This window comes from Hyla sarda, chromosome 3 (genome assembly GCF_029499605.1).
Source record: "Hyla sarda isolate aHylSar1 chromosome 3, aHylSar1.hap1, whole genome shotgun sequence".
Classification (NCBI taxonomy): Eukaryota; Metazoa; Chordata; class Amphibia; order Anura; family Hylidae; genus Hyla; species Hyla sarda.
In genome coordinates, this window is record NC_079191.1 from 431,696,655 (window position 1) to 431,824,893 (window position 128,239).

General features: G+C 43.7%; 4 protein-coding genes across 6 annotated transcripts; 2 read left to right on the forward strand and 2 right to left on the reverse strand.

The window, feature by feature from the left end:
- Positions 1–13,602: 13,602 nt before the first annotated feature.
- On the forward strand, positions 13,603–15,866 carry LOC130360880 (homeobox protein Mix.2-like). Its single transcript, XM_056563423.1, has 3 exons — positions 13,603–14,152; positions 14,265–14,506; positions 15,068–15,866. The coding sequence occupies exons 1-3, from the start codon at positions 14,020–14,022 to the stop codon at positions 15,770–15,772; spliced, it is 1,080 nt and encodes a 359-aa protein (XP_056419398.1). The 5' UTR covers positions 13,603–14,019; the 3' UTR covers positions 15,773–15,866.
- A 4,542-nt stretch (positions 15,867–20,408) lies between these two features.
- Positions 20,409–24,784, reverse strand: LOC130363126 (homeobox protein Mix.2-like). Its single transcript, XM_056568503.1, has 3 exons — positions 24,569–24,784; positions 21,993–22,228; positions 20,409–21,222 (listed from the first exon to the last, which is right to left on the reverse strand). The coding sequence occupies exons 1-3, from the start codon at positions 24,777–24,779 to the stop codon at positions 20,593–20,595; spliced, it is 1,077 nt and encodes a 358-aa protein (XP_056424478.1). The 5' UTR covers positions 24,780–24,784; the 3' UTR covers positions 20,409–20,592.
- Positions 24,785–24,813: 29 nt separating this feature from the next.
- On the reverse strand, positions 24,814–82,112 carry LOC130363125 (homeobox protein Mix.2-like). Of its 3 annotated transcripts, XR_008891731.1 has the most exons (5): positions 82,025–82,112; positions 60,620–61,125; positions 58,910–59,175; positions 57,795–58,685; positions 24,814–24,829 (listed from the first exon to the last, which is right to left on the reverse strand). XR_008891731.1 is itself a non-coding variant. In XM_056568501.1 (4 exons), the coding sequence occupies exons 2-4, from the start codon at positions 60,801–60,803 to the stop codon at positions 58,008–58,010; spliced, it is 1,128 nt and encodes a 375-aa protein (XP_056424476.1). In that variant the 5' UTR covers positions 60,804–61,125; positions 82,025–82,112; the 3' UTR covers positions 57,663–58,007. The 3 variants fall into 3 exon arrangements, 2 of the variants coding, with proteins under 2 accessions (XP_056424476.1, XP_056424477.1); XM_056568501.1 differs by lacking the exon at positions 24,814–24,829 and having other exon boundaries at positions 57,663–58,685; XM_056568502.1 differs by lacking the exons at positions 24,814–24,829; positions 82,025–82,112 and adding an exon at positions 65,050–65,710 and having other exon boundaries at positions 57,663–58,685.
- ACBD3 (acyl-CoA binding domain containing 3) lies at positions 82,092–120,381 on the forward strand. Its single transcript, XM_056568499.1, has 8 exons — positions 82,092–82,390; positions 99,055–99,196; positions 100,993–101,133; positions 108,555–108,713; positions 110,333–110,507; positions 111,563–111,764; positions 113,736–114,020; positions 120,163–120,381. The coding sequence occupies exons 1-8, from the start codon at positions 82,171–82,173 to the stop codon at positions 120,372–120,374; spliced, it is 1,536 nt and encodes a 511-aa protein (XP_056424474.1). The 5' UTR covers positions 82,092–82,170; the 3' UTR covers positions 120,375–120,381.
- Positions 120,382–128,239: the final 7,858 nt, after the last annotated feature.

Genomic DNA, 128,239 nt, shown 5'->3' on the forward strand with positions numbered 1-128,239 from the left:
GTGCAGTGTTATAGCTCCCTATGGGATAACAATGATCAGTATAAGAGATCAGTGTGTGCAGTTCTAGGGTGCGTTCACACGAAGTAAATGGAGAATAATTCACGCTGAAAAATTTACGGGCGGAATTTTTTTTTTTCACAGGAAATTCGCGCACAATTTGCGTGGAATTGCGCACGGAATTGCGCGCGGACATGGGGGAGACAGAAGTTAAGGGTTTTTCAGCCATTTCCGCACAAATTGCGTGAGAATTCCATTTGATTTCTGCTAGCGGATTCCGCTTGAAGAATGAACATGCTCTTTCTTCAAGCAGAACGGAATTTAGCGTCGGAATTCCAGTAGCAGAATTTCTGCAGTGTGAACAGGACAGCGGAAATAACATTAAAGTCAATGGGTGGAGGAGATGTGAATTAATTTGGAGCGGAGGATTCAAGAGGAATTACTCGAGTAAATTCCTCTTGAATTACTCAGTGTGAGCGCACCCTTATAGGTCCCTATGGCATAACAATGATCAGTATTAGAGATCAGTGTGTGCAGTGTTATAGGTCCCTATGGGATAACAATGATCAGTATTAGAGATCAGTGTGTGCAGTGTTATAGGTCCCTATGGGATAACAATGATCAGTATTAGAGATCAGTGTGTGCAGTGTTATAGGTCCCTATGGGATAACAATGATCAATGTGAAAGATCAGTGTGTGCAGTGTTATAGGTCCCTATGGGATAACAATGATCAGTGTGTGCAGTGTTATAGGTCCCTATGGGACCTATAACACTGGAAAAAAAAAAGTGAAAACAAAGAAAAGTTAACATAGGTCATTTAACCCCTTCCCTAATAAAAGTTTGAATCACCCCCCTTTTCCCATAAAAAAAAACAGTGTAAATAAAAATAAACATATGTGGTATCGCCGCTTGCGAAAATTTCCGAACTATAAAAATATATTGTTAATTAAACCGCTCGGTCAATGGCGTACGCGCAAAAAAATTCCAAAGTCCAAGATAGTGTATTTTTGGTCACTTTTTATATCATCAAAAAATGAATAAAAAGCGATCAAAAAGTCTGATCAATACAAAAATGGTACCGATAAAAACTTCAGTACACGGCGCAAAAAATGAGTCCTCATACCGGCCCGTACGCGGAAAAATTAAAAAGTTATAGGGGTTAGAAGATGAGAATTTTTAACATATACATTTTCGTGCATGTAGTTATGATTTTTTTCCGAAGTACGACAATATCAAACCTATATAAGTAGGGTATCATTTTAACCATATGGACCTACAGAATAAAGATAAGGTGCTATTTTTACCGAAAAATGCACTGCATAGAAACGGAAGCCCCCAAAAGTTACAAAATTACATTATTTCTTCAATTGTCGCACAATGAATTTTTTTTCCCTTTCGCCGTGGATTTTTGGGTAAAATGACTAATGTCACTGCAAAGTAGAATTGGTGGCGCAAAAAATAAGCCATCATATAGAATTTTATGTGCAAAATTGAAAGCGTTATGATTTTTAGAAGGTGATGAGGAAAAAATTAAAAGGCAAAAACGGAAAAACCCTGCGTCCTTAAAGGGTACCTCTCATCAAATAAACTTTTGATATATTTTAGATGAATGAATGTTGAATAACTTTCCAATAGCAAGTTAATGAAAAATATGCTTCTTTCTATTGTATTTCTCCCGATCAGTCCTGTCAGCAAGCATTTCTGACTCATGCTGGAGTCCTAAACACTCAGAGCTGCCAGCCTGCTTTGTTCACAGCCAAACAGGCTGTGAACAAAGCAGGCTGGCAGCTCTGAGTGTTCTCCTTTGTGAAACAAAGCAGACTGGCAGCTCGTAGTGTTTAGGACTCCAGCATGAGTCTGAAATGCTTGCTGCCAGGACTGGTAGGGAGACCCCTAGTGGTCATTTCTTCAAAGTGGAAAATTAAATAGAAAGAAGCATATTTTTTAATAACATGCAATTGTAAAGTTATTCTGCATACATTAATCTATAATATATCAAAAGTTTTTTTTGATGAGAGGTACCCTTTAAGGGGTTAATGGCGGACATTGGTATTATGTTTTCTAGTTCTGAATGGCCCCTTGTAATGAAGTATTTTCCAATGAGAATAGATTCATACAAAGTTAACTTGTAAATAACCATACGGGGGATATAAAAATATATAAATATAAGAAATAACCGGAAACACAATGGCGCTGAAGGCTGGGGGCGTTATGCTGGGGATCCCCGTCCATCACAGACACCGCAGTTATTCCAACTTCTCCAATTCACAAAAAAAATCAAATAAAATAGCCATGTTTTTCTGCCAGGGCCTTTCCTGTTCTGTACAGACAATGGGCAGGAACTGAGATCTCCCCAGAAATAACGGATTCATTGTTCACACCGCGCTCCTGGTAACACGATGTCACCTCACATCAATGGGCGCCCAGGTGTTATGTGTATTGTGGGACAATGGGGAGCGAGGTCACTAATGTTCTGTGTGCTGCCAAAAGACACAGTGCTCCATGATGGGCCGGACCCCCAGGTATACACAACTACATGGGGGCCACAGATCCACATAACCTTCCTATAGTCAGGAACACTTCTATCTATCTAGCACAAAAAAATCTCCCAACAGCACAAAGATGAAATCCAAAATTCAGTCATTTATTCCATAAAAAGTGTCAAAACAGCAACGTTTCAATCAGCTCATAGCTTGAGAAAGACCAGGACAAGCTGGTTGAAACGTTGCAGTTTTGACACTTTTTATGGAATAAATCACTGAATTTTGGACGTCATCCTTGTGCAGCTGGGAGATTTTTTTTTTTTGTGCTGTTTCAAAAGTGAGCCCCTAACCCGGACTCCAGAATCTGCGTGCACCTTTAAAGGGGTACTCCGGTGGAAAACTTTTTTTTTTTTTAATCAACTGGTGCCAGAAAGTTAAACAGATTTGCAAATGACTACTATTAAAAAAAATCTTAATCCTTCCAGTACTTACTAGCTGCTGAATGCTACAGAGGAAATTATTTTCTTTTTGGAAAACAGAGCTCTCTGCTGACATCACGAGCACAGTGCTCTCTGCTGACATCACGAGCACAGTGCTCTCTGCTGAAATCTGCGGTCCATTTTAGGAACTGTCCAGAGCAGCATATGTTTGCTATGGGGATTTTCTCCTACTCTGGACAGTTCTTAAAATGGACAGAGGTGTCAGCAGAGAGCACTGTGCTCGTGATGTCAGCAGAGAGCTCTGTGTTTCAAAAATAAAATAATTTCCTCTGTAGTATTCAGCAGCTAATAAGTACTGGAAGGATTAAGATTTTTTTTTTAATAGAAGTAATTTACAAATCTGTTTAACTTTCTGGCACCAGTTGATTTATAAAAAAAAAATAAAAAAAAAGTTTTCCTCCGGAGTACCCCCTTAAAGGACTGTTTTACATTTTATTGGCATGTGCTGCTTTTCTCTATTATCTATCTATCCATCCAATATCTTGTACTATATCAGACAGGATTATATTCCTATATGGCAGTGGTCTCCAACCTGTGGACCTCCAGATGTTGCAAAACTACAACTCCCAGCATGCCCGGACAGCCTTCGGCTGTCCGGGCATGCTGGGAGTTGTATTTTTGCAACATCTGGAGGTCCGCAGGTTGGAGACCACTGCTATATGGGGTAATGTTCGCCCATTAACCTCTTTATTGCCGCTCATACACTTCGCACTTTCTCTGATGGCCGCACTTCAGCTGCTGTAAAATGCGGATGAGCTGGTGTTTACATAACAAAGTATTTTCCTCCTGTGAAGATGAAAGCCCCAGCACTACCTGCCCCTTGTCACCTGCTTCCCAGCGCCCATCTCATGCCCGGCACATGTCTGCCCATATTAACGTTTAACGACCACTTTTAAAGGTTTTGTTAATGGGTCTTTATAATGGATCTTTAAGGATAATTCTATAGTGTGAAAGAAGCCTTAGGGGTTTTCCTCCCCAGCCTTGTGTTCCCCTAGTAAAGTCCATATTATAAAGTCTGAGATGAATTGTAAATGAAAGTAAGCACCAATCTCATTGATCAGTGCTAGATTATAGAGCCTATCATAGAGCCTATTATAGAACCTATCATAGAGCCTATTATAGAACCTATCATAGAGCCTATTATAGAACCTATCATAGAGCCTATTATAGAACCTATCATAGAGCCTATTATAGAACCTATCATAGAGCCTATTATAGAACATATCACTGAGCCTATTGTAGAACCTATGATTGAGCCTATTATAGAACCTATCATAGAGCCTATTATAGAACCTATCATAGTGCTTACTATAGAACCTCTCATAGAGCCTATTATAGAACCTATCATAGAGCCTATTATAGAACATATCATAGAGCCTATTAAAGAACATATCATAGAGCCTATTGTAGAACATATCATAGAGCCTATTATAGAACCTATCATAGAGCCTATTATAGAACCTATCATAGAGCCTATTATAGAACATATCATAGAGCCTATTATAGAACATATCATAGAGCCTATTATAGAACCTATCATAGAGCCTATTATAGAACCTATCATAGAGCCTATTATAGAACCTATCATAGAGCATATTATAGAACCTATCATAGAGCCTATAATAGAACATATCATAGAGCCTAATATAGAACATATCACTGAGCGTACTATAGAACATATCATAGAGCCTATTATAGAACCTATCATAGAGCCTATTATAGAACCTATCATAGAGCCTATTATAGAACATATCACTGAGCGTACTATAGAACATATCATAGAGCCTATTATGGAACATATCATAGAGCCTATTATAGAACCTATCACTAAGCCTATTATAGAACATATCATAGAGCCTAATATAGAACCTATGATTGAGCCTATTATAGAACCTATCATAGAGCCTATTAAAGAACCTATCATAGAGCCTATTATAGAACCTATCATAGAGCTTACTATAGAACCTATCATAGAGCCTATTATAGAACATATCATGGAGCCTATTATAGAACTTATGGAGCCTATTATAGAACCTATTATAGAACCTATGACTGAGCCTATTATAGAACATATCATAGAGCCTATTATAGAACCTATCATTGAGCCTATTATAGAACTTATCATGGAGCCTATTATAGAACCTATCATAGAGCCTATTATAGAACCTACTATAGAACCTATCATAGAGCCTATTATAGAACATATCATGGAGCCTATTATAGAACCTATCATAGAGCATACTATAGAGCCTAATATAGAACCAATTATAGAACATATCATAGAGCCTAATATGGAACCTATGATAGAACCTATTATAGAACCTCTCATAGAGCCTAATATAGAACCTATTATAGAACATATCATAGAGCCAGTTATAGAACCTATCATAGAGCCTATTTTAGAACATATCATAGAGCCTAATATAGAACCTATCATAGAGCCTATTATAGAACATATCAGAGCCTATTTTAGAGCCTATTATAGAGCCTATTATAGAACATATCATAGAGCCTATTGTAGAACATATCATAGAGCCTATTGTAGAGCATATCATAGAGCCTATTATAGAACATATCATAGAGCCTATTATAGAACCTATTATAGAGCCTATTATAGAACATATCATAGAGCCTATTGTAGAACATATCATAGAGCCTATTATAGAACATATCATAGAGCCTATTGTAGAACATATCATAGAGCCTATTATGGAACATATCATAGAGCCTATTATGGAACATATCATAGAGCCTATTATAGAACATATCATAGAGCCTATTATAGAACATATCATAGAGCCTATTATGGAACATATCATAGAGCCTATTATAGAACATATCATAGAGCCTATTATAGAACATATCATAGAGCCTATTATGGAACATATCATAGAGCCTATTATAGAACATATCATAGAGCCTATTATAGAACCTATCATAGAGCCTATTATAGAACATATCATAGAGCCTATTATAGAACCTATCATAGAGCCTATTATAGAACATATCATAGAGCCTATTGTAGAACATATCATAGCGCCTATTATAGAACCTATCATAGCGCCTATTGTAGAACATATCATAGAGCCTATTATGGAACATATCATAGAGCCTATTATAGAACCTATCATAGCGCCTATTATAGAACCTATCATAGCGCCTATTGTAGAACATATCATAGAGCCTATTATAGAGCCTATCATAGAGCCTATTATAGAGCCACATAATTATTTAAAGCGCCAGAATGACCAGTCCAGCCAAGGAACAAGTGTGTACGGCCGATCGCTCCCCATATTACAGAGGGCGCTGTTGCGCTGATAACACTGTTCTACAGGTAAAAAGTTATGAGCATGAAAACAACTGTTCTTACTTAATTTTGGGAGCTAAAAAAACATAAATAACATAAAATGTATATTGCTCTAGTTTCCATGATATAAGCAACCGACTAATGAAGTAAGGTTAATAAAATGCAAGATGCAATTTACACCATAGATTACATAGTCAGTAATGGTGACCAATAGAAAACCGCCAAGCGTAACAAATTCTATAAAAGTCCCAGTATCTGTTGCTTGGCGAGTTACGGTGGGATCGCACTGCGTTTACTAACTACGGGAACCGGATCCGCTGTAAGTTGCATCTTGTATTTACTTCATTAGTCGGTTGCTTATATCATGGAAACTAGAACCAATATACATTTTTAGCACCCAAAATTATGAAAGAACAGTTGTTTTCATGCTCGCAACGTTTTACCTGTAGAACAGTGATTATTTGCCTAATACCTGTAGTTGGAAAATGTAAAATGTCCTTTACATGAAAACTAGAGCCAAGTAACAAATGTCATTATTATATTTGAATTCAGCTGTGAAATTCATGAAGAAATGGCACATTTCATTTCTGAAACTTAAAATAATTGAAAATTTGTAGAACAGTGTAATAATCCTGTGTAATTCAATGGATAAATGCAGAGTGGACTATGCTCCATGGTTAGGATGTGTCTGCAATAATGCGAATTGCCAGAACATACGGCTGTCTCAGAGGTCACAGGTCGGGACCACTGTCCTACTCTGACATAGGCTGGATATGAATTAGGAGTCACAAATGACCCCCAAAAATGTTTTTTAGATAAATAGATATGGGTTAAATAGATAGATATGAGATAGATATGAGATAGATAGATAGATATGAGATAGATATGAGATAGATAGATAGATATGAGATAGATAGATAGATAGATATGAGATAGATAGATAGATAGATGGATAGATAGATAGATATGGGATAGATATGAGATAGATAGATAGATAGATAGATAGATAGATAGATATGAGATAGATAGATAGATAGATATGAGATAGATAGATAGATAGATAGATATGAGATAGATAGATAGATAGATAGATATGAGATAGATAGATAGATAGATAGATAAATAGATATGAGATAGATAGATAGATATGAGATAGATAGATAGATAGATAGATAGATAGATATGAGATAGATAGATAGATAGATAGATATGAGATAGATAGATAGATAGATAGATAGATAGATAGATATGGGATAGATATGAGATAGATAGATAGATATGGGATAGATATGAGATAGATAGATAGATAGATAGATATGAGATAGATAGATAGATATGAGATAGATAGATATGAGATAGATAGATATGAGATAGATAGATAGATAGATAGATAGATATGAGATAGATAGATAGATATGGGATAGATATGAGATAGATAGAAATATAGATATGGGATAGATATGAGATAGATAGATATGAGATAGATCGATAGATAGATATGAGATAGATAGATAGATAGATAGATATGAGATAGATAGATATGAGATAGATAGATAGATAGGAGATAGATAGATAGATATGAGATAGATAGATAGATATGAGATAGATAGATATGAGATAGATAGATAGATATGAGATAGATAGATAGATAGATAGATATGAGATAGATGGATAGATAGATATGAGATGGATAGATAGATATGAGATAGATAGATAGATAGATAGATATGAGATATATAGATATGAGATAGATAGATATGAGATAGATAGATAGATATGAGATAGATAGATAGATAGATAGATAGATATGAGATATATAGATATGAGATAGATAGATATGAGATAGATAGATATGAGATATATATGAGATAGATAGATAGATAGATAGATAGACATTAGACAGATGTAGTTGTGTGGTCACAGCACAGGGTGTAGTCACAGACGGCCTCAGGCGTCTCCCTGCTGTACATATGAATGCGGCGGTGCATGTGTTGTGGATTGTTCCGGGTGTCATTGTCATTAGGGCCTGTAATGAACACAACTCTGTCCTCCATCTATTGTGTGGCTGAATGGGCCCAGCATCACTGCACTGGGGGGACATGTCTGGAGGCCTATTATATCCTGTGGACCCCAACTGGCCTAAAGTCACTAAAGACCTGACAGCCCAGCAGGAGTCACCAAACATTACACAAGAGGCCATAAGATCTCATCCAAGTCTATAGATATATACTGTACATATGACATATAAGGGACACTTTGTAATGGCCGCCTGACACCTCCTTCCCAGGGAAAATATTCAGAAAATGACAGGAGCATAGTCATTAGGCACCCGGGCAATAAAGACTCCGACGCCAAGTTACGGACAATGGTAGCTTTACTGAGGGTAGATAGATAATAAAGTCTATACAGTTCAGCCAGGGCCCAAGGAGGTGACCAGTGACTCAGAGACCTTAAGAGATTGCTGGGACTTGTAGTAGATGGGGTCAATTTAATGCAGGCCACATTGACTTGACAAATGGTGACTGTGACTGACTTGACTGATGACTGATAATACTGAGACTGTGGTTACTTGTAGCTGCTTGTGGCTGCAGACTGGACTTGAGGCCTCCTATGACTCTGGACACTGTCTAGGACTGGACTTGAGGCCTCCTATGACTCTGGACACTGTCTAGGACTGGACTTGAGGCCTCCTATGACTCTGGACACTGTAAAGGACTGAACTTGAGGCCTCCTATGACTCTGGACACTCTCTAGGACTGGACTTGAGGCCTCCTATGACTCTGGACACTCAAGGACTGGACTTGAGGCCTCCTATGACTCCGAACACTCTCTAGGACTGGACTTGAGGCCTCCTATGACTCTGGACACTGTCTAGGACTGAACTTGAGGCCTCCTATGACTCTGGACACTCTCTAGGACTGGACTTGAGGCCTCCTATGACTCCGAACACTCTCTAGGACTGGACTTGAGGCCTCCTATGACTCTGGACACTGTCTAGGACTGAACTTGAGGCCTCCTATGACTCTGGACACTCTCTAGGACTGGACTTGAGGCCTCCTATGACTCTGGACACTGTCTAGGACTGGACTTGAGGCCTCCTAGGACTCTGGACACTGTCTAGGACTGGACTTGAGGCCTCCTATGACTCTGGACACTGTCTAGGACTGAACTTGAGGCCTCCTATGACTCTGGACACTGTCTAGGACTGGACTTGAGGCCTCCTATGACTCTGGACACTGTCTAGGACTGAACTTGAGGCCTCCTATGACTCTGGACACTGTCTAGGACTGGACTTGAGGCCTCCTATGACTCTGGACACTGTCTAGGACTGGACTTGAGGCCTCCTATGACTCTGGACACTGTCTAGGACTGGACTTGAGGCCTCCTATGACTCTGGACACTCTCTAGGACTGGACTTGAGGCCTCCTATGACTATGGACACTCTCTAGGACTGGATTTGAGGCCTCCTATGACTCTGGACACTCTCTAGGACTCGGCTTGACCTCAGTAAAGACTTGTAAGGAAAGAGAGAGAGAGGTAGCTCCACCCAGGGCTTATATGGGGGAGACTAGCAGGGAGCCCATAGGTCACTCTTGGGATCACCTGGTCACTGGTAACTCCAGGGTAACAATCACATGACATATCACATGGCATAACTCTTAAAGCAACATTACATTTTATAACACTTTACATGGTAAAACATATTTACAATGGGGAAACAAGTGCAGGGGGCCTTGGGGAGACTGAAGGAGGCTGCCTGACAGGACAGCAGGAGCACGAGGTAACACCTCCCGTACTGGGCCACCAGAAGTGGTCTCAATCTGTGGCCCTCGAGATGTTGCAAAACTTCAACTCCCAGCATGCCCGGACAGCCAAACACCTGTCAGCCTCCTCCAGAGGATCAACACTGATCATGAAAGGTAAATCAAGGCTTCCCTTTTGCAAAACATCAACTCCCAGCATGCCCTGACAGCCGTTGGCTGTCCGGGCATGCTGGGAGTTGACGTTTTGCTACATCTGGAGGGCCACAGTTTGAGATCACTGTATTACATGATACATCACCTTCTATTATTTATTATTATTTTATTTTATGTTGTATTACGTTATATACACAGATATGGATAGTGACGCCACCCGGTGACACCGGCCGGTGATGTGTAGACAGGTGAGGAGCTGCCAGTCTGAATCCACATCCACCTCCTCCAGGTAAAGGAAGGGAAGTGACTGTCTCAGGCCTGGAAGTCAGACACAGGATGGGCCCAGCTACCGCCCCTTCCCGGCCATTGTGACAACCTCTGGGCTCAAGGTTATTAGCAAATCACCGGCCGTCCCTCCATTACAGAAGCCTCTGTTCCTATATACAACTGCACAGAGGATGTGAGCACATCAAACAGCAGGGCCCAGGATACACATAATCCAGACTAGTGTCACAATCCATCACCGCGGCCTACCCAAAATACAAACTATACACAACAGAGGCCCAAAAACCTCCTCTAATGCCCCAAAACCTAAGGCAAAATCCAAGAATTTACTATGAAGGACAAAAAAATAATAAAAAAATAATATCCAACAATAATAATTCAAAAATCTGCTGTAACATACATTGTAATAACATTAGTAGGGGCACAAAATAATAATAATAATTTATCTATTACTATTATTATATCTTATCTATCTATAGTCTTGTTTTATAGCTTTATTTAATTGTAATTTTTTTATTTTATTATTTTTATTGCTGTCAGTTACATAATTATTTTACATAATTATTTATATTTTATTGTTATAGTTATATAGTAATATTTTATTGTTATAGTTATAGAGTAAGATTTTATTGTTATAGTTGTTTTGTATATATTATTTTATTATTTATTTGTGTTGTATTTCAGGTTTTTTTATTTAATAATTTTGATTGCTGTCAGTGGAATGTTAAATTTTTTTCATAATTATTAATATTTGATTGTTATTTTGCATATATATATATATATATATATATATATATATATAATATATCATATCTATCTCTCTATCTCTTTATCTCATATCTATTTATATCTATTTCTATATTTTATAACTATTTTTATAAACTTCTTAGTATAACTGTATTTTTTTTAAATAAATATTGGTCCATATTTTGTATATTCCTCCTTCTTCTCATTATCATTGTTATTTTGTTGTGTTTTATTTCAGTTTTTTAGATCATTGCCTTTTAATGTTTTATTGTTGTTAATTGTAATCTTATTTTTTTTCATAATTATAAATAATATTTTATATATATATATATATATATATATATATATATATATATGGTAGATATAATTAGATTTGTTTTTATAAACTTTTATTAGTAAAATTGTATTTATTTATTAGTTTGTTTTCTTTATTAATTTTATACAATGGTCCATGTATTGTTATTATTCTTTTGTTGTGTTTTATTTCAGTTTTTTACTATATATTTATTTATATTTTTATTTCTGTCAGTTGTATTCTTTTATGTTTTCATTTTTTTTATAATTATTGATATTTTATTGTTATAGTTATTTTATGTATATTTTTTTATTTTCTATTTAATCACTTTATAAAGTTATATTAGTATAATAAATAAAAAAAAATCACTATTAATTTTTATTAATACCGTAGTCCCCACAGCATATAAACTTCATATGGTTAGTCAAACAATTGTCCACAGTAAAAAAAAAAACTCAATAATACTAATAAAAACAATAATCAAAGCAATTATAGGTAATACTAAGCATATTTAGCCAGATAGACAAGTTAAACACTATTGTCCGTGAAGGAACTACTACCCACAGACCATCTTGAAGAACATTCCTCATTCCTTTATTTATTTGTTAATCTCTTACAATGATTCAAAAGAATAAGACCAAGGGCCGGACAGAATGGTTAATCAGGAAACAATATCTCTCGTGAAGCTTTACATTATTTTTTGTTAAATTAAAACAAAAAAATGATAAAATAAAAAACAATAAACTTTCGGGGCCACTGGGCTTCCGGTGCGCCCTGCAATCTGGGTGAACATTGTCTACTTTACATCAAGGCAAAGCTGAGGTAGACGAGGGGCCACAAATACCTGGAGCCGCCATGTTATAGGAAAGAACCATCAATCTACCAGATGAGACGACCATTTTCTCATATAGTAAGATATCTGGATGAGCCTCATCAGACGTACAATACGGAATATGATCACATGACACAAGGTCATCCAATCCGAACCGCTACAACCGATAGAGCAGATCATCATCAGTCATGAGCTGTGTACACAATACGGTGCTGAATGATGATCATCTCCAACCAAAGGGAATGTCCATTCCAAGAAAAAACTATAGTCTATGTATATTTCTATGAATCTGTCTGTCAGTTCACCTCACATATATCTATCTCATATCTATTTATCTATATATCTATCTCTTATCTATCTATCTCTTTATCTATCTCACATCTATCTATCTATCTATCTATCTATCTCATAACTATCTATATCATCGTCGATCGATGATAGATACATAGCTATGAGATAGATAGATAGATAGATAGATAGATAGATATGAGATAAATAGATAGATATGAAATAGATAGATAAATCATATCTATCTATCTATCTCATATCTATCTATCTCATATCTATCTATCTCTTATCTATCATATCTATATATGTATTTCAGCTAGAGATAGAAAGATATGAGGTAAATAGATAGACAGATATATATATATGAGATAGATATGAGATAAATAGATAGATATAAGATAGATAGCTAAATCATATCTATCTATCTCATATCTATATATCTCATATCTATCTATCTCATATCTATATATGTATTTCAACTAGAGATAGATAGATATGAGATAGATAGATAGACAGACAGATAGATAGATATGAGATAGATAGATAGATATGAGATAGATAGACAGACTGATAGATAGATAGATATGAGATAGATAGAAATATATGCGATAGATAGATATGAGATAGATAGATAGATATGAGATAGATAGAAATATATGAGATAGATAGATATGAGATAGATAGATAGATAGATAGATAGATATGAGATAGATAGATAGATAGATAGATATGAGATAGATAGATATGAGATAGATAGATATTAGATAGGTAGAAATATATGAGATAGATAGATAGATATGAGATAGATAGATAGATATGAGATAGATAGAAATATATGAGATAGATAGATATGAGATAGATAGATAGATAGATAGATATGAGATAGATGATAGATAGATTATAGATAACTATCCAGATCTTACTATCCATCCATCTCTCATATATGTCACCATTTTTCTTCAATCTCTTTCTATATCGTATATTAAAGTAATATGTTTCTGGAGAATGAAATACGTCTTCCATCTGGAGCAGTATGAGGAGATTTCCTGGTGGATGAGACAGGAAATGTTCCTTGTGGGATCAGTAGGGCTGAAATGTTTATTGGGACCTCCATGTCTTGTGGTTCCCCCAGCAGGATGGGATGGCCAGGCTTGGGCTGCACAATACTGTCTACCTAACATTCAGCCCTTCAGCCCTATTTTCACGCCTTGGGGCCATTCTCACACTTGGGCACTTTGATCACCGGCACCGCCCACTATACCTGCTATAAGAGGTGATGGGGATGGAGTCAGTATCCACAGAGCCGAGGAGCTCACAACACTCATCCTCATCTACTACCTGGTGGCCAAGACAGCTCAGCCCCAAACATGGCTGGGTACAGCCAAGAACCCGGACAGTTCTATTTCTCAACTAGTCCTAATCAAATGGGATATTCCAGCCAGCAGAGCCCCCATGTTGGATTGACAATGGCACCAACTCATCAGCAGCCCAGTGCAAAAGGTAGGTGGCTTTGGAACATCTCAACGTTCTCTCAAGGAACCTTTAATGTCTTCTTGTTTAGTCACTTTGCTTTTATCAATTTGTAATGAATATTTTTATTCTTTTTTTTTAGGAAATGTTGTCTCCCCAGTTTCATCTGGTGATCACAGACCTGCTCAATCTGCACCGCCCAAAAACACAAGCAGCCCCCCACAGCCAGCGGCGGCAGCGGTATGTCAACGAAGGAAGAGGACCGTCTACAGTCCAGCCCAGTTGGATGCACTTGAGAGATACTTCAAGACCAACATGTATCCTGATATCCATCACCGAGAACAGCTGGCCAAACAAATGTTCCTACCGGAGTCCAGGATCCAGGTATGGGCTCGTCTTATGTGACCTTGTTCTGGAGACCATCCCTAGTGGTCTGGTCCATACTTCTCATGCACTTAGGGGGAGATTTATTAAAACCTGTCCAGAGAAAAAGTTGCCCATAGCAACCAATCAGATCACTTCTTTCATTTTTAACAAGGCCTCTGCAAAATTAAAGAAGCGATCTGATTAGATGATATGGGCAACTTTTCGTTTCGCCAGTCATCTGGAATCGAGCAAAGTTTGCTCCGTGCACTAGATGTCTGGGGTGCTGCAGCCGAGATCGCAGGGGTCCCCAGTGGTGGAACCCCCGCGATCAGACATCTTATCCCCTATACTTTGGATAGGCGACAAGATGTCTAGGGGCGGAGTACCCCTTTAAACACCTCTGACTCTACATTGAGATGCCCCTTAAAGCATTTCTGGTCATAGCAAATGGCCATATGGTTGCACAAACTTTTGGTAAATTTCATCCACCAGGTCTTGAGTTGAAATACATTGCTACAATGACTTTTTATTGTTGTTTTTAAATATCTTGTACTTAATGATCATTTCTTTAATCTACAGGTCTGGTTCCAGAACAGAAGAGCCAAAGCCAGAAGAAAGGGAGTCAAATCCACCCCCCACCATTCATCTGAAGGCCATTTTTCTACCATCTTAGGAGACAAGTACTTGTATTCTTCAACATCCGCTCCTCATCTTTCCATGGTCCACCAGCAGCCAATGTCTTCTCCCCAGAATCAGATGCAACCGATCGGGAACACAGAGCAGGATTTGTTTAACCAAAGTGCGGACTACCTGGGATATGCACAGTACTCGTGTCCGGTGTCTAGACAAAGGCTGATCATGAAGCAGGCCTCGGCTAGAGTTCACCATCAGAACATGGCATCCAACATCTCAATGGGGAACCAACACTTCTACAACAATATGGCTTCCGTCAGGGGTTTCAATAGTCAAAGCATGGACTTGGGAAGAGGGCACATCGAAATGCCAACGCAAAACAACTATACCATGGACTACAGTGCATTCCAACCCAACAAGGCCATTCCATGTGAGATGAATGGGAATATCCAACCTACCCAGGTGCCTCTGGCTGATTCCTACACCGGACTCAACGCTTTCCCGGCCGATATCCCTTTCCACGTGCCGGGCATGCAGACCGACTTATTCAAGCAAAGTTCTCCTGTTTCAGATTCTGGAGTTAGCGATAGATCCACAGAGTATGGATCAGACTGGGATGAGGACCTCACCTCTGTTCTCAATAGTCTGTAGATAATAACGCATCCGAATTATAAGGGACGGCACGCGGCACTTTATTCCTAAATTAACCCTTTATATTTAAACTAGGCTTCAACTGTAGAATGGACTTACGTGCAATAGTTTGGAATATGTAAATGTTGTAGATTTTATTTTTTAAATGCTTTTCCAGTTAAAATAAAATAAGATAAAATATCCAAAAATTACACTTGATTTAATTTTTTATTTCTTTGACAAATTGGGTGGTTTTGTGATATTGCTATTAATATTGACCAAAATATTATGTGTGAACATAGCCTAATGTGTGCATACAAAACGTAAGTATCTTTACCAAATACAGGGCCAGTCTAAACTATTAAAGGGATACTCCGATGGAAAAATACGTTTTTTAAATCAACTGGATACAGAGAGTTATAAAATTTGCAAATGACTTCTATTAAAAACGCAATCCTTCCAGTACTTATCAGCTGCTGTATACTCCAGAGGAAGTTGTGTAATTCTTTCCAGTCTGACCCCAGTGCTCTCTGCTGACACCTCTGTCCATGTCAGGAACTGTCCAGAGTAGGAGCAAATCCCCATAGCAAACCTCTCCTGCTCTGGACAGTTTATGACATGGACAGAGGTGTCAGCAGAGAGCACTGTGGTCAGACTGGAAAGAACTACACAACTTCCTCTGGAGCATACAGAATCTGATAAGTACTGGAAAGATTAAGATTTTTTAATAGACGGAATTTACAGATCTGTTTAATTTTCTTGCACCAATTGATATAATAATGTTTTCCACCAAAGTACCCCTTAAAAAGGGGTTATCCAGGATTAGAAAAACAGATGATTTATCCCACAAACAGTCCCACCCCTGTCCTCAGGTTGTGTGAGGTATTGCATCTCCGTTCCATTGAAATGAATGGAGCCAAATCATAATACCCCACAACCTGAGAATAACCCTTTTAATGCAGGATCCAAAAACATCTTGATCATGTGAGTTTTTTTTGTTTTAGTTTTTTTAAAGAAATAACTGAAAAATCTTTAGGAAAAGAGACAGAGGGAATTTTTCATTGGCTTATGTCTTAATTTTGGTGTATATTTGCCGTTTTGTGCAAAAATGTTGCATGTTTTTAACATCCCTGTATCTTAAATGATTTTTGCAAAACTGACTTTAGACTCTGGGTGGGGGGGTCCAGAACCTCCATGATCAGTTGAGCACTGGGACTCTTTGGTTCTCCAGGTACAGTGCCATACACCCGGTTATGGCAGCACCTGGTACTACTATTCAGCCACCAGGAACATCCACAACTTTAGGAGCATTGGCATATTACAGTATACAGGGTCGGCCATTTATATGGATACACCTTAATAAAATGGGAATGGTTGGTGATATTAACTTCCAGTTTGTGGCACATTAGTATATGTGAGGGGGGAAACTTTTCAAGATGAATGGTGACCATGGCAGCCATTTTGAAGTCGGCCATTTTGAATCCAACTTTTGTTTTTTCAATAGGAAGAGGGTCATGTGACACATCAAAGTTATTGGGAATTTCATAAGAAAAACAATGATGTGCTTGGTTTTTACGTAACTTTATTCTTTCATGATTTATTTACAAGTTTCTGACCACTTATAAAATGTGTTTAATGTGCTGCCCATTGTGTTGGATTGTCAATGCAACCCTCTTCTCTATATACTGCTATATACTACTATATACACCACAGGAGAAATGCCAGCACAGGCTTCCAGTATCCGTATACACTGCTATATACTACTATATACACCGCAGGAGAAATGCTAGCACAGGCTTTCAGTATCCGTATACACTGTTATATCCTACTATATACACCGCAGGAGAAATGCTAGCACAGGCTTCCAGTATCCGTATGCACTGCTATATTCTACTATATACACCGCAGGAGAAATGCTAGCACAGGCTTCCAGTATCTGTATACACTGCTATATACTACTGTATACACCGCAGGAGAAATGCTAGCACAGGCTTCCAGTATCCGTATGCACTGCTACATCCTACTATATACACCGCAGGAGAAATGCTAGCACAGGCTTCCAGTATCCGTATACACTGCTATATACACCGCAGGAGAAATGCTAGCACAGGCTTCCAGTATCCGTAGTTTCAGGTGCTGCAGAATGGGCAAAACAAAATTGGAACAGGACCCTCAGTTTACGCAGAAGATTTTGTTCAGTGATGAGGAAACATTTATGTGAATGGTGCAGTTAACAAACAAAACCACCGCTATTGGTCTGACACTAACCAACATTGGATAGATCCCTCCAAGACTGTGGGAACACAAACATTGATGGTATGGTGTGGTATATGGGGTACAAAGATAGTGGGGCCATTCTTCATCAATGGAAACCTTAAGGCTACTGGATATGCGAAATTGCTCCATGATGATGTGTTTCCCTCTTTAGGCACTGAAACTGGAATGTTCCATGAGTTTTTCCAGCAAGATGGTGACCACCACATTATGGGTGTCAGGTCCGAGCATTCCTAGATGAACAGTTTCCTGGAAAGTGGATTGGTCGTCGTGGGCCAGTTGAATGGCCCCCAAGGTCTCCCGATCTGACCCCCTTAGACTTTTATCTTTGGGGTCATCTGAAGGCAATGGTCTATGCTGTGAAGATAAGAGATGTGCAGCACCTGAAACTACAGATACTGGAAGCCTGTGCTAGCATTTCTCCTGCGGTATATATAGTAGTATATACGGATACTGGAAGCCTGTGCTAGCATTTCTCCTGCGGTGTATATAGTAGTATATAGCAGTGTATACGGATACTGGAAGCCTGTGCTAGCATTTCTCCTGCTGTGTATATAGTAGTATATACGGATACTGGAAGCCTGTGCTAGCATTTCTCCTGCGGTGTATATAGTAGTATATAGAGAAGAGGGTTGCGCCAACACAATGGGCAGCACATTGAACACATTTTATAAGTGGTCAGAAACTTGTAAATAACTCATGAAAAAATAAAGTTACATTAAAACCAATCACATCATTGTTTTTCTTGTAAAATTCCCAATAAGTTTGATGTGTCACATGACCATCTTCCTATTGAAAAAACTAAAGTTGAATTCAAAATGTCCGACTTCAAAATGGCCGCCATGGTCACCACCCATCTTGAAAAGTTTCCCCCTCACATATACTAATGTGCCACAAACAGGAAGTTCATATCACCAACCATTCCCATTTTATTAAGGTGTATCCATATAAATGGCCCACCCTGTAGTTGTGACGCTACAGTATAGCCTAGTGTTCAAATTGGGCAAAGAAACACAAAAACCACACACACTGATGTAGGCCAAATCCTTTTTGGGAAGTCTGGCCCAGTGCACTGATGTCCATACATGGGCTGAGGTGCCGTTGCAATGAGTGAGGTGTGGGAGTCTTCAATGGCACATGTTGGATTTTAACATTCGGTGCCAAAAGTGGTTTTGTAGCAGCTTATTCTCTTCTGTCCATTGAAAACATTCCTGCAGCCAAGTGGGGGGAATCAGCTGACCGCCATCTGAGGGGCCTCTTAGATCAGCACTTTGTTACTGTGACTGACTCCATCAGTCGTGCTCCAAACCATCTCTGGATCCTTCATTGACTCCTTCCTGCAGTCAGCCGCACATCCCCTATTACACGACAGTCATGAATTTTTTTCCCTCTCTTGTCAAAACCACACGAAGAGCCAATGAACAAAATGTTTACTTGTCAGTCGGCCCCATTACACAGGGTGATGATATTGAACTATTTGTCCAAAAGTTACCCTGTGTAATATGGCTAACTATGGTCCCCTTTAATCTTTATCCAAGTTATTTTTGGCAAAAAAAAAATAAAAAAATTACTAAAAATCCAAAGAACAGTCTGAGGCTACGTTTGCCATTTACAGCCCAAAAATAGGGCTCATGGCTCAAAGGGTGTATTTCCAAAACTTATAACCCATCCAATGTATAAGTGTCTGATCATAGGGGGTCTAACAACTGGGTTCCCCTGCAATCTCCATAATGGGGCCTAAATCCTCTTCACTGTATGGAATGGTGTGCAAGCACACACTTAAAGGGGTACTCCACCCCTAGACATCTTATCACCTATCCAGGAGGTTAGGGGATAAGATGTCTGAACGCTGGGGACCCCCGCAATCTCGGCTGTGACACCCCAGACATACGGTAAACGGAGCGAACTTTGCTCTGTGCCGGTTGACTGGCAATGCGGAGGCTCGTGATGTCACAGCCATTCATCCTCCCTTAGACTTGCATTGAGGGGTGGCCATGATGACATCACGAGCCTCTGGCGCTGCACCCGACACTCTGAATGAAGGCCGGGTGCAGCAAGGGTCCCCAACGGCGGGAGCCCCACGATCCGACATCTTATCCCCTTATCCTTTGGATAGGGGATAAGATGGCTAGAGGCAGTGTACCCCTGTAATGCATTTTCTATAGGAGCAGACAAGTAAGTGGGAGCACGGCCCTACTCGACACAACACCCGACTGTCCATGGCCAGCTTCCTATTGACCAACAAGGGTTGCAGATCCAGACACCAAACCCATCTCTCCAGTCCAGGCATCTACAATCTCCCATTTCACACAAATTTAACAGTCTCACGACCTGTAGATGCCGTGTACCTCCATCTTTATTCACATGATCTGAAGCGTACAGGCAAAACTTCTTTCAGTAAAATTATATAAATATTTATCAATATATTAACCAAATAAAATCCAGCTACATTAAAACTATTTCTTTACTATATATTATCAGTTTATAGATTTAAAAATTGCATAAAAAACAACTTTTTTTATTTTTTTTTTATAAGTAAGTTTCCTGTTTTGCATAAGGAACCAGAACTAGATCTCCAAGCTCAGATTGTAGCAGGGTCGCTGATCTCCCAAAAGAAAATAGTCTTCCCAGTCAGAGTCTAAGGAGGGGTCACTAAGGCCTGAATCCGAGGCTGCAGAACCAAGATTAAAGACATCATTGGGGGTGTTGGGCACCTGGAATAGAATGGGTGTAGTGAAGAGCTGCAATCTATCAGAGTTTGGGCTTGTAGTGATTGGGGACTCTATGGCCCCACTACTCATCTCAGACTTTATGGTCTTGTTTGGTGGGAACAGATAATCTAAGAAATAGGGTTTATGGGAGGACCCAGTGTTCAAGTCTGTGACCTCACCACCCATCACTGATGCCATGTTCCTGTGGCAGTAGACCACACTAGATACTTGTGCCTGGGGTGACTGATAAGAATATGGATGGTATCCCATACAAGCTGGCTGAGGAAAGAAGTTTGGTTTTGAGTGCTTTGCCGCCTTCACCCATTTTGCAGTTGCCACCATTTTTTGTTGACTCACGATATTCTGGCGACGTTGAGTGGCTTTGTTTCCAGCTTGGTCAGTGGGAAAATATTCTATCAACACTGGTTTTTTCTTTGGATTCCCACTCTCACGCCTTCTCTTCGCTCTTCGGTTTTGAAACCAGACCTATAAGAGAGACAGTCGGTCATGCAAGGGTACAGCCATGTGTGTAGATAAGCGGGGGTGGATTGAGCATCATCCGCGGGGTGGAACTACCATCTGCTACAGACCCGTGGATCAAACACAATATACCCAATACCACTTTAAGGGGTACTCTGCCCCTAGACATCTTATAGGGGATAAGATGTCTGATCACAGGGGTCCCGCCGCTGGGGACCCCTGCGATGTCCGTGCTGCACCCGGTGTTCATTTAGCGCGTCGGGTGCAGTGCTGGAGGCTCGTGACGTCAAGGCTGTGCTCCGCTCATGACGTCAGAGCCATGTCCCATCAATGCAAGTCTATGGGAGGGGGTGTTGCATTGACGTCACGAGCCTCCGCTCCACATCGCCAGTCATCCGGCACAGAGCGAAGTTTGCTCTATGCAGCGGATGTCTGGGGTGCCGCAGCCAAGATTGCAGGGGTCCCCAGCGATCAGACATCTTATCCCCTATCCTATGGATAGGGGATAAGATGTCTAGGTGCGGAGTACCCCTTTAACACTCCTGGGTTGTCTTCACCTACATGAGCCATCACACACGTAAAAGGAGGACCCAGCAAGCCAGGAGTGGATAGGGTAAGAGGGGTCTGCACAGTACATCAGTTTATCTGATGGTTTTTTTAGCAGCATTTTCTATAACAACCCAAGATTCATGGTGACCAAGAACTAGCAAAGTCCCTCAATAAACCGAACTTGGGGGGGGGGGGGGGGGGGGGGGGGGTAGGACCGAAAGACATACCTGGATCCTTGACTCTGGGATATGTAGACATGTTGCCAACTCCTCCCGATGGTTAATATTCGGATACTGGTTGGTTTGGAAGAAGAGCTCTAGAATATCTAGCTGTGGTTTGGTGAAGATCATTCTCTTTCTGCGCTGCGAGGACCCACACTCCCACTCTTTCTGATATTCCTCCATATTCCGTTCCTGCCAATGTGTGGCACCGCGGTCATCTGTATAGTGAGACTTCATCTTGTCTACAAAAAAAAATAAAAAATTTATATTATAGGTGATGGTAAATGTGACATTCTTTGTTTATCGCAAGACATTGTAAGGGTCATGAAGCTCCTTTTACACAGGGCCTCTAGGCATCTTATCCCCTATCCAAAGAATAAGATGTATGATCGCAGGAGTCCCGCCGCCGCTGGGGACACCCACGATCTCCCTGCTGCACCAGGCATTCGTATAGAGTGTGGGGTGTAGTGCCGGAGGCTCTTGCCGTCATGCCCCCTCCCATAGACTTGCATTGAGAGGGCATGGCTGTGACGTCACGAGCCTACGCATCGCCAGCCATCCGGCACTGAGCGAAGTTCACTCCGTGCACTGGAATTCTGGGGTGCCACAGCCGAGATTGCGGGGGGCCACAGCGGTGGGACCCCCCGCAGTCAGACATCTTATCCCATATCCTTTGGATTGGGGATAAGATGTCTAGAGGCGGAGTACCCCCTTTAAAGAACAAAAACCCACCAACAAACCACTTTTTTGAGAAAATAAAAAGCCAGATGTTAAGTGCAAGTCAATAAGGATTTATGAAATGCAATACCTACTAGGAGTTTTGGACTTTCAGATTTTTTTTGTATGTGTTTTTTTTGTTTTTGTTTTTTTTTTCCTCTTTTTTTTTTAAATCCCCAAAAATGTTTTTATTTTTTCACTGAAATCTTAGCGTTTCCCTCCTAGAGAAAGCTATGGAATGCGAAAAATAGAAAAAATATGCAATGCGAGTTTTGCATTGATGTTGGGGGGGGGGCACACACAAAAAATAAATAAAAAAAAAGGCCAAAGAGTAAACCTAGCCTTAGGGTGCATTCACACCACGTTTTTGCAATACAGTTCCTGTATACATTCTCAATGTGAAAACCGTACGGAACCGTATTGGAAAACGTATGCATTGACTCTCCATTGATCATCATATGCCAAACGATGCATCAGGTTGTGTCCGTTTTGCATCCTGTACGGTTTTGTCAGGTTTTTTTCTGTACCCAAAACTGTAGTCTACCACGGTTTTAGGTCCGGTTGAAAAACTGTATTAAACCGTATACGTTTTATATTTTATTCTTTATGTTTTTTTTTTTTTTTTTTTTAACATGGGAGTCAATGGGAACCATACAGAACAGTATGTGTGTACGGTTCCATCCAGTTTTCATCATATGGTTTTTGACTTTGCACAGTTTTTTTTTCTTGGAATTTCAAACAAGCAAGTAAAGCTTTATTCAAAATGGAGTGAAAAGTTAAAAACGTATGCGTTTTTTTCCTTTAAAAACGGATGCAACCGGATGTCATTTTTCAAACCGTATACGGTTTTTAACCGTATACGGGTTAAAATTTGTACACACGTTTTGATACAGTTTAGTCCGGTTTTGAGGAATCCGTTTTTTCCTCAAAAACCTGATACGGGAACTGTATCGCAAAAACATGGTGTGAATGCAGCCTTAGGCAGTGTTCTCACAGCAGAAAATGTCCAGAACATCCATCCACGGAAGATACGGGCAGACATTCAGACAGATTTGCTTGATTCGGCAGCACTACCACCACACCTATGCATTTCTGCAGACACCAAAATCAGGATGCCATGGAAATTCCGCCATGCGCCCAATGTAGCAGAAGTTCTCTGTGGGAACATACCCTCAGGGAAGCATTTCCCAACCAGGTTGCCTCCAGCTGTGGCAAAGCTACAACTCCCAGCATGCCCAGACAGCCGAAGGCTGTCTGGGCATGCTGGGAGTTGTAGCTTTGCCACAGCTGGAGGCAACCTGGTTGGGAAGGAAAGCACTGCCTTAGGGTATGGATCAAGAGTTTCTGGTGCATAACATAGCTATAGGCCCCTATTCACACAACCAGAGCATCCATTTTGCTTCAGGCCTGTATGCATCATCTTTCCTACACAAACCATGAACTCAACAACCTTTGACTGTCCGGGCATGCTGAAAGTTGTCGTTTTGCAACAGCTGGAGACACACTCGTTGAAAATCACCAGTCTAGTCATATGCAGGTTGCATAAAGTGGCTTGAAAATCCATGGGGGGAGATTTATCAAAACCTGTCCAGAGGAAACATTGCTGTGTTGCCCATAGCAACCAGACTACTACTTTCATTTTGCAGAGGCCTTTTCAAAAATGAAAGTAGTGATCTGATTGGTTGCTATGGGCAACTCAGCAACTTTACCTCTGGACAGGTTTTGATAAATCCCCCCCCCATAACTTTCATATGAACATTTTGCATCACAAATTCCAAGTTTACCTCCCCTCCCTTTCCATCCATATCAACACAGTGCTCTACATGCCCAGCCGCCATTTTGATTTAGCTAGGTAGCCCCCTTACCCGTGAGCAGCGGCGGCGGCTGCACCATCTCCGGGGGCCCGGTGTATGGAGGACAGTACACACCTGGGCCCTGCTCACATCCAGCCATGTCTGATCTGCAGTTCCTGTCATCGCCTCCACCTTGAGGCCTTTTATATGAAGATAAGGCGCAGGCCTGTAAGTAATGAGCTGTGAAGAGGAGAGGTGTGAGGAGGACGGGCACGTTATTCATCTCAGGTAAGATCACTCGTTCATGGCTTCCTGCAGGGGCCGGAATACACCCTGCAATAAACATTTTAGGGCTGGGGGGGGAGGGGGTACAAACTTTTTTTGCACGGATCCGCTTCAAGACTCTCGGCTCAGGCAGTCAATGGGGGAGATTTATCAAAACCCGTGCAGAGGAAAAATGGAGCAGTTGCCCATAGCAACCAATCAGTAAGGCTCGGTTCACACTACGGAATTTCCGCCTGCAATTCCGCTTCGAAATTGCAGTCAGAAATTCCGCTCGCTAAAATGTACTGTATAGTAAATGGGTTTCCTTTATGAAGCGGAATTTGTGAACGGAAAATCCGCTTGGAAATTTCTGCCTGAAGAATGGGGTTGCTCATTCTTTAGGCAGAAATACTCGCGGAACAAATTGCAGTCTATTGGAGACTGCAGTGTCCGCACGGTCCTAGCGCCGACTGATTCAGATGGCGCCGGCCACACTCGGAATCCAGAAAGTTTCCGCCTGGAGATTCCGCAGTGTGAACCTAGCCTTAGGGTCTATTCACACTTCTGAATTTCCGCTTGCAGAATTCTGCCTGAAATTACAGCCCAAGCGGAAATTCAGAAGTGTGAATGGGAGTGCGGAATCCCATAGAAGTCTATTGGCTTTAATTTGAGGTGGAATTCCGCAAGTGGAAATTCTGCCGTGTGAATAAACTCTAAGGCTCGGTTCACACTGTGGAATCTCCGGGCAGAAAATTTCCGCCTGGAGATTGCGAGTGCAGCCAGCGGTGACTGAATCAGTCGGCACTAGGACCCTGCGGACACTGCAGTCTCCAATAGACTGCAATGTGTTCCGCAAGTATTTCCGCCTGAAGAAAGAGCAACGGCATTCGTCAGGCAGAAATTTTCCGTTCACAAATTCCGCTTCACAAATTCCGAAGTGTTAATTTGTGAACGGAAACCCATTCACTACACTATGCATTTTAGTAAGCGGAATTTCTACCTGTAATTTCAAAGCGGAATTCCGTAGTGTGAACCGAGCCTAACACTAAATACATCTAATAAACAGACGCAGTAAAATATATGGCACGGTTTATTTTGCCTGTTTTTTAAGCTATAAAGCTAAATGGCCCAAAAAGGGCTTGACACAAAGACAGGGTTCAGACTGAGGAATTTCCCAGCATAATTCTGTTCAGAAATTAAGCTTGAAATTCCGGTGCAGCAGAATCGTATCGGTGTGAAAGGGATTCCGCTGTACAGAGCACGCTACGGAGTTTACACCACTGGAGTTCTGCCACCAAAAGAAAGATCCCAGTCATTCTTAAAGAGCTACTCTGGTGGAAAACAATTTTCTTCATATCAACTGGTTCCAGAAAGTTATACAGATTTGTAAATTACTTCTATTAAAGAATCTTAATCTTTCCAATAATTATCAGCTGCTGAAGTGGAGTTGTTCTTTTCTGTCTGGCAACCGTGCTCCCTGCTGACATCTCTGCTTGTCTCGGGAACTGCACAGAGTAGAAGAGGTTTGCTATGGGGATTTGCTTCTACTCTGGACAGTTCCCGGGACAGGTGTCATCAGAGAGCACTTAGACAGAAAAGATTATTAAAAACTATTAAAAAATCTTAACCCTTCCAGTCAGCTGCTCCACAGGAAGTTGTGTAGTTCTTTTTCTTTCTTACCACAGTGCTCACTGCTGCCTCCTCTGTCCGTGTCAGGAACTGTCCAGAGTAGGAGAAAATCCCCATAGCAATCCTCTCCTGCTCTGGACAGTTCCTGACACGGACAGAGGTGTCAGCAGAGAGCACTGTGGTCAGACTGGAAAGAACTACACAACTTCCTCTGAAGCATACAGCAGCTGGTAAGTACTTTACACAGGCAATGTGTTACGCAGGAGAACTCAATAGTAAAAAAAAAAAAAAAAAAAACATAGGTGAAAAAATAGCTCCCAATGGGGGAATGTGGCCTTATGATTAAAAATAAATATCCTACAAGAGTGGTGCGCTGCGCTGCACATCCGTTACATGTGACCCTTATACAGAATTTTTTTTATTTTTTCCTCATAATTTACTAAATGAAAACTGTGAACAAAGCCTAATATGAGTGCACTTTTCTGCATCCATATAAAGCCGAATTCACAAAGAGCTGGGGGATAATCGAAAACCTGTCTCTGCCTCTATCCGCCGATGACCGACCCTATAGTGTGCCTCCTGCTGTGCCTGCATTGTCTGTTTGTCTCTATGAGCAGACAAACATGCTGTGGATATTGATACCATTGACTTCAATAGGTTTGCGGAAAATTTACAAATCTGCCACTGTTGCGAATTTTCCACAGACCCATCAAAGTCAATGGTATCAAAATTTGCTGCTGATTTTCCACTATGGGCAACCCACAACGGATTAGCTATGTGTAGGCGTACCTTTAAAGGGGTACTCCGGTGGAAAACCTTAATTTTTTTCCTTCAGATTAACTGGTGCCAGAAAGTTAAACAGATTTGTAAATTACTTCTATATAAAAATCTTAATCCTTTCAGTACTTCTCAGCTGCTGTATGCTCCACAGGAAGTTGTGTAATTCTTTCCAGTCTGACCACAGTGCTCTCTGCTGCCACCTCTGTCCATGTCAAGAACTGTCCAGAGTAGGAGCAAATCCCGATAGCAAACATATCCTGCTCTGGACAGTTCCTGACGTGGACAGAGGTGTCAGCAGAGAGCACTGTGGTCAGACTGGAAAGAACTACACAACTTCTTGTGGAGCATACAGTAGCTGATAAGTACTGGAAGGATTATGTTTTTTAATAGAAGTTATTTACAAATTGGTTGAACTTTCTGGCACCAGTTGATGTTAAAAAAAATTGTTTTCCACCGGAGTACCCCTTTAATGCCTGGGCTTTATTCCATCATTGAATAAAATGTCATTGTGTAAACCATGATTCACATATATATATAATTTTATTTATTTATTTATTTTTTTAAAGCTGTTATAAATAGTGCACAAGGCTTATTTTCTTCATAAAATGACATTTTATAATTTGCGCCAAAATGATCATCTAATTTCGCACTAGCTCGATGTTGTCAGCACCGACGTTGTCATTTTTCTAGTTGTGCGCTTACAGGGAGCGTGGTTAGCAGAGTCGCTGCATTTATCACTTGAGGATTTTTATTTTTTGCACAGTGACGGCTGCCGTAGGAATCTGTGGGAGCCTTTCACCTTTTTTCACACTATCCAGGGGCTTCTTGTCACTTGCGTAAACTTAATGTGCGCAACACAAATTTTGTGCAACAACTGGGAAAAGCAAACGCTTAGCAGCCGGTTTCATAATATGCGCCAATGATAAATAGCGTTTCAGTTCTGCACAACTTTCAACACCTCTGCTTGCTGTCATTCTATGGAAGGAAAGGAACTAGAGATGAGCGAATTTACAGTAAATTCAATTCGTCACGAACTTCTCGGCTCGGCAGTTGACGATTTTTCCTGCATAAATTAGTTCAGCCTTCAGGTGCTCCGGTGGGCTGGAAAAGGTGGATACAGTCCTAGGAAAGAGTCTCCTAGGAATGTATCCACCTTTTCCAGCCCACCGGAGCACCTGAAAGCTGAACTAATTTACGCAGGATAAGTCATCAACTGCCGAGCCGAGAAGTTCGTGACAAATCGAATTTACTGTAAATTTGCTCATCTCTAAAAGGAACCGTCATTTCTCACATCTAAGGCCAGAAAACCGATAAACTAAGATCCAAAAGGAGATTATCGGTGACGTGATCGCAATGAATAGAAATAGAGCAACGTTTTTCAAACAGTGTGTCTCCAGCTGTTGTAAAACTACAATTCCCAGCATGCATGTAGTTTTCCCATACAAGTCAATGCTGCTGGTGCTCCAGCGGAATTTCCGAGAGGAATATTCCATCGGAATTTCCGCCGCGTGAACCGACAGGGGAATCTGTCAATGGGACAGCGCTCCAGTCAATCAGGCTATGGCTACACGGTGACAGCCAATCAGGTCTGAGTTGCACAAACAAAATATTTGCATGATTCGTATGGACGTTGCTGTCAGTTAAGATGTAGTTTTGCTATAAAAAAAAATTGCCAAATTGCATAGAAGTCACAAGCGTGTCGCAGTTGCATGTAACTTGCATTGAGGTCTATAAGGGCAAAGATGCATCTGGGCTGCAAACAAAAAAATTGGATTCTGTAAGATTTTATACATCATTGTATCCTGTAAAATCACATACACTGGATCCTGTACATTTATATACATTTCATCCTGTAAGATCTTATACATTGTATCCTGTGAGATCTTATACATTGTATCCTGTAAGATCTTATACATTGTATCCTGTAAGATCTTATACATTGTATTCTGTAAGATCTTATACATTGTATCCTGTAAGATCTTATACATTGTATCCTGTAAGATCTTATACATTGTATCCTGTAAGATCTTATACATTGTATCCTGTAAGATCTTATACATTGTATCCTGTAAGATCTTATACATTGTATCCTGTAAGATCTTATACATTGTATCCTGTAAGATCTTATACATTGTATTCTGTAGGTTCTTATTTTTTTAGTTTTTTATTTTCCCTTTAATATTTTTACAGTTACATTACAATTCATAATAAAAATGGACAATCAGCTTCAATCATTTTTTCTCCCCCCAACAACTCCCACCCTCCCTGGTGGGGTGGATTGCCCAATACCCTGCTTGTGGCCAGATGTTCAATGAGAAATTGCAAAATTCTTATTCCCCTTAGCGTTTTTCACTTTGGCATTTTTTTAATCCTTTTGGCGTTTTTTCACTCTTTTTTGGCATTTTTCAGATTGTTGGTAATTGAAGCATGTTGAGCCACTGGCGATTTTTTTTATTATTATTTTTTTGTCAAAATCGTGGCGTTTTTCTCCCATAGAAGTCTATGGGAGTGAGAAAACGCCAAGAAAAATATGTGGGTTTTAACTTTGGCGTTTTTGCAGGCGGTTTTTATTCTTTTTTGGAGGGTATCATTAAAAAAAAAAAAAGATACAGTAGTGGTAGAAAATTGTATCTAACGAAATGTATCTTTTTTCTAACAACATTTTTATTACTTTTTAAACAGGGATCAATTTATGTGGGCGGGTGGGGACCTAAAAATGTAGCTGACAATAATAAAAAATTTTCTTTTTTTTTAGGTAGTACTACTACTCCCAGCATGGACCACACTGTTTTATGATGGGAGTAGTAGTACCTGTACTAATTGACAGATCATCCATTGTGATCCTCCTGTATAATGTATAGATGCAGCGGCCTCTCTTCTATGGTCCCTGCACTGACGTATATATACACATATTCATATTTCCCGGAGAGCTGTGATTGGCCAGATGGTTCCAGCCAATCACAGCTCTCTGTTGGAAATAGGAATATGTGTATATATACGGCCGTGCAGGGGACCATAGAAGAGCGCCGGCCGCATCTATACATTATACAGGAGGATCACAGCGGGTGTCAGTAGTGACATCCACTGTGATCTTTCCTTAACTGCAGGTACTACTACTCCCAACATGGAGCACAGTCTGCTTCATGCTGGGAGCGGTAGTACCTGCATTAATAGACAGATCGCAGCAGGTGTCAGAAGTTACACTCGCTGCAATCTGTCTATTAATGCAGGTACTACAGCTCCCAGAATGGAGCAGAGTGTGCTCAATGTTGGGAGTAGTAGTACTTGCAGTTAAGGAAAGATCACAGTGGGTATTACTACTGACATCCGCTGTGATCGTCCTGTCTATAGCAGAGATGCAGAGCGGCTGTATACATCGCTCACATCTCTGGACTATACTCGGCCACTCACTCATTCATATTTCCCCAGAGCTGTGATTGGCTGCAACCATCCGGCCAATCACAACTCTGGGCGGAAAATATGAATGAGTGATGTGAATAGAACATCACTCAGAGTACAGAGCAGAGATGTGAGCGCTGTATAGAGCCGCATCTCTGCTATATTATGGTCGATCGCATCCGGTGTCAGGACTGACACCCTGGGTGATATGTCTATAGTACAGGTACTACTACTCCCATCATGGAATAGTGTGTTCCATGCTGGGAGTAGTAGTACTACCTAAAAAATGTAAAAAATAGAGAAAAAGTGAAACAAACACACTTTATTAAAAAATAATAAAAATGTTGTAAAATATATACATTTCTTTTAATAAAAAAATTTCCATCACTGCTGCATCCTTTTTTTCCCTTTTTTTTCTTTTTTTTTTGGTACCCAACACATTTTTGGTACCAAAAAAAACTGCCAAAGTGCAATTTCCAAGCAAATGAAAAAACACCAGACGCAGGAAATTGCAATGGCGTTTTTTCAGGTGTTTTATTTCAACCCAAAAAACGCAGCACAAAAAAAACAAGTATAAACTTAGCCTTAGGGTAGGCTGATCCTCAAACTGGGTGTTTGGCAGGGAGGAGGTAGATGGAACAAGGGTGGGGGTGGGGGGCTCAAATGCCAGCCACAGTCGGTATCGCGCCAATGGGCGATTCGTCTGACGAAGCGCCCATTGGCGCGATACGGACCGTGGCTGGCGTCTGAGCTCCCCCCCCCCCATTCGATCTACCGCCTCCCTGCCGAACACCCCGTTTGAGGATCAGCCTACCCTAAGGGACACGTACTGGGTGAGTGCTCCATCTTCGAATTTCTTGGTATCTATATGATTACAGTATTGTCTGTTTCCGTGAAGCCCCTCCTGGGATCCGAATTGGGATATACATGCTTCCTCTCCACTCCTTGTCCGCATACTATTAATATTGCATTTATAATGGTGACATTTTCAGTGCCAATTCCCTTTTTGCCTTTTTTCTTTTACCTGTTTGTTACATAATTTACAAATCTGTTTCATATATATAAAAGTTTTTTCCTGGATAACCCTTTTTAAATAATTTTTTTCTTCTATACCAAGACCAAAAATGTCCGTGACAAAATTATACTGCAGTATGATAGCGAAAAGCGTTTCAATTTTACTATATGCTTTTTCCCATCCTTTTTGTATTTCTTTACAACCCAAGATCATATGATAAAGATCTGCACCTCCCACTTGACACCTAGGGCAGTTTGAATCCTTTCTTTTACCCATTCTAAACAGGGCCTCTGGGGTGTAGCACAGTCTGAGAATCACTTTAATTTGTGAAATTTTGTGATTCAGATTTATGGATGAGTTATCGATATTTTAAAAAATTTCCCACCATTCTTCCGTTTTGATTACCCCAATTTCCTTTTCCCATTTCAACTTTTTTTAATTTTATTTTTTACAAAATTGTCCATTAATATATTATATATTTTCCCCCACACCTTTTTTTTTTTTTATACCAGATTGGACATTTAACAAAAATTCAAGGGCCTCCTGTTCAACAATTTCCCACCTGGTGTTTTTTTTTTCCTTTTTAAATGCATTTTGAATCTGTATATATACGTACCTGCACTCTTTACCCAAATTATATTTGCGATTAAGGCAATCCCATGGAATAAGAAAACAGTTTTGATAAGGGCTATACAGTCAGCCATACTCAGTGGAAGCTTAATCCAAATGGGAACCTTTGCCCCAATTTTATCAAGTATTGGTAAACATTTTAATTTATTATACTCCTCCACATTTTTTGATATTTTAATACCCAAATATCCCAGGGAATCTTTTGAATTCAGTATTGCTATATTTTCTTATGGTGAGATAATTTCCCCATCTAATGGCAATTACCCCAATTTTGCCCAGTTAATTTTATACCCCGAGAATTTATACCTACCATTGCCACTATTTGCCTCTTGAGAACGTCGTTGTATACATTGTATCCTTTATGTTCTTTTATATTGTATCCCATAAATTCTTATACATTGGATCCTATAAATTCTTATACATTGGATCCTGTAAGATCTTATACATTGGATCCTATAAATTATTATACATTGGATCCTGTAAGATCTTATACATTGTATCCTATACATTATTATATATTGGATCCTGTAAGATCTTATACATTGTATCCTTTACATTATTATATATTGGATCCTGTAAGATCTTATTCATTGGATTCTGTAAGATCTTATACATTGTATCCTATAAATTCTTATACATTGGATCCTGTAAGATCTTATACATTATTATATATTGGATCCTGTAAGATCTTATACATTGTATCCTATACATTATTATATATTGGATCCTGTAAGATCTTATTCATTGACTCCTGTAAGATCTTATACATTGGATCCTATAAATTATTATACATTGGATCCTGTAAGATTTCATACATTGTATCCTATACATTATTATATATTGGATCCTGTAAGATCGTATACATTGGATCCTGTAAGATCTTATACATTGTATCCTATACATTATTATATATTGGATCCTGTAAGATCTTATTCATTGGATCCCGTAAGATCTTATACATTGTATCCTATAAATTATTATACATTGGATCCTGTAAGATCATATACATTGTATTCTATACATTATTATATATTGGATCCTGTAAGATCTTATACATTGTATTCTATACATTATTATATATTGGATCCTGTAAGATCTTATTCATTGGATCCCGTAAGATCTTATACATTGTATCCTATAAATTATTATACATTGGATCCTGTAAGATCATATACATTGTATTCTATACATTATTATATTTTGGATCCTGTAAGATCTTATACATTGTATTCTATACATTATTATATGTTGGATCCTGTAAGATCTTATACATTGTATTCTATACATTATTATATGTTGGATCCTGTAAGATCTTATACATTGTATCCTATACATTATTATATATTGGATCCTGTGAGATCTTATTCATTGGATCCCGTAAGATCTTATACATTGTATCCTATAAATTATTATACATTGGATCCTGTAAGATCATATACATTGGATCCCATAAATTCTTTTTAATTGGATCCTGTAAGATCTTATACATTGTATCCTATAAATTCTTATACATTGGATCCTGTAAGATCTTATACATTATTATATATTGGATCCTGTAAGATCTTATACATTGTATCCTATACATTATTATATATTGGATCCTGTAAGATCTTATACATTGTATCCTATACATTATTATATATTGGATCCTGTAAGATCTTATTCATTGGATCCCGTAAGATCTTATACATTGTATCCTATAAATTATTATACATTGGATCCTGTAAGATCATATACATTGTATTCTATACATTATTATATTTTGGATCCTGTAAGATCTTATACATTGTATTCTATACATTATTATATATTGGATCCTGTGAGATCTTATTCATTGGATCCCGTAAGATCTTATACATTGTATCCTATAAATTATTATACATTGGATCCTGTAAGATCATATACATTGGATCCCATAAATTCTTTTTAATTGGATCCTGTAAGATCATATACATTGGATCCCATAAATTATTTATAATTGGATCCTGTAAGATCTTATACAGTGGATCTTGTTAGATCTTATACGTTTTATCCTGTCAATTATTATAGGGTGTATAATGTAACACCTTATACATTGTATCCTGTTGTATTATAAGTTCTTATGTCTTTTTTTATTTCTCTATAATTTATTCATTATAATGTATAACATTGTGTTTTATGTATCTTGTAAATTCTTATACTATTATATGAATATATTATGATTATATTGCCCTTATTATCATAGTTCCACCTTTTGATTGTTGTGAATGTGTTACCTGTTAATGTCATGCCCCATATGGCGATATATTTGGCGCTATATAAAATGAGTTAATTACATTCTGTTCACATTTTCCCTGGATACAATGAGATGTAAATCCTTCAAGGATCACAGGTGACATAACTAAGACCAGTGTCCACAGCAGGGGTCCGACACCTCCACATTGCAGGGCACAGGGGGGGCACACACAGGTGCCAGCCCGTCTCTCAGGGCTAGGGTGGAGCAAGGGAAGGGTGTGAATTCTGTCATGGCAGCCTGGACCACCACAAAATCAAAAAGACTGTGACAATCATCACTTGTCACCTGTTAAAGGGTATCTCTCATTAAAACTATTTTTTGCTATAACACTCCTTATGGTAAATAAAAAATATTTCTAATATACTTTGTTTTAAAAAAATGAAGTTTTCTGTGTTTTTTTTTTAATTTTTTTGTGCTTAAAAAAGCTCCAGAGCACATTTTCCCCCATCTCATACACAGACTTTGGACTGAAGCCCAAACACAGGAAGTGCAGCCTGGAGTGCAGAGGGGGTGTGTGTCCAACCAACAGCATATGGCAGTTAAGTGTGAGAGGAGCTTTGATTGGATGAGGGTGGACACACCCCCCTCAGTACTCCAGGCTTCACTTCCTGTGTTTGGACTTTGGTCCAAAGTCTGTGTCTGAGATGGGGGAAAATGTGCTCTTGAGTTTTTTTTTAAGCACAAATAAAACATAGAAAACTTTATTAAAAAATTTTTTTAAACAAAATATATTAGAAATATTTCTTTATTTACCAAAAGGAGTGCGATAGCAAAAATTAGTTTTAATGAAAGTTACCCTTTAAGCTAATATTTATCCCTTTGAAGTCGTGTCAGATTTGCTGATAAAATCTGATGTGCCTCTGGCTGTTGCAAAACTACAACTCCCAGCATGCCCGGACAGCCTTCGGCTGTCCAGGCATGCTGGGAGTTGTAGTTTTGCAACAGCAGAAGGCACCCTGGTTGGAAAACAAAGTTACACAGTGGGAGGAGCAGGATCTCCAGCAGCACCAGAGTAATTTGGAAGAGGACGCTGACGCTCTTTTAAGGGAAAGTGACCTGCTGTCCGGGCATGCTGGGAGTTGTAGTTTTGCAACAGCTAGAGGCACCCTGATTGGAAAACAAAGTTACACAGTGGGAGGAGCAGGATCTCCAGCAGCACCAGAGTAATTTGGAAGAGGACGCTGACGCTCTTTTAAGGGAAAGTGACCTGCTGTCCGGGCATGCTGGGAGTTGTAGTTTTGCAACAGCTAGAGGCACCCTGATTGGAAAACAAAGTTACACAGTGGTAGGAGCAGGATCTCCAGCAGCACCAGAGTAATTTGGAAGAGGACACTGACGCTCTTGTAAGGGAAAGTGACCTGCCCCTTCATAACAATGAGGACAAGAATATATGTGACAGGAACAGTGTCATGATGTGAGGAGGGGAATGGAAACAAGTGGGAGATCATAGACTAAGAGATCCATAGTAGTAGGATGAGGAGGGTCCTTCAGCAGCACAGAGTATTTCAGGAGGGGGGGGGGGCAGAGACCTGTCTACTTATGTGAGAATGGGGCTATACATGAAGGGGGAATAGAGGCAAGTGAGGGGCCACAGACTGAAGTTGGAAAAATCGGGGTCCCCCAGCAGCACAGACTATTGTCCTCAGTGTACAGAGCCCTGCGTGCTGTCCCAGTACGGGATATGTTCCTACAGTCCTGTCTGGTTGAGTCCCTGTACGTCCTCAGTAGAGATGAGCGAACTTACAGTAAATTCGATTCGTCACGAACTTCTCGGCTCGGCGGTTGATGACTTATCCTGCATAAATTAGTTCAGCTTTCAGGTGCTCCCGTGGGCTGGAAAAGGTGGATACAGTCCTAGGAGACTCTTTCTAGGACTGTATCCACCTTTTCCAGCCCACCGGAGCACCGGAAAGCTGAACTAATTTATGCAGGAAAAGTCAGCAACCGCCGAGCCGAGAAGTTCGTGACAAATCGAATTTACTGTAAGTTCGCTCATCTCTAGTTCTCAGGGCTCTCCTGCAGTGTTCCCCCATAATGGAATTAGTTGTACATTGAATGTAAAGAACCTTTGATATGTTCACATGGTTATTAGTCACATGATAATGGTTAGCACATGTTAAAGTCACATGTTTTGTTACCCAGAGAGCACCAGATGACCAGATGACCTGCAGCTAGCCTATGGGCTGCAATCTGCCTCTTTTGCTCATACACCACACTTTCTGCTGAGGTCAAGTCCAGTCCAGACATCTCAGAGCCAGTGTCCAGCACATCTGGAGGCCTCAAGCCTAAATTACAGCCACAAGTCAGTAAGTCAAGTCATCTCTGTCTGCTGTCACTATCTTCAGTCAGGTCAAGTCTATTATAGTCAGCGTGTCTGTCCTAAAGTCTGTCAAAGTCACTGCAAGTCCCAGCAAGCTGTGAGGTCCCGTGTTACTGGTCACCTCTCTGGGATCCTGGCCTAGCTGTAAAGACTGTACCATCTGTCTACCTCAGTAAAGCTACCATTAACCCTGACCTGGCCTTGGACTTTTATTTGCCCTGCCTAAACTAGGACTAGTGGTGCTACCGTTCAGGTGAATCTCGGTTAAAACCACGCCCTGGTGTCATGAACACGAAGGGGTTAACAACACCTGCCCCATACACCTCACTTCACACCCAGTGGCTTTGCCACACCTGCTTGTCCACAATGTACAGAGCCCTGCTCATCCTCGGTGTACAGAGCCCTGCTTGTCCTCGGTGTACAGAGCCCTGCTTGTCCTCGGTGTACAGAGCCCTGCTTGTCCTCGGTGTACAGAGCCCTGCTTGTCCTCGGTGTACAGAGCCCTGCTTGTCCTCGGTGTACAGAGCCCTGCTTGTCCTCGGTGTACAGAGCCCTGCTTGTCCTCGGTGTACAGAGCCCTGCTTGTCCTCGGTGTACAGAGCCCTGCTTGTCCTCGGTGTACAGGGCCCTGCTTGTCCTCGGTGCACAGGGCCCTGCTTGTCCTTTGTCTACAGAGCCCTGCTTGTCCTTTGTCTACAGAGCCCTGCTTGTCCTCAGTGTACAGAGCCCTGCTTGTCCTCAGTGCAGAGCCCTGCATGTCCTCAGTGTACAGAGCCCTGCTTGTCCTCAGTATACAGAGCCCTGCTTGTCCTCAGTGTACAGAGCCCTGCTTGTCCTCAGTGTACAGAGCGACGCTTGTCCTCAGTGTACAGAGCCCTGCTTGTCCTCAGTGTACAGGGCCCTGCTTGTCCTCAGTGTACAGGGCCCTCCTTGTCCTCAGTGTACAGGGCCCTGCTTGTCCTCAGTGTACAGGGCCCTCCTTGTCCTCAGTGTACAGAGCCCGGCTTGTCCTCAGTGTACAGGGCCCGGCTTGTCCTCAGTGTACAGGGCCCGGCTTGTCCTCAGTGTACAGGGCCCGGCTTGTCCTCAGTGTACAGGGCCCTGCTTGTCCTCAGTGTACAGGGCCCTGCTTGTCCTCAGTGTACAGGGCCCTGCTTGTCCTCAGTGTACAGGGCCCTGCTTGTCCTCGGTGTACAGGGCCCTGCTTGCCCTCGGTGTACAGGGCCCTGCTTGCCCTCGGTGTACAGAGCCCTGCTTGTGCTCGGTGTACAGAGCCCTGCTTTCCCTTGGTGTACAGGGCCTTGCTTGTCCTTGGTGTACAGAGCCCTGTTTGTCCTTGGTGTACAGAGCCCTGCTTGTGCTTCGTGCACAGAGCCCGGTTTGTCCGCCCACACTTCCTGTATTTGGACTCCTCACAGAGAAACACAGACAATAGCTATAGGGACAAAAATTACACACATTTTTTTTTAACCAATTTATATTACAAATATTCATGTAATTTTATTTACTACATTACATAAAAAGTTTTTGCCAATGATAGGTACACTTTAAAGGGGCTTGTCCATTCATTTGATGGCGAGGACATGGCTGTATGTACACATCAGCACAGATTACTTCAGGAGAAGAGTTTGCTGACCAGTGAGGGCAGGGTTATAAGTACACAGCAGCACAGAGTATTTAAAGAGAGGAGTGTGTGCATATGTGTCTCATTGGGCTCCTACAGACTTCCAGCAGAGTAGAGTGAAGCAGGTGTTCCATCAACCCCTCCCCAGGAGTGTGGCAGCCTCCTGGGAAGGGCTTTCCTGCATGGAGCCCCGGGAGTCCCTGGCCTCCACCTCCTTTTCTTCCAGGCTGGCGGGGTGGAGAGCAAATAGCGACAGCCATTATTCCGGCTGGAGGGAGAAGATCTAGCAGACTCTGCAGCAATGCAGGCTCTGCTCTCCTGGAGACGGGTACTAGCCAGAGATCTACCAGTGGAAGGAAGGCAAGGAGGAAAAATGTGGAGATGTGGGCTGAAAGAGAGCCTAAAGAGTCCTGCTCCACTTACTGCTCCCGCATGACCGCACAGTTTGCGGAATAAGACCGGTGTGGCAAAGAACTGAGGTTGGCGAGAGAAGACCTGCGGGGGACTCAGAGTCTGGCAAACTCTGGGTCCAAGAGAAACAGGCCAGACCTGAAAAAAAGGATCACGGCCCTGAAAGCTGAGATAATGAAGCTGGAGGAGAGGAGGGCAGAGATCCTGGAGGGGAGCGGTCTCTTCAGGGAGAAACTGGAGAACGAAGACCGTTTTGCTGCCATCAAATCCCCAGGTAAGGTGAAGGTGGAGGTGGATGATGGGGAGAGAAGTGGCGGTGAAGATAGTGAGGATAGCGGTGAAGGTGTAAAGGAGGAGAAGGTGGAGGAAAGTGCACAAGTGATGGAGGTGGATGCTGTGCCTGTAGCTACTCCCTATAACACCCAGACCACCAAGACCACCAAGACCACCCAGGACAGCTACATCGAGCAGGCACAGGTGGCACTACCATGAAGTGATAGTGAGGAGGATGTGGAGAGTGAGGCTGGGGGATTATGGAGGGCGATTGTTATGCAGGAGTAAGGCGGAAAGCTAAGAAACAGAAGATTAATTAAACAGTTCAGTATGTGTTTCTTCCTTTCCAGCAGTCTCGGCCAGCTGCAAAGCTGGTTCAGGCTGCTGGGCCCCCAGACTGCCAGACCCCGTTTCTGTGGGGGAACAGAGCCAGCATGGGGATACAGCATGGCGTCAGAAAAGGCTGCGGATGCAATAGATGTGAAGCCTACCCATCCTGTCGGTAGGGAGGGGCAGGATGGTCTCATGGTGGGCAGTGGCGAGGCGAGTTATGCTGCCATCTGCTCGGGGGGGGGGGGGGGGGGGGGGCGGTTCCCCGGGGGGGCGGTTCCCCGAGTGCTATGGGCATTACCCGTTGTTACGCCGAGCGCTCCGGGTCCCCGCTCCTCCCCGGAGCGCTCGCTACACTCTCCCCGCTGCAGCGCTCCGGTCAGATCCACTGACCCGGGGCGATGCGATTCCGCTTCCAGCCGGGATGCGATTCGCGATGCGGGTAGCGCCCGCTCGCGATGCGCACCCCGGCTCCCGTACCTGACTCGCTCTCCCTCGGTCCTGTCCCGGCGCGCGCGGCCCCGCTCCCTAGGGCGCGCGCGCGCCGGGTCTTTGCGATTTAAAGGGCCACTGCGCCGCTGATTGGCGCAGTGATTCCTATTAGTGTGTTCACCTGTGCACTTCCCTATATCACCTCACTTCCCCTGCACTCCCTTGCCGGATCTTGTTGCCATCGTGCCAGTGAAAGCGTTTCCTTGTGTGTTCCTAGCCTGTGTTCCAGACCTCCTGCCGTTGCCCCTGACTACGATCCTTGCTGCCTGCCCCGACCTTCTGCTACGTCCGACCTTGCTTCTGTCTACTCCCTTGTACCGCGCCTATCTTCAGCAGCCAGAGAGGTGAGCCGTTGCTAGTGGATACGACCTGGTCACTACCGCCGCAGCAAGACCATCCCGCTTTGCGGCGGGCTCTGGTGAAAACCAGTAGTGACTTAGAACCGATCCACTAGCACGGTCCACGCCAATCCCTCTCTGGCACAGAGGATCCACTACCTGCCAGCCGGCATCGTGACAGTAGATGCGGCCATGGATCCCGCTGAAGTTCCTCTGCCAGTTGTCGCTGACCTTACCACGGTGGTCGCCCAGCAGTCACAACAGATAGCGCAACAAGGCCAACAGCTGTCTCAACTGACCGTTATGCTACAGCAGTTACTACCACAGCTTCAGCAGTCATCTCCTCCGCCAGCTCCTGCACCTCCTCCGCAGCGAGTGGCCGCTCCTGGTCTACGCCTATCCTTGCCGGATAAATTTGATGGGGACTCTAAGTTTTGCCGTGGCTTTCTTTCCCAATGTTCCCTGCATCTGGAGATGATGTCGGACCAGTTTCCCACTGAAAGGTCTAAGGTGGCTTTCGTAGTCAGCCTTCTGTCTGGAAAAGCCCTGTCTTGGGCCACACCGCTCTGGGACCGCAATGACCCCGTCACTGCCTCTGTACACTCCTTCTTCTCGGAAATCCGAAGTGTCTTTGAGGAACCTGCCCGAGCCTCTTCTGCTGAGACTGCCCTGTTGAACCTGGTCCAGGGTAATTCTTCCGTTGGCGAGTATGCCGTACAATTCCGTACTCTTGCTTCAGAATTATCCTGGAATAATGAGGCCCTCTGCGCGACCTTTAAAAAAGGCCTATCCAGCAACATTAAAGATGTTCTGGCCGCACGAGAAATTCCTGCTAATCTACATGAACTCATTCACCTAGCCACTCGCATTGACATGCGTTTTTCCGAAAGGCGTCAGGAGCTCCGCCAAGATATGGACTCTGTTCGCACGAGGCGTTTCTTCTCCCCGGCTCCTCTCTCCTCTGGTCCCCTGCAATCCGTTCCTGTGCCTCCCGCCGTGGAGGCTATGCAGGTCGACCGGTCTCGCCTGACACCTCAAGAGAGGACACGACGCCGCATGGAGAACCTCTGCCTGTACTGTGCTAGTACCGAACACTTCCTGAGGGATTGTCCTATCCGTCCTCCCCGCCTGGAAAGACGTACGCTGACTCCGCACAAAGAGGAGACAGTCCTTGATGTCTACTCTGCTTCTCCACGTCTTACTGTGCCTGTGCGGATGTCTGCCTCTGCCTTCTCCTTCTCTACTGTGGCCTTCTTGGACTCTGGATCTGCAGGAAATTTTATTTTGGCCTCTCTCGTCAACAGGTTCAACATCCCAGTGACCAGTCTCGCCAGACCCCTTTACATCAATTGTGTAAACAATGAAAGATTGGACTGTACCATACCTTTCCGCACGGAGCCCCTTCTAATGAGCATCGGATCTCATCACGAGAGGATTGAACTTTTGGTCCTCCCCAATTGCACCTCGGAAATTCTCCTTGGACTTCCCTGGCTTCAACTTCATTCCCCAACCCTGGATTGGTCCACTGGGGAGATCAAGAGTTGGGGGCCCTCTTGTTCCAAGGACTGTCTAAAACCGGTTCCCAGTAACCCTTGCCGTGACTCTGTGGTTCCTCCAGTAACCGGTCTCCCTAAGGCCTATATGGACTTCGTGGATGTTTTCTGCAAAAAACAAGCTGAGACTCTACCTCCTCACAGGCCTTATGATTGTCCTATCGACCTCCTCCCGGGCACTACTCCACCCCGGGGCAGAATTTATCCTCTCTCTGCCCCAGAGACTCTTGCCATGTCTGAATACGTCCAGGAAAATTTAAAAAAGGGCTTTATCCGTAAATCCTCCTCTCCTGCCGGAGCCGGATTTTTCTTTGTGTCCAAAAAAGATGGCTCCCTACGTCCTTGCATTGACTACCGCGGTCTTAATAAAATCACGGTTAAGAACCGCTACCCCCTACCCCTCATCTCTGAACTCTTTGATCGCCTCCAAGGTGCCCACATCTTTACTAAACTGGACTTAAGAGGTGCCTATAACCTCATCCGCATCAGAGAGGGGGATGAGTGGAAAACGGCATTTAACACCAGAGATGGACACTTTGAGCATCTGGTCATGCCCTTTGGCCTGTGCAACGCCCCTGCTGTCTTCCAAGACTTTGTTAATGAAATTTTTCGTGATCTGTTATACTCCTGTGTTGTTGTATATCTGGACGATATCCTAATTTTTTCTGCCAATCTAGAAGAACACCGCCAGCATGTCCGTATGGTTCTTCAGAGACTTCGTGACAATCAACTCTATGCCAAAATTGAGAAATGTCTGTTTGAATGCCAATCTCTTCCTTTTCTAGGATATTTGGTCTCTGGCCAGGGACTACAAATGGATCCAGACAAACTCTCTGCCGTCTTAGATTGGCCACGCCCCTCCGGACTCCGTGCTATCCAACGCTTTTTGGGGTTCGCCAATTATTACAGGCAATTTATTCCACATTTTTCTACCGTTGTGGCTCCTATCGTGGCTTTAACCAAAAAAAATGCCGATCCCAAGTCTTGGCCTCCTCAAGCGGAAGACGCCTTTAAACGACTCAAGTCTGCCTTTTCTTCGGCTCCCGTGCTCTCCAGACCTGACCCTTCCAAACCCTTCCTATTGGAGGTTGATGCCTCCTCAGTGGGAGCTGGAGCTGTTCTTCTACAAAAAAATTCTTCCGGGCATGCTGTCACTTGTGGTTTTTTTTCTAGGACCTTCTCTCCGGCGGAGAGGAACTACTCCATCGGGGATCGAGAGCTTCTAGCCATCAAATTAGCACTTGAGGAATGGAGGCATCTGCTGGAGGGATCAAGATTTCCAGTTATTATTTACACCGACCACAAGAACCTCTCCTACCTCCAGTCTGCCCAACGGCTGAATCCTCGCCAGGCCCGGTGGTCTCTGTTCTTTGCCCGATTTAATTTTGAGATTCACTTTCGGCCTGCCGATAAGAACATTAGGGCCGATGCTCTCTCTCGTTCCTCGGATGCCTCAGAAGTGGAACTCTCTCCGCAACACATCATTCCACCTGACTGCCTGATCTCCACTTCTCCAGCCTCCATCAGGCAAACTCCTCCAGGAAAGACCTTTGTTTCTCCACGCCAACGCCTCGGAATCCTCAAATGGGGTCACTCCTCCCATCTCGCAGGTCATGTGGGCATCAAGAAATCTGTGCAACTCATCTCCCGCTTCTATTGGTGGCCGACTCTGGAGACGGATGTTGTGGACTTTGTGCGAGCCTGCACTATCTGTGCCCGGGATAAGACTCCTCGCCAGAAGCCCGCTGGTCTTCTTCATCCCCTGCCTGTCCCCGAACAGCCTTGGTCTCTGATTGGTATGGATTTTATTACTGATTTACCCCCTTCCCGTGGCAAAACTGTTATTTGGGTGGTCGTTGATCGATTCTCCAAAATGGCACATTTCATCCCTCTTCCTGGTCTTCCTTCAGCGCCTCAGTTGGCTAAACAATTTTTTGTACACATTTTTCGTCTTCACGGGTTGCCTACGCAGATCGTCTCGGATAGAGGCGTCCAATTCGTGTCTAAATTCTGGAGGGCTCTCTGTAAACAACTCAAGATTAAATTAAATTTTTCTTCTGCATATCATCCCCAGTCCAATGGACAAGTAGAAAGAATTAACCAGGTCTTGGGTGATTATTTGCGACATTTTGTTTCCTCCCGCCAGGATGACTGGGCAGATCTCCTTCCATGGGCCGAATTCTCGTATAACTTCAGAGTCTCTGAATCTTCCTCCAAATCCCCATTTTTCGTGGTGTACGGCCGTCACCCTCTTCCCCCCCCTCCCTACCCCCTTGCCCTCTGGTCTGCCCGCTGTGGATGAAATTTCTCGTGACCTTTCCATCATATGGAGAGAGACCCAAAATTCTCTCTTACAGGCTTCATCACGCATGAAGAAGTTCGCGGATAAGAAAAGAAGAGCCCCTCCCATTTTTTCCCCTGGAGACAAGGTATGGCTCTCCGCTAAATATGTCCGCTTCCGTGTCCCTAGCTACAAGTTGGGACCACGCTATCTTGGTCCTTTCAAAATTTTGTGTCAGATTAATCCTGTCTCTTACAAACTCCTTCTTCCTCCTTCTCTTCGTATCCCTAATGCCTTTCACGTTTCTCTTCTTAAACCACTCATCCTCAACCGTTTTTCTCCCAAATCTGTTCCTCCCACTCCTGTTTCCGGCTCCTCGGACATCTTCTCTGTCAAAGAGATCTTAGCTTCTAAAAAGGTCAGAGGGAAAACTTTTTTTTTAGTGGATTGGGAGGGTTGTGGTCCTGAAGAGAGATCCTGGGAACCTGAGGACAACATCCTAGACAAAAGTCTGCTCCTCAGGTTCTCAGGCTCTAAGAAGAAGGGGAGACCCAAGGGGGGGGGTACTGTTACGCCGAGCGCTCCGGGTCCCCGCTCCTCCCCGGAGCGCTCGCTACACTCTCCCCGCTGCAGCGCTCCGGTCAGATCCACTGACCCGGGGCGCTGCGATTCCGCTTCCAGCCGGGATGCGATTCGCGATGCGGGTAGCGCCCGCTCGCGATGCGCACCCCGGCTCCCGTACCTGACTCGCTCTCCCTCGGTCCTGTCCCGGCGCGCGCGGCCCCGCTCCCTAGGGCGCGCGCGCGCCGGGTCTTTGCGATTTAAAGGGCCACTGCGCCGCTGATTGGCGCAGTGATTCCTATTAGTGTGTTCACCTGTGCACTTCCCTATATCACCTCACTTCCCCTGCACTCCCTTGCCGGATCTTGTTGCCATCGTGCCAGTGAAAGCGTTTCCTTGTGTGTTCCTAGCCTGTGTTCCAGACCTCCTGCCGTTGCCCCTGACTACGATCCTTGCTGCCTGCCCCGACCTTCTGCTACGTCCGACCTTGCTTCTGTCTACTCCCTTGTACCGCGCCTATCTTCAGCAGCCAGAGAGGTGAGCCGTTGCTAGTGGATACGACCTGGTCACTACCGCCGCAGCAAGACCATCCCGCTTTGCGGCGGGCTCTGGTGAAAACCAGTAGTGACTTAGAACCGATCCACTAGCACGGTCCACGCCAATCCCTCTCTGGCACAGAGGATCCACTACCTGCCAGCCGGCATCGTGACACCCGTGCTGCGGGGCACTCCCCTGTTTGGGGAGTGTCCGGGTGCCGGTGGTGGAGAGTGGTAGGTCCGTGTGCTCGGGGGGCGGTCCTCCAAGTACTGTGTGTGCTGTGGGGCACTCCTCTGTGAGGGGGGGGGGGAGTGTCCGGGCGCCGGCATAATCCGTAGAGCCCGTGCGGTCAGGAGCTGGGGTGTGCCTGGTGGGGCAGCCCCAGACTCAGGGAGTAACATCAGCCATGCAGGAGAAGCCATCGGCGTCAACCCCAGCAGCAGCTAAGCCAGCACAAAAGACTTTACTGAAGCCAGCTGTACTACAAGTCCCAGCCAGCCCAGAATCTATTAGTCAGAGCGTAGGATGTGAGATTGATGGGTGTAGTAGGGTTGTGGATGAGAGGAGTGTATGTGGGAGTGTCAGTGGAGTGAATGTTGGTGGGAGTGGTAGTGGTATGAATGGGAAGACTAGTATGGATGGAAATAAAGAGGATGAGAGTAGTGGTGTGAATGGTGGTATTGGTGGTTAGAGTAGTGGTGTGAATGGTGGTTCTGGGTCTGGTCTGGCTACTCCCCCCTCCATCAGTGACGGCTCCTAGGAGCTATGCCAATGTCGCTGACGGGGGTTCAGAGGGGTCCCCGACTCTGTCCAGCCCTGGAGGCCATTTGCAAAAGCGCCACCTGAGGCGGCTCTGCGGAGGGGCCACAGGTCGATCCCGGTAGAGGGAAGGGGAGAGGTTGACTTGTCTTACTGGATAGAGAGGCACGGTTTGGAGGCTTTCTGAGAGCAGATTGGGGAGGTGGTCTGGTCCCTCCAAACAACCGGGCAGGACAATTACCATAGGAATGTGATCTGTCTGATTTGGAGGGGGCGAGGATGTGTGCCCACCTCGCGCAAAAGTAGTTGAGCTCCTCCTTCAGATGGAATTCAGGGGGAGTGACATCTTTGCCCTGATTCACCCCTACGGTTCGTACGAGTTTGATGTCAGTTTCGTTCAGCCAGAGGGTCTCGAACTCTTCTGGTCAAACTACATAGTGGCAAAGAACGAGCCCGGCTGGCAGGATTTCGCAGTAAAGGCGATTTTCCGGTCAGAATTCAATCAAGAAAGTGACCGTTTTGACCCGTAACGAGTCGCTTTCTTGTTATGATATCATGACCTGGCTCGGACGGTATGGGGATGTGATGTATATGCCCAAGAAAAACATGGATGAGCACGGGATCTGGTCCGGGGCCTGGACATTTTCCATCAAAATCAAGCGTTCAGGCAGTACGGTTGCCCACATTCCGTCAGCCGCCTTCCTTGGACGTGAGAGGATCCAGGTCTACCAGGGGCAGCCTAAGGTCTGTCAGAGGTGTGGCAGCCCCGACCATTTTAGCGCAGCCTGTACTGTGCAGGTCTGTGCTTTGTGTGGCGGGGTGGGTCATCTGGCCGCATCATTTAGACAGATCCGTTGCCACCTGTGTGGTGTCTTCGGGCACCCTTTTAGCCGTTGTCCTAGCGCCTTTGCCCGTGTAGCGGCCGCTCAGGCTGAGGAGAGCTGTTAAGTTGCCTCCGCTGGGAGGGTACGGGCAGGATTGGGGGCACAACAGGACTAGTGAGGAGGAAAAAGACCCCGCCAAACTAAGGCGGGAGGAAAATCATAGGAGGAGTAGGGAGCTGGAGAGTGCCCAGGTGACGGGTAGTTCCGGCCCCTCCTGAAGCTGGCCCTGTAACCGTTGATGCCCTGGTGGAGAACGTGCTGGATGAGATCCGGAGGCTGCGCAGAGAGGAAGGCAATATGGCCGACCCTTCCGATTCCTCCCACTATGAAAATGTGGATGAGGAGAGTGGGGAGAGGCCCAAAAAGAAAGACAATGGCAAAAGAAAAGGGAGAAAGAAGAGGTCTTAGCCCTCTGTTCCTTGTACTGCGGGCCAGGTCCAAAACGGAAGCCTGACTGCCCCCCCCCCCCCCTCTGATTGACCTGTCAAACCGGTACCTCTTCCTCGATACCATCTCCTCCCCCTGCTTGCAGGGGAAAGGTGAGGGCGGGGTGCCTAGGGAGAAAAAGCCTCTGGGGTAAACTGGGCCCTGTCCTCAGAGGGCAGGGCTAGACTGGGGCCAGATGGAGACTGGGATCAAATGGATCAATCGGAGTCCAAAAAAAGGTCAGAGTGGTCCAGCCTTCTCATCTTCTTCAGGGAATGAGAGGGCTAAAAAGAAAGGGAAACAAAGGTAAAGGATGTGGCTGTCTAATTTAATCACCCATGATGGCGGCACTCACCCTATTGACGCTGGCATCCATTAATTGTGCCAGCATAAAGTCTGATACGGCAAGATTTACAGCCTTTGATTTTCTCGGCTGCGTTCAAGGCGACATTTTCAAAGCCAACATTTTCTTTTTACAGGAGACCAGGTTGTCAGATCTAGCCTCTCTGGTAAAAACCAGAAGAGAGTGGAGGTGCACTCCCTCCCACTGGTCTCTTGTGGCTGAGCCATATAGTGGGATGGCGGTCCTTTTTACCGCTCCTGTTAAATGCCGACGGGTTAATGAATTAGAATTGGGGAGGTGCCTGATCTTAGATGTCCTCATGAAGGGACAAGAACTCCGGCTCATTAACATCTATGCCCCACAAACAAAGTGGGGCTGTAAAGATCTCTTTATGAAAATTAAGCCCTTTCTTTTTACGAGTCGGCAAGTGATTTTTGGAGGGGACTTCAATAATGTCACGAGGTCCCAAGATACGAGAGGTTCCAATAATCCGCTGACTTATGACTGTGTGGCCCTCAATAATATAGTTAGAGTAGCTCGCCTAGAGGATTCCCACATCCGGAGCCCCTCAGGCCATGCGGATTTCACCTTTCATCGAGGTAGCTGCAGGTCTATGTTAGACAGGTTTTATTTGAAGGAGGAAGCCGTCTCTTCCGCAGTGTCCGTGGTTGAGGTGGAGTTCTCCGATCACTGTATGATTTTGTTTTCCCTGAATGTTTCAGAGACCCCCCGGATGGGTAAAGGTTACTGGAAGCTGAATTCGTCCCTCCTGGAGGAAGCGGAGGTAAGACAGTCCTGAGGATTTTCTTCTGAGTCAGGTACCTTTTCTGGGCCTATGTAGTAGTAAGTCAGAGTGGTGGGAGATATTCAAGATGAAGGTTGCGGGGTTCTTCCGCCAGCTCTCGAGCCTCAGGTCCCTGAACAGGTATCGCCCATATCAGGGTCCTCGTCTCGACTGGAAGTAGCCAAGAGGATATCTCCAGAGTTAAGTCCTTGCTTATGAGGTGTCAGTATGATAGGCACGTATCTTTGGTTTTTGAGAGGGATTACGGGAGGTACCGCTCGCCCGACCCTTACAGAAACTGCAAGAAGTCAGTGAATAGTAAAGTAATCTCGGGACTGATTGATAGTATGGCATCTCTGAATCAGTCCAGATCAGGGATCTTGAAGGTTGTCAGATGACGTGATGTTGGGTTTCCTGGCTGAAACCATTCCTGAGCCAGGGGTAGACCCCTCTCTTGATGTTTTGGCAGAAGATATCAGGGAAGAGGAAGTGAGACTGGCGATTGAGGGGCTCGCCCCTAAGAAGTCGCCAGGTCCGGATGGCTTAACATCCGAGTGGTACAGGACCTTTTAAGGAGTCTTTAGCTCCCCTCTTGACTGAGGTATTCAATGAGTGTCTCTCCTCGGGCACTATCTAGAAGTCAATGAGGAGGTCAGCCCTGATTCCTCTGTCAAAGATCCCAGCCGTATTGAGAATTGGAGGCCCATAGCTCTTCTCAATACGGACTGGAAGCTTCTGGCCAAGATACTGTTTAATCGTCTGGTGAAGTTTGCACCCCAGCTCCTTTTGAAGGCCCAGCACTGCACTGTTCCAGGCCAAAGCACCTTTAGTGCTGTCCTTAGTGTCAGGGAGGCAGTGGAGCTGAGTAGTGTGGGTCTCTGGAAGGGGTATTTGCTGTCCTTGGATCAGGCCAAAGCATTTGATCAGGTGAACCACGAGTACCCGAGTTTTCAATGAACAAAAGCTTCTAACAGGAAACATACTGCACGTTATTTAAATCATAAAAAAAAAACGCGAACGGGAGGATGACAGATCGTCCGGTGTGAACTGCCCCCTAACATGACGTATTTTCGGCACTCCCACTAAGTGTTGTCATAGCTGGTATGTTTGGTGTTACAAGCTGATGTGCCGTGCTGAAAATACACACGGAGCATCTAACCTATATACCAAGCAAATTATAAAAATATATAGGTATTTTCCTCACTCCTCTCTGAAGGTCTTTGGAGTATGACAGTCTTGGTACCAGTAGGGCTTCTCTCCTGTGGAGAGGTTTTTCTTTTGATGCACCCTAGGTGCTAGGCCCTTAAAGGAGTACTCCAGAAGAGGAAAATTTTACTCCATACTGGCAGCAGTAAAAAAATAAAGAGGTACATACCATCCTTCGCATACCTTCCTCTCTGGCAGCAGGTGGCGGGGAGGAAAACGTCACACTGCCGCTCATCCCATCGCCGGCCGAGTCGGACTTCGCTGCGGCCGGTGATTGGCTGAGCGCAGTATGACTCGCCGACCACCAGCAACCAGGAAGAGGATCGCAGCGGAGACCGGAGCGGGTTACCGAAGGCACCGGGGGAGCGAAGGAAGGTATGTTCCTCTTTATTTTTTTACTGCTGGCGGTATGGAGTACAATTTTCCTATTCTGGAATACTCCTTTTAGGCAAAGTACCTTCATTTTGGTCAGGGATAGTGTATATATGTTAGGGTGAGTATAGGGTCAGTTTCATGAAGGGATAGCGATAGGGTTAGAGGTTGATAGGGAAAGGAATTTAAATTTAATTTTATCAAGATTGTCATCCTTCTTCCTGGTGGGGGGCTATGCATGACACCTTAGCTTTTTTGTTTTTTCTGTGGCTAGATAAAGGGCTTGCAGGCAACCAAACTTGTTGGGCCTTGGGGGGGGGGGGGGGGGGGGGTTGGTGTAGTGTACTGTACTGTTGATATTGTTCTGTTTGTTTATAATTAGGTGGGTAGGGGTGTAGTTTAGGTTGGTGGGGTTTTGGGGGATGGTGGTGGGGTGCACCCAGGACTGGACTCTTTGCAGTGGGTACTATTTTTGGGGTCTGGTCTGGGTCAGTTGTGGACAAAAAGTGGACCAAACTGTGACCTATGGACCCATGTCCAGAGGAGGTGGTAGGTGATTGGATAGTTTAGTATAGGTTGTTTTTCTGTGTTATTGTGTTATTCTGTTATATGTATATTCTGTATGTTTTTATGTATAAATTATTATTATTCTAATTTTTTTGTTTGTATAATGTCAGTTATTTTGGGAGTAAGGCAGTCGGACCAGTTTTTCAGTTATTATAGTATAGTGTATAGTGTTAAGAGTATTCATTCCCTTAGTTACGTGTGCGTGATGTTGTGATTTTCTTTGGCATTTTTATGTTGGTGTCCTAGTGTGGATTAGATTTTGTTAGTGGGTGTGTGTGAGGGGAAGGGGGATTTATTATTATTTTTTTTTTCGTTTTCCAAGTTGGATTATATATATATATATATATATATATATATATATATATATATATATATAAAATAATAATAATAATAATTTTGTGTGAGGTTATGTTTCCTAGTTTGGATAAGTTTTGTTTAGACCACAGCGAGGAAAGCTTTATTTATGTTCATTATGTTCAGTAGGTGTGTGTGTGTGTGTTGGACTGTAGGTAATATTTAAATTAATTTTTTTTAACCCCTTAAGGACGGACCCATTTTTTACCTCAATGACCAGGCTCTTTTTTTTTAAATTTGACATCTTTAAATGGTAATAACTTTAGAACGCTTTTTCTGAGCAGAGCGATTCTGAGATAGTTTTTTCATGACATACTGTACTTTATATAACTGGTGCATTTTTGTTGACACATGCAGCATTTTTTCTGAAAAACTTCAAAATATTGTGAAAAACTGGAAAATTTCAGGTGTTTTTTTACATATTTTTTTTTACAGTGTACACTGTGTGGTAAAAGTGATGTTATATTTATTCTGTGGGTCAGTACGATTATGGCGATACCCATTTTATATGGCTTTCTATGTTCTTTTTCCTTCACTGAGCAAAATTCTTTTTCTACCATTCATTTTCCAACAGTCGTAACTTTTTTATTTTTTGTCCGACACCATTGAGTAAGGGCTTATTTTTTGCGGGATGAGTTCTACTTTTCATTGGTATAATTTTTGCGATACGTGCTACCTTTTGATCTTTTTTATTCCGCTATTTGTACCAAAATTGGCAAATTTTACGCTTTTTTTATGGTATTTTTTTTACGGCATTCACTGTGTGGGATAATTTACATTACAGTTTTATAGTACACGTCATTACGGACATGGCAATACCTATTATGTATATGATTTGTGTTTTTTTATCTTTTTTGTTAATATTACAGGGCTTTTATTGGGAAAGGGGCTTTTTTTTTTTTACACTTCATACTTTTATTGAAGAACTTTTTATTTTTTACACTTTTTACAGGTTATACTATGCTGCAATACATTTGTACTGCAGCACAGTATGACTTGATGAGCTGCACGCACTACAGCCTATGCGATCCGGCCTCTGGCTGGATCTCACAGGCTTCCGTAGCAGGCATACAGAAGGTCATGATCTGACCTCCTGCTGCCATAGCAACCAATGGCGACCCGCGATCGTTTCGCGGCGCCGCCGTTGGAGAGCAGGGGGGAGAGCGCTCCCCCTGTCTACACCATAGATGCCGTGATCAGGATTGATCACGGCACCTAGGGGGTTAATGCTGCCGGGACTGGTGCGATCGCGGCTCCGGCAGCTGCGGCGGGACTCCGGCTGTGAATAACAGCCGGGTCCCGTCCCTGATCTCCTGCGCTGCCCGCGGCAGTGCAGGAGATCGATACGACGTATGCATACGTCCAATTGCGCAAACGTGTCGGATGATTCGACATATGCATACGTCCTATAGCGGGAAGGGGTTAAGATAATCTGGGCTGGTCAGTTAGGGAGGTTTAAAGGGGTACTACGGTGAAAACCTTTTTTCTTTTAAATCAACTGGTGGCAGAAAGTTAAACATATTTGTAAATTACTTCTATTAAAAATCTTAATCCTTCCAGTACTTATTAGCTGATGAATGCTACAGAGGAAATTCCTTTCTTTTTGGAACACTGATGACATCACGAGCACAGTGCTCTCTGCTGACATCTCTGTCCATTTTAGCAACCATGCATAGCAGATGTATGCTAAGGGCAGCATGGTGGCTCAGTGGTTACCACTGCTGCCTTGCAGTGCTGGGGACTAGGGTTCAAATCCCACTAAGGACAACAATAAATAAAGCATTATTATTATTATAATAACGTCAGCAGAGAGAACTGTGCTCGTGATGTCATCAGAGAGCATTCCAAAAAGAAAAGAATTTCCTCTGTAGTATTCAGCAGCTAATAAGTACAGGAAGGATTAAGATTTTTTAATAGAAGTAATTTACAAATATGTTTAACTTTCTACCACAAGTTGATTTAAAAGATAAAAGGTTTTCACCGGAGTACCCCTTTAACCCCTTCCCGACCTATGACATACCTGTACGTCATGAACATTACTGCCGCTACTCGCGGCACCCCGCAGCGCCCGAAAAGATGGTGGCTATCACTGATGAAAAATGAAAAACGTCTGGTACGCTACTGTTTCCAAAACGGAGCCTCCAGCTGTTGCAAAATAATACAGCCATTGACTGTCCAGGCATGCTGGGAGTTTTGCAACAGCTGGAGGCACCGTGTTTGGGAATCACTGGCGTAGAATACCCCTATGTCCACCCCTATGCAAATCCCTAATTCAGGCCTCAAATGCGCATTGCGCTCTCTCACTTTGGAGCCCTGTCGTATTTCAGGGCAACATATTGGGACGTTTTGGGACACATATGGGGTATCGCCATACTCGGGAGAAATTGCCTTACAAATTTAGGGGGGCTTTTTCTTCTTTAACCCCTTATGAAAAGGTGAAGTTGGGGTCTACACCAGCATGTTAGTGTAAAAAAATAAAATTTTTACACTGACATGCTGGTGTTGCCCTATACTTTTCATTTTCACAAGAGGTAAAAGGGAAAAAACACCCTCTAAATTTGTAACGCAATTTCTCCCGAGTACGGAGATACCCAATTTTTGGGCGCTAGTGCTCTGGGGGCGCACAACAAGGCGCAGAAGGGAGAGTGCACCATGTACATTTGAGGCGATGTGCACAGGGGTGGCTGATTGTTACAGCAGTTCTGACAAATGCAAAACAATAAATATCCATATGTGACCCCATTTTGGAAACTACACCCCTCACGGAATGTAATAAGGGGTGCAGTGAGAATTTACACCCCACTGGTGTATGACAGATTTTTGGAACAGTGGTCTGTGAAAATGAAAAATAAAATTTTTGATTTGCACAGTCCACTGTTTCAAATATCTGTCAAACGCCAGTGGGGTGTAAATGCTCACTGCACCCCTTATTAAATTCCATGAGGGGTATAGTTTCCAAAATGGGGTCACATGTGGGGGGGTCCACTGTTCTGGCACCATAGGGGCTTCCTAAATGGGACATGCCCCCCAAAAACCCTTTCAGAAAAACTCACTCTCCAAAATCCCATTGTCGCTCCTTCCCTTCTGAGCCCTCTACTGCGCCCGCCGAACACTTTACATACGCATATGAGGTATTTCCTTACTCGAGAGAAATTGGGTTACAAATTTTAGGGTGATTTCTCTTCTTTTACCCCTTGTAAAAATTCAAAAATTGGGTCTACAAGAAAATGCGAGTGTAAAAAATGAAGATTTAGAATTTTCTCCTTCACTTTGCTGCTATTCCTGTGAAACACCTAAAGGGTTAAAACACTTACTGAATGTCATTTTGAATACTTTGGGGGGTGCAGTTTTTATAATGGGTCATTTATGGGGTATTTCTAATATGAAGACCCTTCAAATCCACTTCCAACCTGAACTGGGCCCTGAAAAATTACGATTTTGAAAATCTTGAGAAAAATTGGAAAATTGCTGCGGAACTTTGAAGCCCTCTGGTGTCTTCCAGAAGTAAAAACTTGTCAATTTTTTTATGCAAACATAAAGTAGACATATTGTATATGTGAATCAATATGTAATTTATTTGGAATATCCATTTTCCTTTCAAGCAGAGACTTTCAAAGTTAGAAAAATGCTAAATTTTCAAAATTTTCATGAAATTTTTAGATTTTTTTTACCAAGAAAGGATGCAAATAGTGAAATTTTACCAATAACCTAAAGTAGAATATGTCACGAAAAAACAATCTCGGAGTCAGAATGATAAGTAAAAGCATTCCAGAGTTATTAATGTTTAAAGTGACAGTGGTCAGATTTTCAAAAAATGCCCAGGTCCTGAAGGTGAAAATGGGCTGGGTCATGAAGGGGTTAAATGGTTATTTTGAGACGGATAGTTTGTTTTTATGTTCAGTTTTGTTAATTTTGTTACAGTGAATTGAACTTGTTTTTGTGTTTTGTACTTTTATAATAAAAGAGTTTCAGGAGAGTCGAATGGCGAAAATGTTGTCTAGCAGCCATTGAAATGAACGTGTAGCCTAAATCCTCTATGACCAATGAAACAATGTACTTTCCATAATCCCATTATATTTTACTCCTTCCCTCCTATGAGTCTCATTGGGGGCAATAATCCTCTCACAATACAATAGACCGAGTCCTCGTCTGACATAGAAGTCTTACAATGATTACAATTTAATCGGGTTTTTTTTTTTGTACAATAAGGAACAAAATGAAGTTTTTTGGCTTTAACTAGAGAACCTCCAATAAGACAACAGGAATTAAAGGGGTTATCCAGGAAAAAACGTTAGATATATATATCTATCAACTGGCTCTAGAAAGTTAAGCAGATTTGTAAATTACTTCTATTAAAAAATCTTAATCCTTTCAGTACTTATGAGCTTCTGAAGTTAAGGTTGTTCTTTTCTGTCTTAAGTGCTCTCTGATGACACCTGTCTCGGGAACCGCCCAGTTTAGAAGCAAATCCCAATAGCAAACCTCTTCTAAACTGGGCGGTTCCCGAGACACTTGTCATCAGAGATTACTTAGACAGAAAAGAACAACCTTAACTTCAGAAGCTCATGCTAGGAGTTGTAGTTTTGCTACAGCTGGAGGCACCCTGATCTAGGTCATAGTAGGGACCGAGCTAGTTAAAGGGGTTATCCAGGAAAAAACTTTTTTTTATATATCAACTGGCTCCAGAAAGTTAAGCAGATTTGTAAATTACTTCTATTAAAAAATCTAAATCCTTGCAGTACTTATGAGCTTCTGAAGTTAAGGTTTGCTATGGGGATTTGCTTCTAAACTGGGCGGTTCCCGAGACACGTGTCATCAGAGAGCACTTAGACAGAAAAGAACAACCTTAACTTCAGAAGCTCATAAGTACTGAAAGGATTAAGATTTTTTAATAGAAGTAATTTACAAATCTGTTTAACTTTCTGGAGCCAGTTGATATATAGAAAAAAGTTTTTTCCTGGATAACCCCTTTAACTAGCTCGGTCCCTACTATGACCTAGATCAGGGTGCCTCCAGCTGTAGCAAAACTATAACTCCCAGCATGCCCGGACAGCCGAAGGCTGTCCGGGCATGCTGGAAGTTGTAGTTTTGCAACTGCCAGAGAGCTACAGGTTGATAATCTGGGACAGTGTTTTCCAAACTACTATTCAGACATAACCAGGTCCTCCAGAGAGAGCGAGAGGTTATGCTCACACCTCGGAATTTCCGTGCAGAATTCCGCTTGAAATTCTGCATGGAAATTCTGCTGCAGCAGTCAAAGACACTCCTTGCAGTTGTCCCTCCTACGAACTCAAAAACCCTAAGACTATGTTCCCATTTCGGAAAATCTCCCTGTGGACATTTCGAAGACTGCGGGTGCCGGCACCATATGCGGGCGCTAGGACCGCACAGGAAAGCACCATCTCATAGACAGCTTTGCATTTCGTGCGGAGTTAACAGAAAGAATGAACAGATTCAATTCTTTCTGCAGACACGGAATTGGAAATTTCCGGTAACATCTGGCAAGCAAATTCCGCTGTGTGCACAGAGCAGCAGAATCCCATTGAATTCAGCGGGAATCTGCTGCAGCGGAATCTCCATGCAGAATTCTAATGCGGTATTTCGTATGGAAATTCCGTGGTGTGAACATAGCCTAAAAAGTATCTAAAATTATTAATATATAGTAATGATAGATATATATATGTATCTTATAATATTGATAAATACACACACACACATATATATATATATATATATATATATATATATATATATATATATTCTTAACTCAATTCCACAAAAATTTAAGCAAAAAAAATTCTTTATTAAAATATTTACAATATACACATAAAACATCATCTAGAAGTAAAAAATATACAAATAAAACTTTAAAAACTAGAAACTAAATTTACACGGTAACTACAGGGGATCCTCCTTAAAGGGGTACTCTGGGGGGGAAACATTTAATTTTTTTTATTTTTTATAAACTAGTGCCAGGAAGTTAAACAGATTAGAAGTAATTTACAATGAAAAAAAATATTTATCCTTCCAGCACATTTTAGCAGCTGTATGCTACAGAGGAAATTCTTTGCTTTTTGAATGTCTTTTTTTTGTCTTGTCCACAGTGCTCTCTGCTGACACCTGATGCCCGTACCAGGAACTGTCCAGTGCAAGAGAAAATCCTCATAGCAAACCTATGCTGCTCTGGACAGTTCCTGACACGGACAGAGGGGTCAGCAGAGAGCACTGTGGACAAGACAAAAAATAATTTAAAAAATCAAAGAATTTCCTCTGTAGCACACAGCTGCTAAAAAGTACTGGAAGGATAAAGATTTTTTAATAGAAGTTATTTACAAATCTGTTTAACTTTCTGGCACCAGTTGATTAAAAAAAAAATGTTTTCCACCGGAGGACCCCTTTAAAGGAGTAGTGCAGTTAAAAAGAAATTATCCCCTATCCAAAGGATAGGGGATAAGTTATAGATTGTGGGGGGTCCGACGCCTGGGACCCCATGCAAACCCCTGAACGGGGCCCAGCAGTCTGCCAGAAGCGGCCGCTCTGCGCCCCGCAGGAAGTTGCAGCCGAAACACCCCCTCCATGTATCTCTATGGGATACATGCAGGGGGCGTGTCGGACACTGCTGTGCGGGGGGTTGGCAAGCCTCCTTCCAGCAGACTGCTGGGGCCCTGTTTCGGAGACTGCGGGGAGGTCCCTTTGGTTGGGCCCCCTGCGATCTATAACTTATCCCTTATCCTTTTGAATAGGGGATAAGTTATTTTTCACTACACTACTCCTTTAAGAAATTAACCTTTTAGGATACAGATGTGTTGACTTCTACAGGAAGAAGTATGGCTCAAAACAAGTCTTAGTAAAATAAACAGGACACATGTTTAGATTCTACTTATCAAGTACCTTATGAATTTCTGGTCTATAGGTGGCGCTCTACCTAGAGCTCATAGGACAATGCAAAGTATGTTCCCAAGTCTTCTATCTTCTTGATAGTCCCAACAAAGTATATGACTCACTAAACTTGTAAGTATAATGGAAGTCCACGGAGATCCTTGGACCACTTGAAGACCATCTCATTCCTACACCCTGTTTTTGGCAGGAAGAAGGTTCTTCCATTTACAAGCAGATGACGGAGGAGATGCTTTCCTTAGAATCAGACCCAGATTCCGGTGATCTGTCACTTACACCAGAATCGGAGTCAGGAGAACTCTGCTCGTAGTAGTCATCCTCCATGCTTGACATCTTGAAAGGAAATGGCGCGGTGAAGGGATTCATTCCATTGGCGCCCCTGGAATCAGAAGACATTGGGATGGGTGGGATTTTTATGTTCATGTCTGGTGTGATGGTCTTGTTGGGTGGGATGGCGTTGAAATCGGTCATGAAGTTTAGCTGTGTAGGTATCTGGTTGGGTCTACAGGTCAGGTCCACCGCCTTGGTGTTCATGGAGGTTATGTTCTTGTATGAACGCTGTTGATTGCCAACTTGAGGGCTTTGGTAGTAGGGGTTGGGCGAGACCTGGTTCATCATCATCCTTTCTCGCACGGCACACGAAAATGGTGGGTATGGCATGGGGTCGACAGGCTGGCGGTACATGTCTTGCGGTAAGGTCATGGGAGTTTGTCCTTGCTGTTGGGGCATCATGGGCTGGTGCTGTTCAGGTGGGGCCAGCGTTGGCCCTGTATGCACGTGGTTGACTGGTGGGCGAATATTTGGGTAACATATGCCCACATTGTTGAAAAGGCTCACTTTACTCTTCTCACGTCTGGCTTTTCCTCTTCTGTTTTGAAACCAAACCTGACAAAAGAGAAGAAATAAAAACAATATAAGCTACAAAATCCTAACAAGCTTTTCCCCATTGTGTGCCATCTATAGTACGGGCATCCTCCCGTCACCAGGGCCTGACTACAAATACACCAACCACCCCCTATTGTTACACCCCAGCCGATAGACCCTACAATGTGCCAAACCCTCTGCCCCCCCCCCCCCCAACCAATATATCAGAGGTAAATCTCCCCCACCTGGATCCTGGACTCGGGGATATAGATGCGTTTGGCCAGCTCTTCTCGATGGTGGATATCTGGGTACATGTTGGTTTGGAAAAACTCCTCCAAGACGTCCAGCTGGTGCTGACTGTACACCGTCCTCTTCCTGCGCTGGGAAATCAGTCCTTGCTCCAAAGAAGATGGTGACGTCGCCTCCTCCGACTTCTGACGTTTCAACATCTTTTTGGATGCAGAACTTTGTACAGAGTTTTCCTCGGTGACTACTCGTTCATTTGTCTCTTCTGTAAATATAATAAAAAAAGGTTTTAAAATTGTGCTAGATTTTCTGATGGCTGAATATATATATATATAGAGAGAGAGAGAGAGAGAGAGAGAGAGAGAGAGAGAGAGAGAGAGAGAGAGAGAGAGAGAGAGAGAGAGAGAGAGAGAGAGAGAGAGAGAGAGAGATGAATAGATACATTTTAGATAGATAGATATGAGATAGAAGATAGATAGGAGGTAGATAGATATGAGATAGATAGATAGATAGATATGAGAGAGATGGTAGATAGATATGATATAGATAGATATGAGATTGAGATAGATAGATAGATAGATAGATAGATAGATAGATAGATAGATATGAGAGAGATGGTAGATAGATAGATATGAGATAGATAGAGAGATAGATATGAGAGATAGATAGATAGATAGATAGATAGATAGATAGATATGAGAGAGATAGATAGATATGAGATTGAGATAGATAGATAGATGTGAGAGAGATATATATGAGACAGATAGATAGATATGAGATAGATGTGAGAGAGATAGATATGAGACAGATAGATAGATAGATATGAGATAGATAGATATGAGATAGATAGATAAATAGATAGGTACATATGGCTATAGGTAGCAGATGGATTACCAGAAAGAAAATGGAAAGATATGTGAGATAGATAGAAAAATACATATGTGATAGATAGATAGATAGATATTGAGAAAGAAAAAGGAATATCCGCAGCACACAGGCATCCGTGACTCCTGTGTGCTGCGGATATTCCTTTTTCTGTTTATACATTGACCCTTGACCCAGGTCTGGTCTCTGCGGGCACCATTTTGGATTTACTACATTGAGGAAGTGCTGTTTTTCTTCACTTTTATTAGGTATTGAGATAGATAAATAGATATGAGATAGATATAGATAGATATGAGATAGATATAGATAGATAAGATATAGATAGATATGAGATAGATAGACATGAGATAGATAAATAGATATGAGATAGATAGATATGAGATAGATAGATAGATAGATATAGATAGATATAGATAGATAGATATGAGATAGATAAATAGATAGATAGATAGATAAATAGATATGAGATAGATAGATATGAGATAGATATGAGATAGATAGATATGAGATAGATAGATAGATATGAGATAGATAGATATGAGATAGATAGATAGATAGATAGATATGAGATAGATAGATATGAGATAGATAGATAGATATGAGATAGATAGATATGAGATAGATAGATATGAGATAGATAGATAGATAGATAGATAGATAGATAGATATGAGATAGATAGATATGAGATAGATAGATAGATATGAGATAGATAGATAGATATGAGATAAATAGATAGGAGATAGATAGATAGATAGATAGATAGATAGATAGATAGATAGATAGATAGATTTTCTGATATCCAGCACAATAAAACCCCTCTTACCTTTCACACCGCTCTGCTGGAATTCTTTCTGTATAGGGTTGATGCTCATCCCCATGTATGGCCCCTGATGGTCGGAGAAGTTGATGGGGTTGGGGCTGGACTGGAAGCAGGCCTGGTAGTAGTCCTCGGGGTCTTGGGTAAATCCAGACATCTCCTCTTGGGTGGGCTGGGACTCGTTCCTCATCTGGTGCTCCCTCTGTGCTGTGACCTGTCCTGGACTCGGGGGTCTCCAGCTCTTATAGGGGTTTGGAGGGACGGTCTCAATGATCAAAGTAATGAGGTGTGAAATGTCCCCGTGAGGTGTGAAGCCTGGCTGACCGGGAGGGGGGGGGGCAGCTAGACACCATTGTTACCACGTCAGGGGGGTGAGTCATTATTTCCTGCAGGGGGAGCCCTACAATACACATCCCTGTGGTGGTGGCACACTTCTTGTCATTGTCCAGACAGGTAGAACTTCATAATACTCTCTAATTGTCTTCTATGCTAATAGTCTAGTTCTGCCACGTCTGGGTATAGGGAAAATAATACAATATCTAATATATACAATATAAGCTTGGATTAAAAAATAAATAAAAATAAATAAATAAATGTGCAAATTTGTTGCAGAAAATCATCTGCAATTTCTTGGCCAGTTTGTGCCAAAAATTTGTGCAAATTGCTTAGTAAATGTGTATTAGAAGGTTGTAGAACTTTATTTATAAATGAAATGAGTAACATTGATGCAAGAGGGATATTTTACAACAGTGTTTCCTAAGCAACATGCCTCCAGCTGTTGCAAAACTACAACTCCCAGCATGGCCCGGACAGCCTTCGGCTGTCCGGGCCATGCTGAGAATTGTAGTTTTGCAACAGCTGGAGGCACCCTGGTTGGGAAACACTGCTTCACGGAACGACACTTCGTCAATATATTAAATATATTAAAGGGGTATTCCAGGCAAAAACATTTTTTATATATCAACTGGCTCAGGAAAGTTAAACAGATTTGTAAATTACTTCTATTAAAAAATCTCAATCCTTACAATAGTTATTAGCTTCTGAAGTTGAGTTGCTGTTTTCTGTCTAACTGCTTTCTGATGACTCACGTCCCGGGAGCTGTCCAGCTCCTATGGGGATATTCTCCCATCATGCACAGCTCCCGGGACGTGACATCATCATTGAGCAGTTAGACAGAAAACTTCAGAAGCTAATAACTATTGGAAGGATTAAGATTTTTTAATAGAAGTAATTTACAAATCTGTTTAACTTTCCGGAGCCAGTTGATATATATAAAAAAGTTTTTGCCTGGAATACCCCTTTAATCTATTACTGGGAATACATTGAATAGGTGTGAATGATATCACATTAACCCCTTAAGGACGCAGACAATTTTATTTTTACGTTTTCATTTTTTCCTCCTCGCCTTCAAAAAATCATAACTCTTTTATATTTTCATCCACAGACTAGTATGAGGGCTTGTTTTTTGCGCGACTAGTTGTCCGTTGTAATGCCATCACTCACATTACCATAAAATGTATGGCGCAACCAAAAAAATACTATTTGTGTGGGGAAATTAAAAATAAAACCGCAGTTTTGCTAATTTTGGAAGGTTTCGTTTTCACGCTGTACAATTTATGGTAAAAGTAACATGTGTTCTTTATTCTTTGGGTCAATATGATTAAAATGATACCCATGATTATACACTTTTCTATTACTGTTGCGGTTAAAAAAAAATCACAAACTTTTTAACCAAATTAGTACGTTTAAAATCCCCCTATTTTGAAGACCTATAACTTTTTCATTTTTCCGTATAAGCGGCGGTATGGGGGGCTCATTTTTTGTGCCCTGATCTGTACTTTTTATTGATACCATATTTGCTTATAGAAAACTTTTAATACATTTTTATAAAAATTTTTTGGTATAAAATGTTACAAAAAAGCATCTATTTTGGACTTTTTTTTTATTTTTACGTTCACACCGTTCACCATACGGTATCATTAACATTTTATTTTAATAGTTCAGATATTTACGCACGTGGCAATACCAAATATGTATATAAAATATTTTTTTAACACTTTTTGGGGGTGAAATAGGGAAAATGGGGCAATTTACGTTTTTATTGGGGAGGGAGTTTTTCAAATTTTTTTAACTTTTTTTAACTTTTATTTTTACACTTTAATAGTCCCCATAGGGGACTATTTAAAGCAATCGTTCGATTGCTAATCCTGTTCAGGGTTATCGGTCATCTTCTGCTCTGGTCTGCGGGAAGACAGCGGAGGAAGGTGAGGGGACCTCCGGCTGCCGTGCTGGATGATCGGATCGCCGCGGGCGATCCGATCATCCAATTAAGTGACCGCGATGTGGCAGATGCCGTGATCAGTATTGATCACGGCATCTGAGGGGTTAATGGCAGACATCCGCGGGATGGCGGGTGTCCCCCATTACCGGCGGGTGCCTGGCTCCGATGCCCGCGGTTATGCTTAGGGCGTAAATGTATGTCCTGGTGTGTTAAGTACCGCATCACCAGGACGTACATTTACGTCCTTCGTCGTTAAAGGGGTACTCCGGTAGAAAACTTTTATTTATTTATTTATTTTAAATCATCTGGTGCCAGAAAGTTAAACAGATTTGTAAATTACTTCTATTTAAAAATCTTAATCCTTCCAGTACTTATTAGTTGCTGAATACTACAGAGGAAATTATTTTCTTTTTGGAACACAAAGCTCTCTGCTGACATCATGACCACAGTGCTCTCTGCTGACATCTCTGTCCATTTTAAAAACTGTCCAGAGTAGGAGAAAATCCCCATAGCAAACATTTGCTGCTCTGGACAGTTCCTAAAATGGACAGAGATGTCAGCAGAGAGCACTGTGTTCCAAAAAGAAAATAATTTCCTCTGTAGTATTCAGCAGCTAATAAGTACTGGAAGGATTAATATGTTTTTAATAGAAGTAATTTACAAATCTGTTTAACTTTCTGGCACCAGTTAATAAAAAATAAAAAAAAAGTTTTCCACCGGAGTACCCCTTTAACATAAGATTTAATAGCGTTACATTTACAATTGTTTAGAGTGATATGTAAAATAGAGTAAATCTATATAATACCATATAATACTATAGCCTGCAGGTATTATTCTTATTATTACTGATTTGGGGAAGAGGACATGTGACCCTCTGTGAGGCTGATGGGTGACGTTCCATGGTCATTGAGGGACATCAAAACATCACTGGTCTGAATGGACCGCAACGCAGGGAAATGGTGAACATCACGGTTCTCTCTGTATTAGTAGCTGATCACAGAGACCCCAGGGGGGGACATAGTAGGATAAAGAATAGTTCAATCCAGACTAAACCATCACATTACAGAACAAGGATATCTACAGGGGCACAGGTAGAGGTAGCAGTAACACCAGGGCCCTGGTGCCTAAGGGGGCCCCAAAGTACATCTGCCCTATAAGAGACCAGGATTATATGTGACATATGGGGCCATATATATATATATATATATATATATATATATATATATATATAGATATATAGATATAGATATAAAGATAATAAGAGATCGACTTAACATTAATATGACAGATAGATATGAGCTAGATATGAGATAGATAGATAGATATGAGATAGATAGATATGAGATATAGATATGAGATAGATAGATATGAGATGGATAGATATGAGATGGATAGATATGAGATAGATAGATAGATAGATAGATAGATAGATATGAGATGGATAGATATGAGATATAGATATGAGATAGATAGATATGAGATAGATATGAGATAGATAGATAGATAGATAGATATGAGATAGATATGAGATGGATAGATATGAGATAGATATGAGATGGATAGATATGAGATAGATATGAGAGATAGATATGAGATAGATATGAGATAGATAGATAGATAGATATGAGATAGATAGATAGATATGAGATAGATAGATAGATATGAGATGGATAGATATGAGATAGATAGATATGAGATTGAGATTGAGATAGATAGATATGAGATAGATATTAGATAGATAGATAGATAGATAGATATGAGATAGATAGATATGAGATAGATAGATAGATAGATAGATAGATATGAGATAAATAGATATGAGATAGATATGAGATAGATAGATAGATAGATAGATAGGAGCTGGAAGAATAAATGAAGTAAAATAAATACACAGTAACAGTGATATTATAAAATATATATATATATATATATATATATATATATATAATAAAAAATAATGTTTATAAAAGATTTGCGTACATATATATAATCATATTGTGTAGTAATTATTTGGTGTTTTTTTTTAGAGGTTTTGAAGAAGCAAAAAAACAAATTCCCAGTAGAAACACATTTGTTTTTTTTGGATTTTTCTTTTTTTACATTTCCAATCCCAATAAATATTTGTGTGTGCCATCTGAGGTGTCAGCGTCCAGACCTTTCCGCAGGGTGACACGTGGTCTGAGGAGAGGCGTGCGATGTCCTTTCATAGGTGACAATAAGACATCTCCACAGACACAATCGCCGTCTCCCCCGTCATCAGACATCACACCTCTCCAATATTTCAATGAGTTACACCCTAATCCACAGACACTGGGAGGCCTCCATGTTACCATCTGGTCTTGTTACCCATAGCAACCAGTCAGGCCTTATGGTTCTGAAAGATTTCTATGATACAGGAAAAGCCCTTCTGCATATGGAAGCCGGTCCAGATAAATGGAGTGTATTGTCCCTTTCCCCCTGTTGGGAACTTCCATTAATCAACAATCTATGTGTCCAGTTTCCCTGCAGTGCCTCCACAGGAGAGATGAAGCATTACATGCACAAGTGTTTTCTCTTTAATGCAGGACAGAAGCGGTCCTCCAGAGTAAGAGATGCTTTTGGTGACTGCTCTCCATTGTGGCCTAGTAATGAAGGTCCTGAGGATGGGACTGCCCCCACAATATTAACTTAGAGTCCCCTCAACAGTGTATATGAAAATGTTTTGTTTTTCTCCAAAATAGAGTCAACATATTTAAAGGTGCTGTCTTATATTTCTGTGGGAGGGCCCCAGACTGTAAATGCTTACTTTCCACACACTGCCTCTACAGGAAGAAAGAAGCATTGCATAAGGTTAACCCCTTAAGGACACAGCGAATTTAGGCTATAAAGGGGTACTCCACTGGAAAACTTTTTTTTTTATCAACTGGTGCCAGAATGTTAAACAGATTTGTGAATTACTTCTATAAAAAAATCTTAATCCTTCTAGTACTTATCAGTTGCTGTATGTTCTACAGAAAGTTCTTTTCTTTTTGAATTTCCTTTCTGTCTGGCCACAGTGCTCTCTGCTGACACCTCTGTCCATTTTAAGAACTGTCGAGAGGAGAAGCAAATTCCCCATAGCAAACCTATCCTGCTCTAGACAGTTCCGGACATGGACAGATGTGTCAGCAGAGAGCACTGTGGTCAGACAGAAAGGAAATTAAAAAAGAAAAGACCTTCCTGTGGAGCATACAGCAGCTAAGTACTGGAATGGTTAAATTGAAGTAATTTACAAATCTGTTTAACTTTCTGGCACCAGTTGATTTAAAAATAAAATGTTTTCCAGTGGAGTATCCCTTTAAGGACACAGCCCATTTTATTGTTGCCCTTTTGTTTTTTCCTCCTCGCCTTCTAAGAGCCATAACTATTTTATATTTCCATCTACAGACCCATATAGGGGCTTGTTCTTTTGTGTGACCAATTGAACCTTGTAATGACATCACTAATTTTACCATAAAATGTACGGTGCCACCAAAAATTATTATGTGTGAGGAAATTGAAAAGAAAACTGAAATTTAGCTAATTTTGGAAGGTTTCCTTTTCACACTGTACATTTTACAGTAAAAATGACATATTTTCTTCTATGAGTCAATAGGATTAAAATGATACCGATGATTACATAGTTTTCTATTACTGTACCGCTTTAAAAAAAAAAAAAAAAAACTCTAAAACTCTGCCCTATTTTGACACCTATAACTTTCTCATTTTTCCATATACTTTGCTGACGTTTTCTGCAAAAAACAAGCAGAGATCTAACCACCTCATAGGCCTTATGACTGCCCCATTGACCTCCTTCCTGGTACCACTCCACCCCGGGGGCAGGATCTACCCTCTGTCTGCCCCAGAGACTCAAGCCATGTCCGACTATATCCAGGAGAACTTAAAAAGAGGTTTTATTCGGAAGTCCTCATCCCCTGCTGGAGCGGGGTTCTTCTTTGTCTCTAAGAAAGATGGATCCTTACGACCATGCATTGACTACCGCGGTTTAAATAAAATCACCATCAAAAACCGCTATCCCCTGCCTTTGATCTCTGAACTCTTTGACCGTCTTCGTGGTGCCAATATTTTCACTAAATTGGACTTAAGAGGCGCATATAATCTTATTCGCATCAGGAAAGGTGATGAGTGGAAGACCGCATTCAATACTAGAGATGGACATTTCGAATATCTAGTTATGCCCTTTGGGCTCTGCAACGCCCCTGCAGTCTTCCAGGACTTCGTTAATAAGATTTTTCGGGACTTATTATATACCTGTGTTGTGGTTTACCTGGACGACATCTTGATTTTCTCCTCTAACCTGGAGGAACACCGTCGTCATGTCTGTCTAGTGCTCCAGAGACTTCGTGAAAACCACCTGTATGCCAAAATGGAAAAATGTCTCTTTGAATGCAACTCTCTTCCTTTCCTAGGTTACCTAGTCTCTGGCCAAGGGCTTCAAATGGACCCAGATAAACTGTCAGCGGTTTTGGATTGGCCACGCCCTTCTGGACTCCGTGCTATCCAATGCTTTCTGGGATTTGCCAACTATTACCGACAGTTTATTCCCCATTTCTCCACCATTGTGGCCCCTATTGTGGCCCTGACCAGGAAGAATGCCAACCCTAAATCATGGCCTCCTCAAGCTGATGAGGCCTTCAATCGTCTCAAAACTGCCGTCGCTTCTGCACCAGTGCTGTCCAGACCTGATCCATCGAAACCTTTCTTTCTGGAAGTTGACGCCTCCTAAGTCGGAGCCGGAGCCATACTCCTCCAAAAAAAAAAAGAAAGAATTACTGAAAAGAATTACTCCATCGGAGATCGTGAACTTCTAGCCATCAAGTTAGCACTCGAAGAATGGAGGCATCTATTGGAGGGTTCCAAACACCCCATTGTCATTTACACTGACCACAAGAATCTCTCGTACCTCCAGTCTGCTCAGCGTCTGAATCCTCGCCAGGCTAGATGGTCATTGTTTTTTGCCCGCTTTAACTTCGAGATACACTTCCGTCCTGCAGACAAAAATGTCAGGGCTGACGCCCTTTCTCGTTCCTCTGATGCCACCGAATCTGAAGTCCCTCTGCAGCATATCGTACCTCCCGAGTGCCTGGTCTCCTCTGCTCCAGCTTCACTGAGACAAACTCCCCCTGGAAAGACGTTTGTTCCTCCACGCCTTCGCCTCAAGATCCTCAAATGGGGACATTCCTCTCACCTTGCTGGCCATGCTGGCATTAAAAAGTCCATCCAGCTTATTTCTCGTTTGTATTGGTGGCCTATGCTAGAGGGTGACGTTACTGATTTAGTTCGGGCCTGTACTGTTTGTGCCCGGGATAAAACCCCTTGCCAGAAGCCTGCTGGACTCCTCCTTCCTTTACCCGTCCCCGAGCAACCATGGTCCCAAATTGCCATGGATTTTATTACAGATCTGCCCGTATCCCATGGCAACACCGTCATCTGGGTGGTCGTTGATCGTTTCTCCAAAATGGCACACTTCATTCCACTTCCAGGTCTTCCTTCTGCGCCACAATTGGCGAAGCAATTTTTTCTGCATATTTTTCGCCTTCACAGGCTTCCCACGCATATCGTCTCAGATAGAGGCGTTCAATTTGTATCAAAGTTTTGGAGAGCTCTCTGTAACCAATTAAAAATCAAATAAAATTTCTCGTCCTCCTATCACCCCCAATCCAATGGACAAGTAGAGAGAGTAAACCAGATTCTTGGTGACTATTTGCGACATTTTGTCTCCTCCCGCCAAGACGATTGGGTCGACCTTCTGCCCTGGGCTGAATTCTCGTACAATTTCAAAAATTCGGAATCCTCTGCCAAATCCCCGCTTTTTGTGGTGTACAGCCATCACCCTCTGCCCCCCCTCCCCATTCCCACTTCTTCAGGACTGCCTGCTGTAGATGAAGTTACCCGGGACTTCTCTGGCCTCGTCTCGTATGAAGAGACATGCTGATAAGAAGAGAAGAACACCTCCGGTCATCGCCCCTGGGGACAAAGTGTGGCTCTCTGCCAAATATATCCGCTTTCGTGTTCCCAGCTACAAGCTGGGCCCACGTTACCTTGGACCTTTTAAAATCAAGAGTCAAATCAATCCTGTCTCCTACAAACTTCTTCTCCCTCCTTCTCTTCGTATTAATAACTCCTTTCACGTTTCCCTTCTCAAATCTCTTGTTCTTAACCGCTTTTCCCCCAAGGTCACCGCTCCTGCTCCTGTCTCTGGCTCCTCTGATGTCTTCACGGTAAAGGAAATCCTCGCCTCCAAGGTAGTCAGAGGTAAAAAAAAAATTCTCGTAGACTGGGAGAATTGTGGCCCCGAAGAGAGGTCTTGGGAGCCCGAGGATAATATCCTCGACAAGGAGCTCATCCATAGGTTCCTAGGTTCCAAAAAGAGGGGGAGACCAAAGGGGGGGGGTACTGTTACACCGAGCGCTCCGGGTTCCTGCTCCTCCCCGGAGGTCTCGCGGCGTTCATCTCCGTGCAGTGCCCCGGTCAGACCCGCTGACCGGGAGCGCTGCACTAGTGTCACCGGCGGGGATGCAATCCGCGTAGCTGGACGCGCCCGCCCGCGGCTTGCATCCCAATCTCCTCACCTGCCCCATCCTCCGTCTGCTCAGTCCCGGCTCGCGCGGCACTGCTCCCTAGAGCGCGTGTGCCGAATCTCTGAGATTTAAAGGGCCAGTGCGCCATTGATTGGCGCCTGGCCCAATCAGTACCTGCACCTGTGCCTTCCTTATTTAAACCCACTTCCCCTTCCTATCATCACCGGATCTTGTTGCTTAGTGCCAGTGAAAGCATTTTGTGTGTTCCCAAGCCAGTGTTTCCAGACCCTCTGCTGTTGCCCCTGACTACGACCCTTGCTGCCTGCCCTGACCTTCTGCTACGTCCGACCTTGCTCTTGCCTTGTCCCTTGTACCGCGCCTGTCTCAGCTGTCAGCTGGGGTTGAGTCGCTATCGGGTGGAACGACCTGGGGGTTACCTGCCGCTGCAAGTCCATCCCGCTTTGTGGCGGGCTCTGCTGAAAACCAGTAACCCCTTAGATTCCGTTCCCCTGGTACGGCCCACGTCATCACCCCACTGACACAGAGGATCCACCACCAGTGTCCTCGCTGCATACCTATCCTAGTGTAAAAAATGAAGATTTTGAATTTTCTCCTTCACTTTGTTGCTATTCCTGTGAACCATCTAAAGGGTTAACAAACCTTTTGAATGTCACTTTGAATACTTTGAGGGGTGCAGTTTTTATAATGGGGTCATTTGTGGGGTATTTCTAATATGAAGGCCCTTCAAATCCACTTCAAAACTGAACTGGTTCCTGAAAAATTTCGATTTTGAAAATTTTGTGGAAAATTGCTGCTGAACTTTGAAGCCCTCTAATGTCTTTCAAAAGTAAAAACATGTCAACTTTATGATGCAAACATAAAGTAGACATATTGTATATGGGAATTAATATATAATTTATTTGGAATATTAATTTTCCTTACAAGCAGAGAGCTTCAAAGTAAAAAAAAAAAAAAAGCTAAATCTTCTATTTTTTCATAAAATTTTGCAATTTTGCACCCAAAAAATGATGCAAGTATCGACAAAATGTTACCACTAACATAAAGTAGAATATGTCACGAAAAAACTATCTCAGAATCAGAATGAAAGGTAAAAGCGTCCCAGAGTTATTAATGCTTAAAATGACAGTGATCAGATGTTCAAAAAATGGCCGGGTACTACACTGAAAATTGTCTGGGTCCTTAAGGGGTTAATTAAAATATTGGTAAATTAATTAGAAAACATACATTTAGACGGAATAAAAAATATATACGTATAAGTTCATCTAGCAGTTTAAAAATACATGCATAATGATGTTTTGGAAAAGATAAATCCGGGTGTAATCAATACATGATAGGACTAAATAGATGAGGGGGGATAGAAACAATAACTATATATGGCTGCTATATATAAAAAAGGAAAAAGTGCCAAGAGCCAAAAACAACAATCACAAATATAGACAATCTCTCAAAAGAGACTCAAAAAAGTGCAAAGTTGTTACGCCGAGCGCTCCGGTCCCTGCTCCTCCCCGGAGCGCTCGTGGCGTTCTCTCTGCAGCGCCCCAGTCAGACCCGCTGACCGGGAGCGCTGCACTGACACTGCCGACGGGGATGCGATTCGCATAGCGGGACGCACACGCTCGCGAACCGCATCCCAAGCCACTTACCTGTCCCGGTCCCCGGCTGTCACGTCCTGGCGCACGCGGCTCCGCTCCCTAGGGCGCGCGCGCGCCAGCTCTCTAAGATTTAAAGGGCCAGTGCACCACTAATTGGTGCCTGGCCCAATCAGTGTAATTAGCTTCCACCTGCTCCTTGCTCTATATTACCTCACTTCCCCTTCCCTGTATTGCCGGATCTTGTTGCCCTCGTGCCTAGTGAAAGCGTTTCTTGTGATTGCCATACCTGTGTTTCCAGACCTTCTGCTATTACCATTGACTACGAACCTTGCCGCCTGCCCTGACCTTCTGCTACGTCTGACCTCGCCTCTGTCTAGTCCTTCTGTCCTACGCCTTCTCAGCAGTCAGCGAGGTTGAGCCGTTACCGGTGGATACGACCTGGTTGCTACCGCCGCAGCAAGACCATCCCGCTTTGCGGCGGGCTCTGGTGAATACCAGTAGCAGCTTAGAACTGGTCCACCGGTACGGTCCATGCCAATCCCTGGCTGACACAGAGGATCCACATCCAGCCTGCCGAATCCTAACAAAAGTGCATGTCAATAAATAATACCTCACTTAGTAGTGCACACACAGATGTGAATAGATGCCAAAAACGTATTGAGGAGATGCCGACCCCACTACAAACCTCCAACGCGTTTCACCAGCAAAGGGCTTTATCTAGAAGACTCCTATATAAAGCCCTCTTTGCTGGCGAAACATGTCGGAGGTTTGTAGTGGGGCCGGGATGAGTCCTGGACACGTGGGGTTACTACCTATTGCTGCTATCTTCATTTTACCTTATTTTTCACTGGTCACTATTTTTGTTCAATACGTTTTTGGCATCTATTCACATCTGTGCGTGCACTACTAAGTGAGGTATTATTTATTGACATTGTGGCAGTGTGGCAAGGAAAGGGTGCATTTCCCTTGCTAACTCTGCAAAATGCTCCACCTGTGGCCTGATTAATGAGGTATCAGGAAGGGAAAGTGTGTTTTAAAAGGAAAAGAAACAGAATAGTTGGGGCTCTCCCTGGGAAACAGCATGCTGCTGTAGGGAGAGACACTCGGACCCTGTTGAGGAAGCACACAGCTGGAATCTGTGAGTGGTCCAAGAAGTGGTGTGAACTGTGAGTAACAGGTTGCAGGAGTCACATGTTTAACTGGCTGAGGGTAGCTCACCAGTTAGTAGTCAGGGCATGCTGATATGTGTAGTCAGTGACCAGACGGTCTAGGATTTTATTTTGTTCCTGCGTTATGTTTGTTTTTCCCCTGCAACCTGTCTAAATAAAGCTGGCAAGGTGCCAGGCTTGCATGAATAACCGATGTCTGCGGGTTTATGGAGTGGAAACGTGTCCCGTGGCAGTGTCCAGGACGATCCCGGAGCTAATCCCCAAGGAGGAATCCTTCCAATTGGTGTCGGATGCGGGCAAACACGTTGCTAGGAGCAACCAGTGGTCGAGTTGCAGTGAAGTTGTTGCCAAGAGAAAACGCGCTGGTCTTGGTAAACAAAAATCGCGCTGGTCTTGGTAAACAAAGGGAGCAGATCCAGAACTTGAAGAAACCTTACAGATGGTTTCTGCTAAATTGTCTCAAAAGGAAGAAGTAGTTCATCACCTGACAGAGGAGAAAGAAAAAATGCTTGCAGACTTGAATAAAGAGCAGGAAGCGACGCTTCAGCTGCAGAAAGATATAGAGCGCCACAAAAGTGAGTTTGCGGCTCTGCAGGATGAACTGTCCCGCTCCCAGGGTCTTATGACCAGCAAGGAGAGAGAATTGGAGATTCTGGCCAAGCAGATCTCATTCAAGGATGAAGAAGTGAATGTCCTGTGTGGGGCATATCTGGCTCTACAAAGTGATCACAAGGCTACGTTGGTCGCCATGGAAGAGCTGGAGAAGGAGAAAGTGGTAATGGCTCATAAGGTGCAGAGCCTGGAGGCGCAGAACAAAACGCACATTACGTCTCACACAGCTGCCTTGGATTCACTGGGAACTGAGCTCTCTGAACAAGAGGCTCAGCTAAAAGTATATGAGCAGAAAGTGTCCAAGATGGCGCAGCTGAATAAAGACAATGAGCAGATGAGAGAACAACTGCTGTCCCTGGAGGATACTGTCAAAAACTTGACAGCATTGCTGGAAAGTGAGAAGAAGAACTCTGCTAAGCTCAAGAGTGAGCAGCAGAAATGTTTAAAGCTGGAAGGGGACATGAAGGACCTAAAAGAAAGCAGTGACCAAGCTATAGTAGAACTGGCTAGCGAGAGGTTAAAAGTGTCTCAGATGGAAACTGAGGCCAAAGCCACAGCCGTCCGTGTAAAAGAAGAAAAACTGCTTGTGGGGCAAAAGCTACTGGAAACAGGGATGCTTTCTCTAAAAAAGGCGGAGTCTGAACAATGGACACAACAAACAGTAGAGTCTGAAGACCATGAGAAGGTCCTCTGAAGCTGAGACTGAGGTGAAACCATATGGGAAGTCCTCTGAAGCTGAGACTGAGGTGAAACCATATGGGAAGTCCTCTGAAGCTGCAGAGATATTGACATTGGATGGTGAAAATGCTGAGGCAGAGAAGTTCTCTGAGGTAGAAGTTAAACCAGAGATAACTGCAGAAGCTGCAAGTAAAGTCAGTGACACAACTGAAGGTGCAGGTGAAAAACTGCCTAAAGGAGCCAAGAGTTCTCAGCCTAAAAATGAGCCTGTGAAGGTTGGTGTCCCTAAACAAAGGGCTAATAAGAAAGCAGAGTCCTTAAAAAGAGGTCACTGTGATAGAAGACTGGGTCGTGGTAGAAACCCTGAGAGGTGCTGGATTAGTTACCAGAAAACATCGGAAGAAAGTCCGCAGAAGTAGAATTTGAAGAAGAGTCAGTCTCAAGGAGAAGATGGACAGGTGCATTAAAGGGAAGCCTCCTGAAATTGTGGAGGATGTCTTAGAAGTCCTGCAAATGGGTGATACAGGCTCGGTTGGCCACCAGCAAAGTTGGGGCGATGGTCATACCGGTGACAGAAGAAGACAAAGGCCTGTAGCATCTGCCTTGTCTGCACCTAGTGTCCAGAGTACTGCACAGACCAAGATGAAGAACCTGGTGTTGGAAAGGTGTGACATGAATGGAGCTTTTTACAAGGAATTTGTCAAAGGTGACCAAAAGTCTTGAGGTCGGTGGCTGATGAAAGTGCGAATGAAAGAAGGGTGCACCATTGAAGTGGTGCAGATAAAATCTACCGATGAAGGAAGCCAAGTGCCTCAAAACCTGTTGGACGAAGTTGTTCAAGGAAAAGGAAAGGCAGTTGGTCTCTGCCTTTTGAATACAAGTGCTCCTTCCCGGTGGTCTTAGCAGAGGGGGGGGGATATGTGGCAGTGTGGCAAGGAAAGGGTGTATTTCCCTTGCTAACTCTGGAGAATGCTCCACCTGTGGCCTGATTAATGAGGTATCAGAAAGGGAAAGTGTGTTTTAAGAGGAAAAGAAACAGAATAGTTGGGGCTCTCCCTGGGAAACAGCACATCGCTGTAGGGGGAGACACTCGGACCCTGTTGAGGAGGCACACAGCTGGAATCTGTGAGTGGTCCAAGAAGTGGTGTGAACTGTGAGTAGCAGGTTGCAGGAGTCACATGTTTAACTGGCTGAGGGTAGCTCACCAGCTAGTAGTCAGGGCATGCTGATATGTGTAGTCAGTGACCAGACAGTCTAGGATTTTATTTTGTTCCTGCGTTATGTTTGTTTTCCCCCTGCAACCTGTCTAAATAAAGCTGGCAAGGTGCCAAAAAAAAAGAAAAGAAAACAAACTTTCTCTTGCCTGCCTATGCGCCCCCGAAGCTCCGGTACAGGTGTTTGGTCGCGGGGCTGTTTGCTTCTTACTTCCTGTTAGCCCGACACGTCACACGGGCGGGACATCGCTTCGGCCAGTGATAGGCTGAAGCTCCGTGAGACGCCCTGGGCTAACAGGAAGTAAGAAGAATACAGCCCGGGGACCGAACACCTGTACCGGAGCTCTGGGGGCGCGTAGGCAGGCAAGAGAAAGTTTGTTTTCTTTTTTTTTGCAGGCCGGACCGGATAAAATAAGAAAAGTGTGCACCGGACTACTCTTTTAACATAATAATTTAATAGCTTGGACATTTCCGCATGTGGCGATACCACATATGTTTATTTTTGTTGACATTATTATTATCATGATCATTATTATTTATATATTTATTTGAAAAATGAGAAAAGAGGGGTGATTTAAACTTTTATGGGGGGGGGGGGGCTTTTTACATGAACTTTTCTTAATTATTTTATTCACTTTTTTAATCCTCATAGGAGACTATGCTGTGCCTTTGGCTGTCCGGCCATGCTGGGAGTTGTAGTTTTGCAACAGCTGGAGGCGCACTGGTTGGGAAACACTGCTCTAGAGGTGTCATACCAGCCTATGTGTCAGTCTTCATAATGAATTTGATTCATGAACCAGAAGGCTCAGGATGAACAACGCTATAAGTGGAGTTTGGGGTCCTGTTAGAATGACTCTAATAACTAATTCTCTGAATATAGGAATGGCCTGACTATGACCCGTACCATGATATCCACGTGACAACCAGACACTGAAAACAATTGTCTCTAGCACTGAAAGGGTGAATTAATGGGAGACTTTGTGTAACCGGCAGTGACCGAGTCCAGACAATCAGGGAATGTGGATTGGGACGATATTTAATGGGATATTCTACATTAGGACAAGTCTTTTGATGTCAGTTTTTCACACATCTTAAGGATCAAGACACAAGAGTATTCAGACCTTACAAGACTGGTCATAGGTGTAATGTCAGTGTATATACATAACCAGCAAGATACATTCTATTACTAATACTGATCCTGAGTTATATGTAATCCTCTACTGTTCTGCTGGTGAGGTCACTGTGTATATACATTACATTACTTATCCTGTACTGATCCTGAGTTATATCCTGTATTATACTCCAGAGCTGTACTCACTATTCTGCTGGTGAGGTCACTGTGTATATACATTACATTACTTATCCTGTACTGATCCTGAGTTATATCCTGTATTATACTCCAGAGCTGTACTCACTATTCTGCTGGTGAGGTCACTGTGTACATACATTACATTACTTATCCTGTACTGATCCTGAGTTATATCCTGTATTATACTCCAGAGCTGTACTCCCTATTCTGCTGGTGAGGTCACTGTGTATATACATTACATTACTTATCCTGTACTGATCCTGAGTTATATCCTGTATTATACTCCAGAGCTGTACTCACTATTCTGCTGGTGAGGTCACTGTGTATATACATTACATTACTTATCCTGTACTGATCCTGAGTTATATCCTGTATTATACTCCAGAGCTGTACTCACTATTCTGCTGGTGAGGTCACTGTGTACATACATTACATTACTTATCCTGTACTGATCCTGAGTTATATCCTGTATTATACCCCAGAGCTGTACTCACTATTCTGCTGGTGGGGTCACTGTGTACATACATTATATTACTTATCCTGTACTGATCCTGAGTTATATCCTGTATTATACCCCAGAGCTGTACTCACTATTCTGCTGGTGAGGTCACTGTGTACATACATTACATTACTTATCCTGTACTGATCCTGAGTTATATCCTGTATTATACTCCAGAGCTGTACTCACTATTCTGCTGGTGAGGTCACTGTGTACATACATTACATTACTTATCCTGTACTGATCCTGAGTTATATATCAGACAGGAGGCTCATATCTTATGCATTAATCTTTCTTTATTAATGCCCATAGCAGAATATTCACTATTCAATTCAATGTAAATGAACATAAAAAAAACTTCAAAAACGACAACTCCCCGCAGTCCATGGGCCACAGTAGCCATTCCTATCCCTGTAGCCCCTATATAAGGACTGCCCCATCATAGAGCCTCCTCTTTCTTTATGCTCATAGCAGATTTTCAGATAAGTACTTCCATATTGAATATTCTTCCATAGAGTATTTTTTTATAGTGTGTTCAGTTTTTTCTGACATTTTGGCACTGTATAGCCAGTGGAAGGTGCCTTGGTCCTTCTCGCTTGCTATAGGGTGCTATTATATTCATTCGGATATTTATTTAAACTCCGTTTGTATATATCTTGTTTTCCCCTTGTTTGTATCCTTCTACCGTTTTTTTCCGGTTTATTGCTGTCGGCGTCGCTTCTCTGGACCCCTCCCTCCCCCCCCCCCCCCTTCTACCCTTCTCTCCGTTCTACGTCTACCCAAGGCGAAACTGGCCCTCATTCGCAAAGAGACCAGGGCAGTTTTGCGCAAAGGTTACTTATCCTTGCGGATCCTGGCTCGTCTGGTAGGCCTCTTAGCGGCCTCCATTCAGGCTATATTTCCGGCCCCTCTGCACTACAGGGCCCTCCAGAGACTCAAAATCCTTCATCTACGACAGGGTCTCAGGTATGCAGGCGAGATACTCCTCTGTGTGGAAGCCAAGGCAGAGTTGCGGTGGTGGCTGCGTCATGCCGTCGAATGGAACGGCAAGACAATCTTCAACTCCAGTCCGGACTTCATCTTAGAGTCGGATGCGAGCCGCCCAGGTTGGGGCGCTCGTTTCTGAGACGCCGCCACGGGAGGGACTTGGTCCTCAGTCCCTCCTTCACATCAATGCATTGGAGCTTCTGGAGGCGTCGTTCGCCGTCAAGAGTTTCCTGTCGGAAGCGTCCAATTGCTGCGTATTATTACGCATGGACAATGTTGCAGCGGTGCAGTATGTCAACCGCCTGGGGGGCACCAGATCCAAAATCCTTGCGAACATCGCAAAGGACTTTTGGCATTTCTGCCTCTCCCACAACAATGTTCCGTTGGCGGAATATATTCCGGGAGTTTCCAATACGGTAGCCGATTGGAATTCTCGCTATCTTCTCGACTCCAGCGATTGGCATCTAGATCGCTCAATCTTCCTTCAGCTGAATCTACTTTGGGGTCCATTGGGCATAGATCTATTTGCCTCGCGCCTCAATCATCATCTACCTCGCTTCTTCAGCTGGAGGCCGGACGCGGAAGCGTCTGCGGTTGACGCTTTCCGAAAGATCTGGCCGGAGGGAACACATTATGCATTCCCTCCGTTCTTCATGATTCCCAGGGTTCTCCTGCACATGGCGAACCATAAGGCGACGGTTGTGTTGATCACCCCCTGGTGGCCGACACAACCTTGGTTTCCCCTCCTTCTGAGGAAGACCTTGGATTATCCCAGGCTACTGCCTCTTTTCCCGCAGATTCTCTCCAATCCGACCAAGGGCATTCACCCTCTGGAAGCGGAGGGCAATCTGACTCTCCTGGCGTGGTTGGTTTCGGGGTGCCAGACGCGGACAGCGACCTTTCTAAGTCGGCTAGGGATCGCCTCGCCCTGGCCTGGGCTCGATCAGCCTGGAGACTCTGGGTGCGTTGGTGTGATCAACGACAGGTGGATCCCGTACAAGCGCCTATATCTGTAGTGGTGAATTATCTGGCAGATTCTTTTGAATCTGGTAAGTCGTTTAGCTCCATCAACGTGTACCGGTCGGCTATTTCCGCTTACCGTTGTCCTGTGGACTCTTTTCCGGTTGGCAAACATCCATTAGTGTGTAGGTTGTTGCGAGGTATCAAATTTAAGCGACCGCCTTGTCCTAAATATCAATCAACCTGGGATGTTTCCCGATTGCTTGACATATTCTTTAGGTGGGAGGACAATGATGCGCTTCCGTTGCGACTGTTGTCTTACAAACTTACGGTCCTTTTGTGTCTGGTGTCGATCAAACGAGTCTACGGACGTTAAGGCCCTGGACATTTCTAGGCGTCAATTCTCGCCTCAGGGTGTCAAATTTTCGGTGGTCCGTAGGACCAAAACGGGTTTACATTCATTTTTCTACCCATATTTTCCTGCGCATCCTCGTCTCTGCGTTGTTCGTTGCCTACAGGCTTACGAATCGCACACTGCTGAACTACGCTCTCCTGACTTTTCTCAACTCCTTGTCTCTTATGTCAGACCTCATCACCCGGTCACCTCCGCCATTCTGGCGCGGAGATGGCGGGTATAGACATATCCCTTTTTGGAGCACATTCTTCCAGAGGGGCTATGGCTACTAAAGTTGTCACGGCGGGGGGTTCCCTCGCTGATCTTTTAATGGCGGCCGATTGGTCTTCTGAGACCACATTTCGCCATTTTTACTTCAGGCCGGAGGAACATGTCTCCATGTCGGTTTTATGATTACTATGTTATGCTTATCGTGTATTTTATTCTATAGACTGTTAGCTTTGAACCTGCATAAGATATGAGTCTCCTGTCTGGTATATATATCGAGATTTTCCTAGCTTGTGACGGAAAATATTAGTTATATGAAGACAGGAGGAGAGTATCTTCCCTCCCTACCCAACCCTATTATGATTCTGAATTCTCTTTTCAGGTTACTGATCGCAGGATCGCAGCTGCTGGTTTCCTGTGTGTGGATGACCTGTTGGTCGAAGACGTTTTGGTTTTATCTAAAGTCCCCGTTGGGACGCGGTTGGAGTTACCCCAGTTTGTCTCCGGAAGCTGAGATATCGGGCCGGCTGGCCGAAGAGTCTGGAGGTTGTGGAGACGTCCAGTTGGAATTCATGGTTCCTGTGCGGCGGTGATTCACATAAAGAAAGAGGAGGATCTATGATGGGGCAGTCCTTATATAGGGGCTACAGGGATAGGAGTGGCTACTGTGGCCCAAGGACTGCTGGGAGTTGTAGTTTTTGAAGGTTTTTTTTTATGTTCATTTACATTGAATTGAATAGTGAATATGGGCATTAATAAAGAAAGATGAATGCATAAGATACTCGCCGCCTGTCTTCATATAACTCATATTTTCCGTCACAAGCTAGGAAAATCTCGAATTATATCCTGTATTATAGTCCAGAGCTGTAATAATCATCCGGCAACCAATCAAATCGCTTCTTTCATTTTTCAGAGGCCTTTCCAAAAAAAAAAAAAAAAAATGAAAGAAGTAATCTGATTGGTTGCTGTGGGAAACTGCACCACTCTTCCTCTACCCAGGTTATGCTAAATCCCCCCCCCCCCCCCCCCTAGTCTTTATTATCTTTGTGATTCAGTATGGTTTTCCAATTTGTCTGTAAATAAATAAAATTCAAGTTGTCATCCTTGCCAGCTACCATGCCTATAACAGTGTTCCTTAGACTGGGTTCACACCACGTTTTTGCAGTACAGTTCTCGTATAAATTTTCAATTTAAAAACCGTACGGAACCGTATTGAAACCTGTATGCATTGACTCTCCATTGATAATCGTATGCCAAGCGATGCATCAGGTTGTGTCCGTTTTGCATCCTGTAAGGTTTTGTCAGTTTTTTTCCCGTACCCAAAACTGTAGCCTATCACGGTTTTTGGTCCGGGTGAAAAACCGTATTGAAACGTATACTTTTTTTTTTTTTTTAACATGGGAGTCAATGGGAACCGTACAGAACCGTATGTGCGTACGGTTCCATCCGGTTTTCACCATAAGGTTTTTGACTTTGCACAGTTTTTTTTCTTGGAATTTCAATCAAACAAGTAAAACTTTATTCATAATGGAGTGAAAAGTTAAAAACGTGTACGTGTTTTTACTTACAAAACGGATGCAACTGGACATCATTTTTCAAATAGTATACGGATTCATATTTGTACACACGTTTTGATACAGTTTAGTCCGGTTTTGAGGAATCAGTTTTTTTTTTATCAAAAACCTGATACGGGAACTGTAAGCAAAAACGTGGTGTGAACCCGGTCTATAAGGAGAACTGTAGTGGAATATAACTCATCCCCTATCTGAAGGTTAGGGGATAAGTTATAGATCGCGGGGGGGCCGCCCCCACTGGGGCCCACCGCTATCTCCTGTACGGGGCCGCAGCAGACACGCCCCCTCCTTGTATCTCTATGGGATACATGGAGGGGGCCTGTCGGCTACCTCGTCATGCAGGGACAGAACGCCCCCTTCCTGCAGATTGCAGTGGCCCTGTACTGGAGATCGCGAGAGGCCCCAGTGGTCGGACCCCCCGCGATCTATAACTTATCCCCTATCCTTTTGGACAGGGATAAGTTATATTCCACTACTGTACTCCTTTAAAGGAGAAATCCGTTGAAAACTAACTTATCCCCTATCCATAGGGGAGTCCGACTGGTGGGACCCCGATCTCCTGGATGGGCCCTGGCACTCAGTGAGGAGCGCGTGCTGCACCCGGCATGCACTCCATTAATTTTTATGGGAGCACCAAAAAGACCTGAGTACAGCTCGCAGGCATCATCGGCGCTTCCATGGAAATGAATGGAGCGCGTACCGTCTACCGGTAGACGAGACGCGCTCCTCACTGAGAGCGCGGGGGTCCCGTCCCGGAGATCAGCTACTTATCCTGTGGAAAGGCGATAAGTACATTTTTGTAGTATTACGAAAGCGTCAGAAATTTTACAATTTTATACATACTTTTTATTTATTTATTTTTGTAAAAAAAAGTACAATAACACAATTACTATAGAAACATTGGTATTGTTTTAATTGTAGTGACCGACTGCGCAAAAAAACTAAATTTCTCACATGGCCGTAATTATTATTACAATTTATTAGTATAATATAGTGTTTTCCAAACATGGTGCCTCCAGCTGTTGCAAAACTACAACTCCCAGCATGCCCGGACAGCCTTTGGCTGTCCGGACATGCTGGGAGTTGTAGTTTTGCAACAGCTGGAGGCACACTGTTTGGAAAACACTGGCATAATACAACACTATTGATGAGATTTATCAAAACCAGTGAAATGGAAAAGTTGCCCATAGCAACCAATCAGATCGCTTCTTTCTTTTTCCAGAGGCCTTTTACAAAATGAAAGAAGTGATCTGATTGGTTGCTATGGGCAACTGGTCAACTTTTCGTCTGCACAGGTTTTGATATATTTCCCCACATATGTCATTCTCCAGGTGACCAGCAGGGGCGCTCTTACCATTCTTCACTGTCAGTTCAGACTGCGCTGCGCGGCCACGTTGTAGGGGTTTGCGCACCACCGGCGGAGGTGACGTGCGCGCCCCCGCGTCTCGGGGATTGTGGAGCCGGAAGTCGGGACGTGGCCGGCGCTGTGTGCGGGGGGAGATGGCCGTGGTGAGCAGCGCAGAGCGCCTGGAAGTCTCCATAGACGGCCTGACACTGACCCCGGACCCAGAGGAGCCCTCCGCCGGGGAGAGGAGGCCTGAGGCGGCAGAAGAGAGCCGGGAACCGCCGCCAGAGGATGACATGGAGGCCCAGAGCCTGGAGCAGCGCTGGGGCTTCAGCTTGGAGGAGCTCTACGGTCTGGCCCTCAAGTTCTTCAAAGGTAAATGACACCTGGGTGTGTGGTGGTCTCTGTGCCCCCCGAAGAGTGCTGGGAACTGGGGCAGACGTGTATGGTGGTGACCCCCACAACACTGCCCCCCTGAGGATGGTGGTGACCCCCACAACACTGCCCCCCTGAGGATGGTGGTGACCCCCACAACACTGCCCCCCTGAGGATGGTGGTGACCCCCACAACACTGCCCCCCTGAGGATGGTGGCGACCCCCACAACACTGCCCCCCTGAGGATGGTGGTGACCCCCACAACACTGCCCCCCTGAGGATGGTGGTGACCCCCACAACACTGCCCCCCTGAGGATGGTGGTGACCCCCACAACACTGCCCCCCTGAGGATGGTGGTGACCCCCACAACACTGCCCCCCTGAGGATGGTAGCAACCCCCCACAACACTACCCCCCTGAGGATGGTGGTGACCCCCACAACACTACCCCCCTGAGGATGGTGGTGACCCCCACAACACTGCCCCCCCTGAGGATGGTGGTGACCCCCACAACACTACCCCCCTGAGGATGGTGGTGACCCCCACAACACTACCCCCCTGAGGATGGTAGCAACCCCCCACAACACTGCCCCCCCTGAGGATGGTGGTGACCCCCACAACACTACCCCCCTGAGGATGGTGGTGACCCCCACAACACTGCCCCCCTGAGGATGGTGGTGACCCCCACAACACTGCCCCCCTGAGGATGGTGGTGACCCCCACAACACTGCCCCCCTGAGGATGGTGGTGACCCCCACAGCACTGCCCCCCTGAGGATGATGGTGACCCCCCACAGCACTGCCCCCCTGAGGATGATGGTGACCCCCACAACACTGCCCCCCTGAGGATGGTGGTGACCCCCCACAGCACTGCCCCCCTGAGGATGGTGGTGACCCCCCACAGCACTGCCCCCCTGAGGATGGTGGTGACCCCCACAGCACTGCCCCCCTGAGGATGGTGGTGACCCCCACAGCACTGCCCCCCTGAGGATGGTGGTGACCCCCCCCCCCCACGACACTGCCCCCCCTGAGGATGGTGTTGACCCCCCCCCCCCCACGACACTGCCCCCCCTTAGGATGGTAGTGACCCCCCCCCCCACAACACTGCCCCCCTGAGGATGGTGGTGACCCCCCACAGCACTGCGCCCCCCTGAGGATGGTGGTGACCCCCCACAGCACTGCGCCCCCCTGAGGATGGTTGTGACCCCCACAGCACTGCGCCCCCCTGAGGATGATGGTGACCCCCACAGCACTGCCCCCCTGAGGATGGTGGTTGCCCCCCTGAGGATGGTGGTGACCCCCACAACACTGCCCCCCTGAGGATGGTGGTTGCCCCCCTGAGGATGGTGGTGACCCCCACAACACTGCCCCCCTGAGGATGGTGGCGACCCCCACAACACTGCCCCCCTGAGGATGGTGGCGACCCCCACAACACTGCCCCCCTGAGGATGGTGGTGACCCCCACAGCACTGCCCCCCTGAGGATGGTGGTGACCCCCACAGCACTGCCCCCCTGAGGATGGTGGTGACCCCCACAGCACTGCCCCCCTGAGGATGGTGGTGACCCCCTGCTCTGCTGTGTTGTCATTGTTTCCAGTGTAGTGTCGGCGCTTTCATCCTGCCGCTTCCTTCTCATTCCTCCACACCCTGGACACCTCACCAGGAGGCGGCCGCACACCCAGCGCTCACCGGGACCTATAAATAGTCACAGAGCAAAAAGATGCACAGGAAAAAAGTCATGTTTAAAAATATAAATAGAATATTTCTGTAGCTCTGATCTGTACAGACCTGATTCTATTCAATTCCTTAACATAAATCTTCAGGATTTTAAGAGATTGCGGGGTCTGATGTATGTGACCTTATTTGTCAGGATTCTGATGTAAACTGGTGAAAAAAAGCGCAGTGTGAATAGGACTGTATACAGTGCAGAATAGTGACACCTGGCACTGCAGGAGTGATGAAACATTGTCACGACAAACACAGCTCTGATAGTGTCCACTCCTCAATATTCATAGGCTGGAAAGAGTGCCAGGCCCTATGTGATGGGGTGTGCCCGAGCCCTGTGCCCTATGTGATGGGGTGTGCCCGAGCCCTGTGCCCTATGTGATGGGGTGTGCCCGAGCCCTGTGCCCTATGTGATGGGGTGTGCCCGAGCCCTGTGCCCTATGTGATGGGGTGTGCCCGAGCCCTGTGCCCTATGTGATGGGGTGTGCCCGAGCCCTGTGCCCTATGTGATGGGGTGTGCCCGAGCCCTGTGCCCTATGTGATGGGGTGTGCCCGAGCCCTGTGCCCTATGTGATGGGGTGTGCCCGAGCCCTGTGCCCTATTTAAAGTGTGCCCGAGTCATACGCCCTGTGTGGTACTACACCACACAGGAGAGATTCTCTATACTACACCACACAGGAGAGATCCCCTATACTACACCACACAGGACAGATCCTCTATACTACACCACACAGGAGAGATCCTCTATACTACACCACACAGGAGAGATCCTCTATACTACACCACACAGGACACATCCTCTATACTACACCACACGGGAGAGATCCTCTATACTACACCACACAGGAGAGATCCCCTATACTACACCACACAGGAGAGATCCCCTATACTACACCACACAGGAGAGATCCCCTATACTACACCACACGGGACAGATCCCCTATACTACACCACACAGGAGAGATCCTCTATACTACACCACACAGGAGAGATCCCCTATACTACACCACACAGGAGAGATCCCCTATACTACACCACACAGGAGAGATCCCCTATACTACACCACACAGGACAGATCCCCTATACTACACCACACAGGAGAGATCCTCTATACTACACCACACGGGAGAGATCCTCTATACTACACCACACGGGAGAGATCCCCTATACTACACCACACGGGAGAGATCCCCTATACTACACCACACAGGAGAGATCCTCTATACTACACCACACAGGAGAGATCCCTCTATACTACACCACACGGGAGAGATCCTCTATACTACACCACACAGGACAGATCCTCTATACTACACCACACAGGACAGATCCTCTATACTACACCACACAGGACAGATCCTCTATACTACACCACACAGGACAGATCCTCTATACTACACCACACAGGACAGATCCTCTATACTACACCACACAGGACACATCCTCTATACTACACCACACAGGACACATCCTCTATACTACACCACACAGGACAGATCCTCTATACTACACCACACAGGACAGATCCTCTATACTACACCACACAGGAGAGATCCCCTATACTACACCACACAGGAGAGATCCTCTATACTACACCACACAGGAGAGATCCTCTATACTACACCACACAGGAGAGATCCTCTATACTACACCACACAGGACAGATCCTCTATACTACACCACACAGGACAGATCCTCTATACTACACCACACGGGACAGATCCTCTATACTACACCACACGGGACAGATCCTCTATACTACACCACACAGGAGAGATCCTCTATACTACACCACACAGGACAGATCCTCTATACTACACCACACAGGAGAGATCCTCTATACTACACCACACAGGAGAGATCCTCTATACTACACCACACAGGAGAGATCCTCTATACTACACCACACAGGACAGATCCCCTATACTACACCACACGGGACAGATCCCCTATACTACACCACACGGGACAGATCCCCTATACTACACCACACGGGACAGATCCTCTATACTACACCACACAGGACAGATTCTCTATACTACACACACTACTATTCTTTGCTGTAGATCATTGACAGTCTTTTGCCTGTGGACAGCAATTAAACCTTGTTGTTCTGTCCAGGATTAATGGATTCTTATTAGGTTGTTTCCGTTCTTCATTAGGTCACTTTTGATTGTGTTTTTGTATCAAGCAGGCAATGAGAAATTCCATAGACCCCAGAACAAACATTAGACCTCAGCAGGACATTGAGCTTGTCTTTCTAGCCCGGCTCCACCATTTAATGAATTAATATCAGGGATGTGGAATTCCTATCGCCCGATGGGCAGGTGAATTTTTTAGGCCTGAAGTAGAGATAAGAGCCTGAAAAGCCCCCGACAAGCACGGCAGCGCTCAGAAGGGTGTAATGGAGCGTGCTCCGGACTCCTGCCCGCTCCATACTCTGTAGCCCCCAGCTGTTTTCAGTAGCCGGGGGTCTCCGCTAATAGTCAGAATGCGGCAGCTTGCTATTAACCCTTTAGATCGCTGCTGTCAAAGCTGACAGCAGCGTCTAAAGGGACGTGAATGCTCCCTGGTGGGCTAGTGGGGTGGATCGCCCCCATCCACTATAGAGGTAGCCGGAGGGCTTACCCCTGTTCCATGGCATCTGTGGCTCTGTCATTGATAGTCTGGCTGGACTAGGCTCTATCAATAAATCACAGAGCACACAGATCAATGGAGTTCAATAGATCTTTATTGATCTGTATGAAGAATCTAATGATTCCTCCTAAAAGTCCCCTAAGGGACTAATAACGAGTAAAAAAAAAAAATAAAAAAATTATAATTTTTAAGAAAGTTTAAAAGACACACATTAACCCCTGTATGTATCCCATATGGTAAATGACGTAATTATAAAAAAATTAAAATAAAAAACACACAGAATTGCAATTTTTATAATATCCCAGAGAAAAAGTTAAAAGCGATTAAAAAGTCATATCAATACCAAAATGGTTCGGATACAAAAAAAAAAATTATGGTGCAAAAAATGAGCCCCTCATACAGCCTGGTATGTGGAAAAAAAACTTAAAATAAAAAAAACTACAGGGGTCAGAAAATGGCAATTAAAAAAATTCTAAAAAGTTCAGAATATTTTTTTTTTTTTTAATTAGTAAAACATGATGGAAACCATACAAATCTGGTATCGCTGTAATCAGGTCGGCCTACGGTATCAAAACAACATGTTATCTCAACCACAAGGTAAATGGCGTAGAAAAGAAAACCCAAATTTGCAAAATTATTTTACTATTTAAATTTCACTTCACCGATATTTTTTGTGTTTGTTTCGGAGAATAGGTTATGGAAAAATGTAAAGGAGTCATTTATAGTAGGTATTTATGGCTATTATAGGGCGTGGCGGAAAGAAAATCGAGAGTGTAAAAGCAAAAATTGGCCCGGACAAGTGGATCGTCATGAGGGACAAGTAGATTTTGCTCCGTTTTAGTCCCGTGGACAAGTAGTTTTTTATTAAAGGGGTACTCCGCTGCTCAGCCTTTGGAACAAACTGTTCCGAACGCTGGAGCTGGCGCCGGCAGCACGTGACATCATAGCCCCGCCCCCTCATGACGTCACACCCCGCCCTCTCAATGCAAGTCTACGGGAGGGGGCGTGACAGCCATCACACCCACTCCCATAGACTTGCATTGAGGGGGTGGGGCGTGTTGTCATGAGGGGGTGGGGCTATGAAGTCACAAACTCCCGGCTCCAGCGTTCTGAACGTTTGTTCCAAACGCTGAGCACCTGAGTACCCCTTTAAATTTCCACACCCGCTGATTATGACATCGTCAATATAGATGTTTTATTTTGCAATGTTTGTAGTTACTTAAAATGTAATACTCTACAATTGTTATATTTGCTTCCTTTGGCAGTCATTCTCTACTTCAACTGTTGCACAACTACAACTCCCAGCATGCCCGGACAGCCAAAGACTGTCCGGGCATGCTGGGAGTTGTAGTTTTGTAATCTCGGCGACACGTTGTTGGGAAAACACTGTTCTGCGTTCTACCTTGGATTGAAATGCAATCTGTGAACATTGATGCATATGATCCTATAAATTTACATACACTCCATGACCATATTACAACAGAGGGAAATAAGAAAGGGACGTGATAGGATGTAACTGAGGATCAGTAATGTAATGTGTGTACACAGTGACCTCACCAGCAGAATAGTGAGCGCAGCTCTGGGGTATAATACAGGATATAACTCAGGATCAGTACAGGATAAGTAATGTAATGTATGTACACAGTGACCTCACCAGCAGAATAGTGAGTACAGCTCTGGAGTATAATACAGATATAACTCAGGATCAGTACAGGATAAGTAATGTAATGTATGTACACAGTGACCCCACCAGCAGAATAGTGAGTACAGCTCTGGAGTATAATACAGGATATAACTCAGGATCAGTACAGGATAAGTAATGTAATGTATGTACACAGTGACCTCACCAGCAGAATAGTGAGCGCAGCTCTGGGGTATAATACAGGATATAACTCAGGATCAGTACAGGATAAGTAATGTAATGTATGTACACAGTGACCTCACCAGCAGAATAGTGAGCGCAGCTCTGGGGTATAATACAGGATATAACTCAGGATTAGTACAGGATAAGTAATGTAATGCATGTACACAGTGACCTCACCAGCAGAATAGTGAGTACAACTCTGGGGTATAATACAGGATATAACTCAGGATCAGTACAGGATAAGTAATGTAATGTATGTACACAGTGACCTCACCAGCAGAATAGTGAGAACAGCTCTGGAGTATAATACAGGATATAACTCAGGATCAGTACAGGATAAGTAATGCAATGTATGTACACAGTGACCTCACCAGCAGAATAGTGAGTACAGCTCTGGAGTATAATAGAGGATACAACTCAGGATCAGTACAGGATAAGTAATGTAATGTATGTACACAGTGACCTCACCAGCAGAATAGTGAGTACAGCTCTGGAGTATAATACAGGATATAATTCAGGATCAGTACAGGATAAGTAATGTAATGTATGTACACAGTGACCCCACCAGCAGAATAGGGAGTACAGCTCTGGAGTATAATACAGGATATAACTCAGGATCAGTACAGGATAAGTAATGTAATGTATGTACACAGTGACCTCACCAGCAGAATAGTGAGTACAGCTCTGGAGTATAATACAGGATATAACTCAGGATCAGTACAGGATAAGTAATGTAATGTATGTACACAGTGACCTCACCAGCAGAATAGTGAGTACAGCTCTGGAGTATAATACAGGATATAACTCAGGATCAGTACAGGATAAGTAATGTAATATATGTACACAGTGATCTCACCAGCAGAATAGTGAGTACAGCTCTGGAGTATAATACAGGATATAACTCAGGATCAGTACAGGATAAGTAATGTAATGTATGTACACAGTGATCTCACCAGCAGAATAGTGAGTACAGCTCTGGAGTATAATACAGGATATAACTCAGGATCAGACATAACTGATCTTTAGCCGATATACTTTGTGATCTCTCTGGATATTAGTATTTTTCGTCCTCTCTGCTTCTGATCCTTTATACAATAATCTTCCGCCATGTAGATGTATCGGGTCCTCATGTGGCAGCATTTATTTTACATCTCATTAACCTAGATGCGGAGCGGCCATAAGTAACGTTTTCCTCGGCACAAGTGACTGCAGCCAGATGAGGACGTCGGATGCTCCACAGATATGTCCCGGGGGGTTTCATCCTCTTCTCTTCTTCCGTTCAATTATCTGGTAACCTATAAAAACATCCAGCCGGAGTCATTGTGGCGGGAAGCAGGATGAGCGCTCATATATGTACGAAAAGATTGAGAATCCTCATCAGAAACAGGGCTGGACAGAACCAGGTCACCATAGGGAATAGAACATCGCCTCTGTGTTCCGTGGCCGAAAGCCAGATGTCATATGCGCGGAGATGGTTGTTGTCACTGGCAGAATGCTGGGAAACAGGGTTCTGCTGTGACTAATAGGGGAGTAAGGGGGGGAGGGGGTACGGTCCTCAGACAAGGTTATGCTCACCTGTGATTGTTTGGGTAGTGGTGGGAACAACACTGTGCCTACTGGGGTGCCACCCTGGCAAGATGGTGGTGGGGGTCCATTCCGGCTTGCATAAGGGAAAGAGGTGAGGACAGATGCCACCACTTGGACTTGCATTTCTGATTCCAGACACTAGGGGCACAGACATAATAGCGGTGTATTAGGAGTAATCTAGCGGTTGTGCAGTGGGGATATAGAGGGGTGGCCTATTTATAACTTGGTACAGTACCTATTGTTCAAATTAAGTTTATTTTTTATTTTTTGTGTGATGTGTTTTTCTAATTTTTCATTTTACTGTCTATATTTTATCATCTTGAAGTTTACATTCTCATCCCCATTTTTAAAGGGGTACTCCGCTGCTCAGCGTTTAGAACAAACTGTTCCGAACGCTGGAGCCGGGAGCTTGTGACATAATAGCCCCGCCCCCTCATTACCTCATGCCCCGCCCCTCAATGCAAGTCTATGGGAGGGGGCGTGACCGCTGACAGGGCGGGGCTATAACATCATGAGCTCCAGCGTTCGGAACAGTTTGTTCTAAATGCTGAGCAGCGGAGTACCCTTTAAAACTGAGCTGAGATTTCCTGTTCTGTCTGTGATTATAAGGAGGAGGCTGCACTGAGGAGGTTCACACTGCTTGTTGGAGCACAGCTGACACTGCGGGGTCCTGACTGATCCCGAGACAAAACAGGACATGCATTATTTATTTATTTTTTGTCTGCTTTAGGCTACATTCCCACTACGATTGTGTCATATGCCGCATTCCCATTCATGTGAATGAGCCAAACGGCGTCAGATAGTGACTCCGGTCGGCTCATTTTTGGTCCGGCAATAAAACCGATACGGTTCAAAAATGAGCCGACCGGAGTAACAGACTCCATCCGGCTTGTTAAAATGAATCGATGCGGTGCGGCCCCGACATGGATAAGCCAGCGGATGGTTTTTAATGGGGGGGGGTGCCATCTCCGTACAGCACCCGCATTCTGTGCCAGGCTGCTGCTCCAGTTTCGGAAACCTCTGTGTTTCTAGGACTGGAGACGCAACGTCACGCCACGCCACGCCCCCTCCATTCATGTCTATCGGAGGGGGCGTGACTGCCGTCACGCCCCCTCCGATAGACATGAATGGAGGGGGCGTGGCGTGAGGTCTTGTACAAAACTGAAATAAAAAAAATAAAAAATTTTTGTTTTTAAATTTACTCTTTTACTCTAGTATTTCTGTATAATTCAGGATTATAATGTAGCAGGTAATAGTCCTGATCAGGTGTCAGATACTTGCTGAAATGTATTGAGGTTACAAGGTGTCGCCTCTCGCAGGGAAGATTGACTCATGTATTTTTCAGTGTGCGGTGCAGCCCGGCTACAGGGAATTCACTGGTAGAGATGAGCAGTTCTGTGGTGCGGAGGACGACAGGTCACTGGCACCGGGATAGGATGACATAAGTGTCTGCACTTCAGCGTCCCACTGGTGCGAACACCGAAAAGCCTGGAGTAGAATGACAAGTCACTACTGGTGCCAGCTTAAAGGGCAACTCCCCTCCTAACTGGGAGTAGTCTCCACGCTGCAGCAACTTTACTGACTTAATAAGTAGAAGTATTAATTCCAGAAGGGCAATAGACTTATTGGGAAACTGGTTAATGTAAAGTCTCAGCTATAATCCTTATACCTGATGCCTCGTCATCTGCATCTTATAGGTCTCTGTATAATAAAGTACATGAGAGGAAGTGACTGCTGATGTGTATGAATAGTGCAAGTCTGCAGAGGCCTGTGTATACTGCAACCAACCATCTCAGACACTCGATAATACCCCATGTACAAGAATATAACTACTATAATACTGCTCCTATATACAAGAATATAACTACTATAATACTGCTCCTATATACAAGAATATAACTACTATAATACTGCTCCTATATACAAGAATATAACTACTATAATACTGCTCCTATATACAAGAATATAACTACTATAATACTGCCTCCTATATACAAGAATATAACTACTATAATACTGCTCCTATATACAAGAATATAACTACTATAATACTGTCTCCTATATACAAGAATATAACTACTATAATACTGCTCCTATATACAAGAATATAACTACTATAATACTGCTCCTATATACAAGAATATAACTACTATAATACTGCCCCTATATACAAGAATATAACTACTATAATACTGCCCCTATATACAAGAATATAACTACTATAATACTGCTCCTATATACAAGAATATAACTACTATAATACTGCTCCTATATACAAGAATATAACTACTATAATTCTGCCCCTATATACAAGAATATAACTACTATAATACTGCTCCTATATACAAGAATATAACTACTATAATACTGCCTCCTATATACAAGAATATAACTACTATAATACTGCCCCTATATACAAGAATATAACTACTATAATACTGCCTCCTATATACAAGAATATAACTACTATAATACTGCTCCTATATACAAGAATATAACTACTATAATACTGCCCCTATATACAAGAATATAACTACTATAATACTGCTCCTATATACAAGAATATAACTACTATTATTCTGCCTCCTATATACAAGAATATAACTACTATTATTCTGCCTCCTATATACAAGAATATAACTACTATAATACTGCTCCTATATACAAGAATATAACTACTATAATACTGCTCCTATATACAAGAATATAACTACTATAATACTGCTCCTATATTCAAGAATATAACTACTATAATACTGCCCCTATATACAAGAATATAACTACTATAATACTGCTCCTATATACAAGAATATAACTACTATAATACTGCCTCCTATATACAAGAATATAACTACTATAATACTGCCCCTATATACAAGAATATAACTACTATAATACTGCCTCCTATATACAAGAATATAACTACTATAATACTGCTCCTATATACAAGAATATAACTACTATAATACTGCCTCCTATATACAAGAATATAACTACTATAATACTGCTCCTATATACAAGAATAGAACTATAGTAATACTGCCCCTATATACAAGAATATAACTACTATAATACTGCCTCCTATATACAAGAATATAACTACTATAATGCTGCCTCCTATATACAAGAATATAACTACTATAATGCTGCCTCCTATATACAAGAATATAACTACTATAATACTGCCTCCTATATACAAGAATATAACTACTATAATGCTGCCTCCTATATACAAGAATATAATTACTATAATACTGCCTCCTATATACAAGAATATAACTACTATAATACTGCTCCTATATGCAAGAATATAACTACTATAATACTGCTCCTATATGCAAGAATATAACTACTATAATACTACTCCTATATGCAAGAATATAACTACTATAATACTGCCTCCTATATACAAGAATATAACTACTATAATACGCCTCCTATATACAAGAATATAACTACTATAATACGCCTCCTATATACAAGAATATAACTACTATAATACTGCCTCCTATATACAAGAATATAACTACTATAATACTGCCTCCTTTATACAAGAATATAACTACTATAATACGCCTCCTATATACAAGAATATAACTACTATAATACTGCCTCCTATATACAAGAATATAACTACTATAATACTGCCTCCTATATACAAGAATATAACTACTATAATACTGCTCCTATATACAAGAATAGAACTATTATAATACTGCCCCTATATACAAGAATAGAACTACTATAATACTGCCTCCTATATACAAGAATATAACTACTATAATACTGCCTCCTATATACAAGAATATAACTACTATAATACTGCTCCTATATACAAGAATAGAACTATTATAATACTGCCCCTATATACAAGAATAGAACTACTATAATACTGCCTCCTATATACAAGAATATAACTACTATAATACTGCCTCCTATATACAAGAATATAACTACTATAATACTGCTCCTATATACAAGAATATAACTACTATAATACTGCCCCTATATACAAGAATATAACTACTATAATACTGCTCCTATATACAAGAATATAACTACTATAATACTGCCTCCTATATACAAGAATATAGCTACTGTAATACTGCCTCCTATATACAAGAATATAACTACTGTAATACTGCCTCCTACATACAAGAATATAACTACTGTAATACTGCCTCCTATATACAAGAATATAACTACTGTAATACTGCCTCCTATATACAAGAATATAACTACTGTAATACTGCCTCCTATATACAAGAATATAACTACTGTAATACTGCCTCCTATATACAAGAATATAACTACTGTAATACTGCCTCCTATATACAAGAATATAACTACTGTAATACTGCCTCCTATATACAAGAATATAACTACTGTAATACTGCCGCCTATATACAAGAATATAACTACTGTAATACTGCCGCCTATATACAAGAATATAACTACTGTAATACTGCCTCCTATATACAAGAATATAACTACTGTAATACTGCCTCCTATATACAAGAATATAACTACTGTAATACTGCCTCCTATGTACAAGAATATAACTACTGTAATACTGCCTCCTATGTACAAGAATATAACTACTATAATACTGCCTCCTATGTATAAGAATATAACTACTATAATACTGCCTCCTATGTACAAGAATATAACTACTATAATACTGCCTCCTATATACAAGAATATAACTACTATAATACTGCCTCCTATGTACAAGAATATAACTACTATAATACTGCCTCCTATGTACAAGAATATAACTACTATAATACTGCCTCCTATGTACAAGAATATAACTACTATAATACTGCCTCCTATGTACAAGAATATAACTACTATAATACTGCCTCCTATGTACAAGAATATAACTACTATAAAACTGCACCTATGTACAAGAATATAACTACTATAATACTTCTCCTATATACAAGAATATAACTACTATAATACTTCTCCTATATACAAGAATATAACTACTATAATACTACTCCTATATACAAGAATATAACTACTATAATACTGCTCCTATATACAAGAATATAACTACTATAATACTGCTCCCTATATACAAGAATATAACTACTATAATACTGCTCCTATATACAAGAATATAACTACTATAATACTGTTCCTATATACAAGAATATATCTACTATAATACTGCTCCTATATACAAGAATAGAACTATTATAATACTGCCTCCTATATACAAGAATATAACTACTGTAATACTGCCTCCTATATACAAGAATATAACTACTGTAATACTGCCTCCTATATACAAGAATATAACTACTGTAATACTGCCTCCTATATACAAGAATATAACTACTGTAATACTGCCTCCTATATACAAGAATATAACTACTGTAATACTGCCTCCTATATACAAGAATATAACTACTGTAATACTGCCTCCTATGTACAAGAATATAACTACTGTAATAATGCCTCCTATGTACAAGAATATAACTACTGTAATACTGCCTCCTATGTACAAGAATATAACTACTATAATACTGCCTCCTATGTACAAGAATATAACTACTATAATACTGCCTCCTATGTACAAGAATATAACTACTATAATACTGCCTCCTATATACAAGAATATAACTACTATAATACTGCTCCTATATACAAGAATATAACTACTATAATACTGCCCCTATATACAAGAATATAGCTACTGTAATACTGCCTCCTATATACAAGAATATAACTACTGTAATACTGCCTCCTACATACAAGAATATAACTACTGTAATACTGCCTCCTATATACAAGAATATAACTACTGTAATACTGCTATAACTAACTAATATAACTACTATAATACTGCCTCCTATATACAAGAATATAACTACTATAATACTGCTCCTATATACAAGAATATAACTACTATAATACTGCCTCCTATGTACAAGAATATAACTACTATAATACTGCTCCTATATACAAGAATATAACTACTATAATACTGCCTCCTATGTACAAGAATATAACTACTATAATACTGCCTCCTATGTACAAGAATATAACTACTATAAAACTGCACCTATGTACAAGAATATAACTACTATAATACTTCTCCTAAATACAAGAATATAACTACTATAATACTGCTCCTATATACAAGGATATAACTACTATAATACTTCTCCTATATACAAGAATATAACTACTATAATTCTGCCTCCTATATACAAGAATATAACTACTATAATACTTCTCCTATATACAAGAATATAACTACTATAATACTGCCTCCTATGAACAAGAATATAACTCAGGGATGTGGAATTCCTATCGGCCGACGCCCGGGACTAGCAGTTTTGGGCGCCGGGCTGGTGAATTTGTCCGGCCCTTAGCCCGGCTTCGGGCAAGCAGGGCCGGACCTGACAAGTGCGGCGGTGATCTGCAGTCTGTAAGGAGCGGGCTGCCGACTCCATACTCTGCAGCCTGTGTCCTCCGAAGCAGAGCAGGGGAGATGAGAAGCTGTGTACAGTATTTGTCTTCTCTCCCCTGCTCTGCAGACGTGCGGGGGGAGATGAGGGGGCGTGGCTTATTTCTCCCCGTGCAGACCTGCGTCCTCTGCCTTCACTCCCCCCAGCTGTAGCTTCGGAGAGCTGAGGGGTGGAGGCACGTCTGCACGGTGAGATGCTTGCGGCGCTCACAGGGGAGTATGGAGCGGGCTCCGGACTCCTGCCCGCTCCATACTCTGCAGCCCCTGGCTGTTCTCAGTAGCCGGGTGCTGCCGCGGCTGGCTATTAACCCTTTAGATCGCAGCTGTCAAAGCTGACAGCGGCATCTAAAGGGACATGTGAATGCTCCCTGGTGGGCTAGTGGGGTGGATGCCCCAACCCCCGCAACGGGGCAGCGGCGCCGGCAATGGGTGCCGCTGCCCCTTCTCTCCCCCTGGCTGTCGGCGCCGCTTCTCTCTCCCTGGCTATCGGCGTCGGCACCGATAGTCAGGGGGACAGAACGGGCAGCGGCGCCGATAACCAGGGGGTGAAAAGGGCCGACAGCAGCGCTCTAGACCCCAGGAAAGGCAGGGGAGAGAAGCGGGCAGCGACGGCCTCTCTCCCCCTGCCTTTCCTGGGGGTGTATCGGCATATAACACGCACACAGACTTTAGGCTAAAAATTTTCGCCTAAAAAGTGCGTGTTATACGCCGATAAATACGGTATATATTTTTTTGTGTTTTTTTTTTTGTTTTGCGTGTTCACCTATACATTATGCCTCCAGTTTCCCCACAGCTGGAGGGACACTGAATAGGTGAACTAAGGGGGGTGGGGAGGGGAAGTGGGTTGAGCGGAGTGGCGGGGCCGGGGGGGTTGCGGGCTGCGTGGCGGGGGTACTCTGGGTGAACTAAGGGGGAGAGGGAGTGAGTTGAGCGGCGCGATGGGGTTGCGGGCTGCGCGGCGGGGAGCGGTATGTGCGGCCATCACAGATCCGGTGTTCACCTATACAGGGTGCCTCCAGTTGTTTCCCCACTAAAACTCCCAGCATGCCCTGACAACCGATAGATGTCAGGGCAAGCTGGGAGTTGCAGTGGGGAAACAGCTGGAGGCGCCCTGTATAGGTGAACTACGGGCGGAAGTTTCGGCCCCAGCAGGCATCAGTGACATGGTGCCTGCTGGGGAAGTCTGCGTGGTAGTGAGCACACTGCCAGGCAGACAAAAAGGCATTTTTACTATGTAAAAAAAAAAAAATAAAGGCAGGGAGGGGGTTAGGGATAGATGGGTAATGGGCAGGGACAGAAAAAAGAAAAAAAGTGATGGTGGGAGCTACACTTTAAGGGGGTCGCAAATAAAAACACTCATTAAATAAGTAATGCAGGTCACATGACCCTCTCTGGGCTTCATCCACCAGACTTCTGTGTGCAGGAAACTGAGGCCTTGTCTGTGATTTCGGTTAGATACCATATTATAGGGTGCGGCGGATGCAGCCTGATCTCTGATAGGACGGTCGATAAGACCTTGTGCATCGTATCGCTGTACAGTACGTGCGGCGTCCGATGCAGCAGAGGGACAGTTCGGCACAGTGATTATTTTGGTGATGCGACATGTATGAGCACATTGGTCTCCGCCACTATATATATATATATATATATATATATATATATATATATATATATACATATATATACATATATATACATATATATATATATATATATATATATATATATATATATATATATATACATATACATACACACACACACACACATGATGCATACATATCATTTTTTTTTTTTTTTTTTTTTTTTTTTTACAATTACGGAACCTCCCATGCATATTCCTCCTCATGTACATAGACCCCTTACATCAGTGTTTTCCGACTAAGGTGCCTCCAGCCATTGCAAAACTACAACTCCCAGCATGCCTAGACAGCCTTTTGGCTGTCCAGGCTTGCTGGGAGTTGAAGTTTTGCAACAGCTGGAGGCACCCTGGTTGGAAAACACTGCCTTTACATATATACATAGACCCCTTACATCATTGTTTCCCAACCAGGGTGCCTCCAGCTGTTGCAAAACTACAACAGCCAAAGGCTGTCCAGGCATGCTGTTGTTCAACAGCTAGAGGCACCCTGTTTGGGAAACACTGCCTTACATATATACATGCACTTACATACCCCCGACTTAGTCCTCCCAAGTCAAGGGCCCCCACAGGTAGCCATGTTGGATTGTCAACCACTACAAGCCTTATTTTAATTTTTAAGGAAATAAGCCGCCTCCGGAGGTGTCTGACATTGCCCACTGATCAGAATCTCCTGCCGTAAACATGCAACGCTTCTCTTAAAGGCCCTATTGGTATTTTATTTTTTAACAGAGAAGGACGGGAAGGCTTTCCACCCCACCTACGAGGAGAAGCTTAAGCTGGTGGCTCTACACAAACAAGTCCTCCTGGGGCCCTACAACCCTGACACCTGCCCTGAAGTCGGCTTCTTCGATGTCCTGGGCAACGATAGGAGGTAAGGTGATGTGCTTCAATGAGTAGGGCGGATGGAAGAGAGTAACACCTGACTACACAGAGTTTATATGTAGTCTGTTACCATGGAGACACATTGTTCTGCATCCATACTATATTTAAAAAAAATAAAAAAAAAACACAATCAAGACTATTAAGTACCGTATATACTCGAGTATAAGCCGACCCGAATATAAGCCGAGGCCCCTAATTTCACCCCAAAAACCCAGGAAAAGTTATTGACTCGACTATAAGCCTAGGGTGGAAAATACATCACCCCCCCCCATGTCATCATCCAGACCCCTCATCATCATCATCACCCTGTCATCATCACCCCCGTCATTAACCACCTCATCATCATCCCCCCTGTCATCATCCACCCTTCATCATCACCGCCTGTCATCTTCCCCCCCCTTCATCATCACTGCCTGTCATCATCCCCCCTTCATCATCACTGCCTGTCATCATCCCCCCTTCATCATCACTGCCTGTCATCATCCCCCCTTCATCATCACCGCCTGTCATCATCCTCCCCCTTCATCATCACTGCCTGTCATCATCCCCCCCCTTCATCATCCCCCCCTTCATCATCACCGCCTGTCATCATCCCCCCCTTCATCATCACCGCCTGTCATCATCCCCCCCCTTCATCATCACCGCCTGTCATCATCCCCCCCTTCATCACCACCGCCTGTCATCATCCCCCCCTTCATCACCACCGCCTGTCATCATCCCCCCCTTCATCACCACCGCCTGTCATCAGCCCACCCCCCCCCCTTCATCACCACCACATGTCATCAGCCCCCCCCCCCCCCCCCATCATCACCGCTTGTCAATGTCTGATACAGTGGTCTTCAACCTGCAGACCTCCAGATGTTTCAAAACTACAACTCCCAGCAAGCCCGGCCAGCCATAGGCTGTCCGGGCTTGCTGGGAGTTGTAGGTTTGAAACATCTGGAGGTCCGCAGGTTGAAGACCACTGACCTTCGACATCATCCAGCCCCCCCTCCCCCTTTTAGTTTTGTACTCACCTCCGCTCGGCGGGACGTTAGGGTGCGCTGGTCCAGGCCATCTGTGCTGCAGGACCGTCCGGTGGGGAAGGATAGTCGTTCCGGGCTGTCCATCTTCACCGGGGGGGCCGGGAATAGACGTTGCCTTGACGATGACGCACAACGACGTTGCTCAATAACGTCCCTGTGCGTCGTCGTCAAGGCAACGTGACTATTCCGGCGCTGGGCCCGAAGCGCGGAGAAGAGTCCCCCCGGTGAAGATGGACAGCCCGGAACGACTATCCCTCCCCACCGGACGGTCCTGCAGAACAGATGGGCCGGACCAGCACACCCTAACGTCCCGCCGAGCGGAGGTGAGTACAAAACTAAAGAGGGAGGGGGGGGCCTATGGCTGGCCGGGCTTGCTGGGAGTTGTAGTTTTGAAACATCTGGAGGTCCGCAGGTTGAAGACCACTGAGGGCGGAGAGTTCACTCGAGTATAAGCCGAGGGGGGGTGTTCTCAGCACGAAAGATCGTGCTGAAAAACTCTGCTTATACTCGAGTATATACGGTAGTCTATATATGTAGTTGTCCTGTGCTGTGTTCTGATCAGTTCAGCTCCCATAGATCAGCAGACATCTCTCCTGTCCTGGGAGTTTTGCTACAATGTGTCAGTGTACATAGAACAGAGGTTTAACTCACAGACTGGATACAATTGTAACAAACCCTCAACAATAATAATGGTGAGAAATTAAATCACCAGGTACTGTAACATAGCGCCGTTCACACTGTCCCTCTTTTGTCCTCTCAGGAGAGAATGGTCCGCCCTAGGCAACATGAGCAAGCAAGACGCCATGACGGAGTTCGTCACCCTGCTGAACAGATGCTGCCACCTGTTCTCTACGTACGTCACCTCCCACAAGATAGAGAAAGAAGAGCAAGAGAGAAAGAGGTAACAATCCCCGAACCTTACTGCAGTAATGTGGGACATGATCTGGTATCACAGCTTCTGGATGATCAAGTGGCCATAGAAAAGTGTGTCTGTCTCGGGTCTGTCTCGGGTCTGTCTCGGGTCTGTCTCGGGTCTGTCTCGGGTCTGTCTCGGGTCTGTCTCGGGTCTGTCTCGGGTCTGTCTCGGGTCTGTCTCGGGTCTGTCTCGGGTCTGTCTCGGGTCTGTCTCGGGTCTGTCTCGGGTCTGTCTCGGGTCTGTCTCGGGTCTGTCTCAACATGCATACATATTTATATATTTTTAGTTAGTTTTATATATTTAATATATAATTTATTTTCTTTTATTCATATATATTCACATTTTGCCAAACTGCAATGTGTGAATACGTTCTAAGATGCCATCTCATAATCCTCTGCGATCACTTGGGTGTCTTCATTAGAAAACTGTGTAGAACTTTTTGTCTTCCAGACTTCAGCTTTAGGTCTATCCCGGATTGTCAGACTCTGGACCAGTGTTCTCCCCAGATGTTGCAAAACTACAACTCCCAGGATGTAATTTTGCAACAGCTGAAGGCACACTGGTTGGGAATTACTGCTCTGGACTAGAAGAATTCCAAGTGCAATACAAAGTTGTTTCTGTAGCAGGATAGACTTTCTGTAACTACGTAGCAGTTGCTGCTAAAACATGCGGCCTATGGCAAGTCTGAGACCATCAACAATTCTAGAAGCCCATCCTGTCACAACAACAATGCTGTAATTACACTTTTACTTGTCTTACAATCCTCCCAACATATCCTGCCACTGAGACAACAAAATCTATTTATAAGCAATACTGTGATCTTCTGTATTAAGAATCTCCTCGGTGGCAGCGGCGATGACGATGACAACCTCCCCTGGGAAAGGTGTAAAAGCACCAACTAAAACTGTCCAATTCCCTGTTATTGTTACTGAGCTCCTATATCTGATATCACCCTATGTGTATCTAAAAATCCCCCAAAAATGAGTGGAAAGCAACATGGCTGCCAGTATAGTATTCCAAGAACACAATCTGTTTAGCCATTCTTCTGCACTATTAGGCGTTGTTGTCATTCAGGAGTCTGGGAAAGCTGAGTGAAAGCAGTTCCCAAAGCCGCACACATTTGTTGTCAGTCGTGTGGTTTGTATTTTCTTGAAGGGGTACTCCGGGGAACACAACTTATCCCCTATTCCAGTGTTTTTCAAACAGGGTATCTCCAACTGTTGGAAAACTACAACTCCCGGGCATGCTGTGAGTTGTAGTTTAGCAACAGCTGGAGACATGCTGTTTGGAAAACACTGTGGATAAGGGGATAAGTTGTGTCCCCCTGAGTACCCTTTAAAGGGGCTGACCAGGATCGGAAAATCATGGCTTTTTTATTCCAGACACAGTGCCACAACTGTCCACAGGTTGTCTGTGGTATTGCAGCTCAGCCTCATTTACTTCAATAGAGCAGAGGTGCAATGCAAGACCCCACATCCCATACACAAGACCCCACATCCCATACACAAGACCCCACATCCCATACACAAGACCCCACATCCCATACACAAGACCCCACATCCCATACACAAGACCCCACATCCCATACACAAGACCCCACATCCCATACACAAGACCCCACATCCCATACACAAGACCCCACATCCCATACACAAGACCCCACATCCCATACACAAGACCCCACATCCCATACACAAGACCCCACATCCCATACACAAGACCCCACATCCCATACACAAGACCCCACATCCCATACACAAGACCCCACATCCCATACACAAGACCCCACATCCCATACACAAGACCCCACATCCCATACACAAGACCCCACATCCCATACACAAGACCCCACATCCCATACACAAGACCCCACATCCCATACACAAGACCCCACATCCCATACACAAGACCCCACATCCCATACACAAGACCCCACATCCCATACACAAGACCCCACATCCCATACACAAGACCCCACATCCCATACACAAGACCCCACATCCCATACACAAGACCCCACATCCCATACACAAGACCCCACATCCCATACACAAGACCCCACATCCCATACACAAGACCCCACATCCCATACACAAGACCCCACATCCCATACACAAGACCCCACATCCCATACACAAGACCCCACATCCCATACACAAGACCCCACATCCCATACACAAGACCCCACATCCCATACACAAGACCCCACATCCCATACACAAGACCCCACATCCCATACACAAGACCCCACATCCCATACACAAGACCCCACATCCCATACACAAGACCCCACATCCCATACACAAGACCCCACATCCCATACACAAGACCCCACATCCCATACACAAGACCCCACATCCCATACACAAGACCCCACATCCCATACACAAGACCCCACATCCCATACACAAGACCCCACATCCCGTACACAAGACACCACATCCCGTACACAAGACACCACATCCCGTACACAAGACACCACATCCCGTACACAAGACACCACATCCCGTACACAAGACCCCACATCCCGTACACAAGACCCCACATCCCGTACACAAGACCCCACATCCCGTACACAAGACCCCACATCCCGTACACAAGACCCCACATCCCGTACACAAGACCCCACATCCCGTACACAAGACCCCACATCCCGTACACAAGACACCACATCCCGTACACAAGACACCACATCCCGTACACAAGACACCACATCCCGTACACAAGACACCACATCCCGTACACAAGACACCACATCCCGTACACAAGACACCACATCCCGTACACAAGACACCACATCCCGTACACAAGACACCACATCCCGTACACAAGACACCACATCCCGTACACAAGACACCACATCCCGTACACAAGACACCACATCCCGTACACAAGACACCACATCCCGTACACAAGACACCACATCCCGTACACAAGAGCCCACATCCCGTACACAAGAGCCCACATCCCATACACAAGACCCCACATCCCATACACAAGACACCACATCCCATACACAAGACCCCACATCCCATACACAAGACCTGGCACTGTGTCTGACAAAATTGTAGCCATGTTATTCTAGTCAACTTATTCATGTATTTAGGGTCAAAGGGAGAAATTTATTTCAACAGTAAATCAATCAAAATAGAAGCACAAGGTATAAAACATGAGAATCAATTAAAGAAATAGGGGGAGGGGAGGGTTAGGGATGGGTAAAGGGAAGAGGTGGGTAGATAGGGGGCGGGTAAGGTCAAATGAGCAGTACACTGCACACTATGCATATACACATATAGATAGATAGAATACAGCAGCACACTGTTAGCACAAAGATATAGATAAAACATGAGTATATAGATAGAACATGAAAAGCTATACAGCTGTAGTGCAATAAATGAAAATATGAAATTATGAGGTACTTAGCTTACGAATTTGGCGGCCAAATAGCGTGGACCGTCCCACCACGGTAAGGTGACCTCATTCTGGGACGGACCCTACACTATGAATATTCCTCTGTGTGAACAGCTCAACAGGCATTGCAAGGTCTGAAACATCCAAGGCACCTTATATACATCTAATAGAGGTGGGTGGGGTGCAAGAGCTAACATGGAGGTAGCCACTCCCCCGTATGTGTAATACAAACAAAGAATATGTTGGCCAGCACTATTGATTCCAAACTATTATGTAGACCTGGCTTACAAGTGCAGGCTGCTGGGCTAAATATACAGCAACAGGAGAATACAGCAGCACACTGCTAGCACAAAGATATAGATAGAAGATGAGTATATAGATACAACATGAAAAGCTATATAGCTATATAGCTTTTCGTGTTGTATCTATATACTCATGTTGCTGCATGCTGGGAGTTGTAGTGGTGCATCTGCTGGTTGCATAACTACAACTCCCAGCATGCCCGTTGGCTGTCGGTGACTGCTGAGAGTTGTAGTTTTGCAACAGCTGAAGGCACACTGGTTGGGAAACTCAGAGTTTTTTTTTTACCTAGCTCAGTGTTTAACAACCAGTGTGCCTTCAGCTGTTGCAAAACTAAAACTCTCAGCATGTACAGTCTGTCAGCGCATGCTGGGAGTTGTAGTTTTGCAACAGCTGGATGTCCCCTCCCCCCCAATGTGAACGTACAGGGTACACTCACATGGGCGAAGGTTTACAATAAGTATTCGGCTGCAAGTTTGAGCTGCGGCAAATTTTCTGCCACAGCTCATACTGCCAGCGAGAAACTACTGTGAACCCCGCCCGTGTGACTGTACCCTAAAAACACTACACTACACTAACATAAAATAAAAAAACACCATATATACCCCTACACAGCCCCCCTCCCCTCCCCAATAAAAATGAAAAACGTCTGGTACGCCACTGTTTCCAAAACGGAGCCTCCAGCTGTTGCAAAACAACTACTCCCAGTATTGCCAGATAGCCACTGACTGTCCAGGCATGCTGGGAGTTTTACAACAGCTGGAGGCACCCTTTTTTGGGAATCACTGGCGTAGAATACCCCTATGTCCACCGCTATGCAAGTCCCTAATTTAGGCCTGAAATGCGCATGGCGCTCTCACTTTGGAGCCCTGTCGTATTTCAAGGCAACAGTTTAGGGTCACATATGGGGTATCGCCGTACTCGGGAGAAATTGCCTAACAAATTTTGGGGGGTATTTTCTGCTTTTACCCTTTTTAAAAATGTTAAATTTTTGGGAAATCAAGCATTTTAGGTAAAAAAAATTTTTTTTTTCTTTTTTTACATATGCAAAAGTCGTGAAACACCTGTGGGGTATAAAGGTTCACTTAACCCCTTGTTACGTTCCCCGATGGGGTCTAGTTTCCAAAATGGTATGCCATGTGTTTTTTTTTTTTGCTGTCCTGGCACCATAGGGGCTTCCTAAATGCGGCATGCCCCCAGAGCAAAATTTGCGTCCAAAAAGCCAAATGTGACTCCTTCTCTTCCGAGACCTGTAGTGCGCCAGCAGAGCACTTCTCACCCCCATATGGGGTGTTTTCTGAATCGGGAGAAATTGGGGGGTATTTTCTGCTATTACCCTTTTTAAAAATGTAAAATTTTTGGGAAAACAAGCATTTTGGGTCAATTTTTTTTATTTATTTTTATTTTTTTTACATTTGCAAAAGTCATGAAACACCTGTGGGGTATTAAGGTTCACTTTATCCCATGTTACATTCCCCGAGGGGTCTAGTTACTAAAATGGTATGCCATGTGTTTTTTTTTTTTTTTTGCTGTTTTTACACCATAGGGGCTTCCTAAAGGTGACATGCCCCCCAAAAAACCATTTCAGAAAAATGTTCTCTCCAAAATCCCCTTGTCGCTCCCTCCCTTCTGAGCCCTCTACTGCGCCCGCCGAACACTTTACATAGACATATGAGGTATGTGCTTACTCGAGAGAAATTGGGCTACAAATACAAGTTAAAATAATCTCCTTTCACCACTTGCAAAAATTCAAAAAATTGGGTCTACAAGAACATGCGAGTGTAAAAAAAATTAAGATTTTGAATTTTCTCCTTCACTTTACTGCTATTCCTGTGAAACACCTAAAGGGTTAAAACACTGACTGAATGTCATTTTGAATACTTTGCGGGGTGCAGATTTTGTAATGGGGTCATTTATGGGGTATTTCTAACCAGAAGACCCTTCAAATCCACTTCAAACCTGAACTGGTCCCTGAAAAATACTGAGAAATCGGAAAATTGCTGCTGACCGTTGAAGCCCTCTGATGTCTTCCAAAAGTAAAAACACGTCAATTTTATGATGCAAACATAAAGTAGACATATTGTATATGTGAACCCAAAAAAAAATGATTTGGAATATCCATTTTTCTTACAAGCAGAGAGCTTCAAAGTAAAAAAAAATGCAAAATTTTCTAATTTTTCATCAAATTTTGGGATTTTTCACCAAGAAAGGATGCAAGTTACCACAAAATTTTACCACTATGTTAAAGTAGAATATGTCACGAAAAAACTGTCTCAGAATCAGAATGATAACTAAAAGCATTCCAGAGTTATTAATGTTTAAAGTGACAGTGGTCAGATGGTCAAAAAACGCTCTGGTCCTTAAGGCCAAAATGGCCTTGGTCGTGTATACCTAAGGGGGGTAGAAAATTTAGGCAATCATATCACAACTGATATTATAAGGACAAATAATAGGACACATCTGCAGCATGAGGTGAGGAAATCCAAGGTTGCCATATTTTAGTAAATCAAGCCACAGTGTCAGTGCGTAGTGCATTAAAGGGGTACTCCACTGGCCAGCATTTGGAAGTAAATGTTCCAAACGCTGTTTTCGCCCTGTGGGGGTCGGCCACGCCCCTTGTGACATCATGGCCACGCCCCCTCAATGCAAGTCTATGGCAGTGACGGGGCGTGGCCATGATGTCACAATGGGTGTGGCTGACCCCCACAGCGTGAAAACAGCGTTCGGACCATTTACTTATGAATGCCGGCCAGTGGAGTACCCCTTTAAGTTTCTTATATTTATTCATGTATTATTATTATTTATTACTAATAATAATTGAATACATTAATAATTGAATACATTAATAATAATAATTGAATAATACATTAATAATAATTTACTACATTAATAATAATTTAATACATTAAAGGACAACTGCAGCAGTACAACACTTATCCCCTATCCACAGGATAGGGAATAAGTGTTTGATTGCGGGGGTCCGACCGCTGGGACCCCCCGCGATCTCCCTTACAGGGCGCCGCCATTAGCGATCATGGTGACTCCCTGTCTCCTCCCCGTCCCCATACAGTTCTATTGGGGGAGGCACGAACGCTGCCTCCCCGCCTCTCCCATAGAGATGTATGGAGGAGGCGTGTCGGCTGCAACGTCATGCCGCGGCTGGCACGCCCCCTGCATGGGACAGCTGCGGCCCCGTACAGGAGATCACAGGGGGTCCCAGCGGTCGGACCCCCGCAATCAAACACTTATCCCCTATCCTGTGGATAGGGGATAAGTGTTAATCACGCTGCAGATGTCCTTTAATAATAATAATAATAATTTAATACATTAATAATCATACAATAAAAATAATAATTTAATACATTGATAATAAATGAATTATCTTTTTTTATTTTTTTTATTTATTTTTTTGTAATGGTTAAAATAAGCAAAATTTACTATTCTGTTTTATTAAATTCCCCCCCCCCCCCCCCCCCTCTTGCATACAGATACAGGATTCATTAAACAGTACAGTAGTCTTAGACTTTGCTAGGACAAGAGGTGGATTTTGTACACACCAGTGGTAGTAATGTAGCAGAGCTATAGAGATACCAATACAGGGGAGAATAAATAGCTGGTATTACACTGGCGGGAGGGGACAGGGATTCTGCATGAAAGGTTTGGGGAACCTTGTCCAATGTCTTCTGATTTTACAGGAGAGAAGAGGAAGAACGGAAAAGGAAGGAAGAAGAGGAGCGGCAGCGCCAGCTACGGGAGGAGGAGAAGCGGAGGAGAGAAGAGGAGGAGAGGCTGAGGAGGGAGGAGGAGGAGAGGATGCGGGCCGAGGACGAGAGGTTCCGAATGGAGCAGCAGAAGTAAGTAACTCCAGATGACGTTTTCGCCTACCCTTATGGGGGTACTCCAGTGGAAAAAACATTTTTAAAAATCAACTGGTGCCAGAAAGTTATACAGATTTGTAAATTACTTCTATTTAAAGAGAACCTGTAATGATCTTATTAAATGTTATAATCCCCCCAGATCACTGCCCCCATCCTGATAAACCACCCCCTGCCTTTATTTTTATAATTTTTTAGTTTTCTACCTTGATATCGCTCTGTATTTTCTGCTCAGTCTCAGTCAGAGTCACAGACTGGGAAGGGGCGTTCCCCAGCAGGTGTGACATCATCTGAAGCCATACAGGGGAGAACTTCCTCCCTCACTCTGCTACACACAGCCCACAGCAGTTCAGTGTGAGATGATCTATCATTGTCTGAGGCTGCAACTCCCCCCTCTCAGTATTTCCTGATTTTGGACTTCTGCCAGGCCAGCAGGAGTCCAAAGTCTGTGCAAGAGATGGGGGGAAATCTGCTCTGGACAAGTAGGGAGACACTTAGTTGCAACTTTTTTAAACACAAATAAAACATAGAAAACTTATTTATTTTAAACAAAGTACATTAGAAATATTTTTTATTTACCATAAGGAGTGCAATAGCAAAAAATAGTTTTAATGAAAGTGCCAATTTAAAAATCATAACCCTTCCAGTACTTATCAGCTGCTGTATGCTCCAGAGGAAGTTGTGAAGTTCTTTCCAGTCTGACCACAGTGCTCTCTGCTGGTCCCTTTGTCCACGTCAGGAACTGTCCAAAGTCGAAGCAAATCCCCATAGCAAACCTCTCCTACTCTGGACAGTTCCTGACATGGACAGAGGTGTCAGCAGAGAGCACTTTGAACTTCCTCTGTAGTATACAGCAGTTGATAAGTACTGGAAGGATTAAGAATTTTGAATAGAAGTAATTTATAAATCTGTTTAACTTTCTGGCACCAGTTGATAAAAAAAAACTCAACGCTCTGTGTTAGACACGTTTAAAGGGGTACTCTGGTGGAAAACTTGTGTATATATATATATATATTTTTTTTTTCAGCCTGTGCCAGAAAGTTACAGATTTGTAAATTACTTCTATTTAAAAATCTTAATCCTTCCAGTACTTATTAGTTGCTGAATACTACAGAGGAAATACTTTTCTTTTTGTAACACAGAGCTCTCTGCTGACATCACGACCACAGTGCTCTCTGCTGACACCTCTGTCCATTTTAAGAACTGTCCAGGGTAGGAGAAAATCCCCCATAGCAAAAAAAAATGCTGCTCTGGACAGTTCCTAAAATAGACAGAGATGTCAGCAGAGAGCACTGTGGTCATGATGTCAGCAGAGAGCTCTGTGTCCCAAAAAAAGAAAATAATTTACTCTGTAGTATTCAGCAGCTAATAAGTACTGAAAGGATTAAGATTGTTTAATAAAAGTAATTTACAAATCTGTTTAACTATCTTGCACCAGTTGATTAAAAAAAAAAAAACTGAAAACATTTTAAAGTTTTCCACCGGAGTACCACTTTAATCTGAAGCTCTGACAGCTTTAAGGGGGCACAAAGCATGGGGGGGACGTCTGAGCCAGAGGCATTGCATTATTGTCTGACAGTCTCGCACTTCTCTTACAGGCAGCAGATAATGGCCGCCCTGAATTCGCAGACCGCGGTGCAGTTTCAGCAGTACGCAGCACAACAATACCCGGGCAACTTCGAGCAGCAGCAGATCCTGATCCGGCAGCTGCAGGAGCAGCACTACCAGCAGTACATGCAGCAGCTCTACCAGGTGCAGCTCGCTCAGCAGCAGGTACACACAACACGGCTTTATGTGACCATTCATTGGCCATGTTGGATCTGTTTGGTTTGTATAGGTTTGATTTTGTCGTACTTCCGGAAATAATCATAACTATATGCACGGAAATGTAAATGTTTAAAATTGTCATCTTGTGATCGGCGGTCCCGAACAGCCCACTGAGCTAGCCGTGGGTAGTTTACTTTCACTTTGAGACGGGGAGATCAACTTTGAATGCCGCGTCTAAAGGGTTAATAGCGCGCAGAACCGCGACCAGTACCGCACGCTATCAGACACGGGTCCCGGACATTGATAGAGGCCGGGCCCGACCTGCTATGACGCGTTTTAGAAAGTGGTTAAAGAAGATCTTCAGCCATAGACACTGTGTCTGATAACAGGGGGGGGGGTCTGAGCGCTGGGACCCCCCACGATCTCCTGTACAGGGCACCGGCTCTGGCATGTCCCGAGGAGGAGGCGCGTCGGCCGCAGCAGTGTCGCCCCCTCCATATATCTCTGAGAGAGGCGGAGATGCAGCGTTCGTGCATCCCCGCCTCTCCCATAGAGCTGTAATGCAGAGTTCCTCATACGGGAGAACCCGGGGGTCCCCACCCTACGATCAGACACTTATACCCTTTCCTGCGGATAGAGAATGAGTGTCTATGGCTGCACTACTCCTTTAAAGGGGTAATTCACTGGCCAGCGATCGGAACATTTAGTTTTGATCACTGCACTCTCGCTGCCCGGGTCGGCCACGCCCCCTCGTGACGCCACGCCCCGTCAATGCAAGTCTATGGGAGGGGGTGTGATGTGATGTTACAAGGGTGTGTGGACGACCCCCGCAGCACGCGCAGCGTTCAGAACTAAATGTTCCAAACGCTGGCCAGTGGAGTACCCCTTTAAGGATTGTGCAATTCTTGCTATGGTTGTTGTGTTCCTGTAATGATCCAATAAAGTTATTTCTGGTTTTATCGGACTTACTTTTCTTCAGGGCATGTTAATGGTCTCTAACTACTCTAAAAACTTTTGTGTTTCCCGTTTAACCCTTTGTTGTTCAATGTTCTCCTCTATAGGCCGCCCTGCAGAAACAACAGGAGGCGCTGTCAGCAGGTACAAGCTCCCCTGTAAATTCTCCAGCCAAGATGAACATGGGAAGCATCCAGAGCTCCGGAGAGACCCCATCAGTCAATGGACAAACCCACCCACACACAGACAGCACGGAGACGGAGCTGGAGGCCGACCCGCTAGAAGACATGCTGGAGAACGGACCTAAAGGTGCATCTCCTATAGAGAACACTGGATTTGTCGTGTTTGACATGTGAAAACGCTGGGGCAGATGTACTGTCATGTTACGACTCTCCTGCGAGTGCCCCGGGACTCCACCTTCCGAGACGAACTGGTCTTGGCAGTGACGGCCTGCTCAACCAATCACTGTCTGAGTTTGGACATCGATGTGGCCGGTGATTGGCTCAATGGCCCAGAGATCAGTTTGTTTCGGATGGTGGAGGCCGCAGCACTCAGGGAGGTGAGTCGGGCTCCTGTTCTAGAAAAAACTGTGGGTCCCAGCAGTCAAACCCCCCCATAATTAGACCCTTATCCCCTATCTACAACATACAAGCTGGAGTTCCCCTTTTAAAGGAGAAGTCTCCCGGTTAAAGGGGTACTCCGGTGGAAAACAATTTATTTTAAATTAACTGGTGCCAGAAAGTTAAACAGATTTGTAAAATTACTTCTATTAAAAAAATCTTAATCCTTCCAGTACAGAGTTGTTGTTTTTTTTTTTTCTTTTTTGAATTTCTATTCTGTCTGACCACATACACCTCGGTCCATGTCAGGAACTGTCCAGAGCAGGAGCAAATCCCCATAGCAAACCTATCCTGCTCTGGACAGTTCCTGACATGGACAGAGGTGTCAGCAAAGAGCACTGTGGTCAGACTGGAAAGAACTACACAACTTCCTCTGGAGCATACAGCAGCTGATAAGTACTGGAAGGATGAAGATTTTGAAATAGAAGTAATTTACTAATCTGTTTAACTTTCTGGCACCAGTTGATTAAAACATTTTTTTTTAAAGTAACATTGAGCATGAGACCCTACATATATCTTTGAGAGGGCTAAATATTGCTGAATGACTCTTATAGACATATATGGAGGGGTCTTGACGCGCCGCTCTGGGGGAGAGCCAGAGCTCCGTACAGATGATCAGAAGTGGGCGGCAGCAGTCTGACCCCCGCAGTCTAAAACTTATCCCCTATCTTTTAACCCCTTAAGGACCAAGCGTGTTTGCACTTTCATTTTTTTCCTCCTTACATTTTAAAAATCATAACCCTATCAATTTTGCACCTAAAAATGGGGGGCATGATTCTGATTTTTATTAGGGAAGGGATTAAATCACAAAAACTTTTTAATTTTTTTAATTTTACTTTTTTATGCAGTGTTATAGCCCCCTCTCTAGGGGCCAAAACACTGCATGCACTGATCTTACACTGTTCAATGCATTGCCATAGGAATGCATTGATCAGTGTTTTCTGCGCTTGATTGCTCAAGCCTGGATCAAACGTCGATCGGACAGCCGGAAAGAAGGTAAGACACCTCCCGTTGTCCTGTCAGCTGTTCGGGACGCCGTGATTTCACCACGGTGATCCCGAACAGTTCCGCTGAGCTAATCGGAGGTGTATTCTCCCGTTTTAGACGCCGCGATCAACTTTGATTGCGGCGTCTAAAGGGTTAATACCGGACATCAGCCCGATTGGCGATGTCCGGTATTAGCCGCGGGTCCCGGTTGCTATCAGCAACCGGGACCCGCGGCTAATACCGGACATCGCCAATACGAAGCGCGCTCAGCTTCTGAGCGTGCTTCACACATCGGGAGCGGCCGCAGGATGTAAATATATTTCCGTGGTCGTTAAGGGGTTAAAGTAAAGGGGATTGAATAGTTTGGGCTAAATTTAGACTTAGAAGGTCTAAAGCAGTTTTTTCCAATCAAGGTGCCTTCAGTTGTGGCAAAACTACAACTCCCAGCATGCCCGGACAGCCAACGGCTGTCCGGGCATGCTGGGAGTTGTAGTTTTTCAACAGCTGGAAGCGCACTAATTGGGAAACTCTGATCTAGGCCCTCATAGATGTGCAGTCATATACCTTGGAGCTCATCCTTATACCGATCAGTGCTAGAAATCCCTGCACGACTATAGGTTTATGTTCTGATCTGCATATAACTTACCGCCATCCTCCGCTTCTGTCTCTACAGAGTCCACGCCGGTCATTGCTGCTCCTTCCATGTGGACGAGACCCCAAATAAAAGACTTCAAAGAGAAGATCCGGCAGGACGCAGACTCGGTCATCACGGTGGGGAGAGGAGAGGTGGTCACGGTCCGGGTGCCCACACATGAGGAGGGCTCCTACCTCTTCTGGGAGTTTGCCACGGATAACTTTGACATTGGTTTTGGGGTTTACTTTGAATGGACAGACTCCCCAAACACTGCTGTGAGCGTGCACGTCAGCGAGTCCAGCGAGGATGAGGAGGAGGACGAAGGTTAGTCAGTCTAGGATGTGTGACACCGTCCCGTTCTTAAAATAGTGCATTAGTGTTTCCCAACTGGGTGCCTCCAGCTGTTGCGAAACCACAACTCCTAGCATGCCCGGACAGCCAAAGGCTGTCCGGGCATGCTGGGAGTTGTAGTTTTGCAACAGCTGGAGGCACCAAGGTTAGGAAATACTGCTCTATACAATGTCTTTCGTGACCAAACTACATTAACCCCTTGCCGCAAATGGACGTTCATTATGGTCCTTCTGTGGCTCCCGAGGTATGACGCACGCTCAACAGGTGAGCGCGCATCATACCCAGTGGGTCCCGGTTGCTATAGGATCAAGTTTGATCGCAGTGTCTAAAGGGTTAATGCCGGACATCAGTTCGATCGTCGATGTCCGGCATTAACCCTTTTAGACACGGCGATCAAACTTAACTCGGCGATGCCGGTTAGCTCAGTGGTACCGTACGGGACCGCCGCGGTGAAGTCGCGGCATCCTGAACAGCTTGCAGGACACGAGGAGGATCCCTACCTGCCTCCTCGCTGTCCGATTGCCGAATGACTGCTCCATGCCTGAGATCCAGGCAGCAGCAGCCGAGTGCCGATAACACTGATCAATGCCATGCTATTGCATGGCAGTGATCAGTGTGGGAAATCAGTGTGTGCAGTGTTATAGTCCCCTATGGAGCTATAACATTGCAAAAGTGTTAATAAATGGGATTTAACTCCTTCCCTAATAAAAGTCAGAATCACCTCCCTTTTCCCATAACCCGCAACCCCCCCCCCCCCCCCCCAAAAAAAAAAATGTAAATAAAAATAAACATATGTGGTATAGGGGTGCAGCTAACGATTATTTTAATAATCGATTAGTTGTCGATAATCGAAAAAATGGCAAAAAAAAAAGGGTTCAGCTGATTCTACTTGAAAAATTATGTACAACGACCATATTAAAAGTTTCTAGCATGTGATGTGACCAAACAGCAATTTGGTCGGGATTGCCGCCCCTATGAAAAGTGAGGAACCGGCCCTGCACGTGTGATTGGTAAGCAGTGGGTCAGCGGAGGAGGGGACAGGGACTGTAATAGGTGACAGATAAGTCTGTATTCACATAGAATTACTCACGACCACTAAGTTCAGGTCTTCTTGCCGATTCCTTGCTTTATTTGCATGATTTTTCATTCATTTCGTTGGGTACATCATATCTGTAATTGGGGTACGGTGGTATACATCCCAGACGGGTAAGGTGACAAATACCTCAGCTCCTGCGGGGAACAACCCCTTAATCATGCGCATGCTATTGAATGGGGCAGGGACTTAATGAACAGAGGCTGCGGCGGTGCGGCCTAGTGTCTGACCTCCCCGCCCGCAGCAGCCTTATGACCACTGGCGCCAATGAATCAGCCGATTATTCGATAACTGAATTCGTCGACAACAAATCCCGTTATCAAATTTTATCAAATTGTTGCAGCCCTAATGTGGTATCGCCGCGTGCGTAATTATCCGAACTATAAAAATATATAGTTAATTATATATATATATATATCTATATATCAGTGTGTATGTATGTTCCAGCATCACGTCCAAACTGCTAAAGATATTAACATGAAACTTGGTCGCATGTTACTTTTATGTCACCAACAAACATAGGATAGGTGATTTAACCCTTACTCACCCCCATTTGTGAGGGTCGGGGTTTTTGTTTAAAGTCCCATGCAAATCAATGGGAAATGTATGTTCCCACATAACTTCTGTACGGCTGGAGATATTTATATACCTGGTACACATATTACGGGTCGGGATAGGAGGTCGGGATAGGAGGACCAGGATATGGGGTTGGGATATGACAACAATATATGAGGACGGGATATGAAGTCAAAAGCTTCCTCCTTTTGTTTATTTTCCTCCCCAACAAGGATTAGGAAGGAAAAACCGGGCAACGCCGGGTACTCAGCTAGTTATACCATAAAAAAAATGAATAAAAAGTGATCAAAAAGTCCGATCAAACAAAAATGATACCGATTTAAAACTTCAGATCACAGCGCAAAATATGAGCCCTCATACCGCCCCGTATATGGAAAAATAAAAAAGTTATAGGGGTCAGAAGAGGACAATTTTAAACTTACTAATTTTGGTGCATGTAGTTATAATAATCATTTTTTTTTTTTTTTTAGTAGTACAAAGAAATCAAACCTAAATGAATTGGGTATCCATGGAACCATGTGGACCTACAGAATATATATATATATATATATATATATATATATATATATATATATATATATATATATATATATATATATATATATAATATGGTGTCATTTTTACGGAAAACTGCACTGCTTAGAAATGGAAGCCGCTAAAAATTACAAAATGGCTTTTTTGTTTTCTTCTTCAATTTTGCCCCACAAATAATTTTTTTTTCTGGTTTCATCGTAGATTTTGTAGTGAAATTATTAATGAATGGTATTACAAAGTAAAATTGTTGGCGCAAAGAACAAGCCCTCATATGGGTTTTTAGGTGGAAAATTGAAAGTGTTATGATATTTTTAGAAGGTGACGAGTGAAAAACTAATGAAAAATCGTCAAGAGGGAAGGGGTTAACACCTACGTATGTCCATTGCTGGATTCCGGTGTATGAAGCGATTCATACCCGGTGGGTCCCTGTTGCTATCGGCAACCACGACCCACTGCTAATGCCAGACATTGCCAAACGGGCCAATGCCCGGCATTGACTCTTTTAGATTCTGCGAAAGAGATGGCAAAAGCAGGAAAAATCAATCCGCGGTAGCTTAGTGGGGGCGATCAGGACACCAACGGCAAAATCGTGGGGTCCCGATCAGCTGAGAGGACGGGAGGGCCCTTACTATGACATGCAATCTTTAGATTGCAGACACTGAACAATGCTACTCCATAGAGCAGCACTGATCAGTGTTATTGGCGATCCATTGATCCAGCCTGCCATGGCTTCCTGGGGCATAGGAGCACCAATCAGATGAAGAGGAGGCAGTCGTTGGCTGTCCGGGCATGCTGGGAGTTGTAGTTTTGCAACATCTGGAGGTCCGCAGGTTGAAGACCACTGGTCTGGACGAAAATATAAGAAGTTTAAAGAAAATAAATAAAAAAGTAGTTAATGTGAATAAGCCCCTTCCCTAACAAAAGTTTTAATCGCCCCCCTTTTAAAAATAAAAAAATAAACATTAACACATTTGTTATCACCGCAAACTATTAAAATATAATGTTAATGAAACCGCATGTTCGATAATGTATATGTAACAAAATACCAAAGTCCAGATTTGCGCATTTTTGGTCCCTCCGTATACCAGAATTTTTTTTTTTTTAAAGCGATCAAAATTTGCCAACAAAAATGGTACCGATAAAAACTACATCCCCAGTATACGGAAAAATAGGTGTTATAGGGGTCAGAAGAGAAGTTTAGGTTTAGTTGTTTTCATACAAAAAGTAGTAGACTAAATAAATAAAACCTGTATGAATTGGGTATCATTGTAATCGTATGGACCTACAGAATAAAAATAAAGTGTCAATTTTACCAAAAAATTGCACTGCGTAGGAACGGAAGCCATAATAAATTGCAAATTTACATTTTATTTTTTTTCCCCAATTTCGCACCACAAATTTTTTATTTTTTTTTTAGTTTTACGGTACATTTTGTGATAATTGAACAAAACAAGCCCTTATGTGGGTCTGTAGGTGGAAAATTAAAGGTGTTAAGATTATTTGAAGGGGAGGAGGAAAAAACGAAAGTGCAAAAATGAAAAATCCCTGCGTTCTTAAAGGGCTACTTGGAACAAACTGTTCCGAATGCTGGCGCCGGGAGCTCGTGATGTCATAGTCCCTCCCCCTCATGATGTCACACCCCCTCCCATAGACTTGTATTGAGGGGGCAGGACTATGACGTCACGAGCTCCCGGCTCCAGTGTTCCAAACTCTGAGCAGCGGAGTACCCCTTTTAAGGGGTTAAGGCTGACCTGTCAGCAGGAAGAACAGGGGTAGATAGGGATGGTCATCAGGATTCCAGGCATACCTTTATGTACCTTTTTGTACCTTCCGGTTCTGAAATAAAAGCCTTTTGTTATTATGCAAATTAGTCTCAAGTGCCCAGGGGGTGTTCCCAATAATGTTAAGAGTCCAGTTAAGTCCAGGCCCATGTCCTTTTCATCTAGAGACTGACAGATACAAAGGACCAGGGGGTGATAATAAAGAGGAGATGGGCTGGACTTTTTTCTGTGCTGGGGGAACACCCACTGTGCACTTGAGCCTCATTTGCATAATTACAAAAAGGCTTATCTCAGTGCTTGAAAGGGCTATACAGTGGGGATCAAAAGTTTGGGCACCCCAGGTAACAATTTGTATTAATGTTCATAAAGAAGCCAAGAAAAGATGGAAAAAATCTCCAAAAGGCATCAAATTACAGATTAGACATTCTTATAATATGTCAACAAAAGTTAGATTTTATTTCCATCATTTACACTTTCAAAATAACAGAAAACAAAAAAATGGGGCCTGCAAAAGTTTGGGCACCCTGCAGAATTAATAGCATGCACTTCCCCCTTTGCAAATCTGAGACCTGCCAGTGTCATGGATTGTTCTCAATCATCATCTGGAAAGACCAGGTCATGTCAATCTCAAAGGTTTGAAATGCCCAGACTCATCTGACCTTGCCCCAACAATCAGCACCATGGGTTCTTCTAAGCAGTTGTCTAGAAATCTGAAACTGTGAGCGTCAACTATTTTCAAAGCTGGAGAAGGCTATAAGAAGATAGCAAAAAGTTTTCAGATGTCAATATCCTCTGTTCGGAATGTAATTAAGAAATGGCAGTCATCAGGAACAGTGGAAGTTAAAGCAAGATCTGGAAGACCAAGAAAAATATCAGACAGAACAGCTCGCAGGATTGTGAGAAAAAACTATTCAAAACCCACATTTGACTGCACAATCCCTCCAGAATGATCTGGCAGACACTGGAGTTGTGGTACACTATTCCTTCCACTATAAAGACATACGTGTACAAATATGGTCTTCATGGAAGAGTCATCAGAAGAAAACCTCTTCTACGTCCTCACCACAAAAATCAGTGTTTGAACTTTGCAAATGAACATATAGACAAGCCTGATGCATTTTGGAAACAAGTTCTGTGGACCGATGAGGATAAAATTGAACTTTTTGGCCGGAATGAGCAAAGGTACGTTTGGAGAAGAAGGGGAACAGAATTTAATGAAAAGAACCTCTGTCCAACTGTTAAGCATGGGGGTGGATCAATCATGCTTTGGGGTTGTATTGCATCCAGTGGCACGGGGAACATCTCACGAGTAGAGAAGGAAAAAAATAGATTCAATAAAGTTTCAGCAAATTTTGGATGCTAACTTGATGCCATCTGTGAAAAAGTTGAAGGTAAAGAGAGGATGGCTTCTACAAATGGATAATGATCCTAAACACACCTCGAAATCCACGGGGGATTACATCAAGAGGCGTAAACTGAAGGTTTTGCCATGGCCTTCACAATCTCCTGACCTCAACATAATTGAAAATCTATGGATAGACCTTAAAAGAGCAGTGCGTGACAGACAGCCCAGAAATCTCAAAGAACTGGAAGACTTTTGTTAGGAAGAATGGGCAAAGATACCTCAAACAAGAATTGAAAGACTCTTGGCTGGCTACAAAAAGCATTTACAAGCTGTGATACTTGCCAAAGGGGGCAGTACAAGATATTAACTCTGCAGGGGGCCCAAACTTTTGCAGGTGCCATTTTTTTGTTTTCTGTTATTTTGAAAGTATAAATGATGGAAATAAAATCTAACTTTTGTTGACATATTATAAGAATGTCTAATCTGTAATTTGATGCCTTTTGGAGATTTTTCCATCTTTCCTTGGCTTCTTTATACACATTAATAATTTTTTTTACCTGGGGTGCACAAACTTTTGATCCCCACTGTAGAGACAGAAAAGGCATGCCTGAAATCTTGATGACTAGCCCTGACATATAAGCCTTATTTGTTATTATGCAAATTAGTCTCAAGTGCCCAGGGGGCATTCCACATCACGGCAAGAGCCCAGCTAAGTCCAGGCCATGTAAGTCTGCTGACCCGATCACTGCTCCCGATCCCTTTCATGACTGTCTTTTTCTATTACAGAGAACCCCAACAACGAAGAGAAAGCCAAAAAGAACGCCAACAAGCCTCAGCTGGACGAGATCGTGCCGGTCTACAGGCGGGATTGCCACGAGGAGGTGTACGCCGGCAGCCACCAGTACCCCGGCCGGGGGGTCTACCTGCTCAAATTTGACAACTCTTACTCCTTGTGGCGTTCAAAATCCGTGTACTACAGAGTGTACTATACTAGATAAAGGAGAGGAGGAGGAGGAGGAGGGGGGGGGGAGGTGCGGCGGGGGGGGTCAGAGATCAGGGGGCGGGGCCAGGGCAGCGAGTAGATCACGTGTGCTGGATCCTTCAATCAGTGTTGTCTCCTCATCTCTCCTCTTCCCATCACGTGGCGACCGAAGGCTCTTGGTGCAATACTAATCCAGCGTGCCGTGGTGTGTTAACCTTTTCATTGTTGCGCGACACCCGGTGATGGTGAAAAGGGTTAAAAATAATTGTGGCTGCGCCTGCACCTTTTTTTTTGTTTGTTTTTGTTTTTTCTTTTCACACCTGTTTGGATTTTTTTTAATTATTATAATTTTTTTTTTTATTAACTTCGCCCTCGCGGGCGTTTTCGCAATCTCTTCAGAAGTGGAATGTGCATGGAAAGCGTCACGAAGGGGCACGTCTGTTGTCTGAATCGGCCCCTTCATGTTGGGTAGCGTGTGCCCCCACCCCCCCAAAGACTGGGAAGAGTCCATGGGTTCCGATCCTGGAGAAAGTTATGGAGTTGTGCACAGGTCAATGCTGTTCTGTACTGCGTGCGGATAGCTCTGCATCATCATAAACTCTATATATTGACGGTGCGCTGTTATCTCTGGTGTCAGCCGCCAGCAGCGGGTTAGTGTTTCCCAAACAGGGTTCCTCCAGCTGTTGCAAAACTACAACTCCCAGCATGCCCGGACAGCCAAAGGCTGTCCGGGCATGCTGGGTGTTGTAGTTTTGCAACAGCTGGAGGCACCCTTATTGGGAAACACTGGGTTAGAGTATACGTGAAGGAGGGTTGTGGTGGAAGTTTCTTGTCTGTTCTCTCATCAGTCTAAGATTTGTCTCGATCTTGTACCATGTAAAATATGTAACAATATGGAAAAAAAAAAATGGTTTCTATTAATTATAATAATAATCATCATATGGAATTATCTGTCCTGTGTGATCTGCAGTTCTGGTTCAGTGCTCGGCATCTGTTGGGAACACTACAACTCCCACCGTGCGACGCAGCAGAGCATGTGCAATAGTAGGCAATGATCCAGCAGGGCTAGGGGGCAGCAGAACTGAGTAATTTCTATTAATAATCTGTCCTGTGTGCCCGGCAGCTGTTGGAAGCACTACATGTCTCACTGTGCAACGCAGCAGAGCATGTACAATAGTAGGCTATGATCCAGCAGGGCTAGGGGGCAGCAGAACTGAGTAATTTCTATTAATAATAATCTGTCCTGTGTGATAGGCAGCTGTTGGAAGCACTACATGTCCCACTGTGCAACGCAGCAGAGCATGTGCAATAGTAGGCTATGATCCAGCAGGGCTAGGGGGCAGCAGAACTGAGCAATTTCTATTAATAATCTGTCCTGTGTGATCAGCAGCCCTGGGTCAGTGCAGAAAACTGTCTTGAAGCGTTCTGTGTCCCGAACAGGTGCCCGGCGGCCCTGGGTCAGTGCCCGGCGGCCCTGGGTCAGTGCCCGGCGGCCCTGGGTCAGTGCCCGGCATCTGTTGGAAGCTCTACATGTCCCACTGTGCAACGCAGCAGAGCATGTACAATAGTAGGCGATGATCCAGCAGGGCTAGGGGGCAGCAGAATTGAGTAATTTCTATTAATAATCTGTCCTGTGTGATCAGCAGCCCTGGGTCAGTGCCCAGTAGTGCAGAAAACTGAGTCTTGAAGCATTCTGTGTCCCGAACAGGTGCCCAGCAGCCCTGGGTCAGTGCCCGACATCTGTTGGAAGCACTTAATGTCCCACTGTGCGACGCAGCAAAGCATGTCCAATAGTAGGCGATGATCCAGCAGGGCTAGGGGGGCAGTAGGACTGTGTAATATATGAAGCCTGAAAAGTTTAGAGGGAATTGGCAGAATCCTGAATGCAGCTCTGGAGTATGAGACATAAAGATTAATACTTGGAGTTTATATTTGAGATTCACCGGTGGGGGGGGGGGGGGGGGGGGTTGTCGTTGCCATACACCTTTTCATTGGCAGAACTACAACTCCCACTGTGCCTGTACAGGTTGGGAAATCGGTCACACTGCAGTGGTCTTCAGCCAAAAACATGACTCCCAGCATACACCTTTCAAACTGCATGCTGGGAGTTATAGTTTTCATTGTTTTGATCAGTGTTTCCCAACCAGGGTGCCTCCAGCGGTTGAAAAACTATAACTCTCAGAATGCTAAGCAGCAGGTATCAGTCTGGGCAGTGGATGGGAGACCAACAGCAATGCTCAGAGCAGTGTTTCCCAACCAGTGTGCCTCCAGCTGTTGCAAAACTACAACTCCCAGCATGCCCGGACAGCCTTGTAGTGGTGCAACAGCTGGAGGCACCCTGGTTGGGAAACACACAGTCCAGGCTGCTTCTTTAATTCTGACTTTTTGACTTGCACTAATACATTTATTTAATTGCAGTTGTTTCTATGAAGGTGTTGAGTTGCTTGTGTATAGCACAACAGTGCGGCCTCCATTACATCTACAGAAGAGAGAAATGGCCCAGCTTTCTCAGATTCCTGAAGAGCAGATATGTTGTCGCTCTTGCTGTAGAATAGTGTTATCCCAACCAGGGTGCCTCCACCTGTTGCAAATCTACAACAGCCTTTGGCCGTCTGGGCATGCTGGGAGTTGTAGTTTTGCAACCTATGATGACCCATATCGGAGGAGCAGTCACCCAGCTCTTCCAGAAACAGCATGTGTAATGCCTGCCTGCTGTCTGTTGCAAGAAGCATGCGTTATTTTGGAAACTATATATACCAGGGTGCCTCCAGCTGTTGCAAAACTACAACTCCCAGCATGCCCAGACAGCCTTAGTCTCTCCTGTCCAAGCTGGGTGTTGTCGTTTTGCAACAGCTGTAGAGCCACAGGTTGGGTGGGGCAGAACACTGACATTTTTACCGTGTGAATGGGGCCCTAAAGTACAAACAGGCACCGGCTGAACTAGCGGCGCTAGGACTGCTCGGAAATGCGCCGTCTCCATAGCCGGCAATGCATTTCTGAATGGATACTACAGAGAATAGACGGGAGTCTGAAATCAGAATTTCCGCTGTGTCAGTGGGGCCTTAGACTTTCATTTGGATACAGCAGCGTTGTGTGCCTCCCAGCTGTTGCAAAACTACAAATCCCAGCATGCCCGGACCGACAGCGGCTGAGTTTGTTACAATTGAATCCAGTCTTATACTGGATACTTTGCTACAATGTATCAGGACCATTGGTGGCTACTCTTTCTCCAATACAGAGTTTAACAACCAGTGTGCCTCCAGCTGTTGCAAAACTACAACTCCCAGCATGCCCGGACAGCCAACGGCAGTCCGGGCATGCTGGGAGTTGTAGTTTTGCAACAGCAGGAGGTGCCCTCTTTTGGAAACTCTGTGATAGTGTCCATATTGCTCTACGAAGCGCCTTTTTTTTTTTTTTTTTTTTTTTTATAGCACTGCCTGCCGGTGACGGACATTAACCCTTTCCCCGCCCACTGTGTGATTTTTTTTTTCTTTTCTCGTCTCATTGCCTTCGAACTGTTCGCTAATAACAGTACAAGTGCAATTTAAAGGAAATAAAAAAATCTCTCGAATCCTCTAATGGTCATTTCGATCTGGTTCTCTGTATATTTCCTATAACTTTTTTGTGTTTTTGATATCTCATCGGTTTGTTGGAAGGACATGTCTTACACTGTAAATTTAGTTCTTATATATAAAAGATAAATAAGTCTATCCTCATTAAATACAGAATTTTCTTCTTTTTTTGGTTTCTTCTGATTTAAACCTTGTCTGAGATTCTTTATTACGACGTGACTCTCTCTTGCTTAGTGGGTTTTGTCATCTACTGTAGATACAGGAAGCTTAAGGGGGTTGTTTACTTTTATATTTCAGATGCTTTATTAGGATATATGGCAGTGTTTCCCCAACCAGGGTGCCCCCAGCTGTGGCAAAACTACAACTCCCTGCAATGCTAAGCAGGAGGTGTCGTGGTCTGGGCAGTGGATGGGAGACCTACAGCAATGCTTAGAGAAGTGTTTCCAAACCAGTGTGCCCTCAGCTGTGGCAAAACTACAACTCCCTGCAATGCTAAGCAGGAGGTGTCATGGTCTGGGCAGAGGATGGGAGACCTACAGCAATGCTCAGCAGTGTGTTGCAGTTTGTAGTTTTGCAACAGCTGGAGGCACCCTGTGTTGGGAAACACTGGTATATGGCAGTAATGGAAAAAAAAAAAAACCTTACTCTACTATAGGAAAACATACACAGAATGGCTTTTTTTCCCCTCATTAGATGTCTGCCAATCACTCAAGATTAAAGGGGTACTCTGGTGGAAAACTTTTTTTTTTAAATATCAACTAGTGCCAGAAAGTTAAACAGATTTGTAAATTACTTCTATTAAATAAATAAAAATCTTAATCCTTCTAGTACTTATTAGCTGCTGAATACTACAGAGGAAATTCTTTTCTTTTTGGGACACAGAGCTCTCTGCTGACATCTCTTGTCTATTTTAGGAACTGTCCAGAGCAGCATATGTTTGCTATGGGAATTTTCTCCTATGGACAGTTCCTAAAATGGACAGAGATGTCAGCAGAGAGCACTGTGTCCCAAAAAGAAATGAATTTTCTCTGTAGTATTCAGCAGCTAATAATTACTGGAAGGATTTAGATTTTTTCATAGAAGTCATTTACAAATCTGTTTAATGTTCTGGCACCAGTTGATTTAAAAAAAATAAAGTGTGAATATATTTTCACCGGAGTACCCCTTTATGGTTTTTCCTCGATCGTGCAGTTCTCCATACTTTTACATGAGAAAAGCTTAGAAGGTTGGCAATGAAATCCTGACCCTGGCTACTCCAGCAGTGATGACCAGTCCTCGCTACAAGTCATCATGATCACTGGATTTTTCCATCTAATGTGGATCTAAAATGAGACGACCACTCTCTTATACTGTGCTCCGAGAATACCGATCTAACATCTATACAGGAAAGGGTTAAAGGGGTACTCTGGTGGAAAACTTTTTTTTTTTTTATTGCTTCTATGGAAAAAAAAAAAAATCTTAATCCTTCCAGTACTTATTAGCTGCTGAATACCAAAGATTTTTTTCATAAAAGTAATTTACAAATCTGTTTAACTTTCTGACCACAGTGCTCTTTGTTACATAGTTAGTACGGGCGAAAAAAGACATATGTCCATCAAGTTCAACCAGGGAATTAAGGGGTAGGGGTGTGGCGCGATATTGCGGAAGGGATGGGATTTTATATTTCTTCATAAGCATTAATGTTATTTTGTTCCAGGAATGTATCTAATCCTGTTTTAAAGCTGTTAATTGTTCCTGCTGTGACCAGTTCCTGAGGTAGACCGTTCCATAAATTCACAGTCCTCACGGTAAAGAAGGCGTGTCGCCCCTTGAGACTAAACTTTTTATTCTCCAGACGGAGGGAGTGCCCCCTCGTCCTTTGTTGACACCTCTGTCCATGTCAGGAGCAAATCTCTATAGAAAACCTCTCCTGCTCTGGACAGTTCCTGACATGGACAGAGGTGGCAGCAGAGAGCACTGTGGGCAGACTAGAAAGAATGACAACTTTCTCTGTAGTATTCAGCAGTTAATAAGTACTGGAAAGGTTAAGATTTTTCAATAGAAGTAATTTAGAAATCTGTTAAACTTTTTGGCAGTGGTTGATTTAAAACAACGGTTTCCACTGGAGTACCCCTTTAAGCAAAAAGGGTTCCTGTGGACAGAACCATCTCATAGTTGAAAGAAGTCAAAGGAGGATGTGAATGATCGTCCTGGGAAACGATTTGGATATGACATTAGTGTCCAACTACCATGTCTGAACCCATAATTCACTGCTTCTTATCATGAATGGGCTATTAGAGCAGATGACCAGCTCCACGGCCATTGTGGCTAAGGAGAACAGAAAGACGAGACATCAGCTAAGAGAGAATATTGTGACACTGAGCAGTGGAGAAACATGGCCTGGTCAGGTGGATCCAGATCTCTACGGAGAAACATGGCCTGGTCAGATGGATCTGGATCTCTATAGAGAAGAAACATGGCCTGGTCAGATGGATCCAGATATCTGTGGAGAAACATTGTCTGGTCAGATGGATCCAGATCTCTGTGGAGGAACATGGCCTGGTCAGATGGATCCAGATCTCTATAGAGAAGAAACATGGCCTGTTCAGATGGATCCAGATCTCTATAGAGAAACATGTCCTGGTCAGATGGATCCAGATCTCTATAGAGAAACATGTCCTGGTCAGATGGATCCAGATCTCTATGGAGAAACATGTCCTGGTCAGATGGATCCAGATCTCTGTGGAGAAACATGGCCTGGTCAGATGGATCCAGATCTCTGTGGAGGAACATGGCCTGGTCAGATGGATCCAGATCTCTATAGAGAAGAAACATGGCCTGTTCAGATGGATCCAGATCTCTGTGGAGGAACATGGCCTGGTCAGATGGATCCAGATCTCTATAGAGAAGAAACATGGCCTGGTCAGATGGATCTGGATCTCTATAGAGAAGAAACATGGCCTGGTCAGATGGATCCAGATATCTGTGGAGAAACATGGCCTGGTCAGATGGATCCAGATATCTGTGGAGAAACATGGCCTGGTCAGATGGATCCAGATCTCTGTGGAGGAACATGGCCTGGTCAGATGGATCCAGATCTCTATAGAGAAGAAACATGGCCTGTTCAGATGGATCCAGATCTCTATAGAGAAACATGGCCTGGTCAGATGGATCCAGATCTCTATAGAGAAACATGTCCTGGTCAGATGGATCCAGATCACTGTGGAGAAACATGGCCTGGTCAGATGGATCCAGATCACTGTGGAGAAACATGGCCTGGTCAGATGGATCCAGATCTCTATAGAGAAACATGTCCTGGTCAGATGGATCCAGATCTCTGTGGAGAAACATGGCCTGGTCAGATGGATCCAGATCTCTACAGAGAAACATGTCCTGGTCAGATGGATCCAGATCACTGTGGAGAAACATGGCCTGGTCAGATGGATCCAGATCTCTGTGGAGAAACATGACCTGGTCAGATGGATCCAGATTTCTATAGAGAAACATGGCCTGGTCAGATGGATCTGGATCTCTATAGAGAAGAAACATGGCCTGGTCAGATGGATCCAGATATCTGTGGAGAAACATTGTCTGGTCAGATGGATCCAGATCTCTGTGGAGGAACATGGCCTGGTCAGATGGATCCAGATCTCTATAGAGAAGAAACATGGCCTGTTCAGATGGATCCAGATCTCTATAGAGAAACATGTCCTGGTCAGATGGATCCAGATCTCTATAGAGAAACATGTCCTGGTCAGATGGATCCAGATCTCTATGGAGAAACATGTCCTGGTCAGATGGATCCAGATCTCTGTGGAGAAACATGGCCTGGTCAGATGGATCCAGATCTCTGTGGAGGAACATGGCCTGGTCAGATGGATCCAGATCTCTATAGAGAAGAAACATGGCCTGTTCAGATGGATCCAGATCTCTGTGGAGGAACATGGCCTGGTCAGATGGATCCAGATCTCTATAGAGAAGAAACATGGCCTGGTCAGATGGATCCAGATATCTGTGGAGAAACATGGCCTGGTCAGATGGATCCAGATCTCTGTGGAGGAACATGGCCTGGTCAGATGGATCCAGATCTCTATAGAGAAGAAACATGGCCTGTTCAGATGGATCCAGATCTCTATAGAGAAACATGGCCTGGTCAGATGGATCCAGATCTCTATAGAGAAACATGTCCTGGTCAGATGGATCCAGATCTCTGTGGAGAAACATGGCCTGGTCAGATGGATCCAGATCTCTACAGAGAAACATGTCCTGGTCAGATGGATCCAGATCACTGTGGAGAAACATGGCCTGGTCAGATGGATCCAGATCTCTA

Excerpts from the sequence above, each read along its gene's own strand:
- ACBD3 (XM_056568499.1), top strand. The coding sequence starts at position 82,171 with ATGGCCGTGGTGAGCAGCGCAGAGCGCCTGGAAGTCTCCATAGACGGC. Across the intron at positions 101,134-108,554 it reads GAAGAGCAAGAGAGAAAGAG|GAGAGAAGAGGAAGAACGGA; the intron begins GTAACAATCCCC and ends CTGATTTTACAG. Across the intron at positions 111,765-113,735 it reads GCTGGAGAACGGACCTAAAG|AGTCCACGCCGGTCATTGCT; the intron begins GTGCATCTCCTA and ends CTGTCTCTACAG.
- LOC130363125 (XM_056568501.1), bottom strand. The coding sequence starts at position 60,803 with ATGAGGAACGAGTCCCAGCCCACCCAAGAGGAGATGTCTGGATTTACC. Across the intron at positions 59,176-60,619 it reads CCAGCAGAGCGGTGTGAAAG|AAGAGACAAATGAACGAGTA; the intron begins GTAAGAGGGGTT and ends TTATATTTACAG. Across the intron at positions 58,686-58,909 it reads TCCCCGAGTCCAGGATCCAG|GTTTGGTTTCAAAACAGAAG; the intron begins GTGGGGGAGATT and ends CTCTTTTGTCAG.
- LOC130360880 (XM_056563423.1), top strand. The coding sequence starts at position 14,020 with ATGGCTGGGTACAGCCAAGAACCCGGACAGTTCTATTTCTCAACTAGT. Across the intron at positions 14,153-14,264 it reads TCAGCAGCCCAGTGCAAAAG|GAAATGTTGTCTCCCCAGTT; the intron begins GTAGGTGGCTTT and ends CTTTTTTTTTAG. Across the intron at positions 14,507-15,067 it reads TACCGGAGTCCAGGATCCAG|GTCTGGTTCCAGAACAGAAG; the intron begins GTATGGGCTCGT and ends TTTAATCTACAG.
- LOC130363126 (XM_056568503.1), bottom strand. The coding sequence starts at position 24,779 with ATGAATAACGTGCCCGTCCTCCTCACACCTCTCCTCTTCACAGCTCAT. Across the intron at positions 22,229-24,568 it reads GCCGCCGCCGCTGCTCACGG|ACAAGATGAAGTCTCACTAT; the intron begins GTAAGGGGGCTA and ends TTTTTTTTGTAG. Across the intron at positions 21,223-21,992 it reads TCCCAGAGTCAAGGATCCAG|GTCTGGTTTCAAAACCGAAG; the intron begins GTATGTCTTTCG and ends TCTCTCTTATAG.